The 126637-nt window shown below is 37.0% G+C and overlaps 6 protein-coding genes across 10 annotated transcripts; 4 read left to right on the forward strand and 2 right to left on the reverse strand.

Annotated features, from left to right (window-relative positions):
- Positions 1-2102: 2102 nt before the first annotated feature.
- Positions 2103-8517, forward strand: LOC306868066 (exocyst complex component 3-like protein). 2 transcript variants are annotated; one of them, XM_079414058.1, is made up of 13 exons: positions 2103-2429; positions 4033-4208; positions 4312-4531; positions 4998-5410; positions 5545-5834; positions 5915-6032; positions 6142-6267; positions 6360-6460; positions 6548-6664; positions 6805-7075; positions 7201-7356; positions 7683-7816; positions 7912-8517. In XM_079414058.1, exons 1-13 carry the CDS (start codon positions 2390-2392, stop codon positions 8096-8098), a joined length of 2349 nt encoding a protein of 782 aa, XP_079270184.1. In that variant the 5' UTR covers positions 2103-2389; the 3' UTR covers positions 8099-8517. The 2 variants fall into 2 exon arrangements, with proteins under 2 accessions (XP_079270184.1, XP_079270185.1); XM_079414059.1 differs by having other exon boundaries at positions 2204-2429; positions 4316-4531.
- A 734-nt stretch (positions 8518-9251) lies between these two features.
- On the forward strand, positions 9252-18740 carry LOC306868412 (protein arginine N-methyltransferase 7). 2 transcript variants are annotated; one of them, XM_079414551.1, is made up of 17 exons: positions 9252-9483; positions 9783-9819; positions 10075-10224; positions 10305-10413; positions 10986-11098; positions 11178-11407; positions 11495-11675; positions 12312-12436; positions 12604-12739; positions 12841-12924; positions 13532-13579; positions 13775-13864; positions 14657-14818; positions 14919-14993; positions 15103-15263; positions 17862-17958; positions 18114-18740. In XM_079414551.1, exons 1-17 carry the CDS (start codon positions 9389-9391, stop codon positions 18270-18272), a joined length of 2052 nt encoding a protein of 683 aa, XP_079270677.1. In that variant the 5' UTR covers positions 9252-9388; the 3' UTR covers positions 18273-18740. The 2 variants fall into 2 exon arrangements, with proteins under 2 accessions (XP_079270677.1, XP_079270678.1); XM_079414552.1 differs by having other exon boundaries at positions 9475-9552.
- LOC306868413 (anamorsin-like) lies at positions 18628-21922 on the reverse strand. Of its 3 annotated transcripts, none has more exons than XM_079414554.1 (9): positions 21652-21922; positions 21208-21367; positions 20969-21112; positions 20801-20880; positions 20100-20268; positions 19593-19666; positions 19395-19510; positions 19238-19319; positions 18628-19162 (listed from the first exon to the last, which is right to left on the reverse strand). In XM_079414554.1, the coding sequence occupies exons 2-9, from the start codon at positions 21362-21364 to the stop codon at positions 19052-19054; spliced, it is 933 nt and encodes a 310-aa protein (XP_079270680.1). In that variant the 5' UTR covers positions 21365-21367; positions 21652-21922; the 3' UTR covers positions 18628-19051. The 3 variants fall into 3 exon arrangements, with proteins under 3 accessions (XP_079270680.1, XP_079270681.1, XP_079270679.1); XM_079414555.1 differs by having other exon boundaries at positions 21208-21370; positions 21652-21898; XM_079414553.1 differs by having other exon boundaries at positions 21514-21663.
- A 13-nt stretch (positions 21923-21935) lies between these two features.
- Positions 21936-28861, forward strand: LOC306868414 (ubiquinone biosynthesis protein COQ9, mitochondrial-like). The gene is made up of 9 exons (XM_079414556.1): positions 21936-22279; positions 23280-23466; positions 24194-24329; positions 24416-24558; positions 25443-25527; positions 25643-25747; positions 25834-25989; positions 26116-26169; positions 28425-28861. The coding sequence occupies exons 1-9, from the start codon at positions 22222-22224 to the stop codon at positions 28458-28460; spliced, it is 960 nt and encodes a 319-aa protein (XP_079270682.1). The 5' UTR covers positions 21936-22221; the 3' UTR covers positions 28461-28861.
- A 209-nt stretch (positions 28862-29070) lies between these two features.
- Positions 29071-33398, forward strand: polr2c (RNA polymerase II subunit C). Its single transcript, XM_079414016.1, has 9 exons — positions 29071-29353; positions 30617-30666; positions 30804-30872; positions 30956-31008; positions 31119-31247; positions 31321-31372; positions 31450-31618; positions 31974-32048; positions 32471-33398. The coding sequence occupies exons 1-9, from the start codon at positions 29268-29270 to the stop codon at positions 32613-32615; spliced, it is 828 nt and encodes a 275-aa protein (XP_079270142.1). The 5' UTR covers positions 29071-29267; the 3' UTR covers positions 32616-33398.
- A 172-nt stretch (positions 33399-33570) lies between these two features.
- LOC306868034 (SH3 and multiple ankyrin repeat domains protein 2-like) lies at positions 33571-112917 on the reverse strand (the record flags this gene model as incomplete). Its single annotated transcript, XM_079414015.1, has 23 exons — positions 33571-36286; positions 39386-41738; positions 42026-42137; positions 42475-42599; positions 42876-42935; positions 45300-45341; positions 46386-46466; positions 46794-46929; positions 59899-60023; positions 61371-61453; positions 66202-66283; positions 73049-73162; positions 73664-73821; positions 81134-81485; positions 91401-91467; positions 96329-96406; positions 99199-99315; positions 99816-99983; positions 101469-101620; positions 103561-103669; positions 106171-106242; positions 108398-108601; positions 112732-112917. The coding sequence occupies 23 exons, from the start codon at positions 112915-112917 to the stop codon at positions 35749-35751; spliced, it is 5514 nt and encodes a 1837-aa protein (XP_079270141.1). The 3' UTR covers positions 33571-35748.
- Positions 112918-126637: the final 13720 nt, after the last annotated feature.

Raw genomic sequence — 126637 nt, forward strand, 5'->3', positions numbered from 1 at the left:
TAAGTACTTAGAGCATAAACAGGATCAAAAATTTTTTTTTACTCCACATCAATAACCAGAAATTAACTCCACAACTGTGTTAGGCCAAAAGCAATGTTTAAAAAACAAATCTTTTACTTACAAAATCTTTTATTCAGAGGGTAGCCAGATGGAGTAACTCTAAAACATTTTGTCACTTTTTTGGAGTAGCCTACTTTTCTTGCCCTATAAAGCAAATATTTTTCCCCTAAACATAATCTGCTCTCTTCATCCTTTTATTTGTTTGCTTTTGAGTTTATGCACATGTATGGATGTTGAATTACTTGGTTTGTGCTCAATGCAAACACTTAAAAGTTTTATATCCTTAAAATGTTTCACCAAATATTGAAACTTAGAAAAAGAATTGTAAAAGGAAGTGCAAAACTAAGTTTGTAATGTATTTTTAAGAACCACTTTTTCATACCATATGCCTAGAGTATAATGGATAGATTAAGACTTTGTTTGCCAAATCTTAAACCAAAATGTCATTATATCTGGAATATTCTAAAATGCTCCCCAAAATCTAACCTCATTTTTAGACAAAATCCTAACCATGGCCACCACCCAAACCCTGACCAGAGCACAAATTTTAAAAAGCTGGAATGTGAAGCATTTGCTCTGAAGCACTTGGAATTCCACTGGACATTGTGAATTGTTCTTTAAAGACAGACATCTTTTCACATACACTTAGGCCACAACTTACAAATAAGATTCCTTGTTTTCACGCAACTGAAAATCTCTCAAACATGCCTTCGATTTGATGAAAATTCAATTTTTTCCTTAAACTCACAAAATGTCATAACGTGTACATTTGTCCGTCCATGTCTGGGAGAGCTGAGGAGAAGCAGGAAGTCAGCCAAGGTCAGGAATGTCAGACAGGAAGTCCTCCCTGTGTTTGGATGACTGCTTCTGAAATAGACTTCCCGTTCCCTTCGATCGGTTGGGTGGTGTTTCATTTAAGGTGGTGATAGGGGAGGGTGACCACAAAACACACAGCTGCATATCCCTCAACTGATAATACATCAATAAATAAAGGGGGTGGAAAAGTTATAGAGAAACTGTCAGAGGTCACCCTTTTGTATTTCCTATATACATTTGCTCTGTAGTTATAAAGGATGCATCTCCACCCTTCTAAGAAAAAGCTATACATCACCCCACATTTCAGTCCAGAGGGAACTATTAGCCTCAGCGGAAAAGCTCTGTTAGTCTGTCACAGTCCTCTGGTTATTATGGTGCTCTGCAAAGACAACAAAGTCTAGTCACCAGCTATTTTTAGCATATACTGCTGCTAAGGAAAAGCACTAAAAGACAAAGCCTTCAAATTTTGCCTTAGAAGGTTTGCAAACTGTCAATAACCACAGAAGAATCTGAATCAGCTAAATGAATATTAAAGTAATGCATAATGTATAGTCATCCAGTCATTTTTGCAACAAATATCTTTCTGAAGGGGGTTATTTAGCAATATCAACCAACTAATTGCACATTATTTACAGCAGCAAACCAAATAAATGAACATTGAATATTTATTTGAATTTGAAAAGATGAAGAAGTGAAATGTGAGACACGAGAAATGTGGGCTATAGTCAATTATACAACTTAGACTGCAGAAAGCTGCAACTAACCAATGAGAATAAAGCATTCCAGAGAGCTGAATTATTATAGTCTATTTATGTATAAACTTACATCAGAATCCATTTCAAAACGTCTTCACCAAACAGTTGTGTGTACTACGACTTAATTTAGTCATGTTTGTATAGCATGTTTGGCAGAGACCAGAAACAGATGTAAACAGTCATGGGGTAAATCACAGGCCATGACACTTATACAAATAAACACATTCATTAAGGGGCCTCTGAACTTAAGATTCCTCTCATGTTTGCTCTACAACCAGCAGCTGTGAGCGATCAACAGGACATTGGTAAGAACTTTCTGGAACAATACAAATATGTGTCTATGACTCTGTCAAAGCCGTGTACAACCTTTGTTCGATTATCCCAAGGACTTCCTTTAAAACATCTTGGATTATAACTAACCTCAGACACAGAGAGGCACTGTTTCACATGAAGGCCACCCCCACACTCACCACTCACCATCTGGATCATTATAGAGGGCGGAGTGCCCGCTTTCCCTCCGTCCCTCTTGCGCTCTCTCGCTTCCTCCCTTCCCTTCCTGCCAGCCTCTGAGCAGAGGATGTGTCTGGGAGTGTGAGAGAGGAAGGTTGGCGGTGAAGTGGGTATGTACCCTCTCTCTTCTTCCCCCTCGTTACTCTCTCTGTCTCTGCTGATTGCTCTATCTGGCGACACTGAGCAGGCCCTCTGGGCAGGGCAGTCTCTTAGTGGTGGAACGGTGGACGGTGGAACAACAAGCCTAAATGTCAGACGGAGATAAGAATGGCCAAGACAATCGTGAAGGTACACATCCTTTCTGTTTGTTTTCAATGAGAGGCATCTGGAAAACGTTTGTTTATAATGTCATAATATTGCACTGGTTGAGAAATCTATGTATATTTACATAAACTAGAAAGAATGAAAGAAATGTAATGAAATTCAATATTAGCAGCATAAATGTTTCTGCCAGGGGAACGCTACATAATTGACCCCCTACCCCCATCCTGTGTGTGTGTGTGTGTGTGTGTGTGTGTGTGTGTATATATATATATATATATATATATATATATATATATATATATATATATACACACACCGACATATAAACAAATAACTATGGGTGTAAGGACTTTAAATTTGGTCAAACGCATGCATTTCAGCTTGACAGGAAATTAACAACAAGGCCTTGTCATAATGCACAATGTTTGTAACATACAAAATCCAAAACATCGCTGTGCAAAAATGCTCTCCAATAAGGGAATAAACCCATACACAGGGTATCAAGGAGCTAATATCACGCAAAAATGTATTAAAAGGTAAATACATTAGTGAGGTCTGTAAGTAAAAAAAAAAAAATCTTTAATTTATAAACTTTTAAGACATACCTACAACAACCTCTGCAGTCTTTAACTGATTCTGGTTATTCTGCAAGCCATAAATTGTTGGTGGTTTTGGCCGAATTCCCAGTGAAGTACTACACTACCCACAATCCTGAAGAAAGAACCACCAATTAGAGAAGTCAATGTTACAGTGGCAACATTAATGACAAGACAGCAACACAGCTTAATGACATAATTGAATCAGTCTCAAAACACTGTTCACAACACTTTGCAGTCCCTCGTTTTCACAAATTCTAAAAATATTTTCTATATATTAATGCTTGTAAAAAAAAAAAAAAAAAAATCAACTACCATTTTTATATTTAGTCAATACTGCATCAACATGGATGAATAGATGATATTATTTGCAGCACTTTATAGGTTGTTCATTTAAAAAAAACATTAAGTACAAACTTATCAAACTGTAATGTTGTAAATAAAAGATATTCAGGCAAGCATTTACACTTTATCTCTGCATTATGAACTATGAGATTGTTTTGCATGATGCTCTCATTTCATTTATCAAGGAGGGTGTAAAAACATGCAGTTTCTGCCCTGAAGCTGTTTCTGAGTAATTGTATTCTTACATACTTTCCCGTGGGTGTTTCAGTTCTTGAGCACCCAAGGGATTGGGGAATATGAAAAGGAAATTTTGAAACTCCAGACTTCGAAACGGTCAGGACATCACTGAGTCATTCTTTGGAGAAGAGATCAATCTGCTGAGTTTAAGACTTTACTGATGTCAAACTTTTTAGATTTAGCCTTTTGCTGGTTTAAATAATCTCTGTCTCAGGAACACCAGGAAAAATGAAGACTTTCATTGTTAAAGTTATTCATTGTGCAAGTCAGAGAAAACTCCCTCTCACTCTCAAAAAAGTATGCATTCTTTTACACAATCAGCAATAAGTTCGTTTAACATTGCAGCTCAACAGCTGCACAATTCATTGGATTTTTCTATGCTGTTGGCTTAACACATTTGGCTCAGTAGCATATGGGCTACATATTTTTTTCTGCATTTTGACTGACAGATGCCCTTGTCCCAGTCGAGGTGTGGCCAGAGCTGGAGAGAGCCGAGTGTTTGGCTCGGGGTGCCGCGCTGAAATGGGCCTCAGTTGTCTTTTGTCATCCAGAGCATCTGGAGAGACTTGGACAATACAGGAAAAGGGAAAGTCAACGAACTGCATTCATTCATTCAAGGTTAAAGGTAAGTAGTGATCATTATTTCACTTTAATTAGAATACCTCTAAAAAGTATTTTCCCAAAAAAGTCTGCAATGAAAGTCATTTTTCACTTGCATTTTTCTTAAGTCAGTTGTACAGTCCTACCTGGAAGGTGTCGACTGGGGTCTTGGTCAACTGCGAGAGGCAAGAGCTGAGCTGAGAGAAGTGTCTCATGACATGCGCAAGGCTGACTTGGAGTCCAGGAAAAATTCAGAAGAAGTAACTACACTGGAGACACTTCGGGAGATTTCTGTCTCTCACCGGCAGCTCCTTGCTGCAGTTAGTAACCTACCAAGTCTCTATAAAGGTTAGTGATTCCCTGCCCTTTTCAGTGCACAGGGGTGTCCTATCCTTGTCTTGGAGCCCGACATCCTCAAGAGTTTAGTTCCAAATTGTCTCAGCATACATGCCTGAAAATTCCTAGTATTCCTGAAGGCCTTGATTACCTTGGATCAGTTGTGTTTTTAAATTGATGATGGAGCTAAACTCTGTAGGACAGCGACCCTCCAGGAGGAGTACTGGACACCACTGCCGTAGAGCCAAACATTCTCAAGTACATAAAAGTACTTGAAAACAAGCACTGCTAAGCAAGTTCAATTTTATGAGTCGCTGCATTCCAATGTGTGGTCATTAATAATGTAACACAAGTATGCGCACTGCATCACCACTATGGCACTTTAGTTAAGTACTGAGGTTTGCCAAAGTAATGCAAGATTACACTCTAATTATGTACACTGTGGCTATCATTTGCTATATCATCTCTTTCATGTCAGTGCGGAGTATGGTGCTAGAGACAGAGAGACTAGTGGAGTCTCGAAGACTATTGGAAGCTCATGCTCGACTAATGGAACTAGAGCGCTGGCAGGATGAGGTACTGCTGCAGCTCCAGGGACCCCAGGTATCATCCAGGGCGGGGTTTACCTCAGAGGATGAGGAGTTAGTCCGGAATTATTTCTCAGGCGTTGGATGCTTGGTGGATGCCCTTGCCAAGGAGCTCTGGGCAGTGGTGGGTAGTGGATTGTCACTTGCTTGTCAAAACCCCACGCTTTTTGTGTCAGCTGTACGGATAGTGGAGAGGGAAGAAGCACTAGATCAGATGTTTCTGAAGGAGCGGAAGTCAACATCAGGACAGAACACACCCATGCCCCCTGGGAGACCACGTTGCTGGAGGGACCGCTTCTTCAAGGTTTGATGAATAGCAAGTTTCCTATTGGCAGAAGTACCGGAAAAAGTTGTTTGTAAGATAACACAACTAAATTTTAAGTGCAAAAAGGCTTTTTTAAATTCACTTAATATGTACCTGTTCTACTATTTGGCCAGGTGATGGAGGAGGCAGTGTCAGCACGTTTCCGTAGCGTGTCATACTTGCACACTCGTGGACCAGGGCTTGCAAGTCACTTGTCTGCTCTACAACACTGCATTATGGGAGACCTTTCAACAGTGCGGCATTTTCTCGAACAATGTGTTCCATCTCACTATCGTCTAACAAGAGCTTATCTGCGCTTCTGCCACCAGTTCTTGCAGAACCATCTTGGACTGGTTAGTGGATGGGAGCTAGAGGGTGGGGAAATCTTTGCTGTTCTTAACTGGGTTCTGCACATATACAACAGGTAGGTAAAGATTATGCTTCAATCAGAATTTGGCCTATGGGTAATCACAAAGTCCTACACACGAGAACTTGTTCTTTAAGCTCAGAGATGATGGGTGAGCCAGCCCTTGTAGCTGAGCTAGACATTGTGGACATGGGACCTCTCATTTCCCAGGAAGGTCTCGAGCAGCTGCAAAACAAATATGTCCAAAAAGTTCGGGTAAGACCCAGGGAAGGGTTTTAATCTCTAAACTTTTAAACATTTACATTGTCTTGTCTGGATTAACAGGCCACAAGTTCTTGAGAATTTTTACTGTGATTGCTTGTAGAAGAGTGTCTCAGAGTGGATGCACAAGGCTCTAGAGGTGGAGCTGACAGACTGGCAGAGGGATCAGGAACCTGATATTGACCATGAAGGCTGCTATCACACCAGCCTTCCAACCATCATTGCTCAGGTAATAAAGCAATGGCTTAATCTACAATAAGCAAAATTTTGCTTGAAATTGGTACTGCTACATATGAATTGCTCTGGTGTCTGGGTTGTTAGATGCTAGAAGAAAATGCACGGGTGGCTTTGATGATAAGTGAAGCTCTGCGGGACCAGACAATCCAAATGGGGCTTTATGAGATGGAGAACCTCCTCAGCCGGTGTGTATACTTAGCAATACCAGGAAATCAAAACTCTTATTGATTATAACCAACATTTTATACTTTCCACTCAATACATCTAAACAGATTTCGAGATGCAATCATAGAATTTGGGAAGGAGCATCGCAGGGATTCAGCCATAAACAGTAACCAGTTCTACCTCCATTATCTCCTGGCCTGCATCAACAACTGCATCATCCTCAAGTGAGATGGTGTACACGTATCTTTTTACAGTATGTCTGTATTTATGTGATGTTTGTTTGAAAATGTGTGTGTTTTAAATAGTTTTGTGTGCATTGGAGGTACTTGTAAGCAGTAATTCTCTGATTTAAATGCCCATCTAGAACCTCCACAGAAAGCCTGCAGCAGCAGTTGTGCTCATTCCCTTCAAACCGGTATTCTTGCATTTCACTTGGACCTCTGGCTGCCCTGGACCGTGGTGTGAGAAAAGCATGTCGCTTAGTTATGGACCATCTCTTGTTTGAGTTGCAGCCTCATCTACAGGAGCTCCTGTCTCGTACCTGGCTGGACCAGGGAGAAGCAACCCCAAATATGTGTGGGGTTTTAGAACGTCACTGTGAACTTTACAACAGGGTGCGGCAACCTTGTCGCCAGGTTAGTGTTTACACCAGGCATTAGAAATGACATAGACCACACAATAAAATGAGTGAATATATTTACCAACAATGAAGAATGACACTCAACTAGCCTTTGCGTCATGTGATCTCCATTATCTACAGAGGCTAAAGGAGGAATGTCAATGGCTAACTGTTGTTGAGTATGTCCGTACATTGATGCAGAAGAGATTGGTCTGCAGAAATAGTGATGAGCGAAACCAATTGGCCCAGCGAATGACACAGGATGCTCAGCAGCTGAGGGACCACCTTCAAAGCATGGTGAAAACACATTTACATTAATTTTGGGGGTAATTTTTATGTGGTTAGGAGCAAGTCTTCTGGCAAGTACACCCAGATAGATGCTTACAATGGGTTAAATTAAAAACATTAACAAATAATAATCTAATTATTCATTTATTGCAAACCTGAATCAAAGCTATTCATGAGAAACTGACTTGCACAAAACCAGCAATTTATTGGATCTTATCAGGCTTGGGTCAGGTAGCAAACCTCTAGGAACAACACAAGAACAAGTCTATAGACGTTTGTGGAAATGAAATTACTCTGAGAATTTCACTCATGTAATGCCATTTTTACATTTAAAGGAGATTGATGGGACCATAGGTGAAGTGAATCCCACAGTTTTGATAATTGCACTGGCTGACATAATCAATTTGAAAGACCCAAACTTGCTAATACTGGAGATTTCTGGATTGGTAACCAAGTACCCTGATATAAGGTGAGATTTCAAACCAAGCATACCCAGCATATCTTCTAAATTTGTAATACAGAGATTAATCTATGCCAAGAGACTTATAAAGTGTGTCTTTTCAGTGAGGAGCATGTCTCTGTCCTGTTGGATGTAAGAGGGGATGTACCCAAAGACGTGCGGAAGTCAGTACTAGATTTTCTGGAGCAGAGCACCCCACCTTTGCCACAAGGATACCGCCCTATATTCACAGAAATCCTAGTGCCCTCTTCCAGCATACAGTTTTGTCTGCCTACTGCAAAATGTACTTGAGAAGCACTCAGAGAAATAACCCTACTGAATTGTATCCGGCCTAATAAACAGGAAATTCATTATTAATTCATCAGTATTCAATAAGACTAGCCTACTCGTTATCTGATCTGTCTTGTCTGAAATTATACTGTGTCCAAATAATATTTACATTTATGAGCTCAACAAATGCTTTCCTATAAATAAAATGTACATTCAAGAAATTTAAAACATCTTGTTAGTTCTCCATCATGTATTGTGGAAACAAGAGAAAGTGGTGCACATTCTGGCTCATTGTGGCTCATTTGGGGGTGATCATTTTTTCAATGTAAATGTATAAAAATGTTCATGTTACCAAACATAGCATTCTCAAAGACATTCAATCAGTTGCTTTAAAACTTGTATATTGTGGTTGACTATTGGTCAATAAAATAACGCATATTAAGAAAAAAATACATAAAACTGATTCATCAATTCATAAAAATTAATTCAAGGGTATAACACTAACAACCAATAATGTAAATACATGTACATACAATGGTACATTAAAATAATATACCATTGTATGTCCACTGTACCATGACACATTATTTCACCCATAGTAGTTTTAGTAAGGCTAATATTGGACCTGTATATCTGTACATTGAATAAAACAGACTATAAAAATGAGGAATGTATATATATATATATATATATATATATAAATAAATGTATCAAGCTATTATTTTCGATGTTTGATGATTAGAGGTATTCACCAATTTGGCTTCACTCAATCAATGGGCCAACGCCATCAGCTAAAAAATAATGAGTCAAATATTCAGGCTATTATAAATATTGGTGATAAAATGTACATGCACAACTATGATATGTTTTACAATCTTTTCACAAATCCACGAGGAGGGAACCACACATTGTAAAGTGAGAGCTAAATAATGTTCAACAACACAAAATATTGCCCAGCTACCTTCAAAAGTGGCCCAACACTTCCAAGACAAGGGCATTTTAAGTCACTTACCTTGAATTAACATCGTAACTTTGACTTGTATGTGATCTGTTTCTGTGTTATTAACACGACGCATAACACACATATGTGGGGGGGGGGGGGGGGCTAAAAGTATTGCGTATGTAATTTTGGCAACGGCTGAGGGGAAGCGGTCTTCAGTGGTCACGTGATCTCAGGGGCGTGACTTCACACAAAAAAACATGGCCGCGCCCAGAGATATCATGTTGGATTAATGTATTTGTGAACGATCTAGGCGTTATAGTAAAAAATACATTAATAAATAAGTTTGTTCACGTGTAACTGAAGTGACAATGAAGACATTTTGCGGTCGTGCGAATCCAACAACCGGAGCGCTGGATTGGGTTGAGGAAAGCGAAGAGTATGATTACCATCAGGAGATTGCGAGGTGTGTAAACCATCTCATGTAACATCACCATGCGTCGACAACAACTGGTCTTTGCCTGTTTATGCAGAAGTGATTAATTATATTGTTTTTTAAAAATAAACTTATCAAAATGGCGTGATGATGATGAAAATACTTGACAGTTGCTATTTTTGTTCTTACACGTGAAAAATATGTTGTGGTAAAAGTGCTCGATTATCAATTACACTTAATCGAATTGTAATCATGTGATATCCTGTCATGGGACAGGGAGTAAATTATCTGTACCTGTCCTGATAATAGTTTCTGTGTCTCTTTTCCAGGTCCTGCTATGCAGATATGCTCCATGATAAAGACAGAGTGAGTTTTGTTGTCATGTAATATCGCATAGAAATACTGTAAACCAAAATTATTCCAAAACAAGTCTAGCTCCTCTTATAAAAACGGGAAACAGAAAATCAGAATGACATAACAGTGAATAAATGACAGAATGTTCATTTTTGGGAGGAATGTTTCATTCCTTTATGATTAGCTTAATTTGTCATATTTTCCAAAGCATATAGACATAGAAAAGCTGAAATGTTGCTAATGATTTTTCTGCTTTCTGTGCTTAAGAATGAGAAGTACTACGAAGGCATTCGAGCAGCGGTGAGCAGAGTAAAGGCACGCGGTGAGCGGGTGGTGGTCCTGGACATCGGCACTGGGACGGGTTTGCTCTCCATGATGGCTGTGACGGCTGGAGCTGATTACTGCTATGCTATAGAGGTGCTCACTAATGCTCATTTATTGAATGTTGAGATATAAGATGGAATTTGAATGAAGACAAACATATGAATCCCACACAGGTGTTTAAACCCATGGCACAGGCTGCCACTTCCATCGTGGAGAGGAACGGCTTCTCAGATAAAATCAAGGTCATCAACAAACACTCCACAGAGGTTACGGTTGGACCAGGTTAGACAACCACCAATACGTTTTTTACACTGGTAGATCAGATAGGTTAGTAATTCTCCAACTGAATTACGGTCCTGAATGTTGATTGATCATTACAGCTTTCAAACCATATTAAAATATATGATAATAAATTGTATAACTACCTCTTGTGTATATCACTGTGTGGCAACCATAGTCAATATTACAAATTATATATTTTTAAATTTATAAATATTAAAAAATAATATAAATAAAGGTTTATATTTTTTTATTTTAATTTGTATGTAAAATGTTATAAAAAAGAATTTTATGTGTATATAATATTTTATATATATATATATATATATATATATATATATATAGTGTAATTAGTTTGTTATAATTTTATGCATATTAAAGAATATTATATATATATATATATATATATATATATATATATGGGTGTGAAGTTATAAAATAGATAGATAGATAGATAGATAGATAGATAGATAGATAGATAGATAGATCAACTTGAATTTGTGTCATATTATAAATACTGTAATGAACACATCATCTGTATCACCTTGCAAATATAAATGTATTTGCATCTGTAGATGGAGACATGCAAGAACGAGCTAACATCCTTGTCACGGAGCTGTTTGATACCGAGCTGATTGGTGAAGGAGCATTGCCCAGCTATGAACATGCACACATGCACCTCGTGCAGGTAAATACAGTTGCAAATTGCAGTTTGACATTTTACTGCATCTTTTAAGTGTTTAATGGAGCTGCTCTCACTGGCACAGGCAGGTTGTGAAGCTGTGCCACATCGTGCAACAATCTATGCCCAGCTAGTGGAGTCGGACATGCTGTGGAAATGGTCACAGCTCCAACCCATTGAGGTGAATGGGAACAAATTGCTGCCACCTCCTGCTGTGGTGAAGTGTGCAGGAGCGCCCTCTGTCTGTGACATCCAGCTTAGCCAGGTGCCACCACAGTCTTTCACTCCCCTCGGGCCCATCTGCACCATGTTCAGGTACAAGTCTGGGTGTGATTTAGCTCTCTAGATTAAAACATAGTTGTCTTTTTTTTTCTGTGTGACTCATATACTCTTCCACTCTAGTGTGGATTTCAGCAAACCGGTTAGCAGCGCTGCTCAGTCCTACACGGCACATTTCAAGGCCCAGACCAGTGGGAGAGCACAGGTGGTCTTATCCTGGTGGGACATCGACATGGACCCTGATGGCAACATTGTGTGCACTATGGCCCCCAGCTGGAACTACTCAGATCCTCATACTTACCCCGTAAGAACTGCTGCTTAACCACTAATATTAATGTGTGAATATCAAAAATATGTCCAAGTAATTTTTCACCAAAAAAATAAAAAATTAAGAAATTATATTTTGTATAGAAAAGAAGCTTATACTTCGTCCCATTATTTACGTTATTTTCATGGAAATAACCCTATTAATTTTGTTTTTGAGTTTTGTTGTTTTTAATTTTGAAGTGAAGTGAAGTGACATATGGCCAAGTATGGTGACCCATACTCGGAATATGTGTGTATATGTGTATATATATATATATATATATATATATATATATATATATATATATATATATATATATATATATATATATATATTGATTGATTGATTGATTGATTGACATGTTTAGTACTGTAAAAAAATAAAAATTATTTATTATTAATATTTTCATTGTATAAAATTGTATAAATGATTAGAATGAATAAAACTGAACCATATATTCATTCTAATGTTTTATACAATTATTATATTGTATAAAATATTATTGAAGAATAATCTAAAAATTTTGGGGTGAACATCTTTGCTAGGGGTCCCTCTAATAGGGACATTATATGAGAATATACTTTTTTTGACTTGGTTGAAGTATATTATTATTTTTCATCATGTGATGTGCAGTGGAGGGATCACTGGATGCAGAGTGTCTACTTCCTTCCTGCAGAGGAGAATGTGTCAGAAGGAGAAGAGCTGAATTTAATCGTCTCCCATGATGACTACAGTCTGTGGTGCAGTCTTACACAGAGGTAAGTTGATTTTATGTTTGTTTAGGCATGATAACAAGTTCTCAGCTTTAACTGTGACATTTACATTTAGTCATTTAGCAGACGCTTTTATCCAAAGCGACAAGTGAGAACATAAACGGTCTCTGAGGAAGACTGTATTATATATATTTTTTAAATCTGTTTTATAGTGAACAAAATGATGTCAAATTGTCAAAGTTTCGACCACGCTGCACCTGTCAGGCCCACCTGGTCTGGACGAGGCCTCGCTTCGGGGAACTGAACGACGAACAGAGGACAGAGAGTTACGTGAATGCATTACGCAGTGTAAGCTAACTAATGACTAATGTAAGCTTAATGTAAGCTTAAGTGCTGCATTCTGTTGACAAGCAATGGCTCAAAATGTAGTGTTTCATGTATGCCTGCAGATTCTGAAACCAGACAGTGTGTGTTTGTCTGTCAGTGATGGGAGCCTGTTACCCATTTTTGCTCATCTGCTTGGATCTAAAAAGGTGAGTAGGCCTTTTTTGTCAAAAGGTTCTTAAATTAGCGAGCTCCCTTCTCCCTACACAGAAAGCTGCCTTCTGAGGCAGCATCCTAAGCTTCACTTTTAAGTCAATTATATGCATCTCAATGCACTAGATGACTTGATTTCAGTAGCGTTTGATGTTAGCATGTTGCTAAGCTAATGCAGTATTGGGTAAATAATCTGTTTTAAGCTAAACTGAACTATTTTTATTGAATAAATTAGACATTTTAAGTAAATTATAAGCAACTCTATGCTCCACACAACTTGCAGTTGACTTCAGTAGTGTTTGATGTTAGCATATTGCTGAAGTAATAGTGCAATATTGGGTAAATAATCTGTTTTGAATTAAACTAAACTATTTATATCAATACTTCTAAGTATTGAATGAATAATTGACATTTTTCTTGCCTTATCCATTGTCTTTGATTATTTTTTTTCTGTGAGGGATAAATGCTGAGTTAACTTAAAATTTAGCCAAACTAAGGTATGCTAGAAGGCAATACAATTAAGTAAAATACTGTCTAGGTAGGCAGCTCACTAGGTTTAAGGAACAGAACATACTTTAGATCTTTCTGTCTCTGTCTTTTCAGGTGTTCAGTTTGGAAAACTCTGGAATGGCGAAACAAGTGATCGAACAGGTGAGATTTTGTATCTAAAAAATATTTACCTTCATGAGTTCAGATTAGTAATGCCACTGCTCCGGGTGTATGTTCACTACTGTGTGTACACTTGGATGGGTTAAATGCAGAGCACAAATTCTGAGTATGGGTCACCATACTTGGCCACACACCACTTCCCTTTCCCTAATGAAAGGTTTTATTTTCTGCTTGCAGGTGCTGCATGCTAACTCACTGAAACATGGAGTACAGCTGCTTGGAATACGACCCGAGCAGCTCTCATTAGCTCACTTAGAAGGAAATCAGGTACAAATTAAACCGACTCTGTATAGACCGTGATGCCCTCTATATATGTACTCTACAAGTGTTTGTTGAGTTTCAAAGACTCTGTAGAATCTGAATTCATCACAACAACAAATACACTATCATTCAGAAGTTTAGGGTCAGTAAGATTTTTTTGTATTTATTTTAGTGCTGTCAAACGATTAATTGCATCCAAAACCAAAAAAAGTTTTTGTTTATGTAATATATGTGTGTGTACAGTGTATATTTATTATGTATATATAAATAGACACACATACAGTATATATTTTATACCAATATAACATATTTAAATACATGCATGTGTGTGTGTATATATATATATATATATATATATATATGTATGTATATGTACACAGTACACACACACATTTATTTTTTTATACGTGTTAACAAAAAACTTTAATTTTGGATGCGATTAATCGCGATGAACTTTTATTCAGCCAGGATGTATTAAGGTACATCACCATTCAAAAGTTTGGGGTCAGTAAGACTTTTTTTTTGTTTTTTTTTTTATTCAGCAAAGGATACATTAAGATGGTCTAAAGTGACAGTAAAAAACATTTCTAATGTTACTAAGTATTATTATTTCAAATAAATGCTGTTGTTTTGAACTTTCTAATAATCAAAGAGTTCTCAAAAATGTATCAGTTTCCACAAAAATATTAAGCAGCTGTTTTCAACGTTGATAATACTTCGAAATGTTATCAATAAGAAATGAAAAATAAGGAATGAAACCATTAAAAATTTTAAATGGTTATATTTTTCACTCTTCAGATTTCAGTATTGATGGGAGAGCCATACTTTAGCACTAGTCTTCTGCCGTGGCACTCTCTGTTTTTCTGGTACTGCCGCACCACTGTGGCACAGCTGCTCCATCCTAATGCCACCATCCTGCCCCGTGCTGCTACACTTTACATAGTCGCTGTTGAATTTCAGGTCAATTATTTCTTTTGGATACTTGTCGGATATATGTTTTGTAGTATACATTTACAGACTGACTGACTTCTGTATTAAACATTTTTGAATCTTGAATCAGGATCTGTGGCGAATCAGAGCTCCTTGTGGTTCTTGCGAAGGCTTTGATGTCAGTCCAATGGATGAAATGATTCAGGTAAGTACTGGTTTCAGGTTTTGGTCTGAACATATGTTATGAATAAGTAGATTGTGTGAAATTTGAATGCAGTTGATTAGTATGGTTTTGTGATGAACTCCATCCACAGCAATCTTTGGATTACCGTGAATCCTGGGAGGCAGAGCCACATCCACTGTGGGAATACCCATGTCGTGCTCTGACCAATCCACGGCCAGTTATGACATTTGACTTTACGCAATGTGTTCCAGAACAACCAATTAACAGTGCTGGAACTGTGCCATTCACAGGGTAATATAAACATATTACAGTTATTATATTATTGAATAAAACATAATCAAATTGTTATATACAATTAGAAAATAATTATAATTGTATGTATAATATAATTATTATATTATTACAAATATGTATGTAATAATTAATAACATGGATGCCAAATTCATTCGTGTTTTAGCATGAATTTTAAAATTATAAAATAGAAATTAATAATTTTATATTATAAACAAATACAATTGCATCTCAAAATACTAGAATATCACAAATAATTTTTATTTTTTTTACTTATTTCAAAAAGTGAACCTTTCATATATTCTAGGTTCATTACATGTAAAGTAAAACATTTCAAAAGTTTTTTTTTTTGTTTTAATTTTGATGATTAGAGCTTACAGCTAATGAAAGTCAAAAATCCAGTATCTCAAAATATTAGAATATTTCCTAGGATCAATTGAAAAGGATTTGCAAAACAGAAAAGTTCAAGTTCTTTAAAGTGTTAATTTATGCACTCAATACTTGGAAAAGTATATATGAAATATATATGAAAGTTTCACTTTTTTGAAAGGAGTTACAAAAAACCCCGAACTTTTTCACGATATTCTAATTTTTTTTAGATGCACCTGTATATCAGTATTAAAATACTGTTCAAAAGTTTGGGTTAGGTAATTATTTTTTAGAAGTATCTTAGGCTCACCAGTGCTGCTTTTATTTGATCAAAAATACAGTAAAAACAGTAATATTCTGGATTTTTTCATATTATGATATAAAACAACTTTTAGTTTTTTTCTGTGATGTCAAAACTGACTTCAGAACTCATTCTAATATGCTAATTTGCTACTCAAGAAAAAGTATAATTTCTAGTATTGTCTTATCAATATTGAAAACAGTGAAATTGTGATACATTTCTTTTAAGATCTTGTTGTAAAGTTATAAACAGCATTTATTTGAAATAGAATTCTTTTGCAACATAAATGTTTACTTTTGCTCAAATTTAATGTCCTTGCTGAACAAAAATCCATTTCTTTCCAAAACAAAAAATCTTACTGACCCCAAATATTTGAATGGTAAAATAAATGACTAATGTATTAAAACATATATTTGTAATATAAAATACACAACTAATAGATACAATTGGGCAAAAAAGTATTTAGTCAGCTACCAATTGTGCAAGTTCTCCCACTTAAAAAGATGAGAGAGGCCTGTAATTTTCATCATAGGTACACCTCAACTATGAGAGACAGAATGGGGGGAAAGAATCCAGGAAATCACATTGTAGGATTTTTAATGAATTAATTGGTAAATTCCTCGGTAATGTCGAAGCTATCGAAGGACACCAGAATCAAAATTGTAGACCTGCACCAGGCTGGGAAGACTGAATCTGCAATAGGCAAGCAGCTTGGTGTGAAGAAATCAACTGTGGGAGCAATTATTAGAAAATGGAAGACATACAAGACCACTGATAATCTCCCTCGATCTGGGGCTCCACGCAAGATCTCCCCCCGTGGGGTCAAAATGATCACAAGAACGGTGAGCAAAAATCCCAGAACCACACGGGGGGGATCTAGTGAATGACCTGCAGAGAACTGGGACCAAAGGACCAAAGTAACAAAGGCTACCATCAGTAACACACTACGCCGCCAGGGACTCAAATCCTGCAGTGCCAGACATGTCCCTCTGCTTAAGCCAGTACATGTCCGGGCCCGTCTGAAGTTTGCTAGAGAGCATTTGGATGATCCAGAAGAGGATTGGGAGAATGTCATATGGTCAGATGAAACCAAAATAGAACTTTTTGGTAAAAACGCAACTCGTCGTGTTTGGAGGAGAAAGAATGCTGAGTTGCATCCAAAGAACACCATACCTACTGTGAAGCATGGGGGTGGAAACATCATGCTTTGGGGCTGTTTTTCTGCAAAGGGACCAGGACGACTGATCCGTGTAAAGGAAAGAATGAATGGGGCCATGTATCGTGAGATTTTGAGTGAAAACCTCCTTCCATCAGCAAGGGCATTGAAGATGAAACGTGGCTGGGTCTTTCAGCATTACAATGATCCCAAACACACCGCCCAGGCAACGAAGGAGTGGCTTCGTAAGAAGCATTTCAAGGTCCTGGAGTGGCCTAGCCAGTCTCCAGATCTCAACCCCATAGAAAATCTTTGGAGGGAGTTGAAAGTCCGTGCATGTTGCCCAGCGACAGCCCCAAAACATCACTGCTCTAGAGGAGATCTGCATGGAGGAATGGGCCAAAATACCAGCAACAGTGTGTGAAAACCTTGTGAAGACTTACAGAAAACGTTTGACCTCTGTCATTGCCAACAAAGGGTATATAACAAAGTATTGAGATTAACTTTTGTTATTGACAATACTTATTTTCCACCATAATTTGCAAATTAATTCATTAAAAATCCTACAATGTGATTTCCTGGATTCTTTCCCCCCATTCTGTCTCTCATAGTTGAAGTGTACCTATGATGAAAATTACAGGCCTCTCTCATCTTTTTAAGTGGGAGAACTTGCACAATTGGTGGCTGACTAAATACTTTTTTGCCCAGCTGTATTATATAGATGATACTAGGTTGCTCTTGAATGTATTCCTAAGAGCTGATGATATTTCAGGAGAGGACGCTGTCACGGTGTCGCTCTCTGGATGGAGTATCAGCTGACAGAGGATATCACTGTAAGCATGGGCCTAACCAAACCAGTCAGCGAAGAGGTATTTGCTGAAATGTTTATTGTACAAACAATATCTGCATTCAGACGAAATGTCAGTCTTCATAAATCTTCCTCAATGAAGCTTAAAATAAGATTGTTATAATCCGGTGTCACTTTCTTGACCTCTTCACCTTAATTGCTTTTCTCATTTCACAGGGAGTTTGTGAATGGAACCCACACCGGAAACAAGGAGTGTTCTTCTTCAGATCCATGAGGGAAACTTCTGGGGATGGAAGAGAAGATCTTTCCTATGATTTAACCTTTGAACCTCATACTGGTGACATTAAAATGGACTTCTCCATCACCGAACCTTGACCGCTGACCAAGACTCAAATAAACTAAGCCATTAGTTGTTTACATTTTTTTTTTCCCCAAGACAATGCTTATCCAAAGAGTTTGTGACTGTGAACTTACATGAGCTTTTAACTTTTTTTTTATCCTCATAATTAGTTAAACAGCTTAAGTAACTTCTCTGAACAATCGGATGAATCATAATGCATTTAAATTCATCCGATCAGAGCTATGACTTTGTATTGTGTGCAGTGATTCATTCTGATTGCATACTATGATAGATCGAACTGTATGTTGCTACACAAGTCTCATGATGCTGTTTTAAGTAGTGATATGAAATGTTGTCTTGCAGTATAAAAATGAGGTCTATGTATTATTTAATAAATTTTATTAAGCATTTGATTTTAGCTTAAAATAATCACCTTATTCTATTCAGAAGGCAAAATACATGAGCAGCTGCTTTGGATTTTCAAATAAAACAAGCTACACTCAAAGTGGAGATTCCTTACTTGTATATGAAGATGAGATGAGATAATATAACGCAGAGATAATATTTATTCATATTTTGAACATTTCAGTGATGTCTCTGGATGCTATTTGACAAAAACTAACAATCTGATGTAAAACAGACATTTACAACCAAACAGTGCATAACCTAATGTATTTGTTGTATGGGTAACTTTAGTGCATTCAGTTGTCAAATGACACTGAACTGCATCCCTGTTGATTACACAGATGGATATTTAATCTGGGCCTCAATGTTGCAGAATGGTAACGGAATGTAATGTCTCAAAAGTGAGAGTCTATGCATCAGCTATATCAGCGTTGGCCAGCAAAATCTTCTCTCCAGGTTTGAAGGCAGGCATGCCTAAATATGGACAACTGGCACATCGGAAGGCATCGCCCAGATAACACTATAGAGGAAAAAATGTCAGTTCAGTCATCATTTGTACAAAGAAAGTAATAGATTTAATTATAAAAATACATACACTTCCACAGGCTGATTTAGGCTGGCTGACTTTCTGAGTTTCTTTACTCTCCTTTTCCAATTCATCAGCGAGACCACAAGTGCTACAGACCAAGAACAGTCATATTAATTAGATGGATACATTGTTTAGAAATTTATATGTACTTTAAGGTAATCACCAGTTTTTGCAGGCCTTTTTCTTTTTGGAGTCATCTCCACAGGAAGCCTTGAGAGAGGATGGGTCAGGTTTTTTCAGATCATCAGCATCCAAAAGTGCATCTGAATCTACCAAATCCTACAGAGTGAAGGAGTAGAACAATGTGGGTGATACACAAAAGGCACAAGATTGACAGATGCCAAAACCCATCGTTACATACCACATCTTCATCATCCATATCATTGACTGATAGAGTCCACTTTTGTGCGGTGCTTGGATCAAGAGCTGGTTTCTCTGCAGAAAACAAGTGTTGTGGATTTATTAAGTTGTTTAATTGATGTGTCAACATGCATGAAAGCTTTCATCTCACAATTAGAACTGTTTTCGCAATTGGAAGTTCTAAACTCTTTCATACTTGAGTTTACAAATTGCATTTATGGCTTTTTCTCAGAACTGTGAGTTTATATCTCGCAGCAGTTTTTATTTAGAACTTTTATGCAAGTTCATCTCTCAAAATTGGAAGTCATAACCTCGCAATATATATATATATTTTTTACAGAGGAATTTTTTTATTGTGTTGTAGCTAGAAAACTCAATTCTTTAGATATAAGTGATATGCTGCAATATACAGTAAACTCAGAACTGTGGGGGAAAAGTTCAGAACTGGGAGATGAATTCTCATGAACTTGTGTTACATTTAATGCATCATCTCTTAAAAACCACAGACCTGTTGTAGTGGTTTTCTTGCCAAAGGAAAGTTTCAGTTGCGATGAGGAGCCGACCTCAAAGTTAGGTTTAGAAGCCGACATGCGCACCCTTAAAAGCGTGTTTCCCTGGAACCCTGTGCGTTCTTTCAGAGCTGAGGCTACTTCTGGGCTCAGCGGCTCTGACTTTACCTGGGAAAAATATTTGCGTCATCAGCCAAGTGTTCACGTGAGGCATTTTTCAGTCTTTTTGAAATTAGCAATATTACAAGTGTTATATATTTTTATTATAATAAACATTATTAATAATAATGATCCATTTAATGATTAATTAATTTAAATTAATTAATTTTCAAAACTTGATTCAACAGTTTATTTGCATCAATGTGAATTTTGAAATTATTATTATCATCATTGTTACGGTTACTATTATTATATTTTTTATTAAAATCAACTAATTTAAATAATTATTCAATTTTATTATAAATACTATATTCATAATAATATTATGTGGATTGTGGAATATTAATGACATTTTAAAAAATATTTAATAATACATTTAATTTAATAAAACATTAGTATTATTAACTGTTATTACAATAATAAATACACAAACATTAATAATAATAATAATTTCAAAAGGCTAAAAGAATCAGTAATCTACAATATATCACCCAGTCCTACACTGAATCTGCTTAAAAAAACAACAACACTGAATACAGACCTCGGTGACAGATACTAATCCAGACAGTTTAAGAGCTGACATCAGTTTCCCAGCGGTTCTCACACCATTGTCCTCAGAACCTAAGAAAAACGTTATGAGGAGAACCATTAGCACTGATTCATTTCAATTGAGAATGTTGTACAGACTGTGTCGTTCTGATTCAGATACCTGTTACCGGCTCTTCTATCACAAGTTTGCCACCAGGTTTCATTACTCTGGCCATCTCAGCCAACATTTCTGAATTGTGGATTGGTGAGCTGTCAGTCAGCAGGCCTGAGAGAACCCAGTCATAACTTGAAGCTGCATGAGAAGCTAAAACAGACAGATTTTGTGGGTGAATGATCCCTTAAATTCTTTAACTCAGATTGAGACTTGAGAGTAATAAACGCATATGCCTTTGTACTTACAAAGTTGTAGTCTCTCCATGTTCTCCAAAGACACCAGACTCTGGTTACCAACAACAGTGCCAATGCTTTCAGCAAACTCCTTCAGTGCAGTGGGAGATGATGGCTGAGTCCATACCAGCAGCACTCTGTCCCCCTCCTTCAGTCCAAGGTCTGCCATCACCTACTAATGCACGTGTATATTAATATTAAAAACTCATACGTGTTTTGAGCCTTATCTACACTAAGCATTACAAATGACCGTTTACAGTAAGATCTGCTGCATCATAATGACGGTGCAGTTACAACACAAAGTAAACACACACATACCATTGCGCTTCAAAGATAGATATCAATAGCAATGTAACGAAAAAGCACTTAACATCAAATTCAGTATAACCACTCAAATACACAGAATGTTCACAAAAACTAGTTTTTCTGAAAAAATAAAATAAACAGCTATCCAACCTGTTAAATAATGGTTTTCCAGCACCGGTCGCAGTTATAATGTCGCAGCACGAAGGCGTCGCGCTGAAATGATGACATTTGCTGTTTCTAGAGTAAAAGCATAGAACGGCAATCTACATACTTGTGCAGAGGCTTTCTCTGATTGGTTAGTACAACGGACATTTGAACTGTTTGATGTCTATTATAAATGTAATAAAAAATACAATATCTTAGTGTTGTTATTCAGCCGCGCATAGACCACGTTGTCACGTGGCACGTGTTACTTTTCTCCGCGCTGGCCAATCACCTCCGTTTGTGGTTACATAAGGCGTTTTATGTAATAAATTTATCAAAGGCTGCTGAGGCGGATATATATCTTATATCCGATTCTAATGCATTTAATTAAATACATTTAAGTTATTGTGCTTTATATTATAGAATTGACGAGTGCGCGAAATTAACGTAGTTAGATTTGAATGAGGCTCAATGGTGATTCGGTTTATTGGGCCGCCGAGCGCCTCCTAGAGTAACAATGGTTTTTAGCAACAGTTATCAGCTGACATCGTTTGCTACTAGCCGCTGTGGTTGGACATGGCGGCGCTGATTAGAGGACTGAGAGCTGGAAGGGCCTTGCGGGGTCTCGGTGGCGGTAAGCGGGGGAACGTGAGAGTCGTCTGGCGTTAGCATTTCAGTCCAGTCTTTGTGTTTAAAAAGTTGACGGTAGTCGCACGTGACAGCTGCTGAGGGCTTTTGTATGTTTGTAAATAGCCTGCTTCCAAGTATGGCACATGTAAGTCAGCTGGGCGACTAGAGCCATGAAGGGCTTACAAACAGAGTGCATTTGACAATCCATAACATTTGAATGCTGTGTGATGCAGCCCGATGGTAAATGCATATAGAAATAATGGTTAACTTGAAACGAGCTGGTTGAGGATAGTTGCTCTGCAGAAAGTTCAGTTTAGTGTTTAAAGCAGATTTGATCCTTTGCAAAACAGGGAATATAAATACATGCTAAATTTCCAGTTAACCTTTGTTTGTGATTGCTTCACTTTCACTCCATTGGGTCTGACCCACTATATGTGACCCTGGACCACAAAACAAGTCATAAGGGTCAATGTTTTGAGCTGAATAAATAAGCTTTCCATTGATGTATGGTGTGTTTAGGAATCAGGATAGGGCAATATTTGGCTGAGATACAATTATTTAAAAAAATCTGGAATCTGAGGTTGCAAAAAAATCTAAATAATGAGAAAATCACCTTTAAAGTTGTCCAAATTAAGATCTTAGCAATGCATATTATGAATCAAAAATTAAGTTTTGATATATTTACGGTAGGAAATGTACCAAATATCTTAATGGAACACAATCTTTACTTAATATCTTGGCATTAAAGAAAAACTGATAATTTTGACACATACTGTTAACAATATAACCAATATTGTTGGTTATTGCTACTAATATACCCGTGCGACTTAAGACTGATTTTGTGGTCCAGGTTCACATATGAGAAGTAAAAACTGGTTCATTAGGCTCATTGTGCAAACTTTTTATCGTTGCATTGCAATGCTTTTATTACTATAGAACATGCTTTATGATTTAATTTTTGAGCGATTTGTTGCATGGTAATTATGTTTAATGCACCTTTACAGTTGCAGTTCAAGGCACACTTAGTCCCACACGTGGATTCCATCGTGCCGCCCTGTTACGACTGGCCAGTGACTCTAAAACTGACACATCTGTGCCACCTCCATCTTACCATGAGGTTCACACAGCTGGAGAAAGCTCATTCTCTTCAGCACAGGGAGAATCTTCAGAGGATGCCCAGCCAAACACCAGGTTCGAGCCCTAATTCTCCAGACCTGATGAAATACAAGAGTTAAAGGGATAGTTCACCCAAAAATGAAATTTACCCCATGATTTACTTACCCTCAAGCTATCCTAAATGTATATGATCAGACGAATACAATCTTTATAGTAAAAAAATATATATAAATAAAAGCTCCAGTGAAAATACTGTATGCTAGTCTCACGAGAACCAAGTTTTGTTTACAGCAAAGGAAAATTAGTCTCCTCTTGTCTTATATCAAAATCTTCGGACATTTTCCTTTGCAAATCCTCATTTTGTACTTCTAATTTGTGAACTTTTGTTTTGCTCTCTTGTTTGTGCTTCTGCATTCGTCACTTTTCACCTGAGCTTTTACGACAGTTAGCAAAAGCTACGTTTGAAATAAGGGTATTTTTTTTACACAAACGCATTGATTCACATCAGAAGGCCTTTATTAACCCCCTGGAGCCATGTGGAGTTCTTTTTTATGATGCATGGATGCACTTTTTGGGCTTCAAAATCTCAACAGCCATTCACTGCCATTTTAAAGCATGGAAGAGCCAGGACATTTTTTTAATATAACTCCGATAGTATTTGTCTGAAAGAAGAAAGTCATATACTAGGATGGCTTGAGGGTGAGTAAGTCATGGGGTAATTTTCATTTTTAGGTGAACTATCCCTTTAAATTTGTCAACCTTGCAGTCATTTAATCTAACCTTGTCCATTTGGCATCTCAAGTTTTCAAGATCAGAGTGGTGAACACGGTGAAGACTATGAGACAGAAGAGCAGCTCCAAGCTCGCATCCTGACCGCGGCTCTAGAGTTCGTTCCGCAGCACGGCTGGACTGTGGAGGCCATCTCAGCTGGAGCAGAGGTTTGTTTCTTAAAGCAGTTATGTAAATATTAAATGTAAATTTTGTATTCGACAATATAACTGTAATAATATGCTCTGTGATTCAGACACTTGGCCTGTCATCAGCTTCCACTGGGATGTTCAACAATGGAGCCGGAGACTTGGTCCTGCATTTCGTTGCGCATTGTAACGCTCAACTTGCTGAGACACTCGCAGAGCAAAATAACCATGTCCAGCTTGGCCAGGCTGAGTGAGTTTAATATTATTAATTATTTAACATGCTAATATACTTGAGAAACAAGTGCTAACGGTGGACCCTTTTTAAAATTACATTTTATATACATACATACAGTGGTGTGAAAAAGTGTTGGCCCCCATCCTGATTTTTTTTTTTTTTTTTTTTTTTGCACGTTTGTCACACTTTAATGTTTCAGATCATCAAACAAATTTAAATATTAATCAAAGATAACACAAGTAAACTCAACATGCAGTTTTTAAATGAAGGGTTTTTTTTATGAAGGGAAAAGAAAATCCAAACCCACATGGCCCTGTGTGAAAAAGTGTTCTGCAGCAGGACAATGATCCAAAACACACAAGCAAATCCACCTCTGAATTTGGTTCCACCTCTGAAGGCGGTTCATGCTCGAAACCCTCCAATGTGTCTGAATTACAACAATGAGTGGGCCAAAATTCCTCCAGAGCGCTGTAATAGACTCATTGCAAGTTATTACAAACGCTTGATTGCAGTTGTTGCTGCTAAGGGTGGCCCAACCAGTTATTAGGTTTAGGGGGCAAGCACTTTTTCACACAGGGCCATGTGGGTTTGGATTTTGTTTTCCCTTCATAATAAAAAACTTCATTCAAAAACTGCATGTTGTTTACTTGTTATCTTTGATACTTAATATTTCAATTAGTTTGATGATCTGAAACATTAAAGTGTGACAAACATGCAAAAAAAAAAAAAAAATTCTGGCCAACACTTTTTCACACCACTGTATGTATATATATATATGTGTGTGTGTGTATATATTATTATAGCCCTGTTATGACTCACCGATGACTCTAAAATTGAAACACCTTGTGTTGATGTTTTTATAACCATAGTCATGTACATGAATTTTTCTTATGCATTAGATCAAAGAAAACAGCCGAGTTTCTGAAAGATGCTATGGAGACGAGACTGCGAATGTTGATTCCTTATATTGACACATGGCCCCAGGTATCCTCTGCCTCATGCAAACTGCTCTCTCAAAACTTAGATTTTTCATTTTTAAAAAGCAATAATTTATAAGAAATTATGGATGCCCTCAGTGTTGTCTCTTCTGGCTTTGCAGGCCATGAGCATCCTGCTACTGCCCCACAACATCCCCGACAGCCTGAAGCACCTGTCCACGATGGTGGATGACATCTGGTACTACGCAGGCGATCGCTCGACAGACGTGAGTGGCTTCTTTGATCCCACTCGTTACCTTCTTCCTTGCTTTGGTCTGCTCATCCACCAGTATTTCTTATGCGTTTCTCATAGGTCAACTGGTACACACGGCGGGCGGTACTGACAGGGATCTATAACACCACAGAGCTGGTGATGGTGCAGGACTCCTCTCCTGACTTTGAAGAGACATGGGCCTTCCTCGACAATCGCATAAAGGATGTAGTTAACATGGCAATCACGGCTAAACAGGTTAATGCAGTCTTGCTTTCCATAGCTAATGAGAAGCAAAAAATTATTTTTGTGGGGTGTTTTTGCTCCGGGTATATATGCTCCTGTAAATATTATTGCTAATATACTGGATAATGTTTGTTGTAGGTGCAAGCCACAGGAGAAGCTGTGGTTCAAGGACTTATGGGAGCCGCAATTACGGTAACCACACTAAAATGATTTTCCAGAAATACATTAGCCCTATTATCAATTCACCTATTACAAGTGGTCTGTATTTCAGTAATTTTATGAAAGAGAAATGTTTGCCATGTTTAAGTCTAGCAAATACTTAATTTGTATTTTTTGTTAATTATAAAAATGTATAATTAAAAATTAACTATATAGTATAAAATATTAATGCAAGTTATTAATGATAGATATTTTTAATTATTACTTTTTATTTTAATTATAGTTTAGTAAATATTTATTACTTTAAATTTATTTTAGTGCTGTCAAACGATTAATCGCGATTAATCACGTCCAAAATAAAAGTTTTTGTATATGTAGTATATGTGTGTACTGTGTATATTATGTATATGTAAATACACACACACAGGATATATTTACATTTATATAATTCATATTATATAAATATTTAATATAACATTTTTCTTAAATATATACAGTTGGGCAAAAAAGTATTTAGTCGGCCACCAATTGTGCAAGTTCTCCCACTTAAAAAGATGAGTGAGGCCTGTAATTTTCATCATAGGATTTTTAAAGAATTTATTTGCAAATTATGGTGGAAAATAAGTATTTGGTCAATAACAAAAGTTAATCTCAATACTTTGTTATATACCCTTTGTTGGCAATGACAGAGGTCAAACGTTTTCTGTAAGTCTTCACAAGGTTTTCACACACTGTTGCTGGTATTTTGGCCCATTCCTCCATGCAGATGTCCTCTAGAGCAGTGATGTTTTGGGGCTGTCGCTGGGCAACACAGACTTTCAACTCCCTCCAAAGATTTTCTATGGGGTTGAGATCTGGAGACTGGCTAGGCCACTCCAGGACCTTGAAATGCTTCTTACGAAGCCACTCCTTCGTTGCCCGGGCGGTGTGTTTGGGATCATTGTCATGCTGAAAGACCCAGCCACGTTTCATCTTCAATGCCCTTGCTGATGGAAGGAGGTTTTCACTCAAAATCTCACGATACATGGCCCCATTCATTCTTTCCTTTACACGGATCAGTCGTCCTGGTCCCTTTGCAGAAAAACAGCCCCAAAGCATGATGTTTCCACCCCCATGCTTCACTGTAGGTATGGTGTTCTTTGGATGCAACTCAGCATTCTTTCTCCTCCAAACACGACGAGTTGAGTTTTTACCAAAAGTTCTATTTTGGTTTCATCTGACCATATGACATTCTCCCAATCCTCTTCTGGATCATCCAAATGCTCTCTAGCAAACTTCAGACGGGCCCGGACACGTACTGGCTTAAGCAGGGGGCCACGTCTGGCACTGCAGGATTTGAGTCCCTGGCATAGTGTGTTACTGATGGTAGCCTTTGTTACTTTGGTCCTTTGGTCCCAGCTCTCTGCAGGTCATTCACTAGGTCCCCCCGTGTGGTTCTGGGATTTTTGCTCACCGTTCTTGTGATCATTTTGACCCCACGGGGGGAGATCTTGCGTGGAGCCCCAGATCGAGGGAGATTATCAGTGGTCTTGTATGTCTTCCATTTTCTAATAATTGCTCCCACAGTTGATTTCTTCACACCGAGCTGCTTGCCTATTACAGATTCAGTCTTCCCAGCCTGGTGCAGGTCTACAATTTTGTTTCTGGTGTCCTTCGACAGCTCTTTGGTCTTGGCCATAGTGGAGTTTGGAGTGTGACTGTTTGAGGTTGTGGACAGGTGTCTTTTATACTGATAACGAGTTCAAACAGGTGCCATTAATACAGGTAATGAGTGGAGGACAGAGGAGCCTCTTAAAGAAGAAGTTACCAGGTCTGTGAGAGCCAGAAATCTTGCTTGTTTGTAGGCGAACAAATACTTATTTTACCAAGGAATTTACCAATTAATTCATTAAAAATCCTACAATGTGATTTCCTGGATTCTTTCCCCCCATTCTGTTTCTCATAGATGAAGTGTACCTATGATGAAAATTACAGGCCTCTCATCTTTTTAAGTGGGAGAACTTGCACAATTGGTGGCTGACTAAATACATTTTTGCCCAACTGTAAATGCATGTGTTTGTATTTATATATACATAATTAATATACACGGTACACACACATATACTACATAAACAAAAACCTTTATTTTGGATGCGATTAATTGTTTGACAGCACATTTATTTTGATGTTCTTAATTGTTTAATGATTGAGTATTACACAATCCCTGAAATGAAAGTTTTAAAGTGTTTTAAAAAAACAATTTTGTTTCATTTGATTTAATTATAATAGTATGCTCTCTTCTTACTCAGCTGAAGAACCTAACAGGGATGAGCCAGAGACGATGAGTTTATTCTGATGCTCCTGCCTTTGTTTTGTCATGTCTTTTACTCATTGACTCCTCGGCTATGCAGCACAAATGTCTGATACTTCACTCTAAACCAACTAAACAATTTGAAATAATTTCAATGGGAGTGTTTGATACAGGGTGGATTATCACACTTTTATCACTTTTAAATGGGTCAGCTGTGCCATACCAAATTCCTCTGTCTGTATCTTAACCTGAGCCCAATGAGGAGGCTGTTTTCTTTTCAGGCATTCCTCTGCATTTGTAAAAAGAAAAAAAAAGAGGAATATAAATGTAAATTGTATTTGAGAGTCCTATGTATGTTCATACTGTTTGTGTCAAACTCACTGGCGAGTCACTCATTAAAAGAAATTAAGGATAACCTATATTTACTGAACAGTGTCTTGGTCTTGTTGCATATTTAACTCTTTCAAAATTTTAAAAATGATAAATTTCTCATATTAATAAATACTGTGGTTTACAGTAGTAACCAAAACTGATATTTTGAGATTAATTAATACATGGTTAAAACCGCTCACTAATTAAGTTAGAAGTTCACAAAAAAACGTTAATATAGGACTTCTACTTTAGACTGACGCATACAGATTTTTGAGGACTTTTATTATGTTTAACCGGAAAGAGTACTACAGTGATCCGGATGCTAACGTAATGAAGGCAGCTAGTGACCAATGAGCGGCAGTCGTTTGTTATTGCGCTGAATAGGAGCTCGGTGCTGGAGCGAATGAACAACGGACCGCATATATAATTATTTTAATTATTAGCGTCTTAATCTTAAACTAATTTCGCTATGCCGTATGCCAACCAGCCCACAGTGAAAATCACGGAGCTGACGGACGAGAATGTGAAGTTTGTGATCGAGAACACGGATCTCGCGTGAGTGATGCTAATACTAGTCAAAACGACCATTTAGCGTTTAATTAAAGCAAGTGTCTTATATTAATGACACTGAAATGCATGTTTATTGAGTTATCGCTATCAAAAATTTTTTTTTAATTTTGTTGGAGTAAGTTAACATGTAAATATTATGGTATTCGTCGGTAAGAACGATGCTGCGTATGGTACCGTGGTAATACCATTATTTTACCATGGTATTGCCATAGTACTTAAAACACTTTTTTTAAACAGAACAGCATAGTATGTGTGTATATATATATATCACACACATACACATGTATATGGGCCCATTCTACAGAATTGGTGCAAACTGCTGTCCCACAACCAAAAAACACATTTAAAAAAAATTATTTCAGTATTCAAATCTTAAATCTTTACTAAGATCCTTCACAATAACATTTAAAATATTAGTAAACTTAATATATATAAAATCATCATTTATTAGGTACTTTCGATTGTGAGGTGGCTGTCCCAAACCCTAACCCCTAAATTTCAAATTATGAAAATATTGAAATAATTTTTTAAATTGTTGTTTTTAAAAGTATCTTTGTAAATAGTTTTGATATAATTTGGTGGAGTTTCGGTAGTGACATCTTTGGGTTTTTGTTTAGGAGTTATTTCATAAAATTGTCATAACCAAAACATGTCATCATTGGGGGAGTATTTGATATCATATTTGGGGGAAATAAACAAACTTTTAATACAGTTATGATTTTTTTTTAATTTAGTATGCTTTAGCAGTGTTTTAGTATTCAAGTTAAAATTCTGTAATTTGATGTGCTTCCAAAGTATTACTGTCATTACCGAAACATGGGATGTTATGTCAAAAATAAAGTATATGGAATAATCAACTAAGATGTTATGATATGTATATTCAGACTAATGAATTCTTAACTTTTTGCCAAGAAACATTGGATTCAAAATACAACAAATCTCATAAATTACACTTGAAATATTGTTAAAAATGTATTTATTGATTTACCTCTGAAAGAAATATAAAAAAAAAATAGTGCAAATATATACCGGTACTGTTGATGTAGATGTAAGCAAAATCTTAATAGGTCAATATAACCCTTCTAATTAAATTATTATTACTGTTTCGGTAGTGACAAATTTGGGGAGAGGACAAATATTCCATTTATTTCTGAAAATACAATATGAGAATTAACTGCTCAATTACTAGAAATGTGTACCTTGGATATTATATATATTTCCAAATAAAAATTGCATTATTTGTTTCAGGGTGGCAAACTCAATTCGACGTGTATTCATGTCAGAAGTCCCAACCATTGGTAAGAATCAAACCATCTGTCTTCTGGCTACTGAGTTTTTATACAAAAGAGGTTGATTTAATTATGTATTTTCTTGATTTAATTATGCGCTTTGTCTTTTAAATCTGTTAATCTGATGTAATGTGCTTGTTTGCCAGCTATCGATTGGGTTCAGATTGATGCCAACTCCTCTGTGCTACACGATGAGTTTATTGCACACAGAGTGGGTGCGTATGTGCAAATCTTTCCAAATCTTTCATATCACTCTTCTTATAGTGCTTAGTGCAATTATCATGCTCCTCTTTCATAGGGCTAATTCCACTCACAAGTGATGACATTGTTGACAAGATGCAGTACTCACGAGTAAGTGTATTAAACAACCTGCCAACATTTCTGTTTTTATGAATATGACTCGTCTCATTAAATGTAAAGAAGTAAAATATAACATTTTGCTTTCTTTGGTTTCCTATTAGGATTGCACATGTGATGATTTCTGTCCGGAGTGTTCGGTTGAGCTCACGCTGGATGTGAGATGTACAGAAGACCAGACGCGGCACGTGACCTCACGAGATCTCCTGTCCAATAACCCCCGAGTCATTCCTGTACGTGAATCCTCCTCACAAACTCACGTATACACAATTAGCTTTTTCTTATGTAATGTATCTTGCTTTTCAGGTAACATCCAGAAGTCGAGACAACGATCCCAATGACTATGTGGAGCAGGATGGTGGGTCAGATTCCTCTCTAATTTTCTGTATAATCACTCAGATGTATTAGTATTGATCATTTGGGGATTTCACACAGACATCCTGTTGGTGAAACTGCGGAAGGGTCAGGAGCTGCGTCTCAGAGCATACGCTAAAAAGGGTTTCGGCAAGGAGCACGCCAAATGGAATCCCACTGCAGGGGTGGCGTTTGAGTACGACCCAGACAATGCGCTGAGACACACGGTGTACCCAATTCCACAGGAATGGTATGGTTCTTATGGCATGGTTTGATCATGAGTATTATTTGTAACACTTCACTCAGAAATTCCTAGTCAATTTTTACAAAGAAACGGCAAATAACACCTCAAATTAAATGTGGAATTTTGAAGACTGAAATAGTATCGTCTTGTGAAACATACTCCAATGGATTGTAATTTTTTTTACAGTGTACATAAATGAACACCCGGACTGCAAAAAATAAAATAACTTTGCATTAATTATTAATTAATGTTTATGTATTTTTTTTCTTTTATGTATTTAGATAATCTTCATATATTTTGTTTTGCTTGTCAAAAAAGTTAATGTATGATAATGTACCTTTGCTCACTTTTTGCTTATCAGGCCTAAAAGTGAATATTCAGAAATTGAAGAGGAAGGAGTTGAAGCTCTTTATGATCCTAATGGCAAGCCAGAAAGGTAAGGAAGTTAAAAACCATACACGCATGCATACATAAGGATATATGCTTGGGAATTATTGTCTTAATAAATAACCCTCTGTTGTGCTTATGTTGAAAGTGTTAAATAATTTAATAATGTATAATACAAATAAAAATTCTAAAGTATAAATACTAAATAACTGATATTCTGTGTTATTGTATTATGAGAAATTCTGTAGTTACATTATGAGAAACTTAATCACAACCACAATATTGCTTTTAGGCAACAATGACTTTTAAGCAATTTCTCATAATATACAAACGATTCCTCTTTAAAATGACTGCTTTAAAATTGACAAAAAATATATATTTTTTATGGATAAAAATAAAACATTTCTAAAGACAAAGCCTCAGTAGAGGGTTAATACAATACATCTACATGAGTTTTTTTTTTTCATCCAGGTTCTATTACAACGTGGAGTCCTGCGGTTCACTTCGGCCGGAGACCATCGTCATGTCGGCTTTCGCTGTACTTAAGAAGAAACTGAGTGATCTGCAGACGCAGCTCAGCCATGAAATTCAAAGCGATGTGCTCACCATTAACTAATGTTAAAACACTGCTTATTTTGGATCACGCTTTTGGGAAAATATCTTTTTTCAGCTATGTTTCTTTGCATGAAACCATGTTATGGTGGAGAATTCTCTGAATAATAAACACAAAAATATTGACGTTTCATTACAGGAGTTGCACTCAATGTGGGAAAAAAACACTATGAACACCAGAGAGCAGGGTTTGTGTGAAAAAATATATGAAGAGGCCATTCTATTGATTAATACGTGATTGAAACATGAGAAGACAGCGTGTATGGTCATGACAGAGCATTGAACAGCATGCTGATAATTGGAAAATTTTATTTCAAGCATAACAAGCCCTGAAATGGATGTAACAAATTTACAGAAAACCGCCCCGAGACAAACTATGTAAACAGAACACATGGAAGGAACAAGAGCTACTACGTGAGTTCGACAACAGATACATTTTGGTTGTTTCAAATACATAAGTATCGAGGGGTCTGGAGGAAAGTGCAGTCACAAAAACTTCTCTCTTTGATTTTAATCATGAATTCTAGTTTAGCACAAAATTACAGCAACATAGATCGTGAATGCATTCCTCGCAAGAAGTGTGTGAGAGAGACAACTATGAAGAGAAAAAAGTGAGCCACTCTACTGAGGTAAAAACAAATGGTTAATTACCATTTTAACGGATAAAAACTGCTGAACTGAACTTTTGTCGTGTCAAATGTGATAAGACTTTGCCGGTTTGTACGTTGCCATCTTATATATTAACTTAACAAATATTGACTTAAGTTGCATGTTCCTACAGACTCTTGTAAGCTGATGTGTGAACAGAACGTTTCGAGACTCACACCTGTGAGTAAATGCGGCTGACAGATGTTGAAAGGACTGCATTTCGCCCGTGAAATTTGCCGGAGCAAATCGTAAGTGGCCTAAAATATGTGCTCGTTTTGTTTTTCGTCAAGTATAAACACCACACAACTCAACATTTGAACTTCTTTCTTTAATTACATAGTCTAAAAGAAGCAGGTGACAGCCATTATCTCATTATTTTTCATATCTTCTAATTCACTGAGATCTATGTATATGTAAATTTCATTTCATAATATGATATACTGTACTGTGGAATACTGGCAAAGAAACCAAACAGTGTTGTTTAAATTTGTGTATTGCTTCTTAACTGATACCACATAGATTTTTGGCACACCACATATCAGAGTTAAATGTCATAAAAATTTCATAAATATTTCTATAAATCTTTAAAATACTGTGCTGTTTCCTAAAATAAGATATATAGAGATAACTCTAACTCCTCTAAGGTCGAGAGATAAGCAAACATATATATAATTTATTTCTGAATCTCTTCACTGCATACTTTAAACGGTCATAACTTCATTTCATTCACAGCCATTCTCTATCTCATCTATCGCCTTTCCATTAGTTCCGGCGTTACCCACAGTGCATTGAACTTAATGCTGAAGGTGAAATGTATAATGCTGGCTGTCCCTTCGTGTCTCTGTGATGTTTTAATCACAAATATGAATATTATCTCTAGTCCAATTCCATACCTGTGGGATTTTATGGCATTTACAGTCTGATGAAATTGATAAATCTCTGAGAAACGAGTGTCTAACAATGAGATCACAACTAAACTTCAGATGACCTAAAGATGTTGTGGTGTGTCAAATTGTAACACGGATAGGCACACATTGCAGTTACATGTTTAAATTAATAACGTAGTAAGACAGCAAAATCAGAACTTCTTCCAGTTGTTGAGCAAAGCAAAAGGATTGCAGGACTTAAAATGAAAAGAACAAGTAAAAGCACTGATTTCTGATTAAACAGGAGAATTAAAGTTCACACCTTTTGATCTCGCTTAAAAATGTGTTGTAGACGGTTGCAGGTTTAGTTGAAAAAAAAGTCCAAATAAAATTTAAATCAAAACAAATAAATATTCAACAATTTACAGATATGAACTCCTGTATCAGTTACAATTGACGACATTGATATGTATAGATTAAGGAGGTTTCCTGTAGTTTTCTGGACGTTCCTTTTTACCACCCAACAATCAAATGATTTAGCGAATTATAATTACAAAAAATAAATACAGTAAATAAAAATAAATTATTAAATTAAAAACTCATCACATTTTCAAAGCAAAAGACAGATACATACTGGCCCTTTCAGAGTGATTGTGTCAGTGTTCAACTCAAAGCTGTCAAATTTCTACTTCAATTGTTTTCCATTCACCCATGAAACTAAAGCTCAGTATTTCAGATCTCATGTGTTCCTGTGAAGACCCAATATTCCAAATCAAACCCGATGGAAATTCATACTGACTAGCAACGCTGAGCAACAACGCAAACTAGCATCAACTAAAGGTACAAATTAAAATGTTGGTGGGAATGCCGTAGACCTCCTTACCATATGGAAGACACCTAATAGTAAACCACAATTCAAAGACCCAAGAGAATTGTTGATCATTCAGACAAACATCCAATGTTAGCGTATTACAAGACTTGAAGATTCAAGATGGTGGAGAGACCTGTTGCTTGCTACAGTTACATTTGTTCGCATGTAGGGAGATTTGACCTCTTGTGTTTTCAAGTGACCACAGCCCTTCTAGGACTGTCAGCGAATGAACTGAGGGACATCTAAATGCCCGCTGATCACATCTCCGAGATTCGTGTACCTCTTGGTCGAAGGTGTAGGAGGAAAAAAAAAAAAGCAAGATATTTATTTCATAGGCAGCTGATACATAGACAAAGGTTCCCTTTTTTCCTGAAGAAATATTCTCTGTAGAATTGTCTTAGCAAAGATAGAAAATGGATCCCCAGCTCTGCTGGTTTCAGTGCATTCAAAGGAGGCCAAAGTCCTAAAAAGCCAAAGGACAGTCAGCTCATGTTTGTAGTTTCCATACAGTGTGTTGGCTTCAATGTCCTCTCTGGTGCCGGAGCTCTTGGAACAGAAACGCAGGGAAACGCTTGTGCTTACGCGGATATTTTGAACGCTTGAGTTTCTTCAGGATGTGAGAGTTCCTAAAATCCACCGAAAGCATGATAGGACAACAAACTGTTCTAATTAGTGAACCGAAATAAGGGAAGAGGGAAAAAGAAGCTTATGAACAAGATGTGCGGAGTCCTGGTGAGGACGTATGCCCAATCTCATCTGTCCAAGAGGACTTTCAGCGCCCGCTCGATGTTCATTCTGTGACCCACACGAGTCACGCCCAAGTCGATCAGATCCTCCTTTTGCAGGTTGGGCAAATGGCTGCCCTCGATATCATTGTCCATAAAGGCATCCCTGTGCTCGCCCAGGTTCAGGCTCTCGAGCCAGTCGGCCACGTCCTGCTTGCTCCACATGAGGATGGGTTTGGTGGCAAAGGGCTTGTTTGATGCGGCCTGGATAAGGGTGAGTGGGGAAGGGGAACGGCTACGCCCCGTGCCTAGGCTGAGGGGCGGTGTGGGCAGACCAAATACGTCCGTCATGGTGGGGGAAGTGGCCGAGGTCGGAAGGGAAGAGGCACAGCTGAGGCCAGAGTCCGGCGGGGACATGATAGGGCTCGGGGTGTGGTGGTGGGGAGGCAGGCTCTCGGCCTGTCGGCACGGTGAAGGGGCAGGCACGTTGGGGCCAGGCTGGGCAGTGAAGGTAACGGTGGTGTTCTGCTGTGTACCTGAGATGAGGGATACACCATCCTGATTTCTGCAAAGACAGAAGGATAAAAGTGAGGAATATGTATTAATGAGACTCGAGGGATAACGCAAAACTATATTCCTGCAAAAGATGCTAGGGTGTTATAAGAGGTTGGCAGAGCATTGCTATGTGGTTGCTAAGGTGTTCCGGGTGCTTACTCGTCCAAGTTAAAGTCTGTATGATATGGCTGCAGGTCCTTCATTCATGTTTTGTCTGTTTTGTTGTCCACCAGGTAAAAATCACAAGTCCAATGCTCTCCTCAACAAACTGCATTATATAACTAGAGTGATGATATGAGTGATGCATCGAAGTAATGAAGCCTGAAAAAAGCCTGCGTAATTCATAATTACAGAACATAATTTTAGTCAGTCGTACCATTTATTCTATAACCTTTAAAAGAAACATTTTTAAGTTTACACTTACATTGTCCTATTTTTCAAATTCTTATTGCTCAAGTGGGACTAAATCAATTCAATTCTTGACCTCCTCTGGAAAGGTGCCTTTAAGGATGGGAGAGTAGAGACCAGATAATAAGAAAGAGATCCTAAGAGAAGACATACCCACACAGCTCTTTATGGGTGAATCTCTCACGTCTCACCCATAGTATAGTTTCTGAACATTATTAAAGTGTTTGTTGTAATTCATTTTATTTTATGCTGATTTTATTTCCCAGCAGCATTTTTATTACTGTATTACAATTACAGTAATAATAACTAATTCTAAATCAGAATTAAAGTAAAGTGTGTTTAATCATTAAAATAATGCCACAATAGAAAAAACCCTGGAAGTCCTAAAAACAGCACATTTTAATGCAAATTATTATTATTATTTTAGGGTAAAATATGATTAGGACATTTCTTTGTGCGATTCACCCTCACATGTCATGTGCACGATTTCTATTTATGTAAAGATCAAAGCGCACTGAAAGTATGAGTGTACTGTAGGTGGTTTAGCTTTAAGGAGGCTGTGAATGTGAGGTTCTTTAGCAATGCAATGTCCTTGCCACAGGTACCTCTTTATACCCAAGGTGTATTGGCCTACATTTACTCAAACTATTCTTAATTGATCCAAAAAAAACAAACAAACATCACTAACAATATATAACACATAAGTTACACGACCAGCCATGGTCTTAAGATTAAAAATACCTCAGTTTAATGATTCGAATAAAAAACATGGTAACCTTCCACATAGGGCTGGGCGATATGAGCAAAAATTCATATCTCGGTATTTTTTGGCTGATTTGCAGTATACGGTATATATCTCGGTATTTTCTACACTTTTGTATTTGGATTAAACAAATAAAGTGAATGTAACCATGTGAAAAAAAGGGTTAAAATCACATTACATTTTAACATTGTAACATTGCAATCTAAAAACAAAAATAATGCTTTTAAAGCAGAAGTTAAATTTACTAAACTAAAAAATTTAAATAATAAAAAAGCACAGACTAATTGAGTAAGAAGACTATTTTGATAACCCCATTACAGTAAGTGCTATCATACAAATACACCTAGGTTTAAAATTCTACATATGTCACAGTTATTGTCCAACAACAAATATTTAAGCAAAATTTATATTTTAGTCAGAATTATTACGCTCCTATTTCATTGCGCTCTGTCTGTTTGGCACGCATTCTAACGAGCGTTCTAAATGAAGTCTGTGAAGTTTAGCGGAGAATCGCAAAGCAAAAGCTCATGCACTTCTGACACTAACATGGAAATATTTCCATGGCTTTCTAACATTTACAGATGGAGAATATACCTGTGAAATGTAAGTTATGCATTAAGGAAAACAGCACATCTCAAACACATTAAACAGCACCATCTGAGGGGGCGAGCGCGAGCCGCTTTAAACTGAAACTATAAGGATACTATATCTTACGAGTTTTTTAAAGCTCTTAATATAAAGCTTTTCACAAATTTAGAACAAATTGTATTAAGCACTTTCTCCGCAGCAGTTCAGTCCTCTACTAGATATTTTTTTCAGATGTGCTCATTTCAAATTAGCCTACTGTAAATCAATATAAACGGTATTGCCTAATACCGTATCGCTTATAAAAAATATATCGATATATCATACAAACTCGATATACCACCCAGCCCTACTTCCACACTAAAAATCTATTTTTATTCATAGTGAAAAGAAAATACTACTTTGCTCAGTGTTTGCTAAACATAGGGCTCAGCCTGGGCTACAAGTGCATTTTAGGGTCAGTTCTGTGGTCTGTATAACATCATTCAATAATGAATGAGACTTGGGACTCCATGTCGATGGCAAACCATTGCCTGTGCAATGTAGCAGCCATCAGCATACACAGCCCATGTTTTGCAAAATAAATGACACATAAGCTTTAAATCCTAATGAGCTTTTTCTGTAAGAATCATCAGTGAAAATAATGTAAGGTGGGGGACGACATGAGATATATTGATTGAAAATACTCTTAATACAAGTATTGATGTACTTAAAACAATAGTGGAAGGTATTAATAAAATTCTTTAAAAATGGGCAATTTTACCAAAAACTTTGGGATGCCAAGTATATACATATATACTTATTTGTATATGTGTGTGATTATTAATGCATTGTTGTTCTGTATTGAAATGAGTCAATTCTGTGCAACTATGCATAGGATTCCAAATCAGTTACTTATGAGGTTTCATCTGAGTTAAGATGCAGCCATAAAAAAGCTGCCGATGTTGGCAGAAGGCTGTATAGCAGCTCAAAATGTTTTCTGAAAATTGGAACTCTTTATAAACTTAAATGTTTTGTCAAAATGAAATATAAAAGCCCTTTAAGATCTTGCTTACGATAATCTAGGGATGTCTTGTGGGAGTAGTTTGGGTGATGTGACAAACTAAGTAACAAATGGATCATGTTGTAACAACATGCGCGCACACACACACACACACACACACACACACACACACACCTCCCCCCTCTGTGGTACAGTCTGTGTTCATCATCACACTGACGTTGCTCATCTCGTCCGCAAGGCTGTTCTCATTATTGGGTTGCTAGGCAACTCTTTCGTTCTCCAGCAGAGCACACACACTAATTTGAGAACCTAAATGTAAGCCTGTGATACAGGCAGGAAAGGGGGCATACCTCGTTCCGAAGTGAGTCCTGGATCCGGTCGGAGAGTCTAACGCTTCCCCTAGCTTTGGTGCTTTGTCCTTGTTCACATGCTGCAGAACTGAATTGGCTTCAGGGCCATGGGGTCCTTTCATCTCCAGAGGGTCCCCCCACAGCTTTGAGGTTCGTTGTGTTGGGGTTTTCAAGGGTTCTGGTGGAATTGATCCAGGGGGTGGAGGTGGGACAGAGGAGGGCATTCTGAAAGAGCTTACGTTCTCCTCAGGCAAAGCGTCCTTGTAAAGTGCATTGCTCTTTATGGCAGGTTTGGGTTTTGGTTTGGACAGGATCTGAGACCTGTCCACCAGAAAGGCTTGTCCATCTGCATAGACGGTGCATGTATCCAGAGTCTCGCCTCCTTCAGAAGACAAGGTGGAGATGCTGGACACAGTAGAGATGGTGCTGGTGGTCTCCAGTTGGGGGTCACCGCTGCTCCGGCTGTCTACCTCAATGCCCGAGTCAGTGATTTGTTCATAGGGCTCTAGCGGCCCTGGAGGGAAGCTGGGAGGTGTACAGTTTGTGAGGACGGTTGGTCTCTTGATTTCGGAAATCCCACCACCTAACGGGGGATAATAAGGAGCAAGAGAAGTCCCTTTTGTACCGTTTGTTTTCTGTTTGAGCAGTTCAGCTATAGTCCCCGCCTGGTCTTCAGGAATGTCAAAACTGTTGGCAAACTCCAGCGGGGGTGGTAGGGGTTCAGCAAACACAAACTCTTCATCGATGTCGACAGAGGCCAAGGGCGGCGGAGGGATGCCGAAGGGCAGCTTAACGGGCTCATCCACTGAGCTAACAGTTATGATGGTCTTGCCATGTGGAGCAGCTGATAGCGCCTTGGGAGCTGGGGGGTTGGTGGGAGCTGGCTGGTTGGGGTCGCGAAGCTCCCCAGGGGTGTTGTCGGGACTCACTGCCTCATCCCTGTCGCCCTCTGACAAGCTGTTATCCTCCGATTTTGCCCCATCTGTGGTGTGTACCATCAGCAGACCAGCTGACTTCTGCTGAGAAGTGTCCACAATGTCAATCAGCATGTTCTTCTTCTCCTCAGGCCTCTTCTCAGGCTTACCCAGATCGAGCTGATACTTGGATTCAGTCTCATATTTGGACTCCGTCATCTGCCTCCGCAGGCCCCCGCGGGGACGGCCCATGGTAGCAGTACTTGAGAAGCCAACCTCCACATTTGGTCTAAGCTTGGTGTCGATAAAAAGCGGTTTATTGAGATCAAGTTTGGATAGGTCACTCTTTAGCGGAAGAGGCTGTGATTGCTCCCTCATGGCTCGGTCTCTGGCAGCTAATGCTAAAGCTAATGGTGAATTGGGGTCTAGTGGCTTGCCTGTTACTGGGTGAACGTAATTCCCACTTCCTGAGCTGTAGGTCTTATGAGCAGGCAGACTGATCGGGCTGTGTCCTGTACGGGTGTTCAACAGTTCCCTTACCATGGTGGGCTCAGGGCTGTTGAAGTCTGTCACGTTACCACCACCTCTAGGGATGCTAAGTAGTGATGAGGGAGGTGCCATGAGCCTACGCAGCCGCTCATCGCTGCTAAACATGCCCTCATCAATAGACTTGGAGTGTCGGAGACGTGGGGCTGGTGTAGGCACCACGTCCTCATCACCTGCATCTGTTGACTTAAAAGATGGGGAGTTGCGATGAGCATCAAGCCTCTTCTCCCTGTCTCTAACTGCACCGGCAATGGCAGCTGCGAAGGGACTGGCTGGATTGAAGCCATCTTCAGGACGCAGTTGTCCTGGGTGATCCAGTGTGGTTGTCTCAATTTCCATGCTGCTCCCTTGACTGCTCTTACCGCTGCTGCTGGTGGAGGGCTCTTTGATTATTATGGTCGGAATAGGGATGGAGCAGGTTTTCTCAGGACTGTCTTCTACGTTGGACTGCTTGACAAGCATTCCCTTCCTTCTGGCAGGCTTGTTGGGCACAAACAGTCCAGCTTGACCCATCTTGCCCACATCCGAGTAAGGGTTTTCAGGAATTTGGGCACGGCGCATATGAAGACTCTGCTGGGCCGTTGGGCTGTGATTGTACCCCTCAGAATCGTACTGCTCGGGACTGTCTCTATAATACATGCCCTGATCTCTCCACCCAGCACCTTCACCTCTGTCTGGGGCTGTACTGTTTGCATTAGGACTCTGTGAAGTAAAGCCTGGTCTGATGGTGCCATATCCTCGACCAGCTGGGACTGGAGCATTATTATGAGGTGGAGATGGAGGGGAGATGGCTGGTGGTGGTGGAATATCCTCTGATGTATCAGGCATTGAAAGGCTTCTTGTAAATTTCAACATTGGAGGAGTAAGGAACTGCTTCTCTTCTTCGGTTACTCCTGTAAAGGAATGAAGAAAGAAAAATCAACAAATCAGCAAGCCTGGGGGTGCAATCAACATGTGGAAACAGTAAATATGACGCCACAAAGCAAATTATATATCTTGAAAAATACGTCACATCAGTGAAAAAGCCTCCAAAAAGAGTGGGCTGACCACTGAGTGCAAGTAAACCAAGTATTTGTATAATTTTACAAAGAGCTGAAAGACTTTAGTGTGCAATTCATTAAAATAAAGGACTGTGTGAAGATGTACTTCAGTGACAAAACAAAATGAAACAACTACGCACCTATAGATGTTTGCCGCCTTATGGTTCCCTTTGGTAGACCCAGGAAGGGGCCTCTAGGACTCCCTGGCTGTTGTGGCGAGTCTACTGCTGTATCCTGACTATTGCAGAGAGACTGCAAAAAACAGAACAAAGCTGACATGATAATAAGAACAAGCAGAATGCAGCACTTTTGAAGGGCGTCCATTCAAACCAGGCATCACATATGTTAAAATGATTTCATAAAAAGAGACTGAGATGAAGAAATAAAAATAATCTCAAGCAGTGAAGCATACTCACAAGCCTGTGCATAACTTCACTCTAATTTAAGCATCAAAAACCAATATAGCATGCACGGGCAATAGCTGTACCAGACTTGCGAAAAGCGATTATTGCAGTTAGGATATAACACAATTTTCTATAATGCCACGGGAGACCAGAACTCTAGAAGGCATGAGACAAGGCATGCTTACATTCATTTCAGGGCTGACAGCAAAACACTTGCTAGTCGGACGTGGTTTGACTGTTGCCACCCTCACATCTGCATTTGAGTTGTCCCACGTGAGTTTCTGGGGGGGCACGACCTCATCCACTTTATCTGTAAGACAACAGCATCTCAAATTAGAAAGCAGGAAGCTACATTTAAAATAAGCTAAGTATCAAATATTGTTAATTTCCTCTAAACAGTATCCTCAGAGCAAGGATCCAAACCGAGCAAGAGAGGCGACAGAAATAGGTACAACGACAATGGTCAAGGTCAAAGCCGTGCAAGCGCTTCCTGGTTCCGTTGGAGAAATCTTAACACTTCTTTCAACGGCCACTGCGCAACATGCTAGCATTTTTTTAAGACAGCTCCCATGCATGGGATGATTACTTAGTGTGACTTGAAATACAATCCTCTTCTTCAGACCCTCATTATCTGAAAGCTGATCATCTATACAGAAATGGAGGAAAGGGAAATTCAGAGTCTGATTTTCCTAGCATAAAAGTCATCAAAACTAAATCTGATAAGTTACATACACACACACACACACACACAAAACCCCCTATATATCTGGCATTAAAATGTGCTTCATATCTGGATATTCTTCAGCTGGACTTAATTTATACTTTATACTGTTCTTTGCGATCACACTTTCCTTACTTTCAAAACATTTCCACAATAAAAGATGCTAATAGGGTTTAAAAGAAAAGGAGAAAATAAAACAAAAAAATGAGTGACCAGAGTGCACATATTGCAATATTTGTTGTGTTGGATAATGATTGTAGTACTACCTTAATTATGCATTTTTATGCAGACAATAAAACGTGCATTATCATTTATACCTTTTTTACCAAAAGTGGTGAGAATTTGTCTCTGGCCACCTCAGTGCGTGGTTTCAGCGATCCGATCAAAATACATTTATGTGGTCAAGTGCTGATCATCCGAATGTGATCTGGAAACACATGTTAATGTCAGGACTAAAGGGGGCCACAGTTACACCGTTTCATTCAGCATTACATGGATATATACGTTCAGGCTTTAAATATAAAATCCCATCATACCCCTGAGGCAAAACTGAACATAAAAAGAAAATATACTGCCAAAATTGGCCATTCAGGAGTATAGTTTACATTCATAACCGAAAGCCTATCTAAGACTGCAGAAGGAGTATGCATCTGTTTTACAATCAGGGTCTCCCTTATAATACCTAAATATGGATTTAAAATGACTCTCTTTAATGAACACAGTATGTACAAAGCTGTTTTAAGGACACAGCAGGAGTACTATGCAGCCAGCCACATTATGTAAACATAAAACTAATGCTTACAACGGTTCAGAAAATATCTCCTTCAAGAAGACAAAGTAGTCCATTCAGCAGTCTAAAGATGTCGTATCATATCTGTGCAACAGTCACACATCGTCATATTCCTGGTCAATGCTAACAGTGACAATAGCTTTTCACTGAAATATGGCATTACATTTTGCAGGTGGAATGTTTCTATATTAAACATATGCAGCATTATTTCCATGGCAACGTCTTGTTTCAGAGTGATTCAAAGCTGGAGTGGTCCCTCGTATGGTAATAGTTAGAGTCCCCCTGTAGTGAAAATCAAGTTTTTTATGTTGTTTATCTGTCTATATGGTGTGTTTAATATGCTTTTAGACAAACCATGTGCCAATCCATTAATCAACACCATTGCTGAGTATTTTCTCCTTAAAACTGTAGTTTTCCAAAGGCTGACCCAGAAACGTGGTTTGAAACAGCCCTCGGTTTGCTACGTCACAGAATTCAACAAGCAATCACGTCAAGGGATAGATTCCAATCACTAGCATGCAAAATATACCAATACCAGCACAAAACCAAAAATAAATTAGAGCAAAAAACTCATGAAGCCGTGGTTTAATGTGAATTTAGAACCACTAACTAGCATTATAACCCATGGCAACAGTGGAAAAGTAACCCACTTCACACGCATATGCTCGCGGGCGCGAATTGGAATCACAAACAGCTGCATTCAGTCTTAACGGCATTTTTGGACAACATCGTCAAGTATGTAACTTTAACGGATGTTACAGTATTCACTGTAATTGTCCACTAGTAAAAACATATTTTTATCAGTCATTATCCGTGTATGCCATTGTTTTGCGTTTACTACAGTTCAGTGGATCAGGAAGCGCTGGCTGGTGTGACTGTGTGGGGGCGGGGCTAATCTGCATATTTATAGATCCGCATATAGTAAATGAGGCAAGGGTGTAGAGTTACATTCAAGCTATTTTAAGGCATGAGAAAGTTATTTTCAAAAGTAAAAAACAGGGGTATTTGACTACAGGGGGACTTTAAAACATTGTTCTTTAAAGGGAGAAATTATCTTAAAATGTCCAGCTTTAGGATTTTATCTTCTCCCTGAGGAGTGAAATGGAGGCAGGATGTATTGTATCAGTGAGAACAAGAACTTGTATCTGGAGCCAGGTTTTCACCATGGGAAATTCATGGCTCTTGTTTTCTCAAGCGTATCATTTTTATAATAGAGGGCAGGCTGTTGAATAATATATTCTTACATTGCACTTTTGAAGATCTAGGGGGTCAATAAGTGAAGCTAAAGGCTTATGGAGCATGTTGCAGTGTAAACACATTTGGTCTGTTTTCACAGTAAGCAGTCTTCCATTCAACTGGTAAATTTTGATTATTGGAGAGAAAACAAATTATTTGCACATTTCTTTTACGGAATCATATCAAAAAAGTGAATAATCAAATAATCACTACTGTTGCTAAGCTGAGGTGACAAATATTTAGAGTGCTTAGGGAAAACTCACCCTTCTTTTTCCTCAAAGTGGCTTTAACATAAAAGAACAATGCTTTATTCAAGTATTCAAATTCAGAGATCATTTCCAGAAAACACGACGAGGAGAACCAACGTTTGGAATACACTGTATTCCTCCACATGGCATTGACCTGTGCATAATGTAATGCCATTTTAGACTGAAAGCAACGACAAATCCATGCTGTTAACTTTCCAGCACTACACAAGACAAGTAGGTTAGTATCCAATATAACAAAAAAGACAATTTCTTATTACACAATATAAAGAAAGAACTTAATACGCGTTTAATACCGCTTACCCTTTGTGCCATTGTTTAATTAGTCATTATTAAATCAGCATGACCCATCATACTCTTGATTTAGCTGTGGTCACCAGAATAAATCTTTCACAATCCAACAAGGGTCCGCTCAGGTGAAATGCGTCATGCTTTAATAGTGAATGTGAAGGTAGTACTTTTGTTTTGTTTTTTGTGGGGACTACACAAAAACGAGACACAAAAAGGCCATATAATCACAAATCTCCATCTTAAAATATATATATAACAAAGTCACATGCATGCCAGTGGGAACACAACATTACAATTTCTACATACATTTCATAAAAATAATTTTGTAAATAACTGTATCGTACCTTTATCCACTTTTAGGTCAGCATGCAGGAAAACAAAACAACATCAAAGTTCATTTCATAATGAACGGTGGCTGTAGAATAACAACAAAAAGTGTCAGGTTAAAAATGCATTTTTAGGGGCCGTTCACACAAGAAATGTTTTTGTTTTCAGAAATAACTAGACACAGTTGAACGTGATGGTTTTTTTAATTTCTTAAATTTCAGCTATTATGGTGCGAGACACCAAAATGTATGTTTTCAGAAATAACTAGACACAGTTGAACGTGATGGTTTTTTTAATTTCTTAAATTTCAGCTATTATGGTGCGAGACACCAAAATGTAAGGCAATAAGTGCCAAGACAAAATGCAGGAACACAACCAGTGTGAACGGTCCTTTATCTTGTAAAAACGTATTAAGTAACACCAGACACTGGATGAGATGTTTCTGCTTGCCATGACTGTGCTTACCTAGGTCTTCTAGCTCTGAGGTCATAGATTTTGAACGCATGGACAAGGCTGTGGAGGGAGCCCTCCGTGGTGGCGGTGGCGCTATAGCAACAAACCAAAAAAAACATACAGCAGGTACAGTAGATGCTTAGCCATAGGCTGTAGCATCCTCATGGGGAGGCATTGTATACAACATTAACTTGTGCCGAGGTTTGCAGATTCTCATTTTAAATAATAAATGAGAACGAAGCACTTAAAAACACAAATTAGTAGTGTTAGTAAAATCAAAAACTATTATTAGCATTATGGAAAAGCAATGGTTAGAATTACATGACAGGAGTTTTGTTTGCTTCATTTTCAATCATACGATTAACATGTTCCTTCATAGCCCAGGTATTTGAGAAATCCTGAATAAATCAAGACGTTTACCTTTCTTTCGAGCCGTGTCATCAGGGTCTAGATTTCGACTGACCGTCACCACTTTGATAATTAAGTGGTTGCCGCCGTGACGAATCATGTTGACCACTTGTTTGTGGCCCACTTTGACGACATTGTCCTGGTTCACCTATAAAAAAGAGGAACAATTTAGTTTGTTTCAGGATGTTCACAAAGCAATAATTAGTCAAATGCACTTGTCACCAAATGGCACTGATGTGCATAATTCATTTCCTGCTTTTTGCTGTTTAAAAACACAATGAAATGGTTTGAGGTACTTTTTTGTGTTGATATGGCTGGACATATCATTTGTTCATTAAAAAAGCCTTCTGTTTAAATCACACAGCCAAACCACAGCTATGTTCAGAATTGTCAGCTCAATGCATGCTGCATATTTACTGCAAAATATATATTTCATGATGTAAACTATACACAAATGTAATTAATCAAAAGTGACAGTAAAGACCTTTACACTTTTACTAATTCAAATAAATATTCTTTTGAACGTTCTATTTGTTTCATTTTTTTCAAATATTTTAAGCAGAACTGTTTTCAACATTGATAATAATGGACACTGAATGGCTGCTGAAAATTCAGCTTTGCCATCACATAAATAAATTACATTTGAAAATGCATTAAACTAAAATTAATTGTGCAATTTTATTTCACAGTATTACTGTTTTTGTAAAAAAAAATATTAAGGGAAAGGATACATTCTTATTCTAGAAAGCATTTTTTGTTTGAAAAATTATGTATGTCCCTGCGCAAAAAAGTTGGAGCCATACTGTTTAAATGCATATTTAAGTTGATTCCATCAACCTTTAGAAGAACCTTAGCATACTTATGACCTCAGAGCTACTAGGCACAAACTAAAAGCCCACAAAACTCCAATTTTGATGTCATAGGGCTTTAACTTCTGTATACTACATCATAGTGGAGTAAATTGATTTTGAGCATTCAGCTACACGAGAGGTTATAAACTCTTGCTGGGTTGGTATGGTCCCTGGCAATTACCACAAGCATCAACACCAAAGTTACACTAACCCCACTATATTTGTTGAATCCCAGCTATCACTACCTCATTCATTTCCCTACTTAAACCAACACAAAATCATTATTTTATCCACAGTATGTTTTTAAATAACCTTTTACCTTATAAATTGTCTTCATATACACTTAAACGGTCACAATCCTAGTGAGAGCTGTCATTGTAAAGGCATCAGAGGGCAGTAAATCAAAATGGGACATTCAATCTGCCGCTGAGCCGTTACTGGTGAGCTAAATCGAATTCAGCTACAGCAGAAACGATTTGCAAGTGGTGATAACTGTTGATATATGTGCGACATTCATCACCAGATATTTTTTCATCATCTCTTTTCAACAAAGGTGTAAAGTCCAATGACTCCAACCAGACTAAATACGTACTCTGAGGGAAAAACAATCTGCATTCAACATTTTTTACTTGCTGCATGAAAGTGGAAAACAAACTCCAGGTTTTAAAAATGATTTTTGACAGCTCACAACTTCAGACCACAGAATGTTTGGAAACAATACTGTATTTGTTTTATTTTCTGAAGAAAACTGAGCAGCGCTTGCTTGTGCAAGACTCACACCAGGATGTTGTGGGTGGATGCAAAGTCATTGCTATGGTGTTCAGAATGGTTGCTAGGGTGTTCTGGGTGGTTGCTAGGTGGTAGATTACTGACCCAGGTCAGAAATCAGCTGAATGCGTAGAAAAGTAGTATTACACCTAACAATAACATGCCACACGATGTCATTCCCTATCAAACTCAACCTAAATTATAAGCTTTGATACAAATCGTCAAATAAAAGGCACTGCAGGCAAATTAGAGAGACACCTCTGCTCCAGTGGCATTTCCCAAGCAAAACGAGAAACACAGGCACTACGAAACATATCAGCAGAGAGAAAATGAGAAAGACGGGTTTGGAGAGATTTTAGAGTATGCCTTTTACCGAAGAAAAGGTTACGTGGATAAGCTTGGGTAACCTAGGAAACAGCCGAGGAGCCGAAGTCGTCTTCATGACGAAGAGAGCTGAGCTGCTCCTTTTATTCCATCGTGTGTGTTTGTGTGATTCATAAATGCTGCGAGTGTGATGAGAGCAAGGGACTACGCATGTGATTGTATGAGAGACAGATTGCCATTTGTTCCAATTAAATAAAATTAGCTGAAGTTAGAAAGCAAGCCGTAATCAATGTGGGATCGGGAGTGAAAGGCCCACATGGAGAGCCAGGTCAGTTAAAAAACGTAACAGCCTTTAACGTCAATCACCGTTATCTTTTCTACATCTCTCCCTATTGTGGATTTTCATACTGCGCATTCCAGAAGACAAAATAACTCTGCATTACATCTTCGAGCTTGACCTTACGACAGATGATGTAAATTTATAGAGATTGAAAAGGAGAGAGAGAGAGAAAGCTCTGTGAATCATGAGCTGTAATCGCAACTCATGGCAGTGCAGATTTTTGCAGTGCTCTAGTTTTTGGTTAGTGCTGGAAGAAGGAGGTGGGCACAAATTTCCCAGCATTCTCACTGACCTCCAGTCTCTCGGCATGTCACACACTGGTAATGAGATTTGGGCTCATTTAGGAAGTGCTGGGACCAGATGTAGATAAAGCTCACACAGCAGCACAATCTCAGCATGGCCACTTCATCTTGATAATCTCATTATGCTGGAACTGAGCCAAATCCAACCAAGCTGAGCCGTCCGCACAGGAACCTGAATGTGTGTTATTTTAGATATCAGGACATGGAATAATCGGTCATTCATTACTCACCCTCATGTTGTTCCAAAAATATATGCTAATTTTTCCTTAAGATACAAAAGGATCATTTTGAAGAAACATCTCGCAGGTTTGTTATCAGTGACCTGTCCACAGACTAACAAAAAGGAGCCTATGGTGTCATTTCTGATCATGTGGACTACTTTAATGATACTTTTATAGTGTTTTTTGGTCCTTGACAGCCTGTAGTCACTATGAGCTATTGTTGCAGGTATACAGGTTGAGAGCAACATGAAGATGAATAAATAAAGCAAATTCTGTTATCATTTATTCACCCTCATGTGCACGCGTAAAATAAAGGTTCCAAAAGGTTCGCAGCAATGCCACAAAATATTTCTCAAATAACCTTTTGATCAAAAGAACCGTTTTTTCAAAGAGTAAAATACATTTTAATAATCTACAGAATTTTCAACAACTACAAAGAATCTTGTGTGGTGTTAGAAAGGTTCTATGAATGTCAAATGTTTTCAGTGACCATAGAACTTTTATTTTTGTATAAAGATTCAAACCTGACTTTTCTCTGTGGAAAACAAAAGTAGAAATTTTTAAAATGTTTCATCTGAGCAGGTGAAGAAAGCTGAGCTACCTTTAAAAAAAAACAAAGCAAAAAAATGTAATATTTCTGATGTCAGATGCTGTATAATAATGTGTTTTTAAACCATATTATTAAACTGACAAATCAGAGTGGATTTGCAAACAGAGTAACACAATTTGTACAAAAACACTTTGTACAAAAAAATGCAATCATTATCAGCTGTAACCTTTCAGATCAATTTGGTTAAGTATCATAAGCAAGCTTATGGATACCACAACAGGTGGAGTGAGATAAATATACATAAAACTGGAATTACTTACAGATGGATAATCACTTTGAAATGTCCAAATTGCTGAAGGACCTGAGTGAACTCATTGTCACCATATATAATTTTGCCAATTAAAGGAGCAGAGAAATAGTAGACATTCATTTATAAACTTGTTTTTATTAGTCACAGTTACATGTATAAACATTTATTCTATATACGATATGCTTTTATTATGAAGCAACGTACGTGTGTATGTTCTCTAAAATATCTATTTTGTATTACATGAAGGGAAAAAAAATGCAGTTTATTAATTTTCAGGTGAACTATTCCATTAAGAGTTAACCACGTTGATCTGAGTCTCTGTGTGTCACGAAACCGAAATCAGGTTAAAGACAGCTTTGGATGCAAAACTGGATTTTAGGAGGTTGTTTTTGTTTTTTTATACATACACATCTAAACACACCAAACAGTGATTTGTGACTGTTTGTGATTTAACAGCACAATAACAGACATAAATACATGACGCACACACAGATCTTGACTGATGGATGTGTGTGACATGTGGTGAGCAGCCCACACTTGATTAAAATCTGATGAAATTAGCAGGCGGTTATCCTCTGCACACAGAGTCAGCACAGGAAATAAACCATAAAACGATAAGCCTTCCATTTGGCTAATCATATCAGTTCTGCTCAGGGTCGTTCTGGTCACATTGTCTCAATGCACACGTATAAAAAAACAACAACTCATAAACCAAATTAATTTCATTGCTTCTCTGCAGTCCCCAGATGCATCACACAATTTATGCTTGCTGTTCTATTCAAGGACCTTAGAGATGGTCTCTCTGTGTGTGTGTGTGTGTGTGTGTGTGTGTGTGTTCACGTGCTGTTCATCCTACTTGAGAGTGTGTGTCTGTGTGACAGAGAATCTACAGGGACCTCCATATTTCATAAAGGATGATTTTGTGTCACATCTGGTCACTTCCAGAAGAATAAAGATGTGTACTGCACACACACACACACATATATACTTATATATATATATATATATATACTTGCTCACAAAGAGATTATGTAACAGTCTATCCATGTTCACCCTTGTGGTTACATAATGCCACTCTGTGAACTAGGAGACCCCCTCCAGGTATCTCCACATAGACTTAAGACACTAACTAGTAGTAACAGAACAGTGAGGATGCATGGACAAGGGAAGACTTTTACTATTTTATTTAGACCATAAAAAACAGGAACCACTCATCTACAGACCAGCACAAGTTTTTTTTGAAGCAAGTTTTGAAAAGAATGCAATTCGGCCAAAAGTTAGCCTAAAGGGACCTGGGTTTGAGCTTGGCATATGTTACGTTCCAATCCAAAACCCCTGTCTTGCCTACTTGCCTGCTGTATAAAAATGGCCAAAAAAGAAATAAAAAGGGGGTGCAAGCATGTGCATATCATCCAGCTCTGGCAATGTCTAGTTATGTGTCTAATATCACACCTTAATAATCCAGAAACATCAGAAAATTTGAGGCCGCTTGTATCTTATGAGTGGAAAATTACATTTAAATTTTAAATTAAAGCATGCACTAGTATTTATAACATGCATATAAACAAAGACAGAATAAAAAAGATTAGATATCTGATACATGATCATCCCTGATATATAGTGCTGTCGAACGATTAATCGCATCCAAAATAAGTTTTTATTTACAGAATGTGTGTACTCACTGTGTATATTTATTATGTATATATAAATACACTCACATACATATATTTAAGAAAAATATGTTATGTTTATATGTTAAATATATTTATAAATTATATGAATATAAATATATACATGTAAATATTTTCAAAATATATGCTGTATGTGTGTGTCTTTATATATATATACATAATAAATATACACAGCACACACACATATAATGTAAATAAAAACTTTTATTTTGGATGCAATTAATCGCGATTAATTGTTTGACAACACTAATATACACACACTTTTTAATTAAATAAAAAAATCTCTGATAGACAATGTTATATGCTTCAATCAAAATCAGGCATCAGATCAGGCGTCTGTACAGCTGAAAAATATGCATAACCGTTTAATACTTTTGTAAGCTGGCATAAAAATAAATAAATAAATATAGGCCTACTGTTTGGATTGGAAAAAATAAGCCCTGGCATTATGTGCTCCAAAAATCGGCCCAACTAGGCCCATGCTGATAATTAAAAAAACTAAAAAAATAGTCACACATCCTTAAAAAAACTATTTAAAGCATACAACTCAATGAATTCACATGGCTCCCATCTCTTAATCTCCAAGTCAAATCCATTATCATTACCAAACATGACCCAACGTCAACATCACACTCTCTAATACGGCCTAGAGAGCTTGCAATCACAGCACCTCTGGCCTGATTTAGAGATTTACAGAGGGTTGTCATCATCCAGCCCAGATAAAACTCTATCCCTTCAAATGAAATCTCCCTCTTCCTGATACTTTCCGGAAAGGAGAGCGCTCTTTTGTCTTGAGTGGGGATAATTATGAAGAGTACAGGGGATCTGTACTCTTCACACTCACTCACTCACACACACACACACACACACACACTTAAGCCCTATCCATTTTCCTGTCTGCATTGCTCTACGATAGCTGCACAGTTATCAGCTTGGCCTGGCCTGTACTTAAAGAGAGGTTATATGATAAGACCTCTGTGGTCAAGTCCTCTATAGAGAAGATTAAACACAAGATAGTGTGAACGACTCTGAGACTATAAAATTTCCATTAAAGATAAAGTGGATGTCTAAACAGCATTTCTGGTCACTGGCTATGTACGGACACAGATAAAAAAAATTATTATATACAACTTGTATTAAGTTGCATAACATAATTATTTAAAATGTAAAACTCCTGCAAATAACTGAGGGATATATAACTGAGTTATACTGCATAGAACTAGAGTGGTAGATGGATGCCTGATGCATTTAAGCTTTTTAATATCCCTAGTGCAAGCCTTACAAAGCAAAATGCCAGTTTTACCAAATACCATATTTATGGACACCATAATGATGTTAATGCAACAGTATTTCTTAAATCAAATAATAAAAATCACATTAAAATTCTTATTAAGGGAAGTTTGCACATTGGCCATATTTGCCTTTACTAGTTAAAAAATTACAAATGGTCGGTGTCGATAGCGAATATTAAAAGTATTTTGAAAGAGGTTTCTTGTGATCACCAAGGCAGCATTTATTTGATCAACAGTAATATTGTGAAATATTATTACGATTTAAAATAACAGTTTTTTATGCATTTTATATGATGGCAAAGCTGAATTTTCAGCAGCCATTTAATATTATACGATCCTTAGGAAATCATTCTAATATGCTGATTTGCTTCTCAAGAAAAATTTCTTATTATTATAAACAGTGATAAAAGTTGTGGACCTTAAAATATTTGTGGAAACCATACATTTTTTTGTATTGATAAATACAAAGTCAAAAGAACAGAATTTTTTCAAAATATAATATTGTAATTATCTTGCTGTCACTACTGATTAACTTAATGCATCCTTGCTGAATAACAGTATTCATTTCTTTAAAAGAAAAATAACAATAGTTTTAAAAGCACAATGGTATTACCATCCCATGGCATAACTGAAACTGCCACATTGCCCTGTTTAAGGAAGAACTGCGTTGTCATTAGAATCAGTCCTGTGAGCACCAACAAGCCAAAAGATCATCTCACAGTGTAGAACTCCCTAAACCAGGCTTAGAGAGCCGAAATGGAGAAAGCCAGCCTCTCAGGAGGAAACCATCATATAGCATATTGCAGTTACATGCATGCCTAAACAACCATGAGAACTAATTTCTACCATGTAATAGAGTCATCCGCCCCTGAAATCCAAGTACTCCGGTATTGGAATCCATTATGGAGGTGTATTTTAAAAAGAAATGTTTACATGCGGCCCAGTGCTGCACTCCAACGAAGAAAAAAAACAACCTCAAACCACTACCTCGCTTTCATCACTGCGCTCAGACACAATGCTGGTGCCGTTGCTAGGCAACCGTTGCTCTGTGTTACAACATGAGACCTGGACCATCACATACACGCATGAGGAGGGTCAGTAACATCACTGGATTCCGTTATTCTGGAAATATTAAAAATAGAAATGTGATGCTTAAAAGTGGAAATCGCGACCGGTAACTTTTACATTTAGTGTGACAGAGCAAACGCTATGTACTGCGCTATACTTGGTTCGAAGTGCGTGAGGAGCAGGTTTTGGTGACAGGTTGTACGGTTATCAGGCCATGAGGACGCTCACAGGCATCTCCTACAGTCCACAGACTTCCTCCCTGCTGGTTCTCTCTATGCACACAGAACATTCTGGAGAAAGAGCATTACAGACGAGGAGAGATGTCCAACCGTCAACAAACACATCAAAATTACATTTAACGTTAGCAATTTTTTGAGCTACATAACCACAATTACATATTTTCATGACGTTCGTGACAGTGCGAGATATTTACAAGAACCAAAAATACTTCAGTGCTGCTGCTTGTTTAAACCACTAAAATAGTTTTAAAGCAGCAGATGCTTTTTGTGTCAGCTTAGATGTTATGCAATACACCTCCTAAATTCATGAAATAGTATGATATAATTACTAAAAATGTTCACTCAAACATGGCTTTACGATATATATATATATATATATATATATATATATATATATATATATATATTTTTTTTTTTTTTACAAAAGCTGGTGAGCCCTGCAAATGCACTATAGGTCAGTAAACACTGATTATTTTATGGAATTGATAACTCATGCCCTGAGATACACTATAACCTAAGGCAGGGCGATAAAACGATAATTATCGCAATATAATTTTCATGGATAAAACAGTTTCAACAGTTCGGTATAAATGTTTGATATCATGTTTATGTGCTAAAAGCAGAACGAAAAAGCACTTCTCATTTGAACTGCGCCACACAGACCATTTATCCGCTCGGTTCAAAGTTCAAACGGCAGCGCAAGCTCACTAGAGCAGATGCCTTTACTCGCTGATGGGTCTCTGTCATGAGACACTAAACAACGCTGTGAGATCCAGTATGAGGCGTTTGAATTCAGCGAAGAACACAAATGCCTCTGTGATTTAAACTAGTTTAAAGCTGGTTGAAACAGCGTTGACAAACAGGAGAAAAATGTGCGCAATGATACAGTCTGATGGTATTTCAATATACAAATCACATCATTTACCATATATTTACTAACTGCACCATGCTATTGTGGCAGAAATGTGGGATATTCAAATCAAATTTTATTATATTATTGAAATAGACATGTATTAATTGTATTAAAGGAGTAATAGAATATAGTGTTTGTGCATTTATACTAAATGTATTTTAGACAATTATATTTAGACTACTACTGTCAACAAAATGTGCATTTCTAGGATTCATAAAAATGAATATTATTAATATTGCAGCCTGCACTGCAAACTGTGCTGAAGATTGAAACAATATCACTCATCAGAACATGCAGGAAAAAGTGTAAGTGACTGGGAAAGTGTAAAGAGTAAAGAAAAAATAGTTTGTCACGTTCTGATGATAAAGAGTAGTTTAAAACTACAGTTAACAGTCTGGTTTCTACAACTTTCACATAGAAGCAAATATTTGCCCTTAAACTTGAAAGAAATAAAGATTTGAAATTCATCATGATAATTATCGATATTGACTGATATTAATTTTTTTTAATCAAGATCGTAACATTTTTTATATCGCCCAGCCCTACTATTACCTCTTGTATACAGAAAAGAGAGGTAAGTAAGATGCACAAATGCAATCAAATGAGAGTAAAGAGAAAGAGAGATACTCGTGCCCACACACCAAGGGCAAGTGGGTGTAGATGTATTTTCAGTAAATCCATCATGCTATTTTGTAGCTTCCTGGTTGATCACTAACACCCTTCATAAGCTACACTGTTTCTTAGTGTTTCTTATAGGCAATAAGATTAATTCATTGACTCTCAAAAGCTCCAGGAAATGTAGGAGTGAGAATCTGCAATTCAACCTCTGGTGCAGTTCACAGAAGGCAAAACAAATATGTTTTTTTAAAAATAGATATTTACGTCCCTACCAAATTTACTGCAAGCTTTCGTCATTAACGTAAAGCAAAACCAGGTCAAGTTCTCTGTGAGAGCTTCCCCTTGCTTTGTCCAGAAGGCTAGATTGTCCCTGGGACCTGACACATCCGTACACCAAAGTGTGAGAGAGCAAAACGGCAGCGGCTCAAACTGATGTGGGTAGTGAAGCTTGCCTGGCTCCTGAGGGACTGACGGTCAATATCATCGACTGGACGATTAAAACGTGTTCATTGTTTGCGCAGTATTTGGGGAGAAGAGACGATGAATGAATTTATATACACAAACAATCACTCTTGAGTTGAAATGCTATTCTAACCTTTGTGCTTTTTACATATACAAATACATTGTGCCAGACTAATCTAAGTCACCTCTAAGAGTGGTTAGAGTGCAATATTTGATTTGCATACACGTATGTTGTATATTTTATAAAGTACAATACTGAGTGAAACTTATCAAATTTTTAAATCAAGAATCTAGGTTAAAACTTATATAAGACTTCTATATATTTATATTAATATTTTAGGTGCTGTAACTAGTAACTACTGACTATTTCTTTATATTATGCCATTTTTAAAATCACACTTTCTCCTTCACTAGTTAGTTTTAAATAATCCAGCACTGCAATAAATGAATTTATCTTAAGTATAAATATTTCACATAGTATATCAATTAATATCGCAATAAACTTTTTAAAAAATAATTCACAAAATTGCACTGTCGCACTGCAGTACATCAGCTACCTATTAGATATGAAAACTGTCATTAGCATCGTAACTTCCTGCAACATTACATCATCAAAATGCAGCTCCCACTGCTCTATCATAGAAACATTCTGGCTTAGTTACATTTAGACTCTTGGATTAGCGTATGGAGCTAATAATTCATGGCTCATGAGAGCCAATCATTTTCTTCTCTTCTCTGCCCTTCCATGCGGTGCTGAGATCTTGGATCTGCTCTCTGTGCTTTAACACAAAGTGAGTGTTCTCTTGAATTTTGCATGCAAATGAACTTATTTTGCTGATGCAGAAAGGAGGACAACGTTCCCAATGCTTTTCGTGTCTCATGGTCAGTCATCGCTGAAGTGTGAGTTCAGCCAGAACTGAGGGGCCAAGACAGGTGTTTTGCAGATAAACTTCCATCATCATTATATATTTATAATAGGGATGAGCAGGAGGGTTTTACTAGTCATTTGACTAGTGATTAAAAGTGACAGTAAAGATATCTTACAAATAATGTTGCTCTATGAAAGAAATGCAGTATGGTTTTCACAAATAAGGAATAGTTCACCCAAAAATGAAAATTTGCTGTACATTTACTCACCCTCAGACCATTCAACATGTAGATAAGACTGTTTCTTCACTGAAGGAGTTGGAGAAATGTAACATTATGTCATCTGCTCAACAATGGATCCTCTGCAGTGAATGGGTGCCGTTAGAATGAGAGTCCAAACAGCTGATAAAAACAATACAATAATCCACAAGTAATCCACACCACTCCATTAATTAATGTCTTAAAGTAAAAAGCTACATGTTTGTAAGAAAAAGATTCACCATTACAGTGTTTTAACTATAAATTGTCACTTCTGTTCAAAAATATGATTCCATAATTCATATTAATGCTTCCTCCAGTAAAAATGTCCATCCCCTGTTGTCTTCTCACATCAAAATTCACCAATTTATTTGTAAACTTATAAACCGTTCTGGACTGTTTTAGCTTGTAAATCTGTGCATGTTTCTCTCCTGTTTCAGACAAGACAACTTCTCTGAAGAAAGCAGTATTAAGTATAGAGGACTCGTATTTTAGCCAGAAACAACAACGTGAAGTTAAAAACACCTTGATGAATTTGTTTCTTACAAATGAAGCTTTTCAGTTCATAAGATGTTAACTGATGGGCCAGAGTTGTGTGGACTACTTTTTCTAGATTTCAAACAGCTGTTTGGACTCTCATTCTGTGGCACCCATTCACTGCAGAAGATCCATAAGTAAGTAAGTAATGTAATGCTAAATTTCTCCAAATCTGTTTCCGATGAAGAAACAAACTCATCTACATCTTGAATGGCCTGAGAGTAAGTACATTTTCTGAAACGTTTCATTTTTGGGTGAACTTTTCCTTTAAGCAGCACCACTGGTTTCAACACTGATGATAAGAAATGTTTTTGAGCAGCAAATGAGCATATGATTTTATTATTTTTCTTAAGGATCATGACACCGAAGACTGGAGTAATGGCAGCTGAAACTTCAGGAATATATATATATTCAATCAGTAATTTAGCACACTAAAACATGCTTCTTTAAATTCACCTCCTTTAAAGCACCTAGAGCCATCAAGCCATCAAAGCAGCACTTTTGCAACAAATTCACTGCATTCAACAACACGTATCAAGAAAATTACTATGAAGGATTTGTCCACACCCCAAGACATTTGATCACACTTCAGTCTTGATATTTTTGATCACAAGAACATGAAGAATAAACCTAACCTGATTGAAGTCTTGTGTTTGCTTATGACCAACAAGCCAACTGTTCAGACAAGCTAAAGACAAGTCGGTTCTGAAAATAGGTTGTTTTGCAGACAACAAATGTATAGTGCCATACCAAAAATATAATCTCACAAACCTCTACAAACCAAAATGGAATGTATAATCTGGTAATAAGCACAAGGTGGTTAAAAACTGAAATGGTCAAAGTGAGCCCTTATCATGATACTTCTTAGCTGTCTTTGCTCCTTTTTTGGACTTGACAGGTTACAGATCCAAAGTATCTCTGAGGCATTAAAAATTTACAAACTCCAATAAATGCAAGATCACTCTCAGACAACTGTCAAATTCAAAGCCCAACTTTTACGAAGAGTTATGATGGGTGATTACCGGACTGACATTTTCAACTTTCAAATGAATTCAGAGTGTCAAGGTTACACCCTCATTCATTAAAAGTGAGAATTAAAAAAAGATAAGCTAGATTGCCTATGCAAAGGTTAGCCATTTAAATGCAACCCAGACCAAAGTGTTCCAGAGACATCAGAAAACTGAGTTTCTGCACAGGACGGACCTCTGTGCGTTCACAGCTTTTTCCAGGAGTGCTCATCTCCTGCGTCTCTAAGCTCCTCTGTCTCATTAAAGATGTAACCATGACCTTTCCTCATATTCACAAGCTCAGACTGTGCATAAACATTCTCCTGTTTGCACTAACGTGTGAATGATTCAGCAGCAAGCTCAAGATGAAGTCCCCTCCATGGGTCAGACATCACTCTTTCCAGCTGATCAGGGACCTTTCCATCCCTTCAGCAAGCAATGGCTTCTGAGGCTTTCCAAAACAAACCATAAGCTTATGGAAACCCAATCGTGTTCTTACCTCGATGAGGAAGTCTCCCGTCCTCAAACCAGCTTTCCATGCCACCCCTCCCTCATCCACAGATTCCAGATACTGCAAAGCAGGGAATGCCGGAGTCGGAGTGAACTCCTCAATGGGAGTATCCGCTAAAATCCAGGCCGTGCCAGACAAGACAGAACCAAAAGAAAGAGATCGTAAAGATCAAAAGACAGTGTGCTAGTTTTATGGGCCCAGATTAAACCTAATTCTAGACTACAAAATATCTTAATGAAGAAAAAACATAAAATTTTATATTATATATATATATATATAATTTTATCTTGTATACATATTATACACACATACATATAAATATATATTATATATAAATAAAATATATACACATTTTATTTGTAATTTGTATGTATGTGTGTGTGTGTGTGTGTGTGTGTATATATATATATATATATATATATATATATATATAAAAATAATTTAAATGAGATATTATTTATAATCCTAGTCTATGTTTAAGCTTGCTATTACTCAAAAACATGCTGAAATAACATGGTTTTACATCGATGGTATGAAAAAAATACAATTCCTATGAAAACGAGTGCCTGGTAGCACAAGGGATAATGAGTGTGGCTAGACAAGAGCATCTGGTCTGATGATACATGATGCAAGCTGCAATGCATCCATCCAACCAAATCAAAAATGAATGCAGGAGTTGGGACGTTTATATAACCAGAGAAAATGCATGCATGGATGTCACCGCTGACAGTGTGGGGAGAAGCATTGGTCTGGAGCCTGACAGAACGAGGGGCATCGCAAGAGCTGATGCAGAAAGCAGCCACGGTGCACCACTCGCAACTTCAAGGGATCTGTAGTGCACTAGAAACTAAAAGCGTTGCAGTTGTGGATGGGAAGGAGAGTTTTAGGGTCTATATTAAGTAGTTAATGCATTGCACAGTTAAAGGTTTGTTGACGTTAAATACAGTTTTTATGAAGGATTTGTGAGTGAATTAAACACTTTAGCCACAGAAAGAAACAGCTGGACTGTCAGACTCAGGAAGCCCTCGAGACCAAGTGCCAGCAGAGCCCTAATGCAGTCAAACACAAGCCAAGCACATGGAGCAGGGAGTGGGTGGGGGTCTGTGTTTACACTTCACAGATTTAAAAAGCCCACTTAAATGCATTGCAGTCAAGTGATGGACACGCTGACACCAAGAGATGCGTTAATTCAGAAGTTCTTGACATGGATGCAATCATGCAGCTCAAGGCACGCAGACACATCAAATCAAGTGCGCGCGCGATGACGCGCTTTGAAATCAACAGAAATGACGTTAAGTGAGGGGGTACAAAAAAAGGGGGGGATAACTTATAAGAAAGGGATAAGAAACAGCGTGAAATGAAGGACCAACACGGTTTGATTCTCGAGGGTGTAAAGCATGAAGTGAGGAACAGTTATGACAAGGCGGCGGAGACAACGAGGGGTCCGTCTTTTCCCCTACCTTTTGCCCCTCTCAACACGAACCCGAATCCCTCGTTATCCTTCTTCTGCAGCACGACCGTCTTTTCGTTGATAACGCAGTCGCTGTGGAGAAAATTCCGCGCATAACGACCGTTATTACAGCCTATCATCCTCATCATAGCCACCGCCGTGCGCGCGGAGCGATGCTTCATCCTGACAGGCGTCGGCTGAGCGGAATTAATCATTTTTGCGACGAAGAGCGCGATGTGAAGAGAGTTGTAACCGTTGAAAAAAAGCTCACCGCCGGCTTTATCTGTCGAAGAAGGAGCTGTGACACCGGTTAAGAAAGGCAGGGCCCGGTCGCCGGCGAGATAGCGTGTCGTAAGCGAGAGACATAACCGCCAGATGAAGGATGAAAATCACCAGAGCAAAACATGAGCGGTAATCTTGGAGGAATGGGTATGAGAGAGAGAGAGAGAGAGAGAGAGACGGTTTACAGTGCCACAGAGAAAGAGCGAGCGCGCGAAAGAGAGAGAATATGTGCACGTGTGCGCGCGCGCTGGCCTTGGCTAACTAAAAATAATTGTATGTGTTAAGAATAGTAAAGAATTTAACATTATGATTTCTCTTAACGATTTCGGTTGCTTGACGCTCACATTAACGATCACTTAAGTACTTTTTGAATAATAATTATCTGGAAATAAGCATCTAATCGCATTAAAGCCCTCTGCAATCTGTTACCAAATTATGCCAAACTTAACAGTACAGATATACATAAACAAATAATAAGAAATGATCAATTGTAATTATTTAAAAAAGTTTACACAGACTTCTTAATGACTTTAAATAGACTTTTTAGAAGAAAAAAAATGGCCCCAACTATATATTAAATGGGTAAATTGCTATATTTTTAAAATTCATTCATTATCATTCATGCTTTTAGGTGAACTATTTCTTTAACATAAGTCAAAACTAATTTTTAGGTCAAAGAATTTCACAAATTCAATAATATGAGTTATTAATTCAAATAAAAATTGGTGGTGGTTGTCCTGAATGACACCAAAACATCTTTGTGACACTGAGTGTTACTTCCTGCTAAGCACCATCAATATCCTTCCCCAAAACACACGCCGCAAGCAAGCAGATCAATTACTGAAGGTGTTCAACCATAGAAGCCACCGGAGATATCCAGAGATATGCTGTTTGAATATGATAGCACTGAAAAGCAAATGTTCTCTCTCTTTCCCTGAAGGACAAGAGGGCTTACCATCTTTTAGATGGAGTATTAAATCCAGTCCTGGAAATCAAGCCGAGGTACTGAATGGGTAGTGAATTTCTCAAACTGCAGCTCTCACAAGGAGCTGAGTCTCATTTCCACCTGGTATGTTAACTTCATTCATATCAGGAAATGGGATTGTGGCCTGTGCCATTTCATTTTACTGCACTTTGTGTCCTTAGAATGAATCAGACCCTAAAATAATCACTGAAGGTCATGAACCGCAGTTCTAGAGTGATTAATTCAATGGCCTAAAATGCACCCGAAAAGATCTTCTTGAAGTGTTTATAATCCCATAAAAACTTTAGCTGGCATATTGACAAAATAGGCTTAACCTGTGATTGCAAAACCTCACAGTCTTAACTATAAGATAAAGTCTTACTGAAATATTGAAAGAGCTCTGAGCTCAAAAGGTAGAGTGCTGACTCCTGAGGAATGATGCATGGTTGTCATGGCAACATAATCTGCTTTGAAGGGGACACTGTGGCGATGTCACAGAGCAACAAGGTCATTAATATCCCGGCCTGTTACAACGAGGGAAATATTATTTGCTCATAATGCATTTATACCTGTGTGTGATCTCATTTCAAACAATGTTACTGCTGTCCATCACAGAGCGATATTTATACACCGGTGTGGATTAGCTATTTAATGAAAACTAAATAATGCATCTTAAATCCAGCCAAAAATCAATTCGGATTTATCCTACCAAAAAGTTTACAGTGGAATCCAATGTAAATGTATTAATCATAATATCTAGAGCGTGTCTGCAAAAGACTGACATAACTAGCAGGTATCTTACGTGTATCTGTGACAAGTTCACCTAAAATCACCCATGTCCTTCTGTACGGCTGTCACTCAAGCTCCCTGCAGCAGGAAGTAGCCTGCACTGCATTGCCTTGGATTGTCTGTCTCCATGACAACCAGCTTGGAGCAAGGGGTGTGTCAGCTGGGTAGGAGTATGGTAGCCGGATGCGAGGGAATCTGTCTCTTTTTTGGCTTTTTAACACACTGTGACAAATGTGTAAAGTTCATAGTACAACAAAAACTAAAGTTTTAAGGACTAATATTACCATTAAAGGGATAGATCACCCAAAAATTAAAATTCTGTCATTAATTGCTCACCCTCATGTTGGTCCAAACCCATAATACCATTATACGAATTAAGATATTTTTGATGATCCGAGAGCTTTCTGACCCTCCATAAACAGCAATGCAACTGACACGTTCAAGGCCCAGAAACGTAGCAAGGACATTATTAAAATAGGCCATGTGACATCAGTGGTTCAACCGTAACTGTCTATGGAGGGTCAGAAAGCTCTCGGATTTCATCAAAAATATCTTAATTTGTATAATGGTATTATGGGTTTGGAACAACATGAGGGTGAGCAATTAATGACAGAATTTTCATTTTGTGTGAACTATCCATTTAAATAACAGGGCTATTAAAGTTCAGTAGCTTAAAATAATTGTTTAAAATAAAAATCGCATTTAAAATACAATTCCCAGACTCCAGAAAACCAGTGATTTGTAGCTAAAATTACACTGCCAATTTGTTTCAAATGTGCAGATTGACAGCCACATATTATGACATCATAATGTCAAAGAACTGATAGTTTTTTTCTAAATGCCATCAAATTGTCTGCATCACGCAGTGATGACCCAAAGCTTGAGCGGTGCTTACATAACCGGCCATTTAAAGAGTTTTCACACACTTCAAACCTTTTTTCCCCTGTGAATAACAATGTGCTTGTGCGGCACTTTGTGTTAAATCATAGTGGGGCGGCAAAGTTTTGGGAAATGATGGTTTGTGCAAAAGGATGCGCAGGTAAATGGATCATTCGTGCGGTACTTTGATACACTCACAAGAACAGTTATTAATAATTGGAATCTGATGCATCCCTGGTCTTAAATGATTGATTAATCAATCTTTTCAATTTTATTCTTTGCCTATAATTTATTAACCTAGGAAATTTTGTCTTTGGGGATAAATCAAATGCATATAAAATATAGTATATTTTCTTAGCGATTGATTCTATTTACACCAAGTGAAAATAGCTATAGATTCTATTTACACTGTTAAAATAGCAAGATTTTCTGCTATTTATACTACTTCTTGCAAATATTGGCAACTATCTGCACCTCAATATTGTAGTACATTATAAAACAGTACGCAGTAATAACGTATTGAGTGTAAATTATAATTTTAATTCAAAATATTAAATGGATGCCACCTTATTGGCACAATAAAGCCCTCCCTACACCTACCCGATACTTTATTTTCAACTTTTTGATTATTTCCTTCATTTTTATAGTAAATAAATGCCTTTCCGATGTAATATGAGATTTGAAAAGGGAGAAAAAAAGTTCGGCAAAAGGCGGGTTCGAACTCTGGTTGATCGCATCGAAGAGCATATGCCTTATCATCTACGGCACTGAAACTGATGTTTAACAATCATCTTTTTTCAGTGTTGACTATCCAATCACACGTTGGTGGGCAGAGTTAGTGTAAATAGCCTCTGCCAACAAGGCGGGTTATTTGCACTTAGTTTAAATAGACACTCCGAAAATATATGTTTTTATGATTTTAAAAACAACCTGGCCATTTTTTTACAGCTTAGGTAAATCAATCAATCAATTAACCTACACTGTAAATTTTTGTAATAACAAAATAACACAAAGATTACTGAAGTACGTTTTACAAGAAAATATGGTAACACTTTACTTAAAGCCTTTACTGTATGTATGATGCATTATAAAGAGTTATTAAAGGGTATAATGCATTATAATTATTCATAATTTGCATTGTAATACATTATATCTTATCGTAAATAATTATAACCAAATTTAAAATGTGTAACAATGAATTGATAAGTCATATAATGTAGTAAATGTAGTTACAGTTATTATATAGATTGTACAATGCACTACAAGGCATAATTAATGCATTAAAACTACTTTTATAATGCATTATATATAAAGGCTTACCGAAAATACATTTTCAGTCTTTCTCTTTCAAAATTTCATGTTTAATTAAGTGTTGCTTGCTGTTTCTGCGTAATTATTTGTGAAATTTTCTCTGTAAAAATCGTTAAATCCTACATCAAATTTCTTTCAGTGTATTAAAATTATCTCCAGGCCCAGACAGAATCTGCACATCTTTTCCCCACATTTTCTTTGTGATGATTTTGGTGAAATATCTGGAAAATTCTATGAAGTATAAAAAAATTGCTAAACAGGGGAAGTAATTACATATGATTTAATAAACATCTTTTTTACTTTGTGAATGGCATTCCTGTGGAATTCCGCAGGCGCAGATTCCGTGTAGACCTGATGATGACTTTTGAGCTGTTATTCCGGTCCGTTTCTTGCCTTTCACCATCATAGCTGACCTTGTTGAGGCAAAACATACTAAAATCTGAAACCGCAATGTTGTTTACAGAAAAACGGTCTGATTTTAAAAAACTACCTGTAACCTTTTTTGAACTTTAAATATGTACGCAAGAGAGAACCCATTTCAAACTACCATCATGGATTGAACCCGACACACTTTAAAACACATGGTCAGAAGGATTAAAAAAATGTTTGATCATACCTTGATGCATCAAAACTGTCATAAGATCCCACAGTGTAGTGTCGAAAGAGCTTCCTTCTCTCCGATCGGTCTGCCCGGGCATCTGTGAAGAAATATTCACAGACATTTACTTTAGATCACCTCAGTTATGTAATATTTCAAGCTTGCATAGTGCTGAAAACCTGTAGTGCTCAGAAAGTGTCATAAAATTATTTTTTATTCATTATTCATTATTTTTATTCACACATAAACAAAAGTTACTTCCTAAATTCTGATGTGACTGCATTCAAGCATTAACCCAGCAAACTTTAAACGCTTCAACCTCATTATCATCACTTTCACACCGAATATAAAATGTGCAAAAAGAATAAAAATAGTCACCAGAATTTTTGAGAGGTACAGCAGATGTGATAAAGTGAGAATGTTGTAGAGGTTCGGTTACTTAATTGCATAAAAAAGCTGTCTAGTCACAAATTGGTCTTACTGCGTGCCATATGTCACACAGTCCTAGGTGCCATTTTTTAAACATATTTAATCATTTAGCCAACTGTGCTCTAGAAGAAAAAAAAATAATAATAATTTAAGTAACAAAAGGTGCTTACGGTTTTACCAGACAGTACCTTGACACGCAGATTGTCACTGACAATCAAATACCAGCATGACACACACACATAAAAAAAAAATAAAAAAATCACATTGCTTGAACACACGCCATGAGCTTAAAGTAAATCCACAATTTATAACAGTGAATTCAAAATCAGCACTACACCAACTACACCACCTTCCACGTTTAACTGCAACCAATAAAAAGCTCTTTGGAAGACAGGGACCATTTGGCCCATAATGGAGCCAAACATGACTAGTCCCCCGAGAGAGCTCAGGAAGGCCAAATATTGACTGCATTTTATGGAAGGAACCATGATAAGAGCCAACAAAGCTAATGAGGAGACTTTTTTATGTTGCAGAGATTAATCGTCTACACGACTCCGCTTTCACTCTTCCGAACTTCTCCGAGGGGAGCATTCGTTCTAGGCCGCTCCTACGTCATGATGTTTGTACAATAAACAAACCAACTGTCCACAGAGGACTTGTACAAATGGATAAAACACTGAATTAATATCTGAATTCAATCAAATCACCTTAATGTTAAGCACATCCCAAAGTGTACTTATATAAGGACAGCAAATTATATCTACGCAGGAAGGACACCTATTAACACAGACACAACCGCTGATAATAAAGATCCTGAGTAACCGTGTACACATATTTATCTATTAATGAGATTCTCGAGGAGTTTGTTCTGCAGGCTGCAGCTTCTAAAAACTGCACCATTTGTATTGTCCTCTGCGGTTCTGTTGATACACGATGATATCAGTAGTCAGGAGGCTGCGTGGGATTCAACACTTTCCCCTTCCAACCTACTCACTGGTTAGCTGTTAAAGTTACAGACGCTCAATTCTTTGTTGAGCTGAAACGTTTTGATGTTCAAACAAAAGGAGGTTTAGATTCAGCGCAATTCTACAGAGACATCCGTTCAGTCCTGTGACTGCTAATGTAAGATGTCCTCCCCATCTGTCAGTTGGTTCAAATATATTAAAAAAGCGGTTTAATGAATATTTTGGTTAATCAAACTGTTTTAGCAAAACGTGACCATCTAGAGAGGTTCAAATTCAAAAATAGCATTCAAATCGGCTTTAAAATGTGAATCATGAGAATTTCTGAAAAGTAAGCGTTTGGCACTCTACGGCTTATTTTTTGCTATTTATATGGAAACTAATCAAATAATATTGAGGTCAGACTGGACCTGTTTTGATGTAACTGAATCGTTTGAGTGTGCAAGTGAATCATCACACTCTGAGCCTTGACATTACCATTTATAGATGTGTTTTGTCAGGTTGTGTATTATCCAGTTTTGAGCAATACCTGATTTCGCATGCATAAACCAGAACAGAGGAATTTAATATCAAGAGATATGGATGTTATAATTAATTGGATGAATAAAATGGCCACCACATCTCTTTTTCGTTCTCTTTCTCACATCTTAATGAAACACCCTGTCAGTTTTCTGTAGCAGCTATGTCGTCTTTCCAACAAAAAGCATACTGGCATGTACACACAGAGCCACACGTACTTGACACAAGCGTTGTTCCTCTGTGGACAATGTGAGGAAAAAAGTCTATTTGACATGAGGGCGAGCAGCGATGACAGTTGCTACAACACCAGATTTCAACCCACCAGGGTTAACTAGCTGTGTGGCTCACTGGATAAAATTCATAAAGATAGTAAACGTGCAGCTGCACGACTTGAAGGATGCAAAACTTTCAAGGCAGAGTCAGAGCGCACCACAGGGAAAAAAAGTAATAACTATAATATTCTGCCAAGTTTTACAACTCTACGACTTGGTCAAAGTTTCTCACTCAATATAATAAAATATTATCTGATTTGTCATCTTTGACAAAGCTAAAACATGACGGAGAACTGAATCAGATCGAAAAATGATGAAAAAGACGTTTTGGATATTTTACTACAATTTGTTTGCAACAACTGTTCAAGTCCTCTGAAACTGACACAAAAAGTCACAAGATGCATAATTACCACAAAACAAAAGAAATACTAGAAAAACACATTTTTACTGCATAGAACTGCAACAGAAATTTTATCGACAACAGACTCAAACTAATCATTCCTATATAATTGCCCACATCGTAAAAAAAGAGCGCAGAGCAAAACATGCAATTATTGGTGGCACAAATCCGTAATTCATCCGTAGTTTGCAACATCCTCAAATCAACATACCTCCAAAATGAACCTTCTTCCTAGATCTGCTAGTCTCATCCATTGATCCCCTTTAGTTCACCCCCGAGTCAATCCAAGAAACACTCAATTCTCCTTGCCTGAGGGGCGACTGCCACTTTTCTCGATCCCTCAGGCCCTGACGCCTAACTTCCCATCTCCAAAAACTCTCGCGTCTCCTCGAGCGCTCAGGTGAGAGCTGACCATGAGCACCACACACATGGACAAGAGAACCGTGGCATTGGAAAAGATGGTATGTAAGCTCTGTTCTCAGTGCCGTGAGAGGGAGAGAGAGTGTGTGAGAGAGGGAAAAAAAAAGATGCCACAAAAAGAGGAAAAAAATCTTACCAAGGCCCACTCCTTAGCAACAGGGTTTGTACAGTGTAGAGCATGTTTCCATGGAAATATATCAATCAGGAATGTGCATGAGTGTTGCTCGGAAAGGTTCAAGAGACTTCAGCAGAATACTTGTGCTGTTGCTAACCAGCCAATGCTGGATTTAACTGTAGCTGATTTTGAACACTGCACTAAATCGTCAACTTTTAAGGCTATCCAGCAGCATGTGTGATGTATCTTGGCTAGCTGTTGGATTCACCTAAAAATAAGACATCAAAAAACGTGATTAAAATAACCCTGAAGGCATCGCCATGGGAATCAAATGACTATTTCATAAATCAATGAAAGAAATCAGCTGTCCTTGCAACTCTTCAGAAGCGCTTTTTGCTCGTAGCATGCATTGTAGTAGCCATGGATTTCAAGGTTGCCAATGGCTCCCATCTCAACATAGCATTTCTCACCTTTTCACACTGCTGCCCTGCTTCTTTTGCAACACTAGCAAACATGGATGAGATTCAAAACGCCTCAGGTGACACTTATACCAAACATAGCAAGAATTTTCACCTCAGATTACTGCTAAAAAATTTATCAAATGTGTTGCGACAACTCATTTATATAAAATGATACAGGCAAAAATACCAAATATGTATATGGGTCAATGGCGTGACATGCATTTTTCGTCCTGATCTAATAATTTGCTCAACGATATATTAAAAGTGCAATTTACACATCTTGTGACTCAAATACACACCTTCTAGGCCAACAATGTCATGAAATGCAACCAATATGCAGAAACATGAGGGAAAAAAACTCAAAAAACAGGAAATTATATTATAGGGAGGAACCCTTGCAAACTGTTATGACTGTCTGTCAAGTCAATAAGTCTTTTAAAGATAATCTGACCTTTTAACGACAAGACAAGGTTATCTTAGGATGTACAAATGTCAAATGTTACAACCCTACAAAATCATAATTAAATGCATTTTACTTTAGAAAATATATTTAAAAACTTTTGAATATTTGTTTAAAGTGTTATTAAATTTTTTAAATAATTATTATAGGGATTTTTACTTCATGGTTAATACCACATGAAATAATTTTTTTCTTGGAAACGTTATAAAAGTAAAAAAATAAATAATATATTGACAACTTCAAACTAGATATAGTAGATACTGTTATTTTCTCAAAAACTATGCAAGAAGATGCAACATTTAATATTGTTAACTTAAAATAGTTTCTCATTTAACAAAGACAAGTATGCAATGATTAACCCGAAAAGTATAAACACTCTGCCGCTTTCAAAACACTGCTATGTTTATTTGAGAATTCCTACCAACTTAGCATAGCAACACTAGCTCAACCAATAGAATGAGTTTAGGGCAGGGCTACTTCTTTATCCAACCAATAGCAAACAAGAAACCTGTTTGAAAACAATTTTTTTATTTATTTGATTTTTTTTTACAATTCAGCTCTGAAATTACACACTTCACCTTTAATAGGTTAGCCGTACAGATGCAGAAGCACCTACTGTGCTACTGCAGCACAACCTTAAGGCAAATGTCACGTTCCATCACATGACGGGTGAACTTAGATCTTACAGTCTTAGAGCTGAGTCAGCCAGACTCTCTCCCCGAGTCACATGGGCCAAAGCCTCTCGGCCAATGACAGCTGTCGCTCACCACACCTCCATTCTGCTCGCCACATGCTGTCGTGAACAGCTCTCCATTTGTTTCGTGTAGCTGCCAATAGTTGTCTTACTGTACATGGTCATAAGCAACAATCTGAACCACAGCAGAGAATTGTGTTGGAGATTTTAGATTAAAGCATGATTGTAGATTGACAACAGGATTTGGATAATGACATTATGTCAAGTGTGTTGCAATGCAAAGCTTTTTACAGTTACTGTTATATAGGTTTGGATGTGTTTCAATGAAGAAAACATCTAAATGCCTCTATCACACCACACACACATACAGGGCTGAAAAACGCACAGTAGCTGCACTGATGTGCAAGGCATTCATTTGGCCCAAAATAACAACTCTCAACAGAATGTTGCCCCTGGCCCCTTCTGCCAATTTGCACAGCGAACGTTGAGTGCACACACCAAAGCTACACAACAGGCAATGATTGTACTTACAACTAAAAAAAAATCTAAATTTAACACACATTTGGACTAGAGTAGAACAATGATTGCTGTTAATGGCATTCCTGTGCTCTGTCCAATTTGGATATAATGCACAAATGAAATTCTCAGGTGCTCATTCACGCCGATGGTTGACGGATGAATGCGAGCATTTGATCTGAGAGGTGGACGCGTGTGCTTTGTGGCCTAGTTGCAAATGAACACTAACTGAATTAACAGCCTGTTATCGCCGCAAGGCTCCTCACATATTCTGCGGGTTATCAGAGCACTGGAGAAGAATAGAGTGAGAGAAGACATAATAGGAGGAGCGGGAAAAGTGTTTCTTCCCCTCACCTTGTAATACTGTATGTCGAACAATTGAGTAATTTGAAGTGTACACTTTATTGGTGATAGTTCACCAAAACTGAATATTCTGTCATTATTTACTTTCCCTCATATTGTTCTAGATTTGTATGCTTTTTTTTTGTTCAGTGGAAAACAAAAGATATTTAACAGAATGCTCATGCTGCTCCTTTTTATGCAATGAAAGTAAATGCTGCATCATAAGAAGTACCAAAAAGTAGTCTATAAAACTCAAGTGATATATTGCAAGTCTTCTGAAGCCATTTGACAGCTATTCGAAGACATACGAATTAAAAATAAAATTGAAATTATTCATTGATTTTCCCCTTCACGGCAGCTCTGAAATCTCATTAAAGTCTATTCAAATATGTTGTATGAAGAGACTTCATGCAAAGTTTGACATCAATATCAACATTGGTTGTCACGTTTCAAAAATACTGTACAGCTCCAACTGTGGAATGTAGCATAGAAGTGGTTTGGACTAGTTTTGTTGTATGAAAAAGAGCAGCATGAACATTCTGTCAAACAAAATGAAAACTTACATTTCAAACACTTCAAAAATGTCAAAACACGAGAAATAAAGAATATTGCATTTGCAATTAACTAAAATAAGTTAAATGGCTACAACTAAAACTACATTTTATAAATAAATATATTCAAAACTAATAAAAATAACAAAAGCACATAACTATATGACTAAAACTTAAGGTAACTACTAAAGTAAAATATAAAATAAAAACTGAAAATATAAAAAGTTAATTCAAAACATGATATAGTACATAAAATACAATAATAGTAAAATAACACTGGTTTGCATGTGTAAATAATGAAATAAAAGATAATGATAAAAGTGTCATTTTTGAGTTTACTATCCCTCCTCCATAAGCAGCACCATATGCATGCTGATGCATGAATAAAGTCATTATTTTAGTTTTTTTTGTGCACAAAAAGTATTCTTGTAGCTTCATAAAACCATTGATATCACATGGACTATTTTAACAATGTCCTTACTACCTTTCTGGGCCTTGCAGATGGTAGTTGCGTTGTTGTCTATACAGGCTCAGAAAGCTCTCAGATTTCATCAAAAAATCTTAAATTGTGTTCTGAAGATGAATGAAGGTCTCATGGGTTTGAAAAGACATGAGGGTGATTAATTAATGACAGAAGTGTAATTTTTGGTGTACTATCTCTTTAAGTTGGCATGACAGTCAATGAGAACGTGTTCAAAGTGTGTGTTTGTGTGTAGACACTCACAGGGCCTGTCCTCGTTGGGTTTGCTTGGGATCTCTTCCACGCATTCTGCTGGGAACCAGCCTACATTCCCTCGGGCACTGCCTTCCCAGAATCCTCCTTCTCCAATACTGAGAACTACGTATGACAAAGTCAGCAAAAATAAGTGTATAAAACACTCTTCTCATTATTTACATACTGCATGTTCAGTCCTATTTATGACACAAGGAAAAATGCCTGTTACACATACAGCTCTTTTAAGATCACTACGGCATTAACAGGCATTCTAACCACTTCACTATGGATGTGTATAAATTTACACATGACAATATACTATATCAGGCCTATGCTGATTTTATCCAATGAAGTCTTCATCCCACTGAAACCTCTCTAGTTCATCTCTTTCTGTTTGTGAAGTGTTGCTAGCTCTGGCCAGGCATCGCCTGGTGCCGAGGGGCAGAATCTGTGAATTCTTGCTCTCCATATGGCAGAAGAAACTGCACTGCCTGCAAGAAACCAGCTTTTCCCTGCATTTGGTGCACACACTCTTAAAAATATTAATATTTACTATCAATAACATATGGTTTAATTGAGTAAAGTTAAACTGAAATTGTACAATGTTTTTAGAGATACATGTACCTTTGACCCTGTCGTTCTTATACAAAGCGATTTCTCCCTCGCCCTGCGGTTGGTAAGACTTGACCACCACATAGTGTCTTCCTGGCACAGCACTGTACAGCTTGCGTTTGGACCCTGGGGTGTCCATGCCGGAGTAGGCATCCCTGTTGGCACGGGGACTAGTGGGAATACAAGAAGAAACAAAAAGTTAAAACGATAAACAGAATTATAATATAATACAATATAACACACACACACACAAACAACTTATATATATACAGTCAAACCAAAGCGGTAATAAAATATGACAAGAACTCCTGTGTTAAACTGTGTCATAACAAATTCATTTTGATAATGTCAGATAACTTTGATAGAAAGGTATGTAATGGAGGATTACAATCAACCAAAAATGATTCAGCTGTTACATTTAAGTACACAATTAGATAAAACCAATTTAGGTCAACCAATTACCAAGCAATGCTTAATTTTGTTCGGGCTAAAAAGTTTGCATTAGAAATTAAAGAAAAAACACTTAAGCAAAACATGGTCAGGTCAAAGCATCTGAATATTTTTTTATCCCAAATTTTACTGGTAGTCCACTCTATGAAGAATTTTTGGGTATAATATGTCACAGTTCACTTTATTTTGCTATCCTCACTTACATTTTTGAACTACAGTGTCCTGCATCCACTATTAAAAAAATATAAATAATTATATCTGGTGTCCGATATACACACACACATACATACTCTGTGTGTGTGTATGTATATGTATATATATATATATATATATATATATATATATATATATATATATATATATATATATGTATATATATAGCAATAATAATAATTTTATTCCGGTCCTCACAAACTAATTTTCACAAAATAAATAAAATACATTGTTGCCGGAAAAGGAGTAGGCAGATGCCTTGCTTATTATGCCTACCCTTTATACATAATTAACTTAATGGGCGACACTTTTCACTAAGTTAAATAACACAAAATAAACAATATCACAAAAAACATTTCCCAAAATATACAAATATGTCTGTATATATATATATATATATACACATATATATATACAGACTGTTACATTAATTAATATATATATATATATATATATATATATATATATATATATACACACACATTTTAAAATATTATTTAACTATTTCATATAATACATGTACGTGTTTTCTTTTTTTCAAATGATATATGTATCATATTTCTGATATACTGTTCTTAAAAATGTCTATATTACTGTTACTGTATGGTCACATTCTGGGTTTAAATAAACAACTAAGATTTTAGAACTGAATAATTTATTATTTATACATATACACACACACACACACACACACACACACATATAGCTAACGATGCTTATTAAGGTGAGGATTCAGACAGAAATACTCTCAGACTGCAAACACGAAGAGAGTTCACAAACGTCTAAGCATATTTTTAAAGGGGCTTAGATGAAGGCTAAGGGAGGTTAAGGCCTGTTAAAATACAGTCTAGCAATGTCTATGGTAAGCATTGAAACAACACACTAGTATACTGGACCTCAGCTATTACAAGTATAAGGGCTCCCTCTGCTGGATAGACACCATACATATACATTAAAGCCAAGATGTGCTCCTAGAGTTGTCTTACAAGCAGAAATTCTGAGTCTAGCCCAGGGCCAGGCTGAATCATTAACTTATCCAGTGACGGCTCACAGAAAACATCACCTCTGAAAAGCAGCTGAGCCCTGTCCTGAAGTGACTCAGAATGTAACTTCATCCACTCGGTGGGGGCAGACGGCTCACATCCAAAAAAAACTTGTTCTCCAGAAAAATGCTGACATTAAAGACTCATCAAAAGAACAGACCCGACGATGTTGTTAATGAAGGTGTTAATGAGGGCGCGATGGACCTAAAAATAACATTGAAACTCTCACTGCAAAAGAACATCCAGTTTTCAGATGACATGCATAATATCAGGCACATATCCTTATTATTCCACCAAAATGCAAAGCAGATGGCTTAAAAAAAATTGAAAAATAATAAAAGTTAAAAAAAAAGAAGAAAATAAAAATCTTAATATTTTTTCTCCTTTATATATATATTACAGAAACACAGCTGACCTTGCTGTCATTATAAAAATCATCATATATAAAAATCATATAAGCAACTTTCTGTTCACACATGACATGCCCTACCTCACCACCTCTCAAGGTCCCGTGGCATCTGGTGACTTCAACTTATAGGAGCAGGTGAAATTGGGACAAAGCACCTACATATGCCCTCTACGTGCCTCCAGCTTTTTTTAAGCCTCCACTGAGAACCTCTCAATGTCACCGCCCAAAGTCAACACACCCAGATTAGCCTTCTTACGCAATAAAGCCTGACGAAGATGATACAGATGTGATGTGCTTTTTTGGGGCCCGAAAAGTGTTTACGTGCTAAACAGTCCTAAACAGATACACCTGGTTTATCACTTTAAAATGAAAAATGTGCGGAAATTGTGATGATGAATGGAGAATTCCAAAAAGTGGTAACACAACCTCCAACAGCTGTGAGGAAATAACCGTATGAAATATGATGCAAACAGCACACTGTGCCACATTTTAAGAGCAAACTAAATAGGCTGCACAGCTCCACAAAATTAACTCTCAGCTACAAACTACAGCAAATCTGTTCAGCCAATCAGATTTAAGTGCTGAAAATCACAATAAAATACCACAACACTATTTTGGGCATCAAAAATACCGTAATATCACTTACTCGCCACCTGCTGTAGTTACAAGAATAAGCACAAAACAAAAACAATATTCTAATTTGCTCAAATCGCTTGCCGATATCTAATAATCGACTTTCAAATGGCCTCACGTACAGAATCTACACCAGCTGGAAGAAAAACAAGCATATTTCAGCAAACCATAAATGAGTGGCTTACTCATTTAGAGCACCGCCTATGGCAGCCAACTGGTCTGGCAATGTAACTAGCTGTCAAAACCGAGCAGCGAAGCTTTCTTATCCAGCTTCATCCAAAGACAATTACATAAGCTGCACTTCGCATCTTATTTTTGGTCAAAAAAGCAAAAAAGATTTAATGTGGGCTGAGGTATTTATGCAAAACAGCGAGGAAGGAAACAAGGCCAGTAAGTGTTAGAAATCGGTTCAAGCGCTGCACATATAGTCACATTCACAGGTCTATTTTTAATCAACCTTGAAGGAAATAAGGTCTCAACATCTTGAAGATTTTGATGCAGCAATCAAAATATGACCACAGTGGCAAAATAGCTACTAAGGCAAACACTTGGCTAGCACGAAGCTGCGCATTCGTACAGTGAAATTATGTTTATATTGACAGCTATAGAGATAAACTTAGCTCAATCTAAATCGGGCTTCATTTAACGCTGTAGGAGTTCATTAAACACTGGTAATTTTACCGGGGTCTGGCTGTGCGTATTGTTTATTTGATTAGCATGTTGCAAGCTATACTGTAGGGTTCAAGTTACAGGATGTATATCTAACAAATCTGTAATTCAACTTGTCCGAAGCATTACACAAAGACTCTATGAACGAAGCTGTACATTTTTAACGACAAAAAGTAAAAACTTCAAGAATAACTGTATGTAAATATAGTAGTAATATCTCTCGCGCTCATATGAATATGTGTGTATGTGTCTGTGTGCATGTGTATAGTCTTCATAGTAGTAATATACGTGAGTGTGTGTGTATATTAATATTATATTTATTATGTATTTATATAAGAGAGATATATTACTATTATATTAAGATAAGGTATGTGTATATATACACATACACATATATATTATCTTTATAGTAATAATATATATCTCTCTTATACAAATATTTAATATGTATGTGATGAAATGTGCATATTATTTATATGCATGCATTTATGTATTATATACATGCATACACATACAAACAAATATATTATTATTACATCAAGCAATTCATTTCCCCCCCCCCCATATTCCTCTGGTTTCATCAATCAAATCCTGCATGTTCTTCTTCATTTTTATACTAAAAGTACCACAAATCCCATGTACAAAATACCATTGTCCATACCATGTCTTTTAGATACTATTTATTGTAGTACTATAGTATTCTTGGAAGTAGCGTGAAGAACCTAAATGTAAATACCACAGCACTGTTTTACACGGGTAGATCTTCAAAACAACTCTGAACAAGCGGCATGGTGTTTCTACAACATGACCTTTACTGGCACGAGACGGAGCGTCTCGTATTTCCCTTGTTTATAGCGGTTGACAAATGGCAATATGACGCTACAACTGACTACATCTGCTTCGCTTCCATTCTGAGCCTCTGAAGAGCAGCCACATTATCTAATACACCACAGAGTAGGAGCCACATAGAAGACACATAGACACCGACCGAAAGTGACACACTCACACATGTACACACACCATACGGACACAGCCATAGCAACTGCTGCTGTAACTAAGGAATAGTGTTCCATTTGAGCCACACATGCAGGCACGGAAGCCAATGATATTTCCACGGGTTCAACACTGGCACTAGCTGGAATCGAAGACCCCGCTTTTGGAGCCAAAAGACCAGATGTGTAGTCTTTGTTTTCGGTTGTTGTCTGTTTTTATTTAGGCTGGCCCGCATCGGCAGTGGAAATGCCATTGTAAAACACGTCTAGCACAACAAACCAATCTATATAGGCTGCAGCGTGAGAAATGAGAGGAGAACAGGGTCAAATACCAGAGGAGTTAATTCTTCCTTTTTAAAATGACATCTAATTAGAGGAGTTTTTTGCAGTGGAAGTGAGTAATTGGCCTGGCCCACTTACTGTACCGAGCCTGCTCTCGCGCTAGAACCCCTGTTGAGTGACAAGATCGCACACCCACCGACACACATGCATGCGCGCAGACGCACACAGGCGCACACACTCATGCACACGTGCACACTGAACTTTCACTACATGACGAGCACCCACGCATGCATTCACTCACAGGGAAATATATATATGCATGGTCACACACACACATGCTCTCTATTTTTCTGAGCAGATTCTTGCCTCTCGCTGTGGCCTAATTGTTTGCCAAGTCTCCATATTGCACCTTTGTATTTTGTGCTTCTGCACCCAAAGTCACAAAGCTAAAAAAAAACAACAGCTCGGGCGTCTGTCCAAACCCATCCTGGATCAGGTGCATGTCGCATTGCAAATGCAACCAAACCTTGGCTGCTCGGGTTATTTTACAGACAGATGTCCAAATATTTACTGCTGTTTCTTTTCAAGGCTATAAGCAAACCGCATGGGTTTCATGGGTACCATTCAACGCTGAATTCACATCTATAACCAAAGTAGGAGACATTTTGAAGAATATTCTAGGTGCTCTTTTCATTATAATAACATTAAATGAGCATTGAGGCTTTTAAGTGTCAAAAAGGAAGTAAAAGCACTATAAAAGTAACATGAATATCCCATAACAAGTGTTCTGAAAATGAATAATTTTGTGTAAAAATTTGGAAAGACATAAGAGTGATAAAACAAAACAAACTTAAACTTTTTGGACAATCTATCCTTTTACTTTTATAAAAACTCACAGGTGCATATTAATTATTTTATTTTAAAATATTTTTCAATATTAATTTTTTCTAAAGATTACCCTTATATAAATGTCATACTTGCATAAAAGAAACTATAGGTTTTGAAATATTCTTTTATCTCTACAATGCACTTTAAAAATTAATAGTTTATTCATTATTCAATAAGTCGCCGAGGGAAGGACTGTTCACTTAAAAAACACTGAACAACGTTTACATATTAAATATTCACTCAATAGGATATTTCTTCTTGGTTTCCCCAACAAATGTATAATTATGGTATGTGTTTTACCTCCCAGTAAACATCCTCAGTATCTAACGCCTGTATTAAATTGTATTAAAGGGATCAAGTCATCATTTATTCACATCACATTCAAAACCTGTATGATTTTTTTTTTTTTAAGTCTCAGTTTTTTGTTTTGAACACCGCTGACTTTCCAAAGTATGGACTAAAACAGTTAAAACATCCTTCAAAATATCTTCTTCTGTATTTCACAGAAGAAAGAAAGTCATACAGGTTTGAAACAACACACTGTCTTGTAATCTTGAATACAAGTTGAGCCTCAAAGCCATTTGTACTACTCAATTTCCATCTCTGAAAGACACATAAATAGACATCTAAAGGCCAATTCACACCAAGAACGATAACTATAAAAATACAGTAACTACTGTATAGTGTGAACAGGCCTTAAAGGATTAGTTTCCTAATAATTTACTCACCCCCCATGTCATCCAAGATGTTCATGTCTTTCTTTGTTCAGTCGCAAAGAAATTACGTTTTTTGAGGAAACTATTCCAGGATTTTTCTCCATATAGTGGACTTCAATGGTGGCCAACAGGTTGAAGGTCCAAACTGCAGTTTGAATGCAGCTCTACACAATCCCAGCCGAGGAATAAGGGTCTTATCTAAGAAACAAATGGTCATTTTCTAAAAAATAAAAATAAAAATTATACCACAAATTATACCTACCACAAATGTTTGTCTTGCACTAGCTCTACAATGCGCATGTACGATTTCATGCATGTCGCAATAATGTTGGAAAGGTCATATGTGGTTTGTTCTTCGTCTGTGTACTTCGGATCAAAAAGGTAGGTTAGAGCTCAGTCATATCTCATTTTCTCCTCCAACTTCAAAATTGTCTGACATCATAGTTTCACCTTTTTTTGTATAGGGCATTTGAGTTTCTTTGCACGTTCGCTTTGAAAACACTGGGTCGGTATTTCCGACCTACGTAACACGTGACCTTTCCAACGTGACTACGTAATGGACACATTTGTGGTTAACACGTATACTTTTTAATAATTTTTAGAAAATGACCAATCGTTTCACTAGATAAGACCCTTACTCCTCAGCTGGGATCGTGTAGAGCCCTTTGAAGCTGCATTGAAACTGCAGTTTGGACCTTCAACCCATTGGCCACAATTTAAGTCCACTATATGGAGAAAAATCCTCAAATATTTTCCTCAAAAAATTTAATTTCTTTGAGACTGAAGAAAAAAGATACAAACATCTTGGATGACATGGGGTTGAGTAAATTATCAGGACGTTTTTATTCTGGAAATGAACTAATCCTTTAATTGTGGATCTAATGTTCTGAAAACTCCATAAATAACATTTTTGAAAAGCTAGGCATCTCTGTGGTCCAGTCCAAATCCCACAGACCAATTCCCAGAACTTGACTTATGTGTATCCACACATGGACTTATAAAATGATTTGTCATAAATACTGTAGGGCCTCTGGTGGCAATAGATAAAAACAACTTTGTCCTCACAGAAAGGGACACATTCCAGCCAGGACATGAGGGACCCACACAAAACTGGAAACATGGTCAGACATGGACACAGAGACAGTTGTCCTCAAGTCCCATTGCTCCCTTCTGGGACAGCCACTGACCTGCTGTGGCGCTGAGGGGTCTGTCTCCGGGTGTCTCCCTCCCCCAGTCGGCCCAGGGAAGGGGAGCGGCTTCGGGTGGAGCGTCCCCCCAGGGCCATGGTCTTCACCGTGCCATTGGGGCTGTTCTGCATCTGCTGGGGGTGGCGGGGCGAGAGGCTGCGTAGGGGAGAGGCGGCAGGAGAGGGCGAGCGAGAACGGTCCAGCGGTAGCTTGTTGACGTTCAGGTTGTTGTCACTGTTGGAGCGGAGCAGCATGCGTGGGGCGGCAAGAGTGCTCCTACCCTGGCGCTGCGCCGGTGTTTGCTGCAGCGGCCTGCTCCGACCCGTGCCTGTCGGTGCCTCTCGAAAAGGCACTGGGAGAGATACAGAAACAAAGAGAGTGATTACATAAAAAGAACAGGAAAAACTGTTTATACAAAGTGTGAAATGGACTTTCAACTACTCCGTCTACGTCAAAGTAGTTCAGCTTTTTTAGGTGTCCTTCATTCCATTGAAAGTTGCAATAATTAGAGCACTGTAACGAGTGTTCAAGTACAAGCTGCTAGACTGCGCTTCAGCTTCCTACTACATACAAAGAATTTTGTCACATTAAAAGACCGAACGCTGTCTGCTCATCAAGTTCACAATCACCCAGTTTGATGCTCATTTATTGAATTAATGAATAAATTAGTTGCTGTTGAATTTATGTCATGAGCTGTCACAACTCAGATCAAATCAATGTTGCACATCTAAATCCATGGTCAAATTCTAGTTAAAGAAAAAAATCCTGCTTAAATAAGATAATAATTTGATAACATTTTACAATTATGTTTAATACTTTAAAATTAGTTAATTCAATAGCAAACATGGACTAACAATAAACAATAGTTTCCCAGCATTTAATATTTAGGGATCATTTCTTCATAAACTAATACATTTTAAATTTTCAGGTTGCAGAGGATTACATATTTGCTGTATTAAGAAAGAGCATGAGCTTATCTGTTACCATTAATTTCAACTCATCCCTCAGTTTACAAAAACACGTACAAAATAGGTATTTGCAAACTGAAAGCATTTAGGAACAGTAATACTGGTGGATCCTATGAATTATTCAGTAATGTTTAATTGAAAAAATGGTCATTAGTTGATATGTAAAAATAGTAAATCATCCTTTTTGAGGTAGAATTACTTTTCTAGGTCAATGGACTTTATCATTTACTAATGTAATTCCTCTGGGTATAGTTTGCTCCATGTAAACAGAAATTTAGTGGATATATCACTTCTTAGTATCCTTAAGGGTATCACACAAAAAGTTAACAGGCTTACTGGACTTAAATGTGTTGTGAAATAGTATCATATCTTTAAAGCTAAATTTTGCAATTTTTTCAATGTTACACTACTGTGTTAAAAAAGTTTTGGGTTGGTAAGATGTTTTGACCAATGGCAGACTGTTTGGGAAACCTGTCTGAAAACAAGCAGTTTGGTGTTGCTAGTATAATGCAAAAAAACCAAAAAAGTTTTACTTCAATGCCCAATAGACTTTGTAAAAGCATTTTTTTTCACAAACTGAGCGACGAGTCAAATACATTTCTTGTGGAAATCAACAAAGTTACATCTTAACACTCCTTTAATACCTCAAACAAAGTGTTTTTTGTTTCTTAAACAGCAAGACAATGCTGATCACTCCGGTCTCCAGAGACATACACCCACAGCAGCCAACTTCTGTGGTTCCTAGGTAATGTGCACACATTTCAGGGCCAGATGAAGCCTATATCTCCACAACACCCCCCTTATTGGGCCTAGGGAAATCCCTTGAGTTCACTGTTCGCACTGTATATGCATGATGAATGCCTATAATTATTTATCCGCTGCTATATTAAAGGTGGTTCAGGAAGATGTTTATCCAAAGGAGCTTGTTTCTCAGAAACACCAGGCCACTGAAAGACACAGTTCACGCATGAACTAGATATCACTTGCTGGGTGAGACAAACGCAAAACCCAGGAGAAGCATAGAGGAGAATTACGCCGCTAAACACACATCAGTCTCCCCTGTTCATTAATGTGCTGATGTAATGGCAACCTGGAGCAGTTAGATCACCTTCACTGTCACGGAAGGTTTTCATTGGATAACGGTTATTATGACAGTCTTAGTGGTACATATGCTCCTGTTCATTATTTAAAAGGCTACTGTATGTGATCATTACAGCAATAATGTACAAACCCAACCCCCGCAAGCCGTGAAGAAATACACCCAGTCCCCAAAGATGTGGCAGGTGATGCGACATGAAACCTGCCAATTAAAAGAAGTCGACATTTATAAAAACTACATGTTTCATAAGGGCAGCCCCATAAAGCACAACAAACAGGCTTTTTCTTGCACCAACTGAAGACGTTGACATCACAAGCATACTGGCTGCCGGAACACGTTGGTTTTGGAACGCTGATGAAACAGTCATTTCCTTCAAACAAGTGAAATCAAAGTGGCAACATTCCAACAGCAACATTCTAAATATAAAATGCATCAATTCCAATAAACGAAACTGTAGGAAATGTAGAACACATATGTTGAGGAACTCTTAGAAAATCCAAGAAGGTTAAAAATTCACAGCATGAAGTTGATTGAATTCCTAGCAGATGGAAATGACACTCTCAAAGTGATGTTCTCTCCAGCTCAGACTAATTCGCTCGAGATTCAACTTTTGTTATAATCTGTCATAATACATGATAGAACTCAAGACTTTTCCACACCTAAGAAAAGTCAGAACACCGTGTAGCTCTAAGGCTGGAGTTCTCAGCACTAATCCCATGGAACAGAAGTCACCAAAGGTCAGGAGACCCCTGCTCTAGACCCTCAAAAACCCAAAAGATCACCTCTTACCTTCTTTCTTGAAGGCATTCAGTAAAGACTTCATATCTCCTCTGAGTTTATTCCTCAATAACTCCCTTGGAATGTCCGTTTCGCCTTGAGGAACTTGGAAGCAGAAGGTCAGGTTCTCCTGGACTGGGGTTCCTCGGTCAGTGAAGCACAACGGAGAGGGTTACGGAGAAGGCAAGCACTGTGGTGACAGTGCCCGCTCCACATGATGCCGTTTGTGACTGCGAGAGGAAACGGCAGAGTGCACAAGCCTCGCACGTTTCTTTGCTCTCTCGCTGGCACACATGCATACACACTAACTCTCTCGCTCTGTCTCAGTTTCTTTCCGTTTCGCCCCGCCCCCTTTTCTCTCTCTATCTCTCTTCCTCTACATCACTCTCTCCCCACCACCAAATCATTCACTGTACTATCAGTTCAAGCCTCCCCCTGCTTGGATTCCTCTAGGTAGACAAGGCAGAAGACTGATTGGAGTGTGTTGTTGAATCAGCTGGGTGACAAGACCATGCTGGGATAATTTGATTCAAAACACCACCATTATGACACAAAGTACTGAGATAAACACAGTTGCCCCAAAATTCTTCAAGTTCGGCCCATCAGTGGCTCGCAATGTCATCAGAAGGGTTTTTAAAAATCGCTGATGACCGCCCACCGAACATGCAATCAAGATGCTCGAATTAACTGAGAAGGTGCTATTGATTAGGGATTTTAACCCTTGTTGGCTCGCCGAAAAACAGCTGTATGGGAATCAAGCCCCCGAGTGTTGCTAAGCAACCCAGGGATGGATGTCTAAATTAGTCAGTGCAAGTTGCCGGGTTGTGAATTCTCCCGTTACCCATGTATGTGGGCTGTCCTTTCACACTAGCAATTCACAGTTGCCTCTCAAGCTCTCTTTCCCTCTCTCTCTTTTTATCCCCTCCTCCCATTTTCTGGCATGAGATGAAAAAAATATCTTTGAGGAAACAAGGAGGAAGGAATTCTTGCATATTAAAATCTGTGTCAGGGTATGATGTCGTCAGCATATACATGGATACGGAGTTGATAAATATACAGAGGGATCCCAAAGTCTAAAACCACTAGTTCAGATCCTTACATTTTGCTTAAGATTCAAATTGTAAAAAATTTCGAGCATAAAAAGTAGCGAAAAGTTCAATTTAAAAATCAGAATTTGGTTTGGACTGCTGCTTTAATGATAGCAGTATTCAAACTGACATGAACTTCATAAGTTTGTGCAAAACCTGATTATCCACAAAAATTCATTTACGAGAAATAAATAAATAAAAATTCTGAAATTTATTCACAAATTATTTAGATTTGTTTACCAATAACTGATTTCCCAACAGTGTTGTTATAGTTAACTAAAACTGTTCAAATAATTTTCATTAATTGAAATAATTAAATTTAAATATCAGATGAAAACGTAAACCTAAAAAAAACTTAAATGAAAATTAGAACTGGTGCCATGGTCAAATAACTGAAATAAGCTGAAGTACTAATTAGAGATATGCATAAAAAAGCATGATAATAAAAATGACAACAGCACACAATTATTAAAACTTAAATTAAAATTGAAATGATCACTGAAAATATAAAATTTTTAATTCAAAATATAAAAATAAAAGCTAATTCAAAATATTTATAAATACGTATAAATAATACTAGAATGAGACCGTTTTATGTTTGTTACCAATGTTCAAACTTTTTTATTTAATCAGTTCTTCATTACCACATAACACATTTTTTTGGAAATGCTAAAATGTTTTTTTTTTCATATAAAAAAAAAACAAACAATATGGTCTAATGATTTTTTTGGACCTCACTGTATGTCTCCCAATGTACACTGCTGATTAGATAACTTGTATATAGCAGGGATGGACAGAGCGGAACAGTAAATCCAAAATAATTTGTGCATCATTAGAAATCTAAATTCCATCTCTGTGGTCTAATGAGCCAGCAAAATGACAAACCTGACAGCTTCTCACATCTAACTCAACTCACACACAAGTAATAACACCGCAAGCGGCAAAATCGTTTGAAACTGGTTCCCAGTGGGAGCTGTGAATGTGTTTTCAGGGAGCGGTGATGATATGGCCATGTTTCAAATCTTTAAAATAACCCAACGCAAACCCTGTGAGTTAACTCTCTATGGACGGCCTCCTCTTTCCTTTTGCTTTCTTCTCGTTCTTCTTCTCTTCTCTCACGCCATTAACAACCTAGCTTTACAGAAAAGTGCCGATCGCCCTTGCTTGGGTTGCTTTGATTAATCTTTCCTGATAAAGAAAACATCCTTTCATATGTGTCAGCAATTTCTAAATCCTTCGCCCATCCAGAGCGGAGCTGAAGATGAATAGACATTTTCACCCAATTAAAGACTCTTTATACGTAACAAACAATTCCGCCGGGCCTCCGAAGAGCCTGCCACCGCAACTGGTATCCACAGTCTCATTAAATCAATAGTCATTAAATAGCACTTGAAACCGTATCTCGAACCAAAGAGCTCAAATTATTGTCATGAGTCCGGGTCCTGCGGTTCTCCCTCTCACCCCAAGAGGAATCTCCCATCCTACCGGACTCAACTCTCCAGATTCCATTCACCTGTTATTCATTATTACACCCTCAGCTGTTCCCCATTGTCACAGACCACATGTTCTTCTCTCACTCACCATTCTGCCCAGCTGTTTTCTCATTTACCTGATTGTCTGTTCCCCCATTTAAGCTCCCTGTGTTTGTTGTCCGGTGTTGGTACGTCTCACAATATTTCCCTGATGTCTGCCCAGAACCCTGTCCTGCCTGCTCCCTGGATTTTCCCTGTGTATGTTTATTGAGATTTTGGGGTGGTTTAATTTGTGTTTATTTTCTGTTATTATAAGAATAAAACCCATTTTTTGCATTTGAGTCTTCGCCTCCCATTCATACCATGACACCTATTCGATCGAAGCTGGCGTAGGTTTGAACTTGGGTGGTGAGCTGAAATCCATCACTCTGTCATGCTTTGAATTGGGTCTTGTTTATAAACCATGATTAAAACTCAAGATGGTGTATTATATTTCCCAGCGGCCCCAATATCTAATATAGACTGGCAGAATGCAATATGAGCCTGCAGTGTGTGTGTGCATTTGCATGTGTGCATGCATACATCTTCCCATAATTCACACAATATTTGAGTGCTCTTTGAAATCGGCGTCATGCTTTAACAAGTAAGTCGATAATAAGCCAGGCTCTGAGACCTCCTTGGCTTCTCAACCGCGACAAGTGCGCACAAGGCAAACTCACATCCCTTAAGCCAATTATTGTGTGGATCCGGGAACCATGGCAACCTCCATGTGGCATTAAATGGGACGTCCATTTACATACATAACTACAGTGCTTGTTTTAAACATATAGGCATGGAGGCCGCAGCACATGTACAAACAAACAAACAAAACCCGATGAATTTCGATGGAGTTTAAAAACGCAAAGGGTTGGAATTTGTGAAGATCAAAACTCTGACACTGTGCCCTCTGCTGTGGTCTAGCATGTGACACGTAATTACCGGATCCCCTGCTACTATGCGCATGAAAATAACAAGCCGATCCTGTTTCCTCCCTGAGTGACGCTTTAGACGCAACGGCAAACTGTGCAACTATTGAAGATTGTTCAATCAAAACCTTATGAAAACAATATCGGCACACAGCTGGCCAACTGGTTTGTTCCGTCACAAGCTCCTTTCCCTGAGATTGAAACATCCGGAAGCCTGCTGATTCCCATATTCCGCTGATGGAATCTCTGTGTTTATGTCAGAGCTGTTACCCAGAGGTATAAGGAAAACCTGACAGCTGTAGCAATGAAGATGCGTAATGCTAGGTCTTACATCTACTCTTCAGGTCATCTCTATTCTCCAGCTACACTCTTAAAAATAAATGATTCCAAAATGAGGTTTTTGCAGAAATGCCACTGAAGATGCATTTGAGGTTCCCCAAAGAACCTTGGAGCAGGACTTTTTTTAGTGTCAAGTATATTTTAATAATCTGAAGAATCAGGGTTTCTGCAGGTTTTATTAACGTAAATTTAAGAGTTGTTTTTGACTATGTAAAGTAAAGAAAGAAAGAAATTGAATGGAACACAGTAAGCCAATATGGTCTCTAAATGTAAAGGTCAACTTCCAACAGATCCTCATTACTGTTTAATTCATTTGACAAAATAATATCTTCTGATCACGCTGCAAAAAAGGTATGTTCATCCTCTGTATTTTTTCCATTGCAAATGTTCAGAGATTTTTAAATCAACCAATTACGTCAGAAACAAAATGTCATGAGTTTTATGAGAAACTGATCAAAATTAAGTGAGTTTGTGGTTAAAACAAGAACAAAAATCTGCCAGTGGGCTTGGAAAAATCAACTTAATTCAAAGAGAAAACAAGTTAATACCCTGCTGACAGAAATGTGTTCTTGTTTTAAACATATCCTACAGTTAAAATACATTTATTTCATACAACGTATAGTTCAAATCTATTAACAAATTTACATTATTTACATAACATATTGCTTGAGACTTACTGATTTTAAAAATATTGATGAGGATTGTTTGATTTTTGATGTAAGTCTTTAAATGCGAGATACTTAAAGTGTACCTAAAGTATACTTGCAATAGTTCCAATTTAGCACAATCATATACTTAAGTATAGCTTTAGTTGGACTTCAGCACTACTTCTGCACAATTAAAGTGAAATAGGTACAACATTAGTTGTTCCAATTTAGCAGACTTTAAGTATACCAGTTTAGTATAATTAAAAAGTACAATTGCAGGGTATTTTTATTAAAAACATAAATATGTACAGTGGTGTGAAAAGTGTTGGATTTTTAGTTTTTTTTTAATTTTGCATGTTTGTCACACTTTTATGTTTCAGATCATCAAACAAATTTAAATATTAATCACAGATAACACAAGTAAACACAACATGCAGTTTTTAAATGAAGGTTTTTTTTATGAAACCCTATAAAACCGGCAGAAACCCTGAGAACTTTTTCCACTATAAAGAACCTTTCGTGCAATAAAAAGATTCCATGGATGTTAAAGGTTCTTCATGGAACCACTGATACCCATAAAGAACCTTTATTTAAAAGCGAATAGTCCTGGAAACGTTATCCCACATTTCAATTTTACATTATTATAGAGGAAAAATGAACTGACAAAGCAATCAAAGTCACTCAATGTCATCCAATAAGCAGGTTAACAATTTGATGGCACGTCGGTGAGACGAAGATTAGCATTGCAGGTCAGAAAAACCAGGACAAATGTGACAAACTTGAACGTGACAATTCTGATCAGAAAAAAAAAAACCTAGGACTTGATAATGGCCTAAATTCAGTACAGGAAATAGTAGGAATTCTGCTGGTGTGCAAGTGTGTGTGTGTATATGGATGAGTCTCCTCTTCCTGTAAGGTCTGAAGCTTATGTAGGTCAGCTCCACTGAGTAACGCTCTCTCTAGATGCACGCTTGGGTTCGAAGCATGAAATCATCTATAGGGTGCAATGACAATCAGCAATGCTTGTGCACATAACCTTCAGGGGCAAACAAATATCACTAATATCATCATTTATAAAGCGTAACGCACATGAATCACGTTACATGCGGAACGCAGTGAAAATGTACATGCAAAATGGTTGTTATGAATAATTAATATGTAAATGAGTTATTTATGTCATGTTATCTCCACTCTACATTATATACGGACACATCCGTGGTGTGTGAAGTCCTTCAAAGTCTTATTTACCCAGAACGGACTTCATTTCATCCAAATCCTTTCGTTTAATGATGTCTAATGATTAATTAAATCTGTTGTGCCTTTTCTAGCTTTAATGAGGCAGATGATTATGCGGTCCGTTAATTGAAACCAGTGCATTCAATCACTCGATTCCTCAGAGTGTGGCTGAGAGTGTCAGAAAAATATAAGGATGCATTTTACTTTTGGTAAATTAATACTGACATCTGCTACACGTGTTAGAGCTGTGGGAGTAGAGAGTGCCAAGCAAGGTAAAAAAATCATTTGTCATCTGTTTATGGCCAAAATATTTTGCCGGACATGCATAAGATACAGTAGGACCTCACAGGAAGATATATAAGAATATATACATACTTATCTATACAAATAATACATAAAATGTGTATGTATATATATATATATATATACATATACATATAATACACGATATATGAAAAATAAAATACATGTTCAAATATGCAAAATATCTTCAAAAATTAATTCAAAATGGCCCCAAAAACTGTAAATAAAAACATGAAATAAGTATTAATGTAAATATGTTATTTTATTATAAATATTAAATACATTGAAAATTGCAGAACTTTTTGGCAGAGTTACTATATGAAAACTAGATTTTGCTCCTACGCAAAATAACTTTGATAGCTTAAAAATGACCCCAAAAACAATAAACAGACCTTGTATATTCACTTAAGGTTCAAATGCACAATTATAAGTTAAAGTGAGCCACTTCAGGAGCCCTAGAGGCACAAATTGCTGAGGCCCAGCATTATAACACTGCATAATTATGGGAACCGCTGCAGATGGCGTCTGTTGTGTCATTAACAACAATGGAGGAAGCCCATTTTAGCTTATGTTAGCCTTTAGCATATAGTACAACTTTTGCACCTGCAGCATCAGCTCCCTGCCTGATAACTGTATCATATCATAAACCTTAATAAATATGATACTCTCTCAGGAATTATGCACAGGAAAAGCATTTTAAATTATTTGGCCATGCTTATTTTCAGTATAATCAAGACTTCAGAGGTGTTCATAACATCGTGGCCTAACCAGGCGGGACGCAATGCGACAAGTTTCTAGCAACATGTAATTTATTCATCCGAACTGAAAGTTGCGACACAATAAAATCACAGCCAATCAGAACAAGGTAATCTTGATACTCCTCCAAAATAATTCCCCAACAATTAATACAGCATGAACCATACAATGACTTGATTAAAATTTTGTTCTGTAGATAATTACAGTTGCCTAATAATTACAGTCTATTTTTGTTCCATTGATAGTTTAGCATTCAAAACACCCAATAGTGATATCATTGTAATGTGTGCATACTTAATTCCAATTGGCATCCTTTTTAATATCTATTTGTGCACTGAATAGTGATTGGATTTGGCTTTACGGCATATATGTAACCATTTATATCCTGCAAATTTACATTGCACTGCAACCTTGTGTTAATTCTTATGTGTAGCAGATAAAAAAAACTGAGCAGAAATTCAGAATCTCAGATTATATGAACAAGATTTATTTTATTACTCGTCCCTTTTTACTCTGTATGTACATCTAACTTTGGAACATTTCTGGAGTTCATCAAATATTATGTTATAAGGTTGTTTTTAAAAAACATCAAAGAAGGTGATTTTTTTATAACTTACCAATATCAGCGTCTTTGTGATTCTTTATGAATTCTGCAAGCTCAAAATTTCCAGCAATTATTGCCACCTTTAAAAAAACAAACAAACATATACAGTATAGCATATTAGATTCATTCACTGACTTTCTCACAAAGTGTTCAACAATTTTTTTATTTTTTTATTTATTGTTATTTTTTGGTTGAGCCCGCATAAAATAAAATAACAAAATAAAATATATATTTTTTTAAAATAAAATAAAATAAAATTAAATAAAATTAAATTAAATTAAATTAAATTAAATTAAATTAAATTAAATTAAATTAAATTAAATTAAATTAAATTAAATTAAATTAAATTAAATTAAATTAAATTAAATTAAATTAAATTAAATAATTACTGGTAGCACAAGGACAGAACAAACAAGTGTCTGAGTCAGCAAACCTGCAGTCAGACCTACTGAATCAAATAACACCACCATTGCATAGATGCCAATTTTATTGTTTTATCAGTTTAATCGCTTAAAACAAAAGTACAATATACGTTACCATTCACAATTTGGAGTCAGTAAGACTTAAAAAAATTTCTGAAATAAGTGTCTTATGCTGACCCAGGTGCATTTATTTGAAAATAAATAAATAAATAAATAAATACTGCAATAGTGACTTTTCTATTTTAAAATATTTAAAAATGTATTTTATTCCTGTCATGCAATGTTGAATTTTCAGCAGCCATTACTCCACAGTCTTTAGTATCAAACGATCCTTCAGAAATCATTATAATATGCCGATTTGCTGCTAAAAAAAAAACATATTATCAATTTTGAAAACAGTTGTGCTACTTTTGTGTCAAAACCATGATCATTTTCCCCCCCAGGATTCTATGACGAATCACAAGTTCAAAAGAAAGCATTTATTTGAATTAGAAATCTTCTGGAACATTCTAAAAGTCTTTACTGTTACTTCTGATCAATTTAATGTGGGTAATAATTTTTTTTATTAATTTCTTAAACAAAAACTCTTACCCCAACCCAGAATATCTGACCCCAAACTTTTCAACGATTGTGTAAAACAATATAATAGTGCAGTATGAACTTGTTGCCTAACAAAAGGTCATAGAGGTTCTGAACAACAGGAGGGTGAATAAATGACAGAATTTTCATTTTTTGGTGAACCACCCCCTGCAAAGCTTAATGTATCCTCAAAAGGGCCTTCACAGCAATGAAACAAAAAAAAGTTCCAATAGCACGACTACCCATTCAGCAGAGGTTCATTTCTATTTAATGGCTTTAATTTCCCACCCTTTAAAAAGTTAGCTACGCAGTCTATTATAAGATCTATAATTTAAGCATCAGTCTGGTCACCAAGTCTGGTCGTGAGAACAAAACTGGGTTTTAAATGGTGCACAAAGGCACAGTAACCCATTACGCTTGTGGGTTTTGGAGTAGTGCATTCCTAAGAGTGATAAAACACAGACTTCATTCAAATTACACTAAATTAGTTGCTAAGATTTCCGTAATGAGCTTGAGAAGAACTGCATTCCTTTTCTAATGAAATACGGTGCCTGGCTGCAGCTTAGAGTTGATGCTAGATTAATTAAATAGAAAAGAAAAAAACAATACAAAGGTAAGTCAATCGACGCAGTAAAGGCCCAATTCTGAAACAAATAGGACAAGAAATTTGTTCAACTGTTAAATACAATTCACACAAGTAGTTTTGGGTGGTCTGATGTACGAAAGCACACACTGTTGTGTAAGAACCTTTCGGTTTGCCGTTGACCCTGTATCATCGTAAAAGGATAAGGGTAATACAATTTGCTCAGCACATTTTCAATTTTGCCGGGAAAAAGTCTGGTTTAACCAGGCGGATCGGAGTGTTCCTGCCGAGAGCCTGAAGTTTCATGAGCTGCTTAAATGAGTTGTAATCGAGCGATCGCTGAGGCGTGAAATATGATTTTAGCAGCATGAGATGAATAATACAGCACATTAAACAACGCATCAGGAGAGCGCTGATATGTACATTACATAAACACTTCACTCCTACGTCAGGTTTAGAGTGAGCAGGGTCAGTTCAAAGCTTTAGAGGTTGTAAACCGAGCGACTCGCACAAAGAGGCCAGCCATGAACACTAAATGTGGCAAGTGTTGCTAATGTTTGGCTTGATGCGTTTGACTGTAGAGCCGACTGCAAAACTAATGATCTCAGCTCTATTTGAATGTTTTTGGAGGCTTGCCATTGGCTTACTGTTGCAATATGTGCCATCTTGCTAATAAAAGCCACAGTTTTCCTTGAGGCACAAACAACAACATATATTTGAGTACAGTAAAGGCATACATACAAACCAAGTATTTTTCCACTCTATTGCATTGAAAACAGAAAAAGGTGTTTAAACTTTAACCATAAACTTAAAAACATGCCAGGCTTTTGCTAGATGAACAGGTCTGTGCACTGTGAAATCAAACTATGAATAAAAACGCAGTGATAGATGTGGTGAAGAGCAAAAAGGATACGGATATTTCCGTCAAGGAGGATGCATTTCAAAGGGTTAAGCTTTCATTATGTGGGTGGTTTAGTACAGTATTGATGTTAGCGAGTTTGCTATTAAAGGGTTTACTGTACGTGTTATTTTGCTATCAGCATTTACTTTGAAGCTTTAATAATTCACTTCATTATGATAGTGATATGAGGGGTGGGGATTATGAGTTTGGACAACTGAACTCAAAATAATAAAAAAAACTTAATTAGAAGTGGGTACTTAAAAGATTGGATCTTAAAATATTCCTATTATAATACAGTATATCACAATGTAAAATCAGTCGTGTAAATTAAATATTATAAGCTCCTGTATCATAATTGTTCGTGTATCCAGTGTATGTGTGTCTTTCGTTTAATACTTATTTGAGCTGTAAGTACATCATTTGTAGTTTGCTTCCCCTGAAATGTGTAAATAAAGGTCGTTGCAAACTGAGTCCGTAATTTTCAAAACAAATTTTTGCACGTAAAAAAATAAATACGACCTCATGTTGTGTCAATCGCGTTTACACAATGCCTCCAAAAATTTCGTCCGTCATAAAAAAATCTGATCGGGTTCGATTTTCTGCGTTTTTCACATCCGTAACTATCACTTTGAGAGGTGTTTTGACAACTCAGAGCCACCGTAAAATAGACTCAGTGTGCAAGGTTTCTGTGTGTGACGAATTTTTAGAATGACGAATACGAAAAACACATACAAACATTTCAGACTCTGTGTGCAAGAACCTTTACTCTGCATTATAATCAAAACGTTGTTTGTTTAAGGTTTCAGACTAACACGGCAACAGTGGTTTAACCAATAGCGTGAGTATAGGGCCTGGTTATGTTTGAAATGGGTGGGGCAGTCCAACCAATTGAAGACATAGATTTTGAGAAACCTTCGTGAAACACAAGAAAAAGTTGTGTTAATTGTTCATAAGAAATGTTGCTAAATTAACAAAAGTTCTGCTTAATGCATAAGTGTGTAAAATTGAACAGAAATTCTTTCTACTCATGTTCTGCACAAGAATGATTCCATTTTAAATATATTTCTAACAATAAGCATTAATAACTACACTGTAAACCATAATGTTGTCACTAACAAAGCAATTATAATTTATCATTAATTTAACAGTACTAAAAATATCATGTTTTGGCATCATATCTCAAAACAGGTATATTTAATTATTTAGCAGGAAAATATTTCAAGTTAGAAGTCTAAATGTTAAGAACTCAAAATGACCATTTATTTACTGTAAATTATTTAAGCTGCCTCTGATTAATCTGATTGGCAGATAATAACACAATGCACAAATGGTAGGTAGACGTTAAAATATGTATACACTTTTCTTAAGTGTAGTTCACCCAAAAATGAAAATTCTGAGTTATTTTCTTCTGTTGAGCACAAAAGAAGATATTATGAAGAATGTTGGTCCCCAAACAGCTGACGGTAGCCATTGACTTCCATAGTATTTTTTTTTCCTATGGAATTCAATGGCTACCGTCAACTATTTGGTTACCAATGCTCTTCGAAATATCTTTTTATGTGTTCAACAGAAGAAAGAAACTCAAACAGGTTTGGTTTGGAAGAAATTGATGGTAAGAAAATGATGACAGAATTTTAATTTTTGGGTAAACTATCCCTTTAAATCTTATACTTTAAGCCATAAACATGTTTGAGTTAATACCTTTCTGTCAGAACATTGTTTAATTTCCCGATCAAGCTTTGCCAATGTTTGTGACAATATGCACTAATGACTATCGGCATAAAAATTACTTCAGTTTTGGCTATAATTCTAATAATTCACACTTATGACTACTGGCACAAATATAACTTCAGTTTTAACTATATTTCTATTAATAATCACTAATGACTAGTGGCATTGCAGTCACAGTCATTATAGAAGGCCACTGAACAGTAAACGCAACACTCTCATCAGCCCATGGCCACAGACTTGGATCATGTCCATTGCTGTCAGACAAGCTATTGAATGTCACAATCTGACATTTGAGAAAGAAACTCTTTAAGTAAACAAACAAAATAACCAGAGATTTTTCTTGAAAGCAACTAAAGCACTTAAGAAAACGACAAAAACTGATTTGACGTTCATTATTTCCCCTCTCTAAAATCTACCTCCTAATTATCTGAAGATACCAAAAACCCATGCAACCAAACATAATAAAATGATTAATTACCCTCACGCGCATTCATTGTTCTCTGAGTGCTGTCTTACATAATGCCTGTGCTTTCGTGTGACATTCCGTCTAATTAAGAACTCTGCGCGTCAGAACAACAAACACACACAAGTTCGTTCAGTGCTCATGGTGGTGGTACTTTGTTTTTACGCTAAACCAACAAAATGTGCTAAAATTCATAAGCAAGCTTATTTGAAAAAATAGTTTTAAGTCATTAAAAAGTAGCCAAGCAAAAAACTTGTTGTACCTGAAAGGGCGTTTGTCCTCGGTAGTTTTTGACGTCTTTGCTGGCTCCTCGAACCAGAAGAACCGTGGCACACTTTTCCTTCAGAAGAAAAGCAGATGATAGAGAAATAAATTCAATGTGATCCAACTCAAGAAAATGTTCTACTGTCTGATTCTCGACCTTCTAAGAGCAAAATCAGACACGTCACAAGGTATCCCGCCTCACCCAGATCCAAAAGTGACAGACTTCGCCCTCAGCTTTGTGAAGTCCAATTCAAGTGTGACGCTACAGTAAAGTCTACACCCAAAGAGATAGGAGAGGGGGTCTCTGCAGCAATGCCTATATGTGCATGTGTGAACGTGAATGTGAGAACCAAAAGCAGAAAGACAGAGAGAGAGAGAGAGAGCGAGCGAGAGAGATCCAGGGTTCTGTAGCTCTCCAGCCCACTATATCCAGCTGGATTCAACAGCCCACCCACGGAATGCCTCACCAATAAACCGACACACACACAATCGCACACATACACACACCTCCATTGCCTTCTCCTCCTACCTTCCTTCTAATACTAGTTTCACAGCTGCTGCCAGCCCTTGTATATGAGACATAATCACATGTGAGGATGCGGCTTCTATTCCCTGCACATGAAAATATCCCTGGCCTGCATTTGGCACCGGTTACGGGTTCCTTGTTGACATGGTGACGGATCGGCGCAATCGGTGTTTAATTGCAAACAATCGTAGCTCGAGCAAGAACCTGCCCTTGACTGTGGTGTAACTGACCAACGGGACAAATGAAGCATGTTTCGCCAAAGGCTAGCCAAGCATCAACTTTAATAACAGTTCGTTGTGGCCGATCATTACAGATGTGTGCTTCAAATAACGACCCCATTGGTCGGCTCAGGGTGAACACAGCATCATATGTGACCAGCAGTGAACTCAAGAGCCTCCACAGATCAATAAATGACACTTGTCATTGGCAGAGCCGTTTTCACACCTTAAAATAAACGTTATTTTCTAGTCATAAGATCAGAGGAGGACAAGTGTCATTTGTTTCAATAGTATTTAAAGGCATCAGTAATTCAGAATCATAGAAAAGCAATAAAAGAAGACAACATGAATTTCTTGAATTTTGTTTTCATGGTCAATGCCACAATTTATTTACTTGATTAGTCCAAGAAATTAATTGATGTCCTAAAAATAGAATCCTAAAATCGCCCCCCCCCATATTTAAATATATTTATTCTTTTTAAGAAAAAAATGGCAAAACATCCCAATTAATATTAATATTAAAATACATACAAACAAACACACACACACACACACACACACACACAATTAAATTAAATTTAACAGTTTAACTTGAAAGATTTTATATAATAAAGATATAAATATAAAATAAAACATTCTATTTAAAAATAATTTTATATATATATATATTTAAACTAGAAATACAAACTTAAACTTCTATCAAAAGCGTATATATATCTTCTTTTCTTTTCTTTTCTGGAAAATTTTGAAAAATTACAGGGTTTCCAGTTCAATATAATAACTCTAGGTGATACCTAGAATATATAACTATATTTTTATATTTATTTCATTTGACAGACTGTGAGTGACAGATGTACAGTTTGTTCAATTTTAAAATTAGTCTTTAAGATAGCACAACAAACTGAACTCTACATTTATGTCTCACTTTTTCAGATCTCATATATAAAACTTTACTAGAAGGATACAAAAGAAAAAGAAAAAAGTGGGATACACTGTGAATGTGGGATCAATACGGCCTACGACACAGCAGGAATATGATGTTATATACAGAGCGACAGTGAATACTGCTAGTGCTATCAGTTCCAGCAGACAAAGGCGCCCATACTGTGACCCCGAGCCGACGGAGCAGGCTAGATCTCCCACAGAGGAAACATAAGGTGATTATCTGCCTGGCTGCTTAGTGTCGTGAATGTAATGGGCCGTTGTCCATTCATAAACACTGAATGCTGGTGCTAATAGTCATGAGTGTTCCAGCTGATTCCAGTTCAGCTTGAGGTTTATCATGGATAGAATGGGAGACAATGGTGAATAATGACCAGTGTAATTAGTGGCAGTCGATCATTGGCATTTATACAAATTAACATGGCATCATGCCAGCCCCATAAGACAAAGATTATATATACACATATAAAATTACAATTAATCGCGATTAATCACATCCAAAATAAAAGTTTTAGTTTATATAATATATATGTGTGTACTGTGTGTGTGTTTTTTTTTTTATCAAATATTTATATTTATGAATACTATTTTGTATTATGTATTTTATTATAATACTATTTATTACTTGTTTTTTTATCAGTGACCCCAAAATAGTGCAGAATCCTAAAATTCTGTTGGTTTTCAGATTATTTATTTGTTAAATAATGTACTTTAAATACTGTAATGTAATTTAACTGACTTTGAATAAATATAAAATTTGATAAAGATACAAATATATACTAGAACATCCCACTTATATACCAACTTTTATTCTAATTTTTAACTTATACTTTTATACTAACATATACTTGCAGATTTTGTATATAAATCATCATAATATAACTATATTTAGTTTTCCAAGTTAACAGTAGTTCTATCATGCATTAAAATTTTGTTTTGTTGAAACACATTTTTTTTACAGTTTAATCCTGAAGATTCTCCCAGAAAGTTTCCCTGCTGCACTCAATCTCAGCTCTCGGGCCCTGGGGCCATTGATTTTTCCCTTGAAACGCCATTGATCCACAAAGAGAAAACAACATTTTTGATATATTCTCCTATTGACAGTGTATTCTGTATGACACCAATAACCTCTGTTTATTGACTGTTTAAATGGAGCTGACTTTGGACAGTGTGAGTACATACCTGTTTGTACAGAGCGCAGATATGGAGAGCCGTATTCCCAGAAGCATTTTCCACATGCATGTCAGCTCCGTAGAACAAGAGATGCTCCAGGTGCTGAATGTGGCCATATCGACAAGCCTGACGAACAAAACAGGAATCACACAGCATATCATTTTAGTGAGAAAAATGAGCAAACGGATTTTATAAGTTTCTGCTGAAAGAAATGCTTTTATGAGCCCTTAAAAAATCATGCAGCAGTCTTTTGAAACATAAAAACATTATTAAGCCTTCAGTACGCTGTCATCTCATATTTTTCAAAGGGTCTAAAAGTAAACCATAAATGCTGCCTTTTCATTTTCCCAGTAGAGTGCGATCAAAAACACCACGGAAACAATTTGACTGACATCCTGTAGTCCACCTGTCACAACACTAGATGTCAGTACGCCGTCACAACAGACGGACTTGATGGTGCGTTCAACTTGTTTGATCTCGTCATCTGTTCGTTAATTGAACAAAGCTGCTCTATTATAAACTCCACTGATGCATATATTACCCCACGCTCAACATTTTTAGCCAACAGAAAGCTTTTTCATTGACTGTCACCAGCTAACTACTCGTAATGTGAAAGACAGCAGCACCTGGTGGATCTCGTGCCAGCCGTTCTCATCGTGGCATCCCACGCTGGCATGGGCGCTCAGAAGGACCTCACAGCAGCTGGGGTCTCCCCCTACAGTCACTGTGTGGTAGAGTGGAGTCAAACCCTGCCGGTCCTTATAGTCTGGAGACGCTCCCAAATCCAACATAGTCTGCAGAGAAAAGAGAATTAGGTTTCTTTCAGAGAGGAAAATACGACAAATATGATATTATGATTATGTTTTAGCAGAGCCTTGTTTTTTGGCAGGGTCTTAACGGATGAAAGGACTATTTTTTTCTTGTCTGCTGCCTTTCACGTCACAGCTCAGGGTAGCTGCTATAGTGATGGCTTTGGGACTGTGTGTTGGGACTTTTTCAGCTTTTTTAATGTCCATGTGTGACAAGGCAAATTAAAAATAAAGGCTTCTTTGTTTGGGGTTGATAAAAGTTTACATTTTTGGGGGGAAAAAAAGACTTTAAACCTCAACAAGGCTGCATTTATTTGGTAAAAAATACACTAGAACCAGAGCCGATCCTCCCTATACGCAGAATACGCAAGCTGTGTTGGGCCCCCGAAACACCAGGGGGCCCCCTTGCTCTCAAAGATTTTTTAATTTTAGTTTCGTTTTTGAGTTTGGCCAGCGGTTATTGAAAACATATATGATCATTTCTTTTAGATCGGTGCGCTGTCACCCTCCTAACGTAAAAAATCAGTCAAATCATGTAACGTGAATGTCGTACAGTCTCTTGCTCGAGACTAAAAAACGAGTTGAAAGCGCACTGAGCCACGGAAGAGATACTGTTTCTCGAGCGTGAAGCATGGACAAATGCGTAACATCATAAATGTATTTATTGTCACTGTAGATTAATTTAATGCATCCTTGCTGGACTGCATTCACTGTATAAAATAAAATAAAATCTTACCGACCCCAAACTTTTGAACAGCAATGTATAACATTTTGGCTATCTTATAAAGCATAACAAATATTATAAAACTTATAAAACTTGTAATGAAAAAGAAGTAATGTAAACATGTATGTAAAACAATACATAAATGCATGTAAACGAATGTGCTTGATTTTTTTTTTTAGATAATGCCTTTGGGATTTCTTATTCAATTTTATACAGCCAAGCAGTTTCATAAGTACATTTTCGTTTCGTAACTAAATGAGCTACAAGTACTTTTTCCTTCTAAAATTACGAAACCCAGCCACTCGGTAATGAAAATAGGAAATCTATGGCTCTAGCGCTTCGAACTGACATAAACTAAGATGCTGCATGAAGCCTTTTTAAATAAATGGCCAGCAAGCAATATACTGCAAGAGCAATGGTAGACAGGAAATTGTATTTTACAATATTCAGGGCACAAAACAGTGGTACATCAGCAGTATTATTTCCAATGGTTGTCAAGGGAAGAAAGCAACAATGAAATAATGAAAAAAACAAGCGTGTGCTTTGAATAAAAGTACAATCAGTCAAAGTAATAAATGTACTGTAAACTCAGCAGCATCACTGACACTGTAAGATGTCACTGTACTGCTCTGTTTCAGATCAGCAGCAGTTGTACTTACAAAAAACATACAAGACAATCAAAGAAGACGATCACTCTAACAAAGCCATAAGCTCATGCCGCCATTCAGGATGAGGTCATTTATTACCTTAAGAGCTATCTGGTTCTTTGCCCTGGCTGCTTTGTGCAGGGAAGTCATCCCATCCCGAGAGCGGAAATCTAAATGAGCACCGCCGTTTTTCAATGTAACTATAATCTCCACCATATTGTCCAGGTGGGCCGCAAGGGTTAGTGGTGTCTCTGTAGACCAGAAGCACAAAAACATGTTCATTAAAATGCATTAGATAAATCTCTCTTAATAAAAGTAGATATTAGTCAAGGGATTTGTGTTTTATCAAAACAATAAATTAAATTAAATGTATAATATTGGACTGCATTGGATATTTGGCGTCACAGTTGTGCAAAGCTATTTAAAAAATCTAATATATAAATGACATTGTGAGACTGTAATTGCATCTTTATCTGTGACATTAGACAATGTAAATATAAAGCTAAAATTAAAAATATAAATACCTTGTAAAAGTTTGGGGACAGTAACATTTCTTTTTTCAAAATAAAAAACGTTTTATTTATTTATTTACATTTTCATACTAAAAGTATACATTTAGTATACTTTTAGTATACATTTAGTATACTTTTAGTATTGTACAGATTTATAATCTCTGCCATCATATCCATTAACTGACAAAAAAAAGAAAAAAAAAAGGATTATTGCTAATGGTACTGGTGTATTCCTAATAATACAATGCAATGCAATACAGGATATGGCCATGAGATTAAATCAGTGAGTAAATATGCTAAAGATAATCTGCTGAAATACAATGTAATGGTCCGACTACACCATACTGATTAAAAAGGAAACATGCACACGTGGTCAGAATTGTTGGTACCCTTGGTAAATATGATCAGAGAAGGCTGTGGAAATAAATCTGCATTGTTAATCCTTTTGATCTATTATTTAAAATATTCACAAAAATGTAACCTTTCATTGGATAATAAGAATTTAAAATGGGGGGAAATATCATTATGAAATAAATGTTTTTCTCTAATACACATTGGACACAATTAACGGCACCCTTTTATTCAATACTTTTTGAAACCTCCATTTGCCAGTTTAACAGCTCTAAATGTTTTCCTAAAATGCCTGATGAGGTTAGAGAACACCTGACAAGAGATCAGAGACCATTCCTTCATCCAGAATCTCTCCAGATCCTTCAGATTCACAGCTCCATGATGGTGCCTCTTCTCTTCAGTTCACCTCACTCATTTTCTACAGGGTTCAGGTCAGAGGACTGGAATGGCCAGCAGAAGCTTGGTTTTGTGTTCAGTGACCCATTTTTGTGTTGTTTCTGAGGTTTGTGTGTGGATTATTGTACGGTTGGAAGATCCAAACATGGCCCATTATAAGATTTCTAACAGAGTCAGTCACTTATTCATTTGTTATCTGTTTGTATTTGATAGAATCCATGATGCCATGTGTCTAAACAAGATGTCCAGGACCTCCAGCAGAAATATAGGCCCACAACATCAAAAATACAGCAGTATATTTCATTGTACACATGGGGTACTTTTTATCCGTGTTCACCAAACCCAGTGTTTTACTGCTAAAAAGCAAATTTTTTAATTACATCTGACCATAGAACCTAGTCCCATTCGAAGTTCCAGTCGTTTCTGACAACTGAATATGCTGGAGATTGTTTTTTGGTGAAAGCATTTTCTTTTTTTTTTCTTTTTTTCTTGAAGCCCCCATTAGTGCACACACACAGCAGTGAACACACACACACCGTGAACACACACACCCGGAGCAGTGGGCAGCCATTTATGCTGCAGCGCCCGGGGAGCAGTTAGGGGTTCGGTGCCTTGCTCAAGGGCACCTAAGTCGTGGTATTGAGGGTGGAGAGAGCGCTGGACATTCACTCCCCCCACCTACAATCCCTGCCAGCCCGAGACTCGAACCCGCAACCTTTGGATTACGAGTCCGACTCTCTAACCATTAGGCCACAACTTCCCTAGGTGCTGTTAGATCATTTTTTAAGGTTTTCTGACTCTGAAACCAACAACTCTGACCACATGTGTATAATGGTGCAGTACAGTACTCAATCTGGAACTGTAGCTTGGGAACAAAGCCTGGATAGACATTTATGTGCAATTTTGGAGTTTATCTAATATACATCCCATACCACCAGTTTCAGGGTCATGATAGTTGGGGTCCAACCCTCTTTCCAACATCTTGGAGACTTTGTCCACCTGATGATGCTGGATATACTCCATAAATTTCCTCAGGTTGACCTAAAAGGAGGTTTGAGAGAGAACAAGAGTGCAGGTGAGGTTAAACAAGAAAGACTGACAGCTAATGATCGAGGAGGATGTTAAGAAACAGGAGCGAGTGATGGGAATGAATGGTTGACAAGAGTGTGAAGGGTCTCTGCTCACTTCCTCTCTCATGTTGAGATCTCTGGGACACACATGCCGCGATACAAGGCTGGATAAAAATAGATAGGAGAGCAGCTCCCAGTACAGAGACATCAGAAAGAGAGAGAGAGAGAGCACAGCTGATTTGGCAAGGCGAAGAGTTAGAGACCACTTGGCAAGCTACGGCATGCCACGAACACACGTCAACTCTTACGCACAACCCAGTACACACACGAAGACCTCGAACACAATAGAGTAAGTGCCATATTCGCACAAAGCATTGGCGTTTGCATTATTTAACTTCTGGATCCCGTCCTACCAACACTAGCTTTCAATAATTCACACCTTGATGCTTGCTAACAACTTTAAACCCATTAGGTTAACTACAATGTAGAAATGTCACCTAGCGCAATGACAACATTCACCCTCTTACACTGTAAAAAGTATTTTGTGAGTGTTAGCTTACAAAAATCACCTAAAACTGGTTTATTAATTCAGAATTAGCATAATAAATATGAATTCAACCTGAAAATGTTAGCGATTAAGGTTTGAGTGGTTAGCATAGTTAGCATGGTTAGCCTCTGCTGGGAGATGCCGTAACTACACTTTTTTATGGTGCATTTCTCATTGATAGTCATTCGAAAGTAGCCATATATTCTGATCAGATACCATTTCTGCAACATATAAATCGCAAATATTTCATAAAATCACTGTTTTCACAGTTGCTAATAAATGGCTTGTCCACGTTCTTGTGGTGTAACATTGTCATGATGTTATTTTCATGCAGTTCCAGAGTGAGTCACATGACATTTAAAGTTCAGGGGACTGGCTCCCAAAAAAAAAAAAATAATAATAATAACCAGGACTAATGGTGCGTTCATGGTAAGTTTTCATTGACGAGATGAAAAGTCATAATAATCACATCAGGTGTGTTTAGATCACTTTGGTAGAAGCATGATGGTGACCTTTTCTACAAAAATAAATAAATAAATAAATAAAAAAAACTACAAAATGCTAAATAATGAATGTGCATCAGTTGTGTTCTTATTTTGTTTTTATTCAATTTATGAAGGCACTGTATAATCGTTATAAATTTGTCATAATTGTACAATAATATTACATTTTGTACATGCGACTTAGCTAGATTTATTGTAAATGGAAAGTAATTTCATACATTTCAACAAACCAGCGATCTACTGCAAACACTTCATCCACTGCATCCGCCATGTTTTCTCAATGACATACCTGAAAAATTCTGGCCTCAAAGAAAATCCACATAATTAAGTCTCCCACATAATTAAAACATTGTGGTGGCGTTCATGTGTGTTAAACTTTTAAATGCAATCTTTCCAAAATAAGCAAAGATGGCAGAATTCATTTATGCACCAGCCGAGCAACTACGCTTGAGTTCAAACTGCTGGCTTTCTTCAATTATTACAGTTCTCCTTGGGTTACGCCAATAAAAAATATTTTTAAGAGTCAGATCAGGTAGAAATATCTCTTTAAGGAAACAACTACACCTTTTCATTTTTTATAATGCAGTCAGATTTTAAAAGCAAACCCCTCTAAGCATTTGCTTCCATTGCATGTATAATGCACCAACATTCTGAATGATCTGAGGTGAATATCTGCTCCTCTGAAACAAGGACGTACACAAAGCTGTTCCTACGTCATCCTTTACAAATCCTGCCGGCTTACGGAGCTGTAATATAATAACTTATTAAAGGAGCTTGACAGCTCAGAGCAATGAGAGGGAGAGTTTTAAATGCTGAGGGAAGCACTGTGGGGACGGGAGATATATAGGCTGAGCAATAAAGAGAAAGAGATCGAGCACAGCACAGGACATACAGTGCTGGAAGAAGCCGGCAATTAAAACTTGGTTCGGAGCTTCGGGGCTGCTTTTGGGGGAGGAGCGTGGAGTAACCTCCTCCAGTGATTGCAAAAACGCTCATGACCACAGAGGAAAAACTGGCCGAAACACTAAAACGTCAACATCAATGACCATCTCGACCCGAAAATCCTGCCAAGTCCAAATGTATGCAAATGCTCCGGTCTGCTGCATTATTTAGCAGCAGATTCTAAAATGAATGTTGTATGTTAGATATTCATTCCTAGCGACTGAAAACTAGATTTTCGAACATTTCTTTCCTGTTTTAACAGCCATATCCCAAGACGCCCTCTCCTGCTTGCAATTAAGCAAATAGCTTCCATTTGATATGTATGTAAAAGACTCAATTATCATAACGCAAAACAAGTTAATCACCACCTGCGCGTCAAAAATAGACACATTTTTGACAAATATGCATAGTAGGCTAATCTACATATGTCAAAGCAACATTTTTACTAATAAAAAAAAAGAAAGAAAAAAAAAGTCTTACCTGTGTGTGAAGTTTTTCAATTTGCTTTTCGTTGACGTTTGGCTGCTGGTAGACTCTGCTCTTGTAGCGGAACTGCAAAATTAAATCAGAGAGAAAAATACAGTCTGTTTATAGGCTAGATTGGTTTTAATTTAGAAATTAATAAGTATTCAGTTTAACAAAATAAACATTTTGCCGTAAGATACACTTTCAATAATCTAGAGATAATACAGCTTTAACCAAAAAGTACCATGGTGAAAAAAAATGATTACAAATATCATGGTACCGTAATAAGACAATTATTTAGAACCCTATTTTAGAGCACTATACCATCACCATTATACCACTACGTTTTTTGAAATCAAGAGGGCATACAAATAATGTCTTTAAATAAAGTATATAATCTTTAGCTGAAACAAATGATAAAATAGAAATATGTTTCATTATACTTCATTTGCAGCTCTTTTTGGCTGGTCGCTGCCTTGATAGTAATATGATTATATCAGGCCCTGAGGCTTGAATGAACATACAGGGGAACTACAAAAGGTTCCTGTTACACCAGCCTGACATCAGCCTTTTCACAGAGAGCTGAGAATGCTCCTAAACAGAAAGCACATCTTAAAGAAGGACGCCAGCCTCATATCCCTGCATTGGTAGCAATTTATAGCAGTTATCATCACTGTCATATCTATTTTGTCATTGGGATCATCCTTGACATAAATAATAAATATGAATGGATATTTACACTCACAATTACATTATTATGATTACTTATTTTACTTATTTTAATTGCCACAAAAAAACTATTAGGAGTTTTTTAATAAACAATATTTAATAAAAACAACAACAATAAATGCTGTATTCCCTTTCAGTCGGTGACTCTGCGTCACGTCGGGTGACCGACGAATTGGGATCTCGCTTAGAGAGACCAATCCACTATGAGTGTATCTAAATGAGCCAATGCACATTGGTATGCGATTATTGCATCCAGCTGCCGCTGATCACAGCGTGAGTATGTAACCCTTGTTCCCTGAAGGAGGGAACGGAGGCATCACGTCCCGTCGCCACGGCTCCTGTACCACCCCTGAGTGGCCAGGTCACTGGCTCGGCTCCGAAGCGAAAACCTGAATATGCGCTGCACCTGCTGCCTACTTATACTCATGCTGTGATCAGCAGCAGCTGCATGCAATAATCGCATGCCAATGTGCATTGGCTCGTTTAGATACACTTGTAGTGGATTGTTCCCTCTAAGCGAGATCCAAATTCGTCGGTCACCTGACGTGACGTCTCCGTTCCCTCCTTCAGGAAACGAGGGTTACATACGTAACCGAGACGTTATCATCACTGTTTTTCATTGTGATTTTCTTTGACAAATAATAAATATTAATGGACATTTTTACTCTCAAATAAATAATTTTGATCATTATTAATTATTGTCAATGTTGATTACAAAAACAACAACAAAAATAATTCAGATTTTTTATTTAATTGAAAAAATTAATAAATATATATAAAAATAATAATAAAATCTGTGTTTATTGTAATGCATTTACAACGGAAGTCTATGCAAGCATATTACACTCAAAATTATTTTGCTAATTATTAATGATTATGATGTTGATTACCAATTCTGATGATCCATTTATTATACAAATAATGATAATTATAATAATAATAGATATTCTTGAAAAACTAAAACTAATTCAATGAAAACAATAAAAGCCAATCCTCTCTGACATAATAAATATGCATGGTCATTTTTTCTCAAAATAAAATTACTCTGATTGCTTATATTAATCATTGTTCATAATTACCACAGAAATAAATTTTGGTTTGCTCCTTTATTTAATAAAAAACATGAATAAATAAATAAATAAATAACAATAAAACAATGATAAAATTTGTTTTTATACTAATGTTCTGTCAATGGAAGTCCAGGGGGCAAGTACACTGGATTTAAAAGCAGAAATACGAAGCTCACATATTTGCACTTCAATTGATTGTTTTACACAAAAATGTGTGCTATTTGAGCTTTAAAGTTCAGTGATGGCACTACTGTTCTAGGCAGATTAACTTCTAGTTCAGCGTCTACCAGCATAATTCCTGTGGATGTTTGTGGAAGTGCTTTGCAGATAGAGACGTCCCATGTCCCTTTCTGGTCTCCTTGCACGTATTGTGTCAAAGCTGCATCATGATCGAGCTTAAGTTGACTCTGCAACATTCAAGCAACAAATCAGTGACGCGTTACCTCAAGACTCGGAACGCCTTTATTGGTGGATAGCGGATAGTCTCTCAGGGGCCGTTCTTCCTCCAGGAAACCACTCTCCCTCCCGTCCACCGCTGGCTGGAAGAGCCCGTAGTTGAGCACATCCCGCAGACTCTGTGTGAGCGTACACAGGATCTGCTGCTTAGCAACCCATACTGTGGCATCAGGACTGAACCTCATGGATTTCTGGCAAAGCCACAGAGAGAGGAAACGAGAGAGACAGAGAAACGCTCTATCAGGCCATAGCAGGTGTACAGATTAACTAAGGGAAAACATTTGTGAGCTAAAATGTTCAAAAGGGAGAAAACAACAGGAGAAAACAAATCATACATCATGACGTTATTTGGTGTTGGTTGACTGACAGAATGACATTTTATGATTAAATTTAAATGGTTATAACATACATTTTGTGGCATTTTTGTGGGTTCCTGAGGTCATTATTTAATTTCTTGTGAACATTTCAACTCTTTTTTTTGGCCTTACACATGAACCAGTAATAAGTGTTTAGGTGCAGTCACATTATTGAAATCTCAGTGGGCAGAAAAGATTGATTGTCTATTGTCAATAGTGTAGTGATGTATGAAACAGCCCACACAGAAGTCACTTTCAAACTAAGTAGTTTTTGGTTGATTAGCTTGAACCCTTGTTGCAAAATTTGGTGGAGAAATCTTTCACCCTCAAACAAAATTCCCCATTGCATGGATTCCTATTGAAATTGCTTGATTTTGCCCTTAGAAGAGCTGTAAAAGTGATCACACCTTAGTTCACACAAAAATAAAATATGTACTCACCCTTAGGCCATCCAAGATGTAGATGAGTTTGTTTCTTCATCAGAACAGATTTGGATAAATTTATCATTACATCACATGCTCACCAATGGATGCTCTGCAGTGAATGGGTGCCGTCAGAATGAGAGTCCAAACAGCTGATTAAAACATCACAATAATTTGCAAGTAATCCACACTCGACTCAAATCCATCAAATAGCATCTTGTGAAGTGAAAAGTTGCATGTTTGTAAGAAACAAATCCATCAGTAAGACGTTTTTAACTTCAAACATTCGTCTTGGTTGAATCAGGGGAGAAATATGCATAGATCAAGCACCATTTATAAGTGAAAACAGTTCAAAACCATTCTAATCTAAATATGCCAGCAGATTATGATGTGAGAGGACAACAAGGGGTGCACTTTTAAACTGGAGAAAGTGCCATTCTGGATTATGGACTCTTATTTTGACCACAATTGATGGTTTAAAGTTAAAGGGGTCATATGATGCGATTTCAAGTTTTCCTTTCTCTTTGGAGTGTTACAAGCTGATTGTGCATAGATAAGATCCCTGAAGTTGCAAAGACTAAAGTCTCAAAACCAAAGAGATATTCTTTATCAAAGTTAAGACTCTACCACGCCCCCCTAAAACGGCTCATTCAAACACGCCCCTACATCTCTACGTCACGATGTGGAAATATTTGCATAATGCTGCCCAAATGTTCACGCAAATAAAGAAGACGTGGTTTCAGTAACCGCAGTAGTGTTGATGCAGCCATGTCAGGGAGACGCTGTGTGTTTCTAGGTGAAAGCAAAAGCACTTTATTTGGCCTTTTGAAAGATGCATTTAGGAATCATTCAAATTACTTACAACAGAATAGCAACGCATTTTATGGACGACCGTTTTGTGAACCTAGGTAATTCTGACTTTGCTATGACAAGCTGGGGCTTCTGAAATGAATCAACGACTGTATGTTTTGTTATTAGTTTCAGTATTTGCTATTGACTGTTTAAATGTTAATTTTGCACGTCGTGTGTGTGTGTGCGAGAGAGAGAGAGAGAGTCACAGCGTTGCGTCGTGTGCGTGTGTTTGTGCTTGCGTGTGTGAGAGAAGGAGACGTGGTCACACAACAACGGCTTGTGTGCAAACACATACGAGCTACTATAATTTTGTAAGCTGAAGCTCGCAATTATGGAAAGGAGCGTTATATTTCCAACGTGGCTTGTGGTGTTCGGCCAATCACAATGCACTGTGCCAGTTGGCCAATCAGAGCAGACTGCGCTTGATGGAAGGAGGGACTTTGTAGAAAACGAAGCGTTTGAGAGAGGCGGGGCATAGAGGACTTACAATAATGTACAGTATTTGAAAAATAATGTGTTTTTTGAACAATAAAACATCAACATATTCTGTTACACCAAATACACAAAATAATGATCTTTAAAAAAAGCATTATATGACCCCTTTAAATGTCCTAATGATGGATTCGTTTCCTATAAACACGCAGCTTTTTGCTTCACAAGATGTTCATTTTTTTATCAGCTGTTTGGACTCATTCTTAAGGCACCCATTTACTGCAGCAGATCCATTGGTAAGCAAGTGATGTAATGCTAAGTTTCTCCAAACCTGTTCTGATCTCAGAAAATGTACTTAGAAGAAATAATTATTATAGAGAAATAATTTACTAAATTCATTTATCTGTACTTTTAAAGGCATAAAATTATGTTTTGTGTCTTTTAGTCCATGGAGGCTTTGAAATTATTTATATATGTTGATATTTTAAACTCCTAAATACTGACAAAATTCCCTTTCAGCAGATATAGGCATTTAAAATGTACACTCTTTCACTTCAGGTAAAACAAACTCCCAGACTGTCCCTCCCACTAATGCAATCTGTAGATAACTTGCACATTTACCATATATTGACTAAAGTTTTTTGCGCTTTGATACATCTTATCTGTATGTCTTGTTTCTTGGCATACTTTGAAAGAATACTCTTATCAGAATAATAGCATCTTGTTCTTTTTGTGTTTAGAGCTAATACAATCTATCCTACCTCCTCCTCATCCCCTCGCTGTGACGGTATTGTTGACATGTAAATGCAGAATGTGGAAAGCTAAGATAATTGTAACGCTCAATAAATGTGACACTGGCAATAACTTGCACAATATACAAACCATAACCACATCAGCTATGTGCAAACACAATTCAAACCTCTGCTTCCTCCCAAAAATAACAGTTTCAGTAATGACAGACACAGATATTTTTAAAGGGTTAGTTCACCCAAAAATGACAATTCTGTCATTAATTACACACCGTCATGTCGTTCCAAACCCGTAAGACCTCCGTTCATCTTTGGAACACAAATTAATATATTTTGATGCATCCCGAGAGCTCTCTGACCCTCCCATAGACAGCAAGTGTCCTTACCCGGTCAAGGTCTAGAAACGTAGCAAGGAGATCAGTAAAATAATCCATGTTACATCAGGGGTTCAACCATAATTTTACAAAGCTACGAGAATACTTTTTTTGCACAAAATAAAAAAATAATGACTTTATTCAACAAATCGTCTCCTCCGCGTCACCCTAGCCCCATTTTGGAGAGTATCCATGGTATGTAAACAGTGTATGCTGTACCTCATGCGGATACATTGTTTTCGTTCAGATCAAAGTGTAAACAACGTAAACAGCGTATCCGCGTGGCACAGCTGACACAGAAAAGCACTGTTTACATTCAGTAGATACTCTCCAAAATGGCACCAGTGATGCGGAGGAGACGAATTGATGTATAAAGTCTTTTTTTTTTTTTTTGTGCACAAAAAGTATTCTCGTAGCTTCGAAAAATTACGGTTGAGACCCTGATGACACATCAATTATTTTACTGATCTCCTTGCTACATATCTGGACCTTGATGGTGTAAGGATCCTTGCTGTCTATGGGAGGGTCAGAGTCAGAGAGCTCTCAGATTTCATCAAAAATATCTTGATTTGTCTTCCGAAGATGAACGAAGGTCTTACGGGTTTAGAACGACATGAGGGTGAGTAATTAATGACATAATTTTTACATTTTTGGGTGAACTATCCCTTTAAAGATCCTTTTTTGAGAGAGAGAAGTAAAAACAAAAAAAATCACGGTTTTGATTTTATTTAAAAATAAATCTAATTCTATATCATTTTTGGTCTGATTTGGTTTCAATTTTATGCCTTGCTTGAGTGTTACTGCAAAGGAATAACCAATAAAACTATTACCTTCTCATATGGAAAACACCTGTGTTAAATGACTCTACATGATATTGCTTTTCTGAACTTCATTTAAAACATGACAATGTAATTTTCTACTTTATGTGCGTGATATAGGTCAAAAATACTTGTTGCCTATCCCACTTGCATACGTTCCATTTTTTAGTCCACTAAAAGCCAAACAGCTCTCCAGAGAAGGCTGAAACTGTAAGAGGGAAGCAATTTACTGTAATAATATAATTTAGAAAGATCCACATGGCCCAACAGCCTGGGGTGAAACACGAGAGAGAGAGAGTGTGTGTGTGTTGAACGCACAGACTGCTGCAGGTCAGGGATGACCACACAGATGAGCATTGTGTCTCGCAGGCTGTCGTCCAGCCGGGCGCTGGTAGGTCGATCCAGCCTGGGAGGCTCATCTTGGGAGCTGTCTGATTCCGAACTGACCGAGTCCGAGAAACTCTGAGCCATTTCCTCCTCGCTAGACATGGGGCTCCGCGGCATGATCAACACTGCAGAGAGACAGCACATTTTAGAATAAATTCAATGGCATACACAATGCCTAAATTAACAACTAAAACTTAAATTAAACACAAATAAAATGAAGTGTTAACCAAAATATTAACAATATTAAATAAATTCCCAATATGGTGGAAAATATAAGAAAATTAATAAGATATTATTTGCCTGTATTTCAAAGCAACATTGCAGTGTAACAAAACAATGCAAGCTTGTAAAGGTGATATGCAGATAAAATCAACAATAATTTGTAATGCAAAGATTAACATGAACTGTAAGCTGGAGCACATAAATTAATAAAATTCTAATTCCCAAAATGTATTTAAAAAACTGCATTGTCACTAACTGTCTTTATAAAATAGCATTAAAAATAAAATAAAGTACCAACTTTAGAATTACAAACTGTAATATAAATTGGAATATAGATTAGAAAATAAAATGAAATATTAAACAATATGCTGGAAAATAAATTATATATAATAACTGGAATAAAAGAAAATATTGCATAATATTTGGAATATAAATTGATCTGAGTAAAATTAAACAAAACAAAACAAACAATAAAATAAAAAAATCACATAGCCAACTCAAGACCTCTAAGCAATTAAAAAGGGCCCTTGATTAGAAGTGGGTCCTCTGATGGACCAGCCTAGACAATGTCAGGTGAAAAGGAAAGTCATTTCAGATGGTGGAGCAAGTTATTATATCTTGATGAAAGATTAGCAAGACAAACTTGTCATTACTTCGGGATAAAATGACCAATGAATCATGCGCAATAAGACAAGGAACATTTAATAAAGTAAAGAGGGCCAATTTTGATTTGCTGTTGACTTGAGTGATTATTATTCCCATACATCATAATTTCGTATTGCTGTTTGGTCATTTAGCTCCACTTTTTTATCTGTCTGTGGCCTTTTGTGAAATCACTGGGTTCACCAAATGTTTCTGAACAGTCCCTATCTGCCCAGACTGAGCGCCTTTATATTTAGTCTGCGGATGACTTTAGGAGCTCAGCGGTACACTGAAATGTCAGACTGTATATCACGTCATTTTAATATTTCTACTCCATCTTTTGGGTCTTTGCTACCTTGCAGGGATAATTGAACTGACTCACCAGAAGAAAATGAAAAGGGATTGTTTATCACAAACTTGATTAATGAACAAATCAGCCACAATAACTTAAAATATACTTTGTTTATTTTCAATAATTGCTTCATAATTGCAGCATTTACATGCAGATAAAATCAACAATAATTTATAATGTAAAGGTTTGTATTGTGTTTGCATTGTACTTTAAGTTGTAGAATATGAACAAATATAATTAATTCCCAAAATACATAAAAAAATCCCCTTGAGTCATCTACTGTCTTTATAAAATGGCAGCGAAAATAAAATAAAACACAAATTTTAAAATCACCTTGAGCGTCCTGTTGTTTGTATAAAATGATTAACGAAACATTAACATGAAATTAAAATTCTAAAAAAACTGAAATATAAATATATTATATATTATAATAAAATAATATAATATCAAATAAAATATTATAAATAAAAAAACAACAACTTTAAAATCACCTTGAGTGTCCTATGCTAAGCATCTCATTGTTTTTACAAAATGAAAGAAAAACTAACAACAAAAAATTTAACAAAAGGAAAACAAAATATAATAAAATATTTTTAAATAAAATGAAATCATTAACCACGATGAAGGAACATAAATTAAATAAACAAAATAATATAAATAATAACAAAATTTCAAATCACCTTGAGCGTCCTATTGTTTTTATAAAATTATAGTGAAAAAAAAAAAAAAAGAAAATAAAACACTAAAAAATAACAAATATAAATTGTAAAATAAATTAAAATAAAATAAACAGTGAGGTCTTGTATCCTAAAAATCTGGTTTATTTTTAGCTAGATTTTAAATCCTACTTTAATGGGCTCACAGATTTTTGGACCCCATTGTATTTTTATTGCCTGTTTTTATTACATTGGACTAAAGGTTTCCAAAAGGGACAGATGGTGCTGTTTTCTGTGTCTTGGGTTAGCACACGCCATATTTCTGAAGTGTACACAAGCATTACACATCACAACAGGATTTCTGAACGGCAAACAAAATGTCTGGGTGTTTGGGGGGAAGACAGCAAGCAATATCAGACAGTGACAGAGACTGAGAGAGAAAGAGAGAGAGAGAGAGAGAGGCTCAGACAGTAACTAAAGCAAAGAGGTCAGATGAAATATCTGACTAACGGCTCCTCGCTAAAGCCTAAATCATGGCATACGCAAACTAGACGAAGCGAGACAGCTGAAGATGAATTAGTAGTACTCATAACATTCCCTGTGCATTTTGCCCGTGAAAGGTTTGCAAATAATAAAATTGGCCATTACATGCTAACACATCTTGATAATGCTACCGTGTGTAGGTGGTCTAATAACTGCGATTGCATAAAAACACCACTATGTGACGATTAAGGGGGCTTCGTGTAAGAATACGCTTGTATGAAATGTTACACAACCTAGAAACTTACAATCATCTTATGTAATGCGTTAAAATAATGTTCATAGAATATACTTTGATTGCGGCCGTGCTTGTTAGCAAAACACTAAATGTCGCATGCAATGACGCCCTGGTGAATATCAGCCATTCTGGTGTCTCTCTCTCCCCAGTGGCTCAGTCAAGCGGCCCTGTCATTCATCAGGACTGTCAGTGTAGGTTTTCTCACTCGACCTTTACAATCACCCGCCACCAAGACAGGATTCAAGAGGCAGGAAGCATTTGTCGATTATCGCTTGAAGGGTACCGCCAATTAAAACCTTACAGCGTGGAGAGGAAATTGCACTTTAGTGCTAAGAAGCTGCCAGCAGATTTAACACACAACTCCAGTGTTGACAGACAAACACACGGACACTCACTGAAGTCCTTTCACAGCCGTGTCATCGTGCGCTAGGTGATATATTGGTTTCCTGTGAAGTGAATATTATCCAGTTGTGGGCATTTAAATAAATTACACAGTACAGGCTTTCATCTTGCAGCATTAATTAGATATTATTTGCTTGCAAGTAGTTCAAAGCAACATTACAAGCGTAAGCTAACCTTGCAGAGGTAACATGCAGATACAATCAACAAATAGATACAATTTATTATGTAGAGATTAGCATGCACTTTAAGATGAGAGGACAATTGTTTTAAAAAAAAAACGCACAACAAAACACGACCAAACCAAAACTAAACTAAAAACATGGCCTAAGTAAAGCAAAGAAAGGCAAAACCACTACAAAAAAGTAAACAGAACAAAACTAAACTAAAAACAAAGCATAAGCAAAGCAAGGCAAAACGACTACAAAATAAAAAAACAAACAAATCTAAATTAAACTAAACTAAATACAAAGCATAAGCAAAGCAAAGAAAGGCAAAACAAGAAAAAAAAGCAAAGGGAGGCAAAGCAAAAACAAAACCAATTGATAAATAAAAGACTGGAAAATAACTGGACTACAAAATAATATGATATTTGAAAATATGATAGTAATGACAAAACTGCATGGATGTAAAACTGCATATGCTGGAAACTAAATAAAATAAAATAAAATAGCAATGTATATCATTAGCCGCATTCGAAGCCATCATTAATTATCGATAAATGCATTTCTGTAACCAATTTTCTATATTAGTACACCAATACTAATATAGAAAATATGGTTACAGTTATGCATTTATCAACAGTTAATGATGGCTTCAAATGCAGCTAACGAGATGCATTATATTTCATATTTTGCACATCAGATACATGCAGAATTAAACACTACATACATTGGTTTTTCAGACTTCATTATTAGTTCAGAGACACTTTTGTTGTCTGACTATTTTGGGTAATTGTTTATTCCACTTGGTTATGCAAGTTCCTAATATATGGCAGCAATTCTCAAGAAGGAGAAAAAACCTAGCACATACTGACCTAGAAGCATAATTCACTGTTTAATAACTTAAAGTTTTTTATTTTCTCTGTTAACTTTAAAAGACGCAAAGCCCATTGCCTTTTCATTACAGCAATTATTTATTAAAGGTAAAGCCAAAATATTCACTCTGAATGTCTGCCACTGTTACCACGACAACTACTAAACACATTTGCATTGTTAACGTTAATGGAAGTGATGCATTAAGCATTTTAGAAATGACAGGTTTGCTATAAACTGTCATAATGTTTGAGGCTTAAAACACTAGTCATGCCCTGGTAACTTAATATCCCACGCTCATCAAAAAAAAGAGGAACACAAGAAGGATTCAGGAGGGAATTAAGCCCACCTTCATATCCTGAAAAACAGAAGATTTTTCTTCCTGAGATTTGTCGAGGAACATCTCATATGAAGATGAGTTTACTTCCACATAGTCACTGTATCATTTTACAGCAGCAGTAGCGGTGAACACTAGGTTGCTCTCTTCCAAAAGCCTGCCTGAGGGCAGTCAAACTTGCTGTTTCAGAAACATGGACAATACCAGGAACTGACAGCTCTCCGAGAGCTGAACCTTCCCATAAACAGCGCTTTCTTTTCATAAGAGAAGCATCTAATACTGTACCACTCATTAAACCATGCACAACCATTAATATTTCATAACCAATTTACTTCTCATCAAAAAGTGCTGTGGATGTTGCATCAAAAGTTCTTGGGTTTATTTTATTTGCAGTATAGCAATTAGGGCTGCACGATATATTGCATGCAATAGTCATGCGCATCTAGTCAGTAAAGCCGGTTCAGTAACTAGATTTTAGTGCTTGTTCATGCAAAACTCACCATTATAATACTGATGGTTTCTACAGCATTGCTAGGATGTTATAGGTGATTGCTGAACAAAAGAGTCCATGCTCAAGTCTGTATTTAAATAAAATATTAAGCTGTTAAAATGTAAAAAATGTTAAAATTTAAAGATACATTTAAAAAAATATTAAAATATTTTTTGAGCAACAAATCAGCATATTAGAATGATTTTTGAAGAATAATGTGACACTGAAGACTGGAGTAATGATGCAGAAAATTCAGCTTCGCCATAGCAGGAATAAATTATGTTTTAAAACATTAAAATAGAAAAAGGTTATTTAAAGTAATTAAAATATTTCACAAAATAGGGCCACATGACTATGGTTAAACTAAGAATTGCAATTATTTTGCTAAAAAATGGTGATTATTGTCATTTGGGAAATTTCTTTTTACATTTCGGCAGAATTATGGCACATTCACATAAGCACAAATCAAGAGAACATCAACTCATATCATGTTTTATTTTACCTCATCTAATTTCCAGATTTAGTCTAATTTAACATACTCTCTATGAAAAACTAAAACAGTGAAATTCCAAATATGAATTCCAAAAACTTTAAATTGCGTTCATGGTTTTTTAAATTAATAACATAAATTGCGTTCATGTTTTTTTTAATTTATAACATAAAAGCTGCTGAAGGCTTGTTGCCAATGCAAGACAACAAAAAAAAAAAAAATAAATAAATAAAATGTTTTCAGGAAAAATAACCAGCGGGAAAATTCTGAAGGTGATTACGCTTAATTAATAGAGACAAGAGACAGAAAAATCATGACATGATTAAAACAAGATTAATTATGAAACCCTATCACAATATTTCCATTTAGTTATAATAAAAAAAGAAATGCAGCCTTGTTGAGCATAAGAGACTTCTTTCAGAAACATTAAAATAATCTTACTAACCCCAAACTTCTGAACGGTAGTGTAAATAAATGTAAAATAAAGTCAAATTATATTTATAATCACTGAATCAATCTAACATACACTAAGTTTCAACAACAAAACTAAAGGATTATTTCACATATAAATAGCTCCTTAACAATTCTTAAAGTATTTATATGGCTCGTATTATAAATATGGCTCGGCTCCCTCCTTCAAAGGGATTTCTTGCCCATTTTATTATCTGCCAGGCGACAGTTCTAAGTCCAATCGCTTAGAAAAGAAATAGGACAGCTCTCCTCAATAAACCGCACGGTGTGTGCTATCCTTCCTGTCCACAGCTGTTAGATGCCATATTTGAATGAGCAGTAGAAGTGACGCTTGCTTCTGTGAACCGTCTGGAAGGTGAAGGGTAACTAAAGTGTGGGTTTCATCTGGGCCAATGAGTAAACCGCAGAGAAGAGAGGAGAGAAACAGAGCTGTGGGACTCAGAGAGAGTATGAGAGCGAGCGAGTGAGACGGAGGGAAAGACAGAGAGGGAAAGTGGCATACAGAGGCGAAAAGAGAGGGAGAGCGAAAGGGGGACAGTCTGGCCTGGATCTGTGTCCGCTTGCCTTACCCCTGGTGACTTTATGGCATCACCACGTAGCTGTAAAATAGGGCAAGACTGGGGCTCAAACATATACGGTGGTGCGAGACTAGTAGAATCACAGCAACGCAGTTCTGGAGCTGTCTGAACATCAGCGTTATAAAGAAGCGAGGTGAAGCTGATGAAAAATAAATGAGAACCAAGGCCCAGTTCTATCACAACATGTCATATAACCCCTCCCATGGGCTACAGTCAATCTGAGCTCATTGAGGAATCCGCAAGTCAATACAGGGAACAATTATTGCCCCCGGAGGACCGCCACTGCTTTACACCATATCAGTAGAGTACAAACAATGGCAGTACATTGTTTCTCAGAGAGGTTTTCATCTTTTTATTCATCCACCCATTCAACCGCTCACTCTCAATCAATTTAGGGGCTCCATTTAATGATTCCTTCACTCCACGTCTAGTCAAGTACATGACGGTCCTTAACTGAAGAGCACATAATATAATAATGAAGCCATCAGATCTTAATGAAATGCACTTATGTCCATTAATTTGATAAACGGCTACTCAACTGTAGTTTGCCATGCCACAATCTAATTGTACTTTGAAGCAGATAAACACAAAAATAGCACTAAAGTTACTTAAGCAATTTTTTTAATTAGCACTCTGTTTTGTTGTTTTTGTTGATCTCAAATTCTCTGAACTGTTAAATAGCGCTCTGTAATTTTATGCTCTGTATTTGACTGTTATTGTACTAAGTACAAACAAAAATGTTTTATAAATAAAACTATGACCATTAGTAATAATTTAATAAGAGACATTTAGATGGCATAAATCAATGAAGGGTTCACAATAAATTAAGGTGAAGAGGTACATTTGTGACCCTGGACTACAAAACCAGGGTATATTTGTAGCAATAGCCAAAAATACATTGTATGTGTCAAAATTATGGATTTTTCTTTTATGCCAAAATTCATTAGGGCATTAAGTAAAGATCATGTTCCATGAAGATATTTTGTACATATCCTACCATAAATATATTAAAACTTAATTTTTTATTAGTATTATGCATTGCTAAGAACTTCATTTGGACAACTTTAAAGGCAATTTTCTCAGTATTTTCATTTTTTTTTGCACCCTCAGATTCCAGATTTTCAAATAGTTGTATCTCGGCCAAATATTGTCCTATCCTTAGGACAATATTAAAAGCTAACTTGCGACTGGTAGCTCCTTTAGCGTTGAGTATTTTCAGCCGCATTTTGGTCGGAAGCCAACAACGTTGCGTTATTTGAATATCGATTCTGATTGGTCAGTTTCGTGAGAGAAAATTTAGCATGGGCTAACGTCTGTTAAAGCAAATCAAATGTACGTTATGCACTTCAGTGGGTAAACTGATTAAAATGTTAACTTTATTGGCTTCAGTGTTTTGCTTAGCGTCCCTAATATGCCTCATCTGACGAACAACCACTGAACCAGTTCACCAGAATGAATCGTTCTTTCAAAGGTTACGGGCTATGAGAGAAATGTCTGTTTAGGAAAAACTGATTCACTAGAATGAATAAGAATTTCGAACGCTACATATGAGAGAAGGGGCCGTTTAGGATGAACCATTCACTTGAATGAATCCGACTTTCAAATGCCACACACATGAGAAAAGATCCATTTAGGACGAACCAGTTCACTAGAATGAATCATATTTTCAAAATCTACATGAGAGAAAGAGCTATTTAGGAAGAATCGATTCACTAGAATAATAAAAACAGGTTAAAAAAAAAACAGGTAGCTGGCCTGTTGACCAGCTAAAACAAGCCAACCATCTTATGCTGATTTTAGCTGTTTTTTCAGCAGGGTTTCAAACTGTAGCCTACATGTGACCCTGGACCACAAAACCAGTCATAAGGTCAAAATTGAAATTGAGATACATGAAAGCTGAATAAATAAGCTTTCCATTGATGTATGGTTTGTTAGGATATGACAATATTTGGGCGAGATATAACTATTTGGAATCTGAGGGTGCAAAAAAAACTAAATACTGAGAAAATCGCCTTTAAGTTGTCCAAATGAAGTTCTTAGCAATGCATATTACTAATCAAAATGTAAGTTTTGATATATTTACGGTAGGAAACTTACAAAATATCTTAATGGAACATGATCTTTACTTAATATCCTAATGATTTTTGGCATAAAAGAAAAATTGATAATTTTGACCCATACGATGTACTATTGCTACAAATATACCCGTGCTACTTATGACTGGTTTTGCAGTCCAGGGTCACATATTTGAAAAGGACCATTTAGGATGAACTGGTCCACTAGAATGAATCACACTTCCAAAAGCTACAAAGAGAGAGCTATTTAGGAAGAACCGATTCAATAGAATGAATTGGGCTTTGAAACACTACATGAGGACCGTTTAGGATGAACTGACTCACTGAAATGCATTTGACTTTCAAACTCTATGAGAGAAGTGACCATTTAAAATGAACCAATTCACTAGAAAAAATTGGACTTCCAAATGCTGCATACAGTGTAAGATAGTGAGAGAGAAAGAGCTGTTTGGGTGAGTACATTTGATAATTCTCTCAGCACAGGCATGGAAAGAGTAGCTTGTACTTGAACACTTATATGTCTACTACTTTTAGTTAGTTACCCTCCAACACTGTAGCTGCTATAAACCAGATAGACAGTCACAGACGGAGTCCTGGAATCATCTATTAGGCCTGCTTGTGTACATAAATCGCTTAGAAGCCTGAAGTGGACAGTGTGTGGCTGCAAATCCAGTCTGCTAAAATCCTCCTCTCCGCTTCTTATCTCAGTGGGACACAGGATAACAGAGAGCTTCCAACCCCATCCCCGTAATGGATAGATCGCCACAGCTGCACAGCTGCGGCTCCTATTTGTTATAAGCAGAACCCTTGACCGGCACGCTGAAGATGCCTTACAATACTGATAATGTTGTTTGTCTTCTAATTACCGTTTTCTGGAGGCAATCTGCCTGGGATCTTTTATGCTCAATCACAACAGCAATCAAACGCATTGTGTTTTGAATGTCGCACGTTGGTCAAAAGCCCCACTGAATGCTGCAGAAATGAAAAGAGAGCTCTGATGTATTTATTAGGACTCTTGAGAGGAAAATCACATCTTGACATGTTGCTGAAGTACAGTAGGCTGAGATGGCTGCAGCAAAGGCAGAATTTGCTGAACGGAGCTGTCAGTGTGCGTCAACTTGAAAGCTGAGGTGGATTTCCTGTCTTCTGACATCTCCTGTAGTCCTAAACTTAGCCTTTGCTATACAGCTTCTGAAGATAACCGATGAGAAATTTTCATCATGAGATTCGGTTTCATATCAAAACAGCAGGACTCAAAGCAGGAAACATTGTGAAAGCGGAACAATCGCTGAACGTACTGATAAAGCCACTGGACGCTGAGTGGTTGAGTTAGGGCAAGATGTCTTTTAAAGTCTCCTGATACTTATCAAGGAAGATACAATGGATTGTGGCTCCGGCGGCCCTGAGAAGTGTCACTAGTGGAATCTGTCTTTTCCGTTGCTATGGAGTCGCAGGTTGGAAAGCCCATGAGACCAGCAGTACTCAAGCAGTGGATGGGAGAAAACCTGAATCTGCGCATAATGTGGCTTGTCTGAATAATGCTGACCTAAAAACTCTTTTAAAAGGCACATAAATTATTGTCAAAACTTCTGGAGCATTTTAAGTACCCGAGGGATGCTGGAGACCACTTAAGCTTTGAATTGTACAAACACCATTTTTTGGGGTTTTGTTTTCTTTAATAAACAGGGTGTTTCCAAGTATATGCAGAAAAATAACCACTATAGTCTCTTGCTTTCCATTTTGCATCACTTGTCTTCCTGGATATGTGTTTATCTGCATTAGTTATAGACCAATACATTGGATTAGCCAATTAATTGGCAAATTTGTCTATTCTGATTTCACTTTGCATCACTATTCTTCCTCAAAATGTGTTTATTTGTGTTATTTAAAGGCTGATATAGTGGTTAAACTGATGAATCAGCCAAAATTTGGCCACTTTACCAATATCTAAAATTGATTATTTATTTTTTGGGAAATTAATTTCAGGGTAACGTGATGTGTACAGCTCAATTTCTAAAATTCAATTGGCTCTCTGGAAGAATTGATTCTGGGTTGATTCAGTCCTCATATATTTCCCAATAATGACTGTTGCCCATGGCAACGATGTATATCTGACGTCATCTTACAGCTGCACTCTTTCAGTGTTTCATATTTATTAGCCGTGAGATGATGTACAGTCAGATGGTCAATGTTGCTAAATAAACCTTTGATAATTATCCATGACTTTACATTACAGCCATTCATACTTATCACATATAGGCTATTTTTCAGCCACTATAGTAGTAAAAGCCATTTAAAAACGTTTTCCGGTTGACCAAACCGCGTCTTAGCCTAAGCTTATTCGTAGCACTAAAAAGTTTGTTACAAAATAATAAGTTGTTATCAAATGAATATTTCTCAACAATTTATACTGATTAGATAGGCTTCACATCACACATGCCAAGAGTTTTTCCCTCTCTCCTTCTTGTATATAAAGGTCTCTAAACTTTGGTGATCGTTTGTGCTTCCCCTTAATGCAGAGATCATTAAACCAATCTTTTAACGATCGATCTCACAGAAGAAAATCATTGATTTTCAAGTCCAAATGAATATTTATGTCTAACCATCTTTTTTCAGATTCTATACACCCCATGCGTTGACTATAGAAATAGCACAGCATGACAAAATGCCTTTGATCTGTATACTGTCTGAGATCCAGGAGAAGTTGGCATAAGCATCTCCAGCATCACAGCTCGTCAAGTGTTGGGCTCTGTCCCACAATACAAACTTAGAAGTTCCTTATCTTTGCCTTTAAAGTCAATCTATAATGAAAACTGCATTCGGTAATAAGAAAACTGCAGGGACAAAGCGGACGTGTAGTGGGGAGAAAACAAAGGTGCGTACTTACAGCATCCAGAGCACTTTTCCCTTTCTTTGGTTCTTTATCCTTTGTCCAAAGGAATAGAAATATCCGTAGAATCGCTCGCGTTTGTCGAGTAGTCCGAACAGAGATGGGAGTGACCCCTTTAGCACTTCTTCGGGGGAAGAGGACTGTGTATTCCGCATGTGTGGACAGTGTTAAATGCGCAACATCGACCCGAGCGCGCAGCACACGCAAGGGGACACGAGCTGGATTCATGGGCTCTTCTGACCAGCGGATCCAGCACTAGAGGGGTTTACTAATGCAGGCGGGGCCACAGTCCCCGAGCGCACCTGCATCTGGGACGACAACGTTTGAATTGGGGGTTTGTAGCATTTACGAATGTTTAAAAAAGGCATTTAAATAAATTATATGTTTGTTTTAAAAAATGATCATGTCATGATCGTTCATGTAAATGTTTTAGTATTGTACCTAAAATAGACCATAGATGATAATTTTACATGTCCCTTCTGATACCATTACAGTCCCCAAGTCTGTTAAAGTAATTTTTCCACACTCCCTCTCCTGAAGCCTGACTCTGATAAACTTAAAAATAGATAGATAGATAGATAGATAGATAGATAGATAGATAGATAGATAGATAGATAGATAGATAGACAGAGAGACAGATAGATAGATAGATAGATAGATAGATAGATAGATAGATAGATAGATAGATAGATAGATAGATAGATAGATAGATAGATAGATAGATAGATAGATAGATAGATAGATAGATAGATAATGTATACTGCAAGAAATGTATCATATGTAAGAGCTGAAAATCTAAAGTGGCAGGACTGATATCTGCCTCCTCTCAGCATGACAGATCCACTGCTGTGTAGGAAGGGATTAATTAGCAAACACTCTTGCATTTAATCAATACTTACAATCAGAAAGTTTGGTCTGTATCTGTACTCATACACACAGTGGGCTATTGAGCAGCACTTCCGAACCTGAGCCAAACATTAGAAGATTGCAATGTTCTTCACTAGTAATGAATGTGCGGCATTCTGTGCAAAATAAAGGAGCCGCGAAATAAGATTTTAATAAGCATGAATAGATTTCATAATGGATCTGAGCCTACTCTCTTTTTCTTTTTCTTCCCCTCCCTCTCTCTATTTCTCTCTCTTTCTCTTGTTGTCTAGATCCATTAATCACTGTAACCTCCTAGATGTCTCCACCTTCATTTGTCTTTGATTTCTCAGTCAGTCAGAAGTGGGGCAGCATCTGCAGTAATAAGTCTGGCTTCTTAACCCTCTCCTACTGTACACCCTTTACAACCCACATCGTCCAGAACCCACAAAACTGGGTCTCCGTGTTATAATTAGAAACTCGAGGAGATACGATACATAAACGGGAGCCATTCACTCACCCTCATGTCGTTCCAAACCTGTATGAATTTCTTTCTTCTGCTGAACACAAAAGAAGATATTCTGAAGAACATTGGGGTCTAGTATTATTTTGGACCCCTTTAGCTTTTATTTTATGCACAAAATATATATATAAAAAAATCTTATTTTAAAAAATACTTTCTTTTATGCTCTGCAGAACAAAGTCAAACAGTCCAAATATTTTGGGATGGACTATCCCTTTAAAGGAATAGTTCACACAAAAAATGAAGAAAACAGATCCTCTGCAGTGAATGGGTGCCATCAGAATGACAGTCCAAATTGTAGCCAGACGTAACCCATTTTAAAGTCCCAATGATGGATCCTGTTTCTTACAAACACACAGCTTTTTTACTTCACACAATGTTAATTTATGGACTGGAGTCATGTGGATTACTTGCAAATTATTATGATGTTTTTATCAGCTGTTTAAGCTCTCATTCTGACGGCACCCATTCACTGCAGAGGATCCATTGGTGAGCAAGTGATGTAATGCTACATTTCTCCAAATCTGTTTTGATGAAGAAACAAACTAATCTACAGCTTGGAAGGCCTGAGGATGAATACATTTTCAGCAGATTTTCATTTTTGGGTAAACTATTCCTTTAAGGAGGCAGCATTTGAAACATTTTATGGTTTATTTCTGGATCTTTCGTCTCAAAAGCAGACTACCGATGTATGAATAATATGTAACAGGATGCTTCTAGAGGGATTTAAAGAGTATTTAAACAAAGTTCTAAAACAAACTGTTTTCACACTGATTCACTAATAGATGCTACTGCAATAGTATTCTTTACCTCCAATATTTTGCCCTAGATCGGAAGGTTTCAGCTGTGAGACGCAGTGTACTATTCTGTTGCTCAGCCAGAAAGTATCAGCTGCGCCTCTGGCCTACATTAAACTGACCTGTTTTCTTATCGTCATCGTATATTTAGGACTATTGATGATCATAGTAAAACCCTTAGAGGGCACGATCAAATCTGCATCATGGTTAGATTAAATTGGCATTTGGTTCAGATGATC

Source organism: Barbus barbus, assembly GCF_936440315.1.
Source record: "Barbus barbus genome assembly, chromosome: 50".
Classification (NCBI taxonomy): Eukaryota; Metazoa; Chordata; class Actinopteri; order Cypriniformes; family Cyprinidae; genus Barbus; species Barbus barbus.

Excerpts from the sequence above, each read along its gene's own strand:
- LOC306868413 (XM_079414553.1), bottom strand. Across the intron at positions 21,113-21,207 it reads CATGGAGAGACTACAACTTT|CTTCTCATGCAGCTTCAAGT; the intron begins GTAAGTACAAAG and ends TGTCTGTTTTAG. Across the intron at positions 19,163-19,237 it reads CTAAATCAGCCTGTGGAAGT|TGTTATCTGGGCGATGCCTT; the intron begins GTATGTATTTTT and ends TTTCCTCTATAG.
- LOC306868412 (XM_079414551.1), top strand. The coding sequence starts at position 9,389 with ATGAAGACATTTTGCGGTCGTGCGAATCCAACAACCGGAGCGCTGGAT. Across the intron at positions 9,820-10,074 it reads TGCTCCATGATAAAGACAGA|AATGAGAAGTACTACGAAGG; the intron begins GTGAGTTTTGTT and ends TCTGTGCTTAAG. Across the intron at positions 14,819-14,918 it reads TAGTCGCTGTTGAATTTCAG|GATCTGTGGCGAATCAGAGC; the intron begins GTCAATTATTTC and ends ATCTTGAATCAG.
- LOC306868414 (XM_079414556.1), top strand. The coding sequence starts at position 22,222 with ATGGCGGCGCTGATTAGAGGACTGAGAGCTGGAAGGGCCTTGCGGGGT. Across the intron at positions 25,748-25,833 it reads CAGGCGATCGCTCGACAGAC|GTCAACTGGTACACACGGCG; the intron begins GTGAGTGGCTTC and ends CGTTTCTCATAG. Across the intron at positions 26,170-28,424 it reads TTATGGGAGCCGCAATTACG|CTGAAGAACCTAACAGGGAT; the intron begins GTAACCACACTA and ends CTTCTTACTCAG.
- LOC306868066 (XM_079414058.1), top strand. The coding sequence starts at position 2,390 with ATGTCAGACGGAGATAAGAATGGCCAAGACAATCGTGAAG. Across the intron at positions 2,430-4,032 it reads TGGCCAAGACAATCGTGAAG|ATGCCCTTGTCCCAGTCGAG; the intron begins GTACACATCCTT and ends TTTGACTGACAG. Across the intron at positions 6,665-6,804 it reads AACAACTGCATCATCCTCAA|AACCTCCACAGAAAGCCTGC; the intron begins GTGAGATGGTGT and ends ATGCCCATCTAG.
- polr2c (XM_079414016.1), top strand. The coding sequence starts at position 29,268 with ATGCCGTATGCCAACCAGCCCACAGTGAAAATCACGGAGCTGACGGAC. Across the intron at positions 31,009-31,118 it reads ACAAGATGCAGTACTCACGA|GATTGCACATGTGATGATTT; the intron begins GTAAGTGTATTA and ends GTTTCCTATTAG. Across the intron at positions 31,373-31,449 it reads TGACTATGTGGAGCAGGATG|ACATCCTGTTGGTGAAACTG; the intron begins GTGGGTCAGATT and ends GATTTCACACAG.